The sequence below is a fragment of the Amblyomma mixtum genome, chromosome 5 (assembly GCF_055824585.1).
Source record: "Amblyomma mixtum isolate Tamu chromosome 5, ASM5582458v1, whole genome shotgun sequence".
NCBI lineage: Eukaryota > Metazoa > Arthropoda > Arachnida > Ixodida > Ixodidae > Amblyomma > Amblyomma mixtum.
The window spans coordinates 117,837,769-117,949,452 of record NC_143016.1 but is presented as its reverse complement, the minus strand read 5'-3'; the positions used below and the strand labels follow the sequence as shown (position 1 = coordinate 117,949,452).

At 45.6% G+C, this 111,684-nt stretch overlaps 2 protein-coding genes across 2 annotated transcripts in view; one reads left to right on the top strand and one right to left on the bottom strand.

Annotated features, from left to right (window-relative positions):
- Window positions 1-18,184: 18,184 nt before the first annotated feature.
- On the bottom strand, window positions 18,185-76,562 carry LOC149343450 (hemicentin-2-like). Its single transcript, XM_089542392.1, has 23 exons — window positions 76,508-76,562; window positions 75,266-75,414; window positions 74,457-74,661; window positions 71,911-72,066; window positions 70,118-70,249; window positions 56,816-56,964; window positions 54,370-54,565; window positions 52,825-52,983; window positions 48,360-48,491; window positions 46,360-46,553; window positions 44,593-44,803; window positions 42,070-42,266; window positions 40,631-40,838; window positions 37,427-37,623; window positions 36,837-37,041; window positions 35,409-35,564; window positions 33,887-34,018; window positions 31,106-31,423; window positions 29,184-29,332; window positions 24,167-24,374; window positions 20,942-21,100; window positions 19,678-19,809; window positions 18,185-18,526 (listed from the first exon to the last, which is right to left on the bottom strand). The coding sequence occupies exons 1-23, from the start codon at window positions 76,554-76,556 to the stop codon at window positions 18,213-18,215; spliced, it is 4,107 nt and encodes a 1,368-aa protein (XP_089398518.1). The 5' UTR covers window positions 76,557-76,562; the 3' UTR covers window positions 18,185-18,212.
- Window positions 76,563-109,950: 33,388 nt separating this feature from the next.
- Window positions 109,951-111,684, top strand: part of LOC149343449 (uncharacterized) — a 23,635-nt gene continuing 21,901 nt past the window's right edge. Inside the window, exon 1 of the mRNA XM_089546972.1 lies at window positions 109,951-110,055. Within this exon, the coding sequence (XP_089403098.1) occupies window positions 109,951-110,055 (105 nt within the window). The remainder of the gene's footprint in view (window positions 110,056-111,684) is intronic.

Sequence of the window (111,684 nt, the reverse complement as noted above, 5' to 3'; positions counted from 1 at the left end):
GGGAGCGGGGGTGGGAATAGGAGAGGTAAACGGGGAGATTGGAATGGGCGAGATACCCGCTTGAGTCAATAACCACTGACCCTGACGGGTAAGGGAAAGCCGGGCAAGCTGCGAGTCACGATGGAGGCTGAGAAGAGAACGAAGAGGATGGAAGAGGCCTGTGGCAAAGAGCTTAGTGGTAGAGGTAGTGATAGGGAGGTTGAGAGCTGCCTTGTAGAGGCCCACAAGGGCAGTCTCGAGAGCGTTAAGTTGAGTCTGAGTGAAGGAAGCGTAGGGTGCAAAGTACAAGACCTTGTTGAGGGCCAGCGCGTGGGCAACTCGGCACGCGTGAGCCTCGTGGAGACCTGAGCGTCGAGTGACCACGCACCGCAGGAGGTGAGTTACAGAGTGGCAGGTGGTGACAGCGCGGTGGAGGGCTTGCACATTCTTAGCCGCATGCAAAGGGAAGCCAAGAACTTTGCACTGTGTGACGACAGGAATAGGAGAGCCAGAAAGGTGGAGAGAGACGAAGTGGTTGTGTGAGCGCTGGCAGGAGGAATGGTTGAGAAGGAGAAGCTCGGATTTCTCAGGAGCAGGAGAGAGGCCAGCGGTGGTGAGAAAGGAGTCGATGAGATCTAGGCCACGTTGCAGGGTGTCCTGTACGTGATCGGGAGAGCCAGATGAACACCATAGTGTGATGTCATCGGCGTAAAATATATGATGCAGGTCGGGAATTTCAGCTAGCTGGGAGGCGAGAGGGGCCATAGCGAGATTGAAAAGGGTAGGAGAGAGAACAGCACCTTGAGGAGTGCCACGGGTGAGGTGGTGTGCGTTAGACAAGTGGGTATCTACTCGAAAGCGAGCCACACGTTTAGAGAGGAATGAGCGGATATAGGAGTACATGCGGGAGCCACAATCTAAAGAGGCGAGTTGAGAAAGGATGTGATCGTGGCAAACACCGTCAAAGGCCTTGCGAACATCGACGGTCACAAGTGCGTAAATTTGAGTGGGTGTAGGGGACAGAAACGTTTGCTGGAGAATCAGAAACATGTCCTGTGCACAGACGCGGCGTCGGAAGCCAATGAGAGAATGGGGGAAGAACTCCCGTGCCTCAAGAAAATTAGGGAGGCGAGTCAGAGCATTCGCTCAAGGGTCTTACCAACGCACGACGTCAGGGAGATTGGGCGGAGGTTAGAGAGAGAGGGAGGTTTGCCCGGCTTTGGAATCATAGAAATAAGGGAGGATGTCCAGGAGCTCGGCAAGCAGCCGCTCTGCCAGGCCTCATTGTAGGTTTGAAGGAGGAATTCTTTGGCGCAGTCAGGAAGGTTGCGAAGTGTGGTGTATGTAATGGCATCCTCACCGGGAGCCGAGCGTGTAGCATTAGCAGCCAGAGCAGATTCGAGCTCCCGGAGAGTGAAGCATTGGTCCAGATCGGGGTTAGGTCCACCCGAGTACACCGGGTAGGAGGGTGCCAGAGGGGGCGGGAGGTAGAGAGAGGCGAGTTGATCAAAAACTTCGGAGGGAGTCCCCTGAGTGAGGGCTTTAGCTAGAGTGGGAGCAAGGGCAGGCTTAGTGCCAAGGAGGGATTTAAAGAGAGACCATGCGGATCGCGAGTGCAAAGAAGAATCAAGGCCATCACAAAGAGCACTCCAACGAGAGTGCTCGAGGGAGGCGCAGTGGGCGACGATCTCGGCCCGCAGAGCAGTGATCCGGGAGGAAAGTTGGGCATTGTGTGGTTGGGAGCGAAAGGAGCGTTGAAGACGTTTACGGCGACGCCATAAACGGAGAAGGTGAGGATCTGGGTCTTGGATTGGGTAACGAGAGCGAACGCGACGGCTACTGGACGTGAGCGCTGCAGAGATGCGCGACGTCCAGTCGTCGTAGGATTGAAAGGAGTCGGAGGCGAGATTAGTGCGAAAAGCATGCCAGTCAGTGTGAATAACCGGATGACAGCGAGGGATGTGGGAAAGAGAGGCGGTGATGTGGATGAGAAAGTGGTCACTTAGAAGAGTTTCGGCTGTCACCTGCCAGTGAAAGGAAAGTGAAGCCCGAGAGAAAGTGAGGTCGGGTGTCGTGGGGCGTTGTGAGGCAGTGCCCGCTCGAGTAGGAGAGCCAGGAGTATTAAGAAGGGTGAGGTGGCGTTCCTGGGACAGACAATGGAGGAGGCGGCCGGGTTTGAGGGTTTGTGGGTAGCCCCAGAGTGTGTGAGGGGCATTAAAGTCACCACCAAAGAGGAGATGGGAGGTAAAAGGAAGAGAGTGAAGGAATTTGCCCAGAGCAGAGAATAAAGAGGAAGTGACAGGGGGGTTGTAAAAAGACAAAAGGACAAGTGAGATGCCGGAAGATGGGTGGTAATAAACCACACCAACTAAATATTTAAGGAGGGTGGAGGGGATGTCAATTTGCTTTACGAGCACGTCACTGCGTACATAAATAGACGCAAGTGGTGTGGCCGTAGTGGCATGGTAGGCGCGGTAGCCTGGGACATTGCGTGCCGTCCGGGTCTCCTGCATATAAAACCACTCTAGCCTTCGACATGTAGCGCTGCATTACCGCATCAGCACCTAATATTCTAACGTGCTGCCCTACCGGCACTGCAGCCTCAATGTTTATTTCATCAGAACAGTCTTATTATTCGATTTCATGGTTTGCTCGTTGCCGTTTTTTTCGCAAATACAATGGTCCCAAACCTTCTTGTCATTGCGGCATAACGTGACTTGCATTCAAAGGCAGAAGTGTCACGAATAATGCAATGCCGGCTGTGCTGGTGGTACCTGGAGTTTAAAATCCGGAAGCTACTCATGGGCTCTGAAGGACGCCCAGTGGTGGGCACCAGGTTATTGCATACCTTCTGGGCTGCCATGAACGTGCGCTGACATCTGAAAGCGCACAAAGCGTTTTTTTTTTGCATTTCACCTCCACTGCAATGCGCCCTCTGTGGCCCGGATAGGAGCCGTCACCTTGAGGTAAACAGCCAAACGCTAAAACACTGAGTCCTTGAACACTGAACCCCGCTACAGCGAGCTAGAGTATCTTACGTTGTACAAACCAAATTACATTTCGTCTCCCTCTGCGCGTGTAAGTTGCAGGGATGAGTATATCGTACCGCTCACTTTTACCTTGTCCCAGTAAAGCTTCGCTCTACGGCAAAAAACAGCCAGGCTGTGCTGAATGTCGTGACTGATGATTACCCATTCTAGTGTCCACCAGCTTCTAGGCGGCCAGATATATGAATCTGAATTGGTGAGCATGTGACTTTGCTTTCACGCCCTCAATAGATTTCTTATTTCTCCACTGTACCCTCAATAAATAGGCATTTGGAACGTATGAAGCTACATACAGGTAGCTATGGGTGTCTGAGGGGAAAAAAAAGGTTAGCTGATAACCGGATTTCTGCGTTGGTTTATCTAACGGTTAATACCTAATTATAGGCCTTCGTCAGAGCTTACGCCTAATCCCAATGACCTTTGTCGAGAATAGATTAGACAGAGATAATGGCAAGTTTTTAGACGTATGCAGCTGTGGGCTTTTTTTTCTTTTGGAGGTCAGTTTTTACTCTGCCACGAAGCGTACGCTATAGCGAAAGAGAAAGAATAAGAAAAAAAATTCGTGTTTGAAGGGATGGCCCATCTGGGGAGACTCGTTTAAATGGTGTGGAAAGTTTGCCGTCGAGTTGGGCTATTTGTAATTTCTGAGCATGACATTTTCAGAGCGTCAGAGCATAGCATTAATCCCATGCTGTGGTGTATTCAAGTGAAGTGGGCGAATACTACATCCCTATTTGTTGCAAAGCACAACTAACTGCGTTCTTGACACAAGGCACATGGCAGTAAATAAAAGAGAAATAAATTTCTGAAGTCTTAAAAGTTTCTAAAAACAGTTAAGTATTTATGTTCAAGAGTATGTGCTTCAAGGTTCCGCAGAATAAAAATAACAACAAAAGCATAATCAATGCTTGTGTGTCGCCGTACGTCCCCGTGCTCCGTCCTCGTTTGTTGTGTGTACTGAATAAAAGAAGGTGCCATAATTGTTTTTATTAAAAGTATTCCTTTTGCTCTTGAACAGGGCTTTTGGAACGAAATGTCCAGGAGAACGCTACTAGTTACGGCAGATAATGAGCTGGCAAAAGTTCTTGATGAAGTAGCGTAGGCTTATGTATTTCTTTCCATTTTTCGCAAAGCTTTTGACAGAGAGCTCCTAAGTATGCTCTATAAACTTTAATACACTGGTGTTCTTCCTTGTCCTGTTATATGCATTAAAGCCTATCTGAATCTCACGTGAAGGTGCGGTAGTGTAATGGCTGCAGGCTGTTTTCTAGGCGCTTCATTTTACGCCATGTTTACCTCAGGGGAGTGTGCTACGTACGCTGGGTTTGTCATTTACTTTAAGCATTTGCAGACTGCTGCCTCTGATTGTGTGTCGCACTCTTCTCAGACGATTGCTCTATTTTTAAGAGCACGAACGTTGAAATGATCACGATCACATCTTTCAATCTTTGCGTCTCTCTGCTCAACTGTAATGTTTTTAGCCAGATATATGAGGAGCCACCCTTTTACGAATATCCCAAAAAAACGCCGTTTCAGTAAATTTTCCTTAACCTTTAAGAATGGTAAAAACATGGTGGCAAGGAAAGCACAGGGCATTATTTGGTATCCTCTACAAATTAGTCTGTGATTTCGCACTGATTTCTCTCGTACAGAATTCATTTTGCAACAGACAGATTAGGCAGTCATTTCGAAAAATAAATACCTGAGCAAAACATTTTCCGGCTCGTTCTTCAGATGTCATAAGTAACAATGTAGAAAAGTGTCTGGATAAGCTCACTGAACGTGAATATAAGGCGCCTTTGAGCTCAAATTATTCTTGATTCCTTTCTACAATTCAGGCCTTTTTAATGGCTGCACTGAGAGCATTGACACATTCGAAAAGTTTATATTTTCCACAGTACATTCAGTGCTTTTGCAGCAGCAGCCAGCTCTTGCACGCGTTCAACTAGACTCGAACATCTCTCGAAGACTGGCATCATCATGAAGGTCAAATATGAGATTAAGCGACCTCCCAGGCATCCGCACCTTAAATTCAATTTCAGTGACTTGACGCGCATGACGTTCGCCCGCGGCCCAAAATAAGAAACGGCTATGAGTGGTTGAACAAGGAGTAAAATTAATCATATCCGCATTGCAAATGCAGCCGAAAACAAAGAAAAGTATGAGGCCGGAGCGATACCAATGCCTGGAAATAAATTTCGCATCTTCAGAAAGCCTTAAGGTTAAATACCTTTCAAACGTGCCCACAGACAGCCTGTTTGTTCAGACTTCAAAGAAAACTTCACTGCAACAAACGCTCCTCTTATATGGCAAAATGCAAACTGTAACCCCCAGTGGTCTTCACCAATCCACGTTAGATCTCTTATTATTCCTTTTATTTTAACCTTTACGCAACGCTCTCCTTCTGCGATTATTCCCGAAATCGCTGCCCTACGGAGAATAGCATGCAGCGATGTACAAACGCCGGCTTCTCTCTCTCTCTCTCCATAATTGAGCAACTCAACCTGCCGAGCAAAAAAAATATATATTACAGCTTGTCTTCGCTCGCGCAAACCTTCAGGTGTAGGTATTCAGGGGAGGCATGCTGCGGAAGATTGTACTAACACGGAAAAAGAAAAGTATTATTGAGTGTGATCTGGCTTTGAAGTATAAGTAGCAATACTCAGCAAAGCAATGTAAACCTTGCCTATTTATTTTGTCTCTGCCCATTCGTATTAGAGCACGCTTAAATTGTACCCGCATTAGAGCGGGCGTAAACAAAACAATGTGTGTTTTGCTGGAGGTTTTAGAATTTACCGATGCAGTAACAAGTGATGTGGTTTGTGGAGCGGGGTAGTAGTATTAGCGTTACACGAAGCAGGGGTGCGCAGTCATGCACAACGTCGATGAGGCCGTGATTACAACCAACGTGCTTGCGACAGATTTGCAGTGCGGCTATGCGTCATTTGCCTGGTTTACCCACTTCTTACTCCTTGTCTTGAAACAGCTGTGAAAGGACTCAATACCCTTGCAATGGTTAAGTACGTCACGTGGCGATAGTTCATCTCCTTTGTTCTGCCTACGAAAGGCCTTAATTATTGCTAAAGCTAGGTTTAAGATGATAACTGGTCAATAAGTATAAGGCATAGGTTGGTTTGCTGTGGTGTGTGTGGTGTAACGTCCTCTATCATGTTTATATTGTGAATTCTGAGGCGTCAAGTGTGCAGCGAGTGGTCAGAGGCTACTGAGATTTGATGGCAAGCTAATCATAATCAGGACATAAGCAGGCGACCTGGTGCAAAAAGAAGATGCAGCAGAGAGAGGAGGTGCACAGCTGTGTTATAGCAGGCAAGATTCTATATTGCCTCGCGGCGGGTGATTCTGCGCTCGATCGTTAAACCATGTTCATCACATCTTCAAAGAGCTCTCTGGTGAACGCTCTATCAGTGAGCCTTTGCGTATCGACCGGCTTCTCCAACGCTTGCGTCAAGCTGGGTTCAATGCACCCGTTCGGGCTTAATAACAGAGCACGCTAATTCCATCCAGTGATTACAGTCAAAGCAAGCGTGTACGCAACTGCACTTGCCTGTCTCTGACCTTTGCGTCGTTGTCGCAAGCTGGGAGAAGTGAGCTCAAATATCAGTGATGATGTTAAATTACAGGAAGAAGTTGCGAGGAACTGTATATGCTGTAGCGAAAAACACCACAAGAAGAAGCAATTACTATCGCTTTAACTTCGTTCGCACTGCCAATATTTTCTGAGGGAAACATCATACTGATATATTGAGGCTATTGAGGCTACAGACATAAATCGTGGAAATAAAATAGCGTAAATAAAATACACTGTTAAGTGCAACATCGCACGTGTGCTTATTTCATTGTGACAAGCTCTTCATTATGGATCCCTAGACGAATTCGTTTCTTGAACGCTGTATATGTGACCGTTTTTAACGAGGCGACGTCCTGAAGGCAAAAACGGCGGTTGATGACGGTCGAAAGAACCCTTAGTGGCCTTAAAACCTTATAGAAACGATCACCGCAACATTATGAATCGCCTTGCTCAACTGTCCGACGGCTGCTTCCAAGCCAACCTAGCCCCTCCGGCCAGTCCAAGGTTGCCAACGCCGGCGTTGGTGGCGCTGAATGATGCCCTCCAGTGGTGCCGCCTGGCCATTGCAGGTTGCGTACAGATTGGCCGCGTCGGCTACGCCCCGCACAGCGTTGTCTTCCTGGTATGAACAGTCTGTGAATATCCCGTTCCTCTCCCTCGTAACTATTCTCACTACTGTGACCACCTCGCAAAACACTTGTACAGACCTCTTCTTAGAGAACCGTGCATTTGTGTAGCAGGTTGAACATATCTCCATCCATTTCTCCGGCCAGAAAGCCACCTTCATGACACTGAAAGACTGAGAAAGGAATTACCTGAAGAAATAGTATATGTGGAAGCGAAGGAGTGCTTGATAACTGTACATGCATATACGTACCTCTGAAATTCTATCCTTCAATATATCGCAAAATCACAACACCTTCAGAGCTGCGCTGAAATTTTGCATCGTATCGCATCTTTGTATCGTAACCTTTCTTAGAATTTTTTAATGGCATCGGTGTACAAGACGCCTTAATCGCTGGTTGCAGTCGCGAAGAAGACATATGCGTAGAGCGCAAGGAAATAATGAGCGCTGCATGATCACACAAGCTCCGTCATTCGGCGTACACTGCTGCTTTAAAAGACAAAACTGCAAAACTGCATTATATTGTCGCCAGTCACTCTTAAGATAACGTGGAATTGTAGCCCCCTCGGTGCTTAAAAGAAGGACAAATAAGGTCCTAATTATGCACTATGTCAAAATTATGACCGCACGTCTGTCATCGTGTCGCATTTATCAAGAAAGGTCAACGGCATGCCTTTCTCGAATGCGACATGCACATGTTTTTGAGAGGACGTTATGTTCACTGTGTTAAGTAATGGCGGCATGCTTTAAAGGTTCCCTGCGACGTAGATAAAGCACGAGAACTTTCTTCTTTGTATGCAGAGTAAGGGACACTTCGCCGAAATCTTGATATTTGATATTTTAATCTTCGCCAGAAATGCTTGTTTCGAGCCGATGGTGTCGCAACGCGGCGGCCATTTGCGGCAGCGGAAATGGGGTGGCATCCAGATTGGGCGCTGCCTTTCTCATTGGTTGGGGGTCCAGCTTGCATATTGTTCCTTTATACTCGGGAAATGGATCCAAAATGTTATGTCTCTGAGTACTGAAAGCTTTTCGCATGCCACAAAAACTGGAAAGAAGCAGGGAAAGGGAGCGAAAACTTACAAGAATAAAGCTAGGGGCGACACTTCCCATTCCGCTTCAAACCTTCGTGGGGGACAGCGCTGTTCAAAAAACGTTGGTTCAAAGCACACGAAAAGGGCACCGAAAAAAAAGCTCAGTCGACACACCTTGTCCAAAATTGTGAAGAGGAAGGCCGGACAGGAGACGGGAGGCGAGTTTGAGGGCGGACGGGGATACTGCCGACAGCCATGCAGGCCGACTACAAAAGAAACATCGGGGTGCTTCTTTTGTTTTCAGTCACCCGTGCCCTGACTACGCGTACACGGTGGGAAGACGCCGTCAAAATGCGCGGCTGTCTGCACCCCCGACAAAGCAACAATTGCACGCACGCTTCCCCTGCGTGTGCGCTAGGCGCGGTTATGATTGGTACCGCCCAATCTCGGTACTGGGTGAGTGAAATGGGCTAGTGAAATGTGTTTTCATCTGAGCTTTTCATTGTGAATTTTCAAAGTGGAAATACTTTCGTATGCATGCTCCGATTTCAATAATTCTTTTTGCCCTGGTATGTGGAACGCATGATGAATCTATTTAATAATATTAACCGGCACTGAGGAAATCATCGCGGTGCCCCTTTAAGACAGGGCATTGCTTTCAGCCTGAAACTTGTATTAACTTGAGGTTTACCTTAAATTTCGGCGGCGATATCGAGCTGAGTAAAAAAATTAACAGAGCACTAGCAAGCAGTGCAAACAGCTTTTGTGAGAATCTCACTTTCCAAGAGATTTCTTGTTAGCAGTCGGTGGAAGTCCTAATCTCGCAAGGCTGAGGCCCCGAGCTCTAAATTTTGGAACGCTGTCATTCATAACGAGTTGGATATCGGGTCCGGGAAGCAAACCGCCTTGGCTTATTGGTTTTGACAAAGGCTGTGCATGTTTGTGCGCTGCGACTTGCATCATCACTGACGGCTCTTCCTTATTCCTTTGCTCAGCAGTTTGTCGGCTTTTCCTGAAGAGCGGAATATGAATCGGGCATTACGTTTCTACCGTAGATTCCATGGAATAAGTTACTCTTCATAACAGCACTTACATGGTATATTTTAGTATTTCTTCAGTTGAGAAGAAACGAGGCATGTTTTCAAATTCGTTTTTTTGTATTCAGAAACAAGAGGCGTGAAGGGGAGGTGGTGGGCAGCGAGATTCCTGCCAACAGAGTTGGGAGGGCGAATCAAATGCCTTCGGTAGGAGCGGTCATCAATGAACGCATATTCCCTGCAGGGTTCATGTTTTGTTTTTACAAAATACAGACGCTAATAACTATCGGCTGGGGTGTTCACGAACCAGGATCCCCAAACCTGTCGCACCCTTCAAGCGCCACTGCTGAAGTCAGCTTCTCAGTGCTGGACCTGCAGCGACAATTTGTTTGCAATGAGATAATTACTGCCGCGAAGAAGTGTCTTTTATTCTCGAACCCCGCGTTCGAAGAGAGGTGCATTCGTGCGCCGACTTTCGCAGTGTCATCAGAGAATGAAGACTATCTTTTGATAAAACATACAGTAGAAACTAAGCGCACAAGTAGCGACATTAGGTGCCTTAGGACCTAAGGCGTGGAAGTTTATTTCGCTGATTTTTACGTCGGTGAAGGGGCAAGTACCAAGCGAATTCTTCATATCGTCATGGCAGAGTGCGATTTAGGAGAAATCTAAGCTTTCAGTTTAAGCCACGACCAATCAGAGGCGAAACTGTGAACAACTGATGTAATATATGCTCTGTGCTTACGGGTCAGTGCACTGTTATCTGACCGTTCCCGCTCCTTCTTGCAACGCAACCATTATGCATTTTTCTGTGCGACACTGAAACACTTTTATGAGGTATATGCCTCATGTACTTCAATGAATACATTTTTGTAGATCAGAAACCCAAAGTAAAGTTCTCAGCGTACCGCAGCCGCGTACCGCTCTATGCTATCGCAAGGTGGCTATCCATACTACAACGGTTATATAGCCCCGTATAACGCGGCCTATATAAACAGGCGTCAGTTCTGGTTGCGCCAGGCGCATCTTAAAGGACGTTGCAGGCTTATGCCTCAGGGGGAAAGAAACGAGACAGCTGATTCGGATCCAAGCCAGAACAGAACTCTTAGCCATGGCTTCACGTGCCACAGCCAGGCAGCGTCTTTATTTTCTTCTTCCCTCCTCCGACTCCTTCGTACAGTAGCAAGGTATATTCATTGATTCATGCACTGCACGTGTTTTAAGTGACCTTTTTTACCCTGTATCGAAGAAGAACTTTTTTCGTTCACTGACAAGACTTCTGTTGCAAACATCTTTAGATATGTTGACGATTATCTTGTTCTGTTAAAAGCAGTGGCGCCTGTGGAAGAGATGGCGTTGTGGAAGTCGTTTTTGGCATTTTTAAAGAATGTGTGGTGAGACTGAAATTTACTCGTGAAGTCCCGGTTGAGGGTTGCCTGCAGGACGGTGGTCCCCTTGCAGATCTACGGTCCATAAACTTCTCTTTCATCTACACATCCTTTAATGATCGTTTCGTGTGTTGGACCTATTGACCTATTGTCCTCGGTCAAAAAAAGCCAATTCTAAGCTACAATTCTGCCCATTCAACAATTGTTAAGAGACGAATAGCTTTGAGCTGCTTAAGAGCCACCCTTCAGAAATCCAGCGAACACAAGGTAAACTTGAGTGTTGATGAACAGGCTTTCCGCCTGAGCAGCTCTGGCTTCCCAGACAGCGCTCTCACGTCCGTTACTGAGAGTCTTGTGAAAGCGCCAAGGCCTAAAAAGACCTAAGTCATCACGCATCAGCAGTGATGGTCCCCAGGAACGTCTTGTCTTGCGTCTGTGCCCTACATGCGCAACCTCTGCCATAGCCTGTGCCATAGCCGGAAAGTGTGGCGTACGCGTCGTTTTTTCGGTGCCGCTGAAAATGTCCAGGATGCGCCGCATATTTAAGAGCCCAAATACATAGCCTGCGGAACCAAACACACCACAATGTTCGTAAACCGCATAATTGAAGTGGCCTACCATATACCACTGTCTTGTGGCAAGTGCTACGAGGGTCGTCCTAAAATTAAAGTCTCCAGTTCTTTTATAAATCGAAAGAAATGTTTATTTTAAGCAATTTAAACCTCACTTAAAAGGCAGAACATTATTGTACTTTTCCACATAATCGCAGTTGCGGTCTATGCATTTTTGCACACGCTGGGGCAGTTTTTGTATGTTCTTGTCATACCAGCTCACCGCCATGCCGTTGAGGAAGCGTTTGACCGCATCTTCCACTTCGTCATCATCGGTGAAGCGCCTTCCAGCGAGATGTTTATTTAGCTTTAGAAACAAGTGGTAGTCACCTGATACGAAGTCCGGACTGTAGGGTGGGTCGCTGATGACGTCCCATCCAAACTGCTGCAAGAGAGCGACGGTTTGGCAGGCAACGTGGGGGCGAGCGTTATCGTGAAGAAGACTCACGCCCTTGCTCAGCATTTCTCTTCTGCGATTTTGAATCGCCCGTCTTAGTTTCTTAAGGTTCTCACAATATGTGTCCGCGTTTACTGTCGTGCCAGGAGCCATGAAGTCTAACAACAATACCCCTTTCTGATCCCAAAACACAGTTGCAATGGCTTTGCCGGCACACTGTGTTCGCTTGAATTTTCGCGGCTAGGTTGAAGAGGAGCGCAGCCACTCACATGAGTCTTGTTTAATCTCAGGTGTGACGTGGAATACCCAGGTTTCGTCACCCGTAAGAATAGAATCCGAAAAGGTCTCCTTTTCATCTTCATAACGCCGAAGAAATTCGCGGGGGGAGTCAACGCGTTGCCTCTGATGGTCGTCTGTGAGCATTCGCGGAACCCATCTTGCGCATACCTTCCAATATTTCAACTATGCTGTCAAAAGCCTATGAATAGTGCTTCAAGAAACGCCAGGAACCAAAATGCAGAGTTCGTCAAGTGTGATCCTCTGATCTTGCCGCCTCATTTCTTCGACCTTCGCGACTGTCTTATCAGAAATTGACGGTCTTCCACTTCTTTCTTCATCGTGAATTTCAGTGCGACCAGCTGCGAACTCCCTACACCACTTGCGGACCTTTTTAACATGCATGCACAACTCTATGTACACTTCCGTCAAGTGGCGATGAATTTCGAACGGTTGAATGCCTTTTTCGTTCAAAAATTGAATAACTGCGCAAACTTCGCACCTGGCGGTAGCGACAAACGAGAGCTCCATTTCAACAGGCTGCCATGCCAGGACTGACATCCTCTTTTCAAGCTGAGTCATGGTTTGTTTGGAAGACGGGAAACAATGAACACAGCAGCATGACGAGCAGCTACGCAGTCTCCCTGCGACTGCAGCTCTTTGGAGACCTTACTTTTGCGATTACCCTCATATACAGGGCAGACGGGGCAGCGCCTGAACGAGACATAGAGCAAGCCCCGAACAACAGTCGCAGCTCTGATGGGAGGTGGCCACTTGGCAGCCCATGGCCGCAAGTGCAACACAAAAAAAGGTGTGCAAAATAGAGGAGGAAAAGTGCACCCCTCTTTTGCGCAGAACTTGCGTGCTGAAGCGATTCGCTAAGCAGGTCGTTAGGGAAATATTTGAGGCTCTTTGTTGGTTGGTTGGTTGGTTGGTTTATGGGGTTTAACGTCCCAAAGCGACTAAGGCTATGAGAGACGCCGTAGTGGAGGGCTCCGGAAATTTCGACCACCTGGGGTTCTTTCACGTGCACTGACATCGCACAGTACACGGGCCTCGAATTTCTCCTCCAAAGAAATTCAGCCGCCGCGGCCGGAATCGAACCCGCGTCTTTCGGGCCAGCAGCCGAGCACCATAGCCACTGAGCCACCGCGGCGGCTTTGTACTCATAAAGCAGGAGAGAAGTGCGTGACCACCCCTTCAGTAGTACTCATGAGTGAAGAAATTTTTGGTTTTGGTTTGGTTTTTATGGGGTTTAACGTCCCAAAGCGTCTCAGGCTATGAGGGACGCCGTAGTGAAGGGCTCCGGAAATTTCGACCACCTGGGGTTCTTTAACGTGCACTGACATCGCACAGTACACGGGCCTCTAGAATTTCTCCTGCAAAGAAATTCTAGCCGCCGCGGCCGGGATCGAACCCGCGTCTTTTGGGTCAGCAGCCGAGCACCATAAGCGCTGAGCCACCGCGGCGGCTGAGTGAAGAAATTGCATACCTGGTAAAAAGCGCGCGCTTCAACCTACTGTTAATTAACGTTTCTTATTTGTATTCTGCGTGGTACGGCGATAACCTGCGATCGTGTTAATCAAAGAAAAGTCATGTCTCGAGCATGCGCAGATGCGTATAGCTAGTTCTTTACGTAACTATAGTTTTTTGCTCGCATAGTTTTTCTGCTCGCTGTCCTTTGTGTGTATTTTAGCGCTAGTAATATGTCGCTGTGAATTTTAAAACCTTTGCTGCGAATTTTAAAACCTTTGCTGGATTAACATTTATTTCGCGATGCTCGAAATTAGAGTCGTGTCAATGGCATTTAAGTGCGCCCCATGATACTTACGGCACATTTCAGTTTTTTTTGTTCATTTTCCAGTAAGTGTCAGCCTATGCCACAAGTTTCTGCAGCCGTTGCTACATGGCCGGTGCAACAAAGGTTAGTGCGTGTATTTTTTTAGATATAGTTGGCAATGCTAATTTTACAGGCAACGCTTGCTAACCTTTCTGTCATCAGCATACCGATTGCTAGATTCGCCCTTGTCTAAATTTTGCCCCGGTTTCATGACCGATCTCGAGAATTTTATACGTCAGTGGCCTGACTGGGCATGTGTTGAGCGGATCTTTGGCAAATTGCACAAAAACTGAAGATCGAAATGCTAGCAGAAACGATGTCATTTATTACATGTCCTGTTATGAACATTGAAACAAAAAGTTAAAAAACTATGAACCGTTAACATTGTGTTTCTTTAAGCAAATAATCTACTGAGTACGTACAGCTTACATAAGCGAAAACCCAAAAGTATGCGCGGTTAAACGGATATGTTGAACAATCACCCGCCACATTTTAGTCGTTTAAAATGGTCGCGATATATTAAGCTCCTTTCCTGAGGGAAATTATATATTTGTGCCTGAGGGGACAATGTGCCGATCTAAATATTCCAGCGTATAACTAATATTTAAAAGCTGACAGCAGCATCAATTTAAAGATGCAATTGCAGGGTATTGGGATGGAAAGAAATTTTTTTCTACAATGTTGCCTTTACCAGTCAAAAAGCATGTGTACCAAGAGTTAACCGAAAGATTTCCGATCATAAACAATAAAGAAAAGAACATCATGTGGCAACTACTGGCTACAAATATGAATGGGCTACAACAGTGAAATATGAAAGGGGCTACCTCACTAAAGGAATGCAACGTCTCGAACCCACCATTTACTTTTAGCGCGTTTGCTGTCACCTACCGAAAGCCAAGTGAAGGCACAAGACAATATTATTACAGGCACAAAAGCTTTGCTCAAGGTCGGTTCACGCCAGGCGTAGCAAGCGTACCAAGTCGGTTCCTGATGGCGTCCAGCCGACCCCTCATCCACCACGTGGATGTGGGTGGATTCTAAGACCTACCGCGCGTCGGCCGCTCGCCATTCTAAAGCAGAATACGAATTCTGAGGTTGCATTTTTCTCCGCCACTGCTGCACAGAGGGCTGCGAGTGGTGAAAGCGGAAATAAGGTTGCTAAGGCCAGCTCTAAGCCACATTTAAATGCATCGGACATCCATTCTAGAAGGGTAAAGTGAATGCCCAAGGCGACGCCACTGCCAGATACTCGGCGGCGGCCCCATGTCCGTTCACAGCGCTTGTGGTCACGTGATCACCCTGTGCACATTTCCCGCAGCCCGTGTCTTGCGGTTTGTCTTCATCAAGCGGAGCGCAGGGTCGAAAAAGATGCCCCAGACGCCTTGAGAGGCTTCAAACGAAAACAACCTGCAATAACTGGGTAGCGCCGAACCACGCGCGCCTGCGCAGTAACAGCCACCGCATTTATCATTAGCTTTACAAAAGAGCTATGCATGAAGCCGAGGCGATGTGCCGTGTTCTGAACACCACTTGCATTCGGGAGGATACAGCCACAAACATGCGGAGGGTGATGGGAGGACGTACGCTCTCCGTACACTGCCTAGAGACGTGCATTACGACACGATGTATAAATCCGTGCCGAAATGTATCTCATGCATCAATCAGCGATTACAACCTTCCCAAAACTGAAACACAATTGGCATGCACTGATGCGTGGTAGCAGCATTCAAAACAAGTGCCACGGTTGCAAAAACACAATGCGGACTAGATAGTTCTGATCATTAAGGGTGTAATTTTCCTTTTTTCTCTCGCACTTTCTCTTGCTTCATTTCTTCTTCGTCTCAGGAGAAATGTGTGCTCTAGCGTGTGCGGACCAGACAATAAATTTTTTTTATGGATTCTCGGCATCCAGCAGAGCCTGGACAGAGATGTTCATGCTAGAAAGGAGACACACCAGTGCTTTTTCTGGATGAACTTTGGTTTCAGAATCCAGTTCTTCTTTAAACACCGAAGGATCGATCCGCTATGTCGTTGACGAACATAACGAGCAAATGTTGCCAATCACGCAGGTCGTTTATTCACAGTGTTCAGCTAAAAGTGGTAGCTATGTATAAGACACGCACTACACTGTGGTTGTTGTTCATCCTCTCCGTCTTCCGCGTGAATAATGCACGAAGATTCGGAGCTGTACATATCTGCACAACAGGCCAGTATTTTATCTGTTAATGTAGTAGAGGCGACTCTCACTTTTATTTAAACGCTAGTTTGTGCTGTACCCACTAATGGCCAAGGGCCGCTACATGGCTCCAAAGCCCCCATCCTAAAACTTACACATTAATTCATTTTTTTCTCCTTCGCTCCACCTATTTTTGCTCGACTGCCCAGTGTCAGTAAAAAAGCCGATTTATCTGCTGTGGACAGCGAGTTTCAGTAACTACGCTGTGATCCTCGAGATATGTGTTCCACTCACTCATTACTCATGCAGAAGCCGGCGCTACCACCATCTGTCAATGAGAAGTACCTCTTCCGGATTAGCGCAGTCCTGCTCACTACTTTTGTTACTGGTGCTCAGCTTTTTACTCGTGTTCACTAGTAAAAGCTCGTTCTCTAACTGCGATACTATATTGTCCTCCGGAAATTGAGTTCGGCTAGCTAAAAATAAAAACACGGTCTGAACTGCACGATAGATACCTGATAACGTGTGCTCCCTACGCTCGGGGATCTCTTTCGTAGCGATGAAAACAAAGCCGAGAGACACTCGCCTACCGGTCAGCGAGAACACGCCAATAGCGAACCTGTGGGTCCTCTTGGAGGCGAGAAAGAGCATTACAATCGCATTGCACTTTTTTCTTGTCATTTCACTCCGTATTTTTTGGGCAACAGCATCTACTCATTAACGCCTACATATTTTTCGGCACGCGTCCCTCGTAGCCTGAGTCGCTTTGGGACATTAAACAAAACAAACACTGTTATCCCCACTTTGACGCGCTGTACCACTTGGCGCGTCTTTAAATAGAAGACTTCTGATTTCAAACCATGTTCGTATATTTCGCAACAAAGTAGTTCGGACAAAAATTCTGTTTGACGCAAAATGTGAAGTTTTCAAACGCCTCTGCTAGGATTCACAGTCTTCTACAATAGTGCCACAGGCCAACGCATAGCTGGCGTGTTTATTCCTATCTTTCACCGCAACTTTTTCGAAGATTAAACAATCGCTGCAGCCTATTTTTTGCCGTTTTCATGCGCTGCGAAAATGATCCCATAAGATTTGCCGGTGCCTGCACTGGTTTAAAACCCGAGGCGTTATTTTGGAACTACTTCTTTCCTGCTTCGTAGTATTATACTTTTTTGAGAATTGATGACTAACGACTTTGCACCTAACATCTGGCCAACTTTGAGCCCCTTCGGCTTTACCATTTTGAAGCGCTGACCGGTATCAATATAGTAAAAGAATAAACTTTAAAAATCAGTGCTGGCAAGCGTTATCACGGTTCCGCTGCCTTCTTCCCGGGGATGGCTCTTTTTCATTGTTGACCGTAGCAAACGGCAGCAAAACGACAGCAGTAGTTTCGCATATTCTAAACGACCAGGAGGTACGATGGTCAGTTCTTTTGACGACTTGAAAATTGACAGTAACGTTATGGGGTTGAATGTCCCAAAGCGACTCAGGCTATGAGGGTCGGAGTAACGTTATCGTCAATTTTTCGCAAAGGGTACGGAAAGTGCGGCAAAATAATAGAAGTAGAATTCCGTAGAGTTAAAAGAAATGGCTCCTCTTAGACGTAAATTAAAGGATGTTTGTAAATAAAAGTGCTTGACCTTGCCGACTTTCAAGTTCGCAGGAGCACCTGGTGATGTTGAGGCGCTTTGTAGACGGCGATACGTTTGTGACTATTGCTAGCCAAGGAAAAAGAATCGAAGCTAAATCTATAAAGAATGCTTTACGATCGCTGCCCTCATTGAATTCAAAATATTTCTGTTTTGCTTGCTAAGCCAAAAATTCTAATACATTTTACCCTTTTTGCGGATAAAAACACGGGGTTGCTGCAACAGATTTTCTGTTTTGTTCGTCTACGCAGTTTTTAGTGCACTTTGCTTACGAATTCCTTCTAAAAGTGCAGAGAAACGTTCAGACGCGGCGTGATATCATTATTCTGGTATTCTCGAGCAAAATTCTGTGGATCGACCGCCCGGGAGACGACTTTTTTTTGGCAATAACGCCGAAAAACATCGCAGTTATTGTTGCCATTTAAAATCTACGAGTTAGTCAAGAAAGTACAATTCTGGCTTTAATTCACCACAAAAGCTACATTATTTGAATATAACGCTAGGAACGAAAGTGTAGCTGCATATTTTTTCCTTCGTACTGCGTAACTAGCGGCGTTCTCGTCATGCCTTTCCAGCGCCGTTGTTGGCATTCATGAGCCTCAGCTCTGCACTCGTGTCGCCGAGGGCATTCTTTGCGACGCAGCTGTAAAGGTCGATATCCTTCTGCTGCACTCGGCGCAAGTAGGCGGTGCGCCGAGCTTCGTCGTTTTCATGCATTTCCACTTCGGCGTTTTCTCTCAATGAACCAGCGTGCCCGCGTTTAGTCCAGTAAACAACGGGCGCAGGATGGCCTCGAGCACCGCAGGAGAGCGTTGCAGTGTCCGAACCTCCTGATTCTGTCCCTTCAAAGTTGATTGCCACAATCTCTGGTGGGTCTAGATGGGGGAAAAGTAAATAAAGCTAAGTGAGCACATATTGCCTTTGCTACGTAATAGTATAACTCTAGAGATATAATCAAAGTCAGTGGTTATTTTAACATTTATTTTCTACTTAAAAGAAAGGTCCTTTATTTAAGAAAACACAGATGTTATCTTCTTTACTGACAGTATTCTTACTGCCTTCATTCTACCTCAGGTCCCTTTTGGATTAGTGCTGTCAAATTTATGCGAGCATTTTTACCTACAGACGCTGCAGTTTGAGGCCGATGAGGCTAGAACTGGTTTTTTAATCAGACATATATCGAATTTTGCTGCTTATATGCGGTAAAAACTACTAAGCCCAGGTCTTGAAGAAAAAAAAAACATTTCCGCATCAGTCGGATATAAAAATTTCCTATAAGCTGCAAGAACTATTATTCATATCATGCTGCTGAGTACACATTTTTGAACTAATAGGATATAAATAGAAGTTTGCTGCTTATAATCGGTAGCAACTACTGCATTCATATTGTGCAGCCAACCAATATTTTGGCATTAATCGGTCATAAATAGTCGTTCGCTGCATATAAGCCGTATATACAATTCCATTCGTATCGTGCAGCAACGTATATATTTACTCATTTGTTCCTAACAGTTTATTCCTCAACGCTTTGTAATATTCGTTTTATTGCAGTTTAAATATATCAGCTGGTGGTGCAGAAAATAACCATGCATATTACCATATCTCATCGCAACTGCTTGTATTGCCAGTGATACCTCTGAACATTTAGTGTTCGCGATATACTATACCCCTACTACGCCAGCGCATGTAGTCAGCGCAGTTGTCGCAATCAAACTTCTGGGGGCATTTAGCTTCGAATAAGTTCCCCATTTAGCAGCCGGAATTATTATTTTGCCTAGAGGATTGGGTCCACAGGGCATTAGAGGTAATCACTCGAAAGTGCTTTTTTTTCAAGATATCAGAAGAGTAAGATTATCTGCGGAAATACGTTCTCCATTCTAGGCAAGTAATTCTTTTGTTTGAGCTTTGCTACGAATTTAAATTTTCTTGTGTTTTATTGTTGTCAAGCGAAAGTCAGAGTTACTATTATTTCCTCTGTAACTTCTCTCCCTTTCTGCCCACTGATTTCTCTTGTGTAGGTACTTACAGAATATTTCCAGAGAAATTCGTCGATATGCGGTTGCAGAGGCGCTGTTCCCCACAGTACATACGTATAAGCCAGCATCTCCTCTGCTTAGGGTGGTTATATTCAGCCATTCGCCTTTGGCAAGGTCAGCAGCTGAAATTAAGAAATTACAAATCATTAAGAGAAAGCAGAACTTGTGCACCGAAGGAGAAGGTCCACGGGTCGTAGCTACTGCAAATTTTCTACAAGATCCACTTGCCAACTATCTAGCAATACACTCCCAATCAGGCTGAAGAAAAGCTTAAAAGGAAACTGCAAAGCAATGCAGGGTTTCGAAAAAAAAAGGAAACAGGAACAGGATCCGAACAAAGCGAGCCCAGCATGTACAAACAGCTGGGAAGTGGTATTCATTTTTATTTTACGACGCAGCCAGTTGATTAAGCTGTAGGGATGTGCGCGTCCCCAAGATTTTCTAATAGCAAATTGAATATTTTAGCACTCGATTAACTCAAAGAATCAAATTGTACATGTTGAAAACAATTTCAAATGAACTGAGTTCCTTCTCAAATTTTTGTATAGTTCTCAAATAATTGGTCAGAAGTTTCAGTACGGCACGCCATACTTTGCTCCGAAGGCTCTTTATACACGCGGACTCACTTCAATGCAACAAAAAATGCCGCCGCGATCAGTCTGCGCGGAAAAACGATTCACCGCTCTGTGCGCGGTCTATTTGGCTGGCGTTAATAATGATGATACACGGGACTTTAAAAATTTCAACTCGACAGTATTCATCCAGGCCTAACAAACTCTGTCCTGGTGCCCAGTACCGGAGGGCAAAGCTCATTCTCGCCTCTCTCATCTACTGAGATTCAGCGCCATGTTCATTCATTCTCTAACAACATTACTAGAAATAGGTAATTTTCCCATGCGAATGACATCGCGGTCTAGGTTCACCTACTGACTTCGTTTAGAGTGTCCCCTAGTGAAGATAAATGTTGAGTCCTACGCGATGGCTGCAGCTTTAATTCCATCAATAACGCTTCGCTGTTCCAGGTGCATATTCCCAAAGGTAGAGAATGATTACAAAAATATTCTATTCGTAGTCGTTTCGCCTCACTCACTTTTCCAGTCGCATTCGGTTCGGTACAAAATCTGGTCTATTCGTGTTCGTTTTAGTTTCGAAGAGCCCTTTTCGTACACCTATGTTAAAATATTTTGATTCATAAAGAAATAAAGGTAAATAAAGGCTCCGAGGTAAATAAAGAACTTCGGAAAATTTTCTCACGAGATTTGGTGTCCTGTGCATCTTCCTTGAGGACCTCGCGGCGCCAAGTGATGGGTTGCCTTGAAGAGCGCCTAGCAACGCACCTCAAAGAAATGCTTTCTCCAAGGTAGGCAACCACAGTTGAAGGACTCGAGAGGAACTCGTCAAATAACGAAGGCCCTGTTGTGTAAGAAAGGAAATAAAGGTATGCGTGCAATCTTAAGCTAGTGGAAACCCATTTCTTTCAAAACAATATATGAGTAGTGCTGTGTCATTCGGCGAAATCTACGCGGGCTCTATTGAATGTGTACAAATTTCCGTCCTTGGGAGCACGAGCACTCTTTTGTTATCGGTATGGATTCCCATTTCTTGATTCATCGCAGAAAGTGCGGTTTATATCTCACCTCTTGTGGCACTTTCCTTTTGATGTGCCATTTTTACCGACCTAATCGAAAAAAAATGCAAGCTTTATTTACAAGGTATACAATGCGCCAGAAAGCAATAAGTTCCTTCATCATACTAGAAGGTCGGTTAACTGACGAGGAGCTTTGGTCTACAGATTTTACAAGTGCTGCTTCGCGGTGCGTTGAATTTTGTGCGTGTATTTCAGTTGATGTTGCTTGCCAAAACTATATATGTGGTGTTCATTTCAATAAAAATCCTCTGCGAGCTTAGCTCGTCTTCCTTTTATTGTTGCAATGTTACTATATGTTAAAATAAAATATGTCACATACCGGGTTTATCAGGGAAGACTTTCAAAAATTCTTTTAAATAGGGCTTTTGGGGTAAAAATATGGCTTTTATGGCATAGTATTCCAGTGCTGGCGGACACCGGGAAGCCGATGAATTGTGTTAAGTAGTAAGGAGGTTAGCTAATTTATGATAACTATCTAACTATCACGGTTAGGCAACGGGTTACAATTAAGAGGTTTGTAGCCGGTCATGATTAATAGCCGTAAAAGATTTATGCGAAGCATATTACAATAGGTAACCCAAGCCCTTCGTGACGGTTACACGCCGTGCACACCACGTGACACAATGACGTCACGACAGATGAGAGACGGGGCTCCAACTCGTGCCGTCGCTGCGGTTGCACGCCGTGCAGACCACGTGGTATGGTGACGTCACACCACGTGACACAATGAAGTCACGACAGATGAAAGACGGGGCTCCAACTTGTGCCGTCGCTGCGGTTGCACGCCGTGCAGACCACGTGGTATGGTGACGTCACACCACGTGACACAGTGACGTCACGACAGATGAGAGACGGGGCTCCAACTTGTGCCGTCGCTGCGGTTGCACGCCGTGCAGACCACGTCGTATGGTGACGTCACACCACGTGACACAATGACGTCACGACAGATGAGAGACGGGGCTCCAACTTGTGCCGTCGCTGTGGTTGCACGCCGTGTGCATCACGTGGTATGGTGACGTCACACTCCCGCGCATTTCGAACGCGCGTTCACACTCGGTGTAGCTGAAACGCTCGCTCCACCGGGCAGGCGGACGCGGCTTCCGTGGCAATCCAGGCGCTCACCCAACGCGCGTCTCGGGGTTAGTCGGCGTTCCGCTGTAGCCATGCCGTTGTCTTCCCCCACGACGAAGGCTTCTAGTGGTTGTATTAAAATGACCAATTATTCAACTAAGGAAAGCCATGTATTACCAAGCCTAGCCATCAATATGCTTCGCATCTGACTAGGCTTAACCTTGGCTAAGCCTCAGCCATTTTTAGAATTGCAAAAGCGCGATTACTCTCGCCGCTTTGGCTCGACAAAATTTGCCTGCATTATGTGAAAACACTGCGCTTTCGAAAGCATGCAGGCAGAGCAACCTCTCCAGTACACGAAACTAGTCGAAAGAGCCAAATTTTGTCGAGCCACAACTCCAAGGATGATCGCGTTTTCTAAATTCTGAAAACTGATATGACTATTTCTAAAGACCGGCTGAAAGTTTTTAATTGCAACTAGACCCCTAACTCCGTTAGTTCAACAATCATAAATAAAAATTAGTTGACCAGCTTACCACTTGAGACGATTCACCGGTTTTTCTGGTGTCCGCCAACACTTGTAATACTATGCCGCAAAAGCCATACTTTTACTTCAAAAAGCCTATTTTTGAAATTTTTTTTAATGCGTTCGCTGAAACACCCGGTATATACACCCGCCAGTTCATGGGTGGGACGGCAACAGAGCAGACTGAGGAGTTGCTTTTGTTGTGAAAAAGATTTTGCTAGCTATTATAGCAACTACCGTTATAGATTTTAGACGATACCCATTTGTACTTAGAAATTTCTCTTTTCAGTTCCTTATAACGTTGCTCTGAAAGAGCATATACCGTGCGCGATTAATATTTTCATATAACACGTGCGCTGCTAGAGGGGCAGTATTCACGCTTCTTCCTGGATGAGAGTGGTAATAAATACACAGTATTTATTATCAGCGCTCTGTCCTGTCCCCCTTTCTGCCTGTTTTTTCCTAACTGTGTTCGCGCTGCTGAAATCGTATAGATTCCCACCAACTAGCCCGCCAGATTGTGTTATACAGTATAATAGAGTCTAGGTCACATTTGTCTCGCGTAGTGAACTTAACATTTGTAAATCTAGCCGAGCTGTGTCGCAGGAGTTAAGATCCCTAGCGTGAACTCCGGAGTGTAAAGTTAAGAAACCGTCTGTTGCTCCTCGCTCCATCCACATAGTCAGTTCCTAAAACATGTGTTATGGTAACGATGATGAAATTTCCTGGCGCAACGGCATCTGGGGCCAGCAGCCCCTTGGCACAAGGTCATTTTCTTCTACTCAAGGTGGGATCAAAGACCCATTTCCGAATCATTGCACTCTAAAGAAACCGAGCACTACGCAGGGGAAAGCTTGTACCCATTGTATCACTGGTGGGTACCCGGCGGCACTGGGGGTCGAACCCCGCACCTCCCTAAAACATGAAATTGTCGGGACTGCAACTGGTAAGAGCACCTCCTGGCCAATGCCTCCGTGCCACCACTCAAATCTGGCAGTCTAGCTGACATTTTACAGATCCACCCTTTTTTTAATAACATTTTCATCATGCTTATGGTAAAAGGTATGTTATCAGCCTTACTGCACAAAATTCTTTTTACTCACAATGCGTCAGAGCATTGTGAGTAAAAATGACTGTCCTCATAAACGACTTATTGTCAAAACTTTAGTTGACGATAAAAAGGCGTAAACGCAGAGCAACAAGTGCGCTCTTAGCGTCAGCACACCATACATACCAGTCACTTCAAGGGACATGTATTCTGTTTTCACTGGGTTTGTGTTGATTTGGCACGCGTAAAGGCCGCTGTCTTCGTAGCCAGTTTTCTCAATATGGAGTGCGTAATAGCCTCGCCCATCAATTTTCACAGAGAAGCGGCTGTCGTTTAAGATCACAGACGACCCAATTGAAAGCACCGTTGAGTCGTCGATGCGAATCCAAGCAACCTAGAAATAAACGGTGAAAATAAAAAAGAAAATCACGTTCCCGAACAACACAACGCCTAAGGAAGTTTATTACATGATATTCCCCAAGTTGATTATTGTTCAAACTGAAAACGATAGGTTGGATTAAGAGAAGCTTCTTGTAGAACGGTTTCAAAAGGCATGCAACAAGAAGTGAACAAGTCAGGGGCGAGCCTTAAGGTGCTCGCCAACGTTTCGACACGCGGACTTTTCTTCGTCTGGGGAAGCGCTCATCATTGTCCAGGTAGAATGCCCACTATAGGAGATTAAACGGTTCACCTACAAAACAGAGGTAGAGAATGAAGCCAGCTCAGAAGATAGGAATCCCAGGGGTAAGGAGGGTGGAGAGACTGCGAACGTTGGCTGAGTGTCAACACATTGGTGGCTGCGACAGAAGACAACGTATGACCGGTTGGGTTGACCTGGAAAAGCTGGGATACTCTCGCGGCGGAAAGGACTACCGAGAAGCGAATAAAGAGAAAGAAAAAGTAAAAATAGCTCAGTGGGGAGAAATAGTGAGGGAAGGGGGAAAGGAGTGAGAACGCCAAGAGAGAGACCACCCTGGTTATTAAACTGGCCACAGAGGAAGCCACGTTCTCATGGCGAATATTGGCATGCACCTTCATAAAAATCTACTTGCAGAGCCTCGATCATCCCTTTCTGATACCTCTCCACCTGTTCTGGGGGCGGCGGTAAGTGTACGCTGTTTCACACTTCATGGAGTTGTGTGAGAAAACTTAGATCCACGCTGCGGAGGAAGCCTACAGATCGACAGCAATACTTCGATTTCACTCCCCATCATCCAAGACACTGTAGGAGAGACATCTTTGGTGGACACGCAACGCGCCTCAGAAGTATATGTAACGACACCGACGACTGTGTGGAATATATGCACTAATTAAACAGAAAACATCCTCACTTACAGGAACCACCGTCAGAACTCCTTATATCAATATTCCCAATGAGCAACCAGCCTAAAGCGAGGTGATCGACTTAAAAGAGTGCCAAAAGTTAATAGTGAGCAGCCACCTGCACTTATAATGAAATACTCGAACACCCATCTAACATAAGGGATATTGTGCAGAAATGCCACCATATTTTCACTACCAGCGACCGCCTCAAGAAAGCATTTCTCAACGCACGTAGAGTGACATACAGACGCAAAACCAATGCGAGAGATATCCTAGCAGACGCTAGGCTAAATACGAAACTCCCACCGACAATAAGCCCATGCTCTCGACCTTGACGCAAGGCGTACAAGCATTTACAAAGCGACAGTTCTGTTACAAAGCGACAGTTCCAATTCGTTTATTGTTTTTCCTTCTTTATCGTTCTACTTTAATCATATGCTATGCAACTCCAGCTATTGTCTCACAGAAAACCTTGGCTTTCCTTCCTTTTCCTTTTCATTTTCACTTTCACTTTCTCTCCGAACCCGCCACCTTTCTTTATTATTACGATAGTATTTAGGTTGTCCTCCCGCAAAAAACTTCCGGCTTCTCTTTCATGAAACCCCGGATTGGTCGAGATAAGTAACGTGGCCTTGTGACATCATCAAAACCTGCCCACCGGATTGTGAGTCAGCTGCCTGCCATGGCAAGTGGGTGTTAATTTAATGATTTGCCGAAATAGGTCACGTGATTTTACAACACCTTCACAACCTAGCCATCATGGCACGTGGCAACCTGCCCACCGAGTTGTAAGCTACTTGCACCCACGGCAATGTAATAATTCAAATAAATTTTATGCAAATGCCGCCGGACCGTAGCGCGGCCCAGGAGCCTTATGGGCGCTCGGGAAGCGCAACCTTGTTCTCTCAAACTCCGCCAGTAGCCTAGCTTGAAACAGTCAACAGCCGGTGCAGTGGCGCATCGCACAACCTTACACCACTTCGCCGGTAATGGTATGATGACTCCCCGAGACATTTGAATGCGATTGAGATGTGACGTCTTTGACATCATGTGACCACCAGGGAATAAACCATAGTGCATCGGCAACTGTGAAAATCTTTGGACCCAAAAAGCTTGAATGTGACCCGGCAGCAGCAATCCCAAAAAACTCCACAAAACTGTTGCAGTAGGCCCACACCAGGGTATCTATTAAGGTCAATTAATGGAAAAGGCGACCGAGTGCTGTGTGATATAAGTGCACGTTAAAGATACCCAGGTGGTCGAAAATATTCCGGAGGACTAAACTACGGCGCCTCTTTTTCTCTTCCTTCTTTCACTCCCACCTTCCTCCCTTCTCTTACGGCGCTGTTCGGGTACCCACCGAGATGAGACATATCCTGTCCCACTTCCGTTCCTCAAAAACCAGTTTTTCAAGTGGTGGAGATTAGCCAGTGGAATAAAGTGGATTAGTTGGATGGATTCGTATGATTCCACATGATATTGCAATGGAAGGTGCTGGAACATTATAGAAGTTGCTGACTCATGCATACTATCTAATGGCAGTGGAACCGATTCCAACCGATGTTCTTGGCGCAGATCGCAAGGAGAACATTAGACACGCATTGTAGGCAATATGTCAGGCAATCTAAATGCTATAGTATTTTCTTCGTTAATAACGTGGTTAAGAAGGCATCCAAAATTTTTTCTCGTTTTTAGCTTCCCGGTATTTCGTTTTGCTGCGCTTCTCAATTCTTGTATCCCATTTTTTTTTTAGGTTAACCCAACCAGTCATACCATGGCACTTGTAGCAGCGCCCCATATGCGGACACACAGCCGTTCAAGCCCGAGTTCACTATCTCTCCCCCCTACCCCCCGCTTCCGCTTCCTTTCACCTCAGCTGGAGTATTTCTTTATCAGAGCGTTGCAGGTCGACTGGTTAATTCTATTGAGCAGCCATGCTGCCTATGCAAGACTTTCAACTTCAAGACGGCCAACGTAACGCTCTTCTCACATCACACCCTCCTCTTCCGAACCAGGGTTCCTCCTTAGACTGAAGGACATTTTTGAACCCCGCCAATGGGAAGGATCGACCCTATCGATTAGAAGGAGAGAGAAGTAGGTGGTTAGGGGAGGGGGGAAGGGGGGCGCCGGACCCGAGGACGTTATTGTTCTGCATATGCGCACTGGCGCTATGCTATTCCCCCAATCGATAGGTACCCCTATTCTAGAATTCCCTTATGCTGAAAGCATTGTCCAGATGAAGGTAAGTATTTGTCTAAACGGTGGCGAGCACCCTGGGACTGCCCCTCTCTCGTCCATTTTGTGTTGTCAGGAAACCCAGCCGCCTTCCTTCTCTTCACAATGAACATTGAAAGGCAAAGTTAGTCACACGAAAAGCATCCACTGCAAGCATGGCAGCTGTTAGGACTCCAGTGTAATTTTCGTCTGGTACCACGGTTAACCTTCAAGTGCGCCTGCTGCATTCAATTACAAATGTCGAAATGTCGTAGGACTCACACTACCTCCACGACTTCCGATGCGGTATGTTTACGATAGCGCCCAATTCATCAATTCACGTCGCTTTCATCACTCAAGCCAACGTATCCAGCAACCCTATGCCGAGGTAGTAAGTAAACGGAAAAGCTTTCAATTACGATGAAGAACACCACGCTTATGACGAAGAAGAGACAGCTCTCTTTCATGTACATGTTGATATTACAAACGGCGGCACTGAACGATCAAGAGCGTTCAATGGGTGTGTCAGTGATTTACTTGTCCGTAACAGACTTACTGTACATTACTTATTTTCTTTAATCTCCTAATAACCTAGTCAATTGAATTCTTATGCAGTGAAAAGGCATTATAACCAGATGCAGAAATGCATTCGAAAAGGCACTTTTAGAAATCGTGATTAACAAATTGTTAAGGTTTTGTGGGGGAAGCTATTTAGACTTCTCACGATGAGGTTACTCGTTGAAAACTATACAATCTCTTGAGACTTGAACGTGCAAACAAATACAGCTTAAACTTTAGAATACAGAAAAGTCAATGTTACAAAAGGCTCTTAGCACTTGTAGTGTTTCTTGCGTGAAACAACGTGCCAACACGGAGAACTGAAAATAGCGCGAAGCGTCCCAGTAGTAGTATCCCGGTCATTTTATGAAGTCATTTACAACACGAAGGTGGGGCCGCGCTTACTTCTCCTTAAAGAAACCAATCGAATCCTTAGAAAGGGTGCCTTTAAAAGAAACGCATCTTGTTAAGCAAGGCACGCTTCTACAATTCTGTTTTAACACCGATGTGCACAGTGGCATTTCATAGAAAACACCATGTTTTAACACGGATGCCCAGCTACCGTATTGCTTGATCGATAGCTCAACTTATTCACTATCGCATTAGCCTCGCCTTCAGCTTCAGGCGCATGTATCGAAAGAAATGCAACAAGAAGCAAGTTTAAAAGCAGCAGCAAACATTGTGTGTAATGGAATAGTGCGAAGTGTTTGCTGCCCAGCGATAATTATAACCAAGAACAGTTACGGCCACAAAAGCATTACCGTAGTCACGCAGTTTACGATGCTGACAAAGGGCATACAAAAGTGCCGCACAAAATTTTTTCTCTTCGTAAATACTCCCAAGTACAGACTACACGTGTGGGTTTTAACCAGTTCCAAAGAAATGCTCTTCGGAGCAACAAGAGTGCTTGAAATTTATTATGATGCTCGAAATTGAGTGCTAACGAGCTTATTTCAATTGAGCAAACTTTAACTTTAAGGAGCGTTTACTTAAGCACTCCTGAGGTTTGCTCAGTATTCCACCTCTTCTAAGCCTTACCGGAGAGCTTATAACGCGGAGCGACTTCTCAGATCGAAAGTGTTAAGTAATGCAAGAAACATCGACTCACCTTGTATCGACCCAAGTCGTTCAGCTGACATTTTAAATGAACTTTACCCCCTACTGTCGCTGTGACATTTTGCGCAACTCCATTGGGGTGGAAATCGTTTGCGGGAACAATATCGTCGACATTAGGTGAAACCGTTGGGGTTGCTGTGCCTGCAAACAATAGAGAAGGTAGGCTCTCCAACTCAGTGTCTTCCGTTTTCCGCTTTGATGTATTAACCCCCTTCTGTGCGTTTTGCCGTGTACTGAAAACCTCACGCGAGTAGCTAAAGGAAGAGTCTGCTCTATAAAAATAAGAACCTGAGTATTTGAGAATTAATTGCATGCTTAATGGAATGGCTTCGTTTGAGCATGCCGAACAATATGGACAAAACCATTTTTGAATAAAGAGTTTATGAGCACAATTTTTTCAAGAATTGAAAGAATGCAGTATAAGAAACAATATATACACAGATCTCTCGTCGGTAGGCTTGAATGTTTTTGCTATTAAATTTTTGCTCTCCTCAAAAGCGTCCTCCATTGGTTTTCAATAGCAGCCTTAAATGTTTGTTGAGAGCGATGGAAACGCTACAAAAGAAATATTTTGCTACACGTTACAAGAATGGACCATTGCATTTAATATTTTTGTACTAGTGCCTTAGAGCTTTCCAGATTTCACAATTTTTTTGCAAGAATATTCCACATGTTTCGGTCGCTCAAAAGATCCCAGCCCCGTTTGACAGGGTCTTAAGAGGATACGCTGTGCTACGTTCTGCTACTCTAGCGCTAGCTTTGTCGACATCCGCCCGTACATAACGGTGCCAACAGTAGAGAAACGAAGGGGAAGCTAACTATTGCTCTCGTGCTATTCGTGGTAACAGTTTGGGGTGAATCCACAAAGTTCTAATTGCTGAAACTGTATTCATTACTGGATGTGCATTTCCAACGTTACAGCCGGCGAAATAGTTTCCAACTATCGGCCATATGGTTTTGATGAATACCCAGAGTTCTATACCCAACACTATTCTGCTGCGTAGTATTCTTAAAGCGTCGATGTAGTCCCCCTCTGCGTTAAATGTGTGCAGGCGCAGTGCAAATAAGTCAGCAGGCCTGAGGAAACCATCACACCATCCATTAGTAGCGGGCCTAAGGAGTCACACTAAAGGAGGGCATTCATCTCACCACTTATGATTTTACTGCACTGTATCAAGGGTAGAAATGTCATAGCATTGCGCTGTCATTTAGCTGTCGTTGCCGTGGCCTAGGAGCCTTTCTTATAGGCCGAGCAAGAAGCATTACCGGGGTGCAGACCGACATTGTTCCTCGTGTGCAACACATCCCAAACTTCGTTCTTATGCGACATAGTACATCGAAACAGTTAACTGGCTTCGTTCATTCAAGAAAAGTGTCAAATGCAAAGTTTAATGTAGATGAATCTTCCCCGCAATCTCTCTCTCAGACGCGAAAGACAATATAAACACCTGCAGACTCTGTAGACGAGGAAAGAGTTAGGCTCATTTGGTGTCGCAAAGCATATTATCCTTTCCTTTCAGTTTTTTATACAGGTGAATACGCTACGTAATTCATGACTTCCGTTTCATGCTTCATAAAGGCATGTGTAATAAACTTCCTTTGGTAAAGCCAATAAATATTACTAATCCAGGAGAGAAACTTTATAACTGATCTTTTATCTGCGTCTGTAATTTACAAATGAGAATGAAAGCACACCTTTCTCTAATTTTTTCTTCTCATATTTTAGGTACTTCTCTCAAATACTGAGCATACTGCACAACCCATAAAAACTCTATAAAACTCCTGAGAAATACATGAGGAACTATATCAGTAAGAGCTAAAATGTACAAAAAAATGAAGCTACTGAAAACGAAAAGAATACAGATTACCGTGTTTCACACATAGTGCCAAAAATATTGTCCTTTAGGTTCTTACCGGTCTTATTCGGGATTTCTTCGATTCTGAAGACATAGACGGCTGCACCGCGGGAGTTTTTAGCAACGCACCGATAATCCCCGAAATGTTCTCTCCTGATAACAGGAAACGTCAAGATCGTTCGCACTTCATCTCCTTTTTTGTATTCTTCGCTGACACTTCGGTGATCGCTGCTCGTTGTAATCAAGTCGCCGTCATCTTCGACCCAGTAAACCAGAGGTGCTGGGTGACCACGCGCGACACAGACTAGCTTGACGCCTCTTGAGCGCTCCGTTACCTCTTGCACTTGCTTCACAGGCGAAGAAATTTCTGGCACATCTGCGAGAAGAGGGTGACAATTAGCGAGAACATGGAGAATTGCCCGCACTAATTTTATGGTAGCTGCTGTTTAAAAAATTAAGTGGTCTGCTGTTCCTGACCTAGTATTGACAGAGCAAAGAAAAATTGCGAGGACACTTTGACGACTAAAGTGCCCAGAAGCGAAAGCCGAGAACACTATGCCGTGACGACTTCCGGTGGATGTGACGTCACACTGTTCCCGTGGCTATATCGACGTCCGCGATATTTCGACGTAATTTCGACATTTTTGTCTATATAAATAACTAATTATATTCAGTCATCAAACTTGGCTTCCGGGTTTATTTTTCCCTGCTCTATCTGAAACAACCGTTCGTTTTCATCTATCTTTTTCAGTTCTCGAGTTAACACGAGTTAAATTGTTAAATGCTGCCAAAGGTGTGGCACCCTCTGGTAACGGACGACAGTATTAGCCATTAAAGGCGTTCGCCTTAAAAAAGATGTAAAGTGGTAAATCTCTGTTGCGTTACGCGCTAAGCAATGTGCCTCGACCTGCAAAAACTTGGTGCTCCTGCCAGGGGCGGGGGCTGTGGACAGGTATCACGACCGTGAGTGGACCGGGAACCGCCAATGCCTTTTTAAAAGGACCCCTGCTGCCACTGGCGACGTTCACACGTAGCGTAGTTCTGTTGCCTGCAACCAGCTGCGGTTGCGCTCGAGTCTCGTCCATTGTGCGGTACGCACGGTGGGATTTTGCCTGTGCCGACGCTGGTTCTTCTTTCCGTGCGCATACCCGAATTATTCTGCACAAAAACATTTTTGAGCGGGAAACTATTGATGAAAAATTTTTTTTCATTTAATTTAAGATTCCGCTACACCAGTCAATATAACCGCAGATCGCCCGATGGCAGTCTTGTATGTTTTTTTTTTCAATTAACGTTTTTGTTATCGTCAAAGACGTACCCGCTTGGATTTCTGTGGCAGTTGTAACTGCTAGATGCGATAGATGGATATACATTAAAAGAAATATTTTGATACATAACAGAAGAATAGGTCATTACCTTCAATATTTCCATAGCACTGTCTTACACTCTTCCAATTTTCAAAACTTTTGTGCGAGAATGTTGGACATGTGAACAATACGGCGGCTGCTTTCAGCTCATCCTCTCCGCTAGCCTTAATATTCTTCCTCTATCAAAGTGGCGCCATCCCTTATGTAGCACGCCAACTAAGCGCTAAACAGCTCTAGTTCAGCCAGTGGCAAGCACTGAGTAGTCACGCGCTGAGCGCGCGCTCCTGCTCGAGTTGCTCACCTACGAAGCTCTGCGAGTTTGGGCTCCTTATAGCGGGTTTCACTGTAAATACTTCAGAGCACTAGTATGGTACTTGGTAAAACATTATTTAATTGCGTCTTTCATGGGTAATTGCTGTATTTTAACGAAAATAGTTACCCTCTTTGTTGTTTTCTGAAAATTGAAGTACTGAAGCGGCTATCACAGCTACTCATTGTCGAAATCGGCGTTGAGCTTCTGGTTCAGTAGCTTATGCAGGTAAATCTTCCCGACGCGTTTAATAATACAATACGCAAGTATCGCAATCAGTCTGTGAGTTTACAGCAGCTGCGCTGTAAATGTACATTACTGAGTATCATACTACTGCCCCTTCAAATCTGCCGTTAATAAATTCGTTCTCCGTAGTGTCGAGGTGTGCGCTCACTCCATGGTGGCTAGGGAGCCGTCCCTTAGAATTTATTATAACTGCAGCAGAAACGCGCACATCACGTCCGAGAGGCATTCGGAATTCCTTGAATAATTAATGTAAAATACATCTAAAACGTGCTCTGATAATGTATTCTTTTAATCACCTGGCCTTCATGCGAGCGCAGAAGCTGACTACCGACAAATAGGCTGTCGCTGAGCTCGAACTGTTTATTATGAAAGTTTGTGTCTAGAAACAGAAACAAGTTGACGATGACAAACGCAGTCATAGTTTTTCACTCTGCTGCATTGAAAATGACAAGATACACACCAAATAAGGCGCATACACTCTGATAATTGCTCTGCATATCGCAGAAGCTGCCCACAGAAGTGTGAACATTCCAGAGCAATGAAGTAGCGCCTCACGTAACAAAAAAAGTGATGAGGCGACCTGTCGGCGAAAACACAAAACAAAATGCGTAAAAAAATCACAACAAAGCTTCGCGGAAATACTTACAGCAGCGTGATGCTTACATTGCGCACATATTTCGGATAGTACATTTGGTTCACATTCGATTATATCAAGTAAAACTTGCGTTACTGGGCACACACGCCACTTGCTTTGAACATGCTTGATTTAGCTACCAATAAGGGCTCTGCGCTTCTCTTCTGGGCACCATTAATAGACTTTCATAGACGCTAATAGACGTACATTCATCTCGCGTTTGTTATTTTAGCATGTTTCGTGTCATAAAATCTCATACAGAAGTAAAAGAAATGTGCTTACAATTGACCTCCAAAACGATCCACTTTGTTGCAGCAGGTGACACCGTATTGCTGGCGCTGCACACATAGGTCCCGGAATCATTGCGATTTACTCTTGTTAAATTCAGCCATTCGCCCTCTACCTGCTTTTGTGCTGCAGAAAAAAATGACAAAGTTAGGTAGCACGAAGTGAGCTGGGAAGAATTTTGTTGTGTGCGAAGGAAAATGCTGAACGTATCATTTTAGTTCATAAATAAAAGGATGGCATGCAACGTCCGCTAAATATTGTCGGCATAGAAATGCCAGAGACCGTGGATTTAAAAATATATATAGATATATCAGCGTTGTAACATACCGGAGCCGGTAACGCTGGTGTAGCCTTTTACGGCGAAGTTGAAAATAAGCTGTCTGATCTGAATAATAGATGCATGGCATCTTCTTGAACGAATACTGTTGCATAAAGGCTTTAAGCGCAAGCTCTTTTCCGCTGTGTACTTCCAGAATAATATACTTCGCAGTACTACTACGCACGTACAGCCTTTGTCAAAAGTTTGGAGCCCAGGGGGTTTTCTTTTGAGCCACACTGTGTCGTTCTTAATAGATCTCTAGCGCTCCAAATTTCCTGGACATGAGAATAGTTCTGGTACTGCCTCCTGCAATAGGTAGGACTTCCATGAATGCTCCTGGAGTCCAAATAAAAAGCTTGGAAGTGAACCCCCTGGGCTCTATACTTTTGACAAAGACTGTACGTACAATCGGCCAATTGTTAGACAGCAGAACACGAGCGCAAGGGAAGCAGCGCAATTGGCTTGACAACACGAGAGTCGAAAAAGTGCACATTTGTTTGCAACCGGCTTCGCTTTACCACACGATTCTGTATGTATATTTTTCATGCTGGTGAATGCTGTAAAACAAATCACAGGACGATCATGAAGTTGCCTTTGGCATGTATCACAGACGCTATAATACCCAGGTGGCAGTTCGACACCATGGGAATAGAAACCTCCCCGCCAAACATTAAATATTTATTTTTGATTGTATATGTTTCTGGTGTTTTGTGGCTTTATTTCGAGAACAAAGCAGCATTGCACATTCAGTTTTGTGAGTCTCTTGATCAGGAAAAATTCGGCCATGGAATAGTGGAACGCAAAAATAATGCAACCCTTAATTTTTCTAGACTGCACACTACGCTTTGCTAATGGGTGGTTTTTTTAAGGGGAATTGATTAATTCGAAGTGAAGGCAGGTGCAGTAGGCAACGGGGAAAGTCGTTTAGCGGCTGCAATTAGGAACTTTTTCGGGATAAGTTGGCCGCAGCTGGCGCTGGTTAAAGTTAACTCAATTCGAGAGCTTTGGACCAGCAGTGAATGTAGTTGTGATGATTATGCGTATTAGCATTCTCGAGTTTAGCTGTTCTACTTATCCGAGAATATTGAGTATATCTCAGAGTTAATCGGTGCCAAAAAAAAAGAAACGCTCGAGCTCTGAAAATTCTCAGATTCAGCCACGTAGACAGGAACAGTAACAAACACTGAGAAAACTTACGGACACCATTCAGTAGCACGATTTCTTTGCTGTCTTCCCTGTGCCATTTAATATTTGGCTGAGGTGTGCCTCTTGCAACGCACCTCAAGGAAACATCTTCTCCGGCATCAACTGTTGTGTTTCTTGAACTTAGCGAATCCAGAAGAACGGGAGGGCCTGTGCAACCAAGGGAACATCAAATTTATGGAATAAACATTTCTCCGATAAAGCTGTGCATTCCATTTCTAGTAAAGCGTCTCTCCTCTAAAGGAATCTTCTCAAAATATTTAGCTATAGCTCCCGAAAGCTTTGGACGTCGCCCCTGCGATCTCAGTATAGGAGTGTGTCTACGGTTGTAATAGATAATAAGGGAGTAATTACTCATTGGCATCCACCCAAGCGCAGCCATACGGCTACAAAGGAAAGCTATACAGCTTTCTCAGAAGTGTATAGCTTCTGACCAACACTCTTCCCACTTCGAGTTACTGATCAATTCGCTCTCGCCCTACCATAAGCTTGCCGTCCCGGTTAGCTCAATTGGTAGAGCGACTGCTCCGGTGTGGCGGTGGTTCCGGGTTCGAACCCCGGACCAGGACGAATTTTTCTTTAACTACGAAGTTTCTGAGAAAGCTGTATAGCTTTCCTTTGTAGCCGTATGGCTGCGCTTGGGTGGATGCCAATGAGTAATTACTCCCTTATTACAAATCTACTCCACCTTGGGGGATTCCCCTAAACATTTGACCAACACTCGTCCCACTTCGAGTTACTGATCAATTCGCTCTCGCCCTACCATAAGCTTGCCGTCCCGGTTAGCTCAATTGGTAGAGCGACTGCTCCGGTGTGGCGGTGGTTCCGGGTTCGAACCCCGGACCAGGACGAATTTTTCTTTAACTACGAAGTTTCTGAGAAAGCTGTATAGCTTTCCTTTGTAGCCGTATGGCTGCGCTTGGGTGGATGCCAATGAGTAATTACTCCCTTATTACAAATCTACTCCACCTTGGGGGATTCCCCTAAACATTTGTAATAGATAATACGTATTTAACGGAGTAGCAATAAATCTTTGACGAATGCTTTTAAAATCTGTACGCTCGTTACTTTGGAAATCAGTGCGATCAAACATTTCTTGTGTAAAAAATTTTTGCAAGTGCATACCTGTAAAAAGTTTAACTTTAAAGTTCTAAACCTCATAGATATATTAGTTAAAATCAAATTATAGTTTTCCCTGAAATAAAACATTTGAGGTTTTTCAGTTGTTCCTGTCTTTAGGAGTACTTCGATCAATTTTGCTGACCGAACGGCACTGCGTATAAGGCAAACCGAGGCTTTGTACTTTTTGCGCCGTCAAACTGCCCTTCTTACCCCGAGATTGCGACCACCATTTTTATGGTCAGTCTAGTTTTATTATCGACTGCCACTAAGCCTTCAAAAAAGCATAGATGACTTACGCACCGACCACTTTCAAGAAGAATTCCTGGCTTCTACGGGGAACCGTATTTATTTGACACTTGTAGTGGCCGGCATCCTCGTATTGGACGTCGTCAATATTAAGGGTGTAAGAGTCGTCGACCTTCGTCACAGAGATCCTGCCGTTCAACGTGATCACAGTTGAATGAATAGAAAGCACAGCACCTCGATCAGCATGAATCCAAGCCACCTGCAAAGGGGTAATCGTAAAAGTTTTAGGGCCCAGCGATACTGAATTAAAATGTTGTTAGTGCTCAAGGCCTAATAACTGTTTATGAGGCATGGTAAAATAGAAATTCTTATTCATTCGTCCTGCGCATACCGCACAGTGACCACCTGTCAGTCTTAAATTCCTGCTTTTCGCATACAGCGAAGCGCTCTTGTCAGAAGGAGAACTAGCCGTGCACACTACTAAGGTGTCCATGTAATTCCTTCGATTCACTTGAGAACAAAGCAATACGACACATTCATGCTACACAATTCTCGCATAAGGATGGGAACGTTCCAAAACACCGCTCGTGGGTAACAGCGTACAATTAGTGCAAATATGCAGTGAAACTTGAAATAATACCTACTCCTCGCGCACCCAAGTTTCGAATGGTGCAGGTCAGTGACGCTTTCCGCCCGGCCGAAACTGTTATATCAGTCGTGGTGTCCACAAATTCGGGTTCCTGGGACTTCACTGCAGCGCTGTTTTCCAGGGGATGAGGGGTATAGTTTTGAGACGCTTCTGCGGCGGCGTTGTTCTGTGCAGTGAAAGTGGAGCTGGGCGCTGCATTGGAACATATAGATATCGATGTTTAAAATTATTCACATGAAAGCCGATTTTAGGTCTTCAGTACAGCCTGGATTGGCTTTTGTATCATGGTATCCAGAAACACGAGGTGTAGAACCTAAGGATTGAACTCGAATATATAAAAGAGTGAACACGAATATATGACAGCCGCCGCGGTGGCTCAGTGGTTAAGGTGCTCGGCTGCTGACCCGAAAGACGCGGGCTTTGTCCCGGCTGCGGCTGTCGAATTTCAATGGAGGCGAAATTCTAGAGGCCCATTTCAAGAGAATTTATTGTTTGCCAAAAAATCTACAATTCAACAGACATGTTCAACAAGTTCACAACATGTGTACTGTGCGATGTCAGTGCACGTTACAGAACTCCAAGTAATCAAAATTTCCGGAGCCCTGCACTACGGCGTCTCTCATAGCCTGAGTCGCTTTGGGACGTTAAACCCCATAAGCCAGAAGAATATTTGAAAGGAAGGAGCAAACAACAGCCACACGCTCTGATAACCGCAACATATTATTATAAAGCCAAACTTCTCAAGAAATTAATTCTTTATCGACAACGCGACCGACAGTGTCATGCAATAAGGGCCAGTGAGAAGAATCTGTGCGTCTCGGGAATGTGGCGTAAGCTTGTTCTCGTAAAAATACTAGATTCCACTATGGTTAAATTTGGCAGTTACTGCCTTTAATGGCGATATATTTCCATACCACGCCATCAGTAAGTTTTTATTTATCGCTGCTAGTGCACCCTGCATTTGGCTGTTTTGTGATACTCAAGCAATGACTCTCTAATTCACTTCATCCAAAGGTATCCCCTCACCCCTAAATCAGATGCCGTCAGCTGCCTACATATTGATAATCTGTGCTGATAATCGCCCTCGTACATCCACACCTTAATCCCTTCAAATATTGCTTCAGCTTCAGACAGCAATCTGGCTAGACTCAGTGGATTTGCGTAGTAGAAATCTTCCGGTTAATGGGCGCCTATAATGGAAGCAACGCTTCTGCAGCTTAATATGCTCGTGTAGTCTGAAAACACGAGGTCTGAAAGTGACTTTTCTATTTGCTGCCTTATTCTGGCTTTTCAGGGCCATATACTTGGAATGTTATGAATTCAGGACCCTTATTAAAATGATAGTTGTTTTCATTATCTACAGTGTCTATTGTCCACTGCCAGGTTATAATAACTCTGTCAAAACAAGGTCTGCGCGAGCGTGCAGTGCGTTACTTTTCCACGTGTCATGCATTTTTCTGCAAATGTAAGGGCTTAACAAACTGCTCATGCTGTCATCTCATCTGTTTGGCTTCTGGAATCCGACATGAGTTCAAGTCTCTCTTTTGCCTCCTTACATTTTTCGCGTTTGAAAGGTGAGCCTAATTCAGACTTGCCGAATAATTTCTGTTCGTGAAAGAAAGGCTGTTAATGCACTAAATCCCAAATGAAACTTCCAGGAGCTTGGAAATGATTTTGCAGAATCGGAGAGTTCTTAACAGTAGCCCTCGAAAAGCTGGGCACCTAGTGGACTTAAATCTTACATCCAAGCCAGCAGCAAAACTTCTCTGAGTACCCGGAGATTATTTGCTTCTTAGAAACTTCAAAGCATTTCCTTTATACTAAGCAAATGGACCTCAGCAGGGTGCGGGCTCTTTCAAATCGTTCGTATTCAGTTAAACAACCAAGAAAAATTTTCCACTGTGCACATCATTAATTAATTCTAATTACAGAGCAAGGGTCCGAAGTCGCAATGCTTTCTCATACAAAAGAAGCAGACGCTTTGTTCTCACCAGGGGAGCTCACTGCGTGAAGCATCACGCTCATGATTCGTTGAAAAAAGCGCGGACCCTTAACATTCATGTGGAAGACCATTTTCACAGCACCAAAAAATCCTTTCCAGCTGAAAGACGCAACCTTTCCGCTCATAGAGTGACATGCACGCCGAACATACAACGCACACAGAGCAAAGGCGCAGAAAAAAGCGCACACTGTTTTATGAAACAAGTGCGAAGCATGTCTGTTCTCAAATTTTGTAGACACTGATCTGCAAGCCATGCTATTGGAATACATTTTCATCGAAGCTGTCCTCAGTGCTTCAGGGTTACTGCTATGACAGCTGCATGCCTGTAAAATATCTACCTCGAAAATATAAAATCTGAGAGATATTATAGATGAAATAAAATGCAGTTTTCTTACAATTTTAAAAGCTTTTCTTTTCTTGTTTATCTGTTTATGAGGGTTTAATCGGTTTTGTTGCCCGAACGACACGGGATATCAAGCAAGTCTTTAGGATTTTTGCGTCGTCGGACTGCTGTTCAAGGTGGAGAGAAGAGCAATCTGAACTCGTATTTTTACCGCTGGAGCTCGATCTAAACTTTCCGAGTGTTCTTAGAAACTGCGAATTATTGCCCTGCGCTGCCGATTTTCGTAATTTAAAAACGATTAAACGTCCCGGCTACCGCCTTTCTTTTTAATTCCCCGCAGATGGTCGCATGAGTAAATCAACTTTTCAACCGGTCCCGTGGCTGCTTGCCGCTCTGCCATCAGCGGAATGATGCGTAGTGATCGGCGAAAGCAAAGAGTCCACGCGTATTATTGTTTCCGTGGGCCTAATTTGCAGCTGTGTAGCCTCTCCACGCTAACTTAAAAAGTAAAATAAAAGCGAAAGTGAAGCCACCATGCGCATGCTTGAAACGCCCTCCATGTCTTGGTTCACTCCTCCCACCGTCTGCGGGGAATTAAACAAAAAGGTGGGAGACGGTTGTTAATCCAAATTAAGTTAGGGAAATCGGCGGCACAGGGCAATGATTCGATATTTGTAAGAATGCTCGGAACGTGTAGATCGAGTTCCCGCAGCAAAAAGACGTGTTCAAATTCCCCTTCAGTGCACTTTAAAGGGCCGAGATAAAAGTATTGAGAATGACATCTTTGCCATCGGTTTAATTAAAGTACTATCGACTGCCACTTTGACTTCAAGTAGTATAGCGGACTCACGCACCGACCACTTGCAAGAAGAATTCCTGGCTTTTAGCGGGAACCGTGTTTATATGACACAGGTATTTGCCGGCATCCTCGTTTTGGACGTCTTCAATGATGAGGGTGTAAGAGTCGTTGACCTTTGTCACAGAGATCCTCCTGCCGCTCCTCGGGGAAACATATGAATCAATAGAAAGCACAGCATTGCGATCGGCATGGAACCAAGCCACCTGCAACGTGAAAATTGTAAAAAGTTTTAGGGCCCAGCGATACTGAAATTAAAAACCGTTAGCGCTCAAGGTGTAACCACTATTTATGAGGCCTTCATAAAATACAACTGAAAAAGAATAAAGACGCAAAAAAGCACCCACAAATTTATACCTATTCCTCCAAACTCGTCCGCTACAACCGTCCGCTCTAATTCGCGTATTCCATGACACACACGGGACTGGCCCACCAGCATAACATCGTCATGGGCAGGTTTATACCCCGATGTAGTCAAAAGTGCAAGTACATTGCGATCTATGAAATGCTGATTCCACAGCCTCGGAGTGAAATGTATCGTGTTTAGTTAGTCTATACTTGAGAACAACAGTTTTTGCTCGTAAATTTTTTTGAGCAAAAAGCTAATTTCATGTAGAAACCATTTGCTCCCCGTACGGTTGAGGGGGAACATAGACAATATGCACTGATTAAACAGATGACTTGTGCGGCAAGGCGCATATGCAAACACGCTCATTATAACGTCCTAAGCTTTAAACGGTAATCACGCCTAAATCATACTGTAAGTGTCTGGAAACTTTTATCATATAAGCTTTAATTGTAATTTCCGCTGTGAATACTCACGTCACCCGTATCCTACGGCTTTCGTGTTCCTACACCACCCTTGTATATAAACCAGAATGTTTCAGAAGGACTGAGGAGGTAATACTGCCATTTCGCGTCAGGTCAGGAAACAAGTTTTCACTTGTTACGCAATGTAGCCGCGGCGTCGTATAAAACGCCAAAAGCCCTCCACAACTGCTTTTACTAACAAAGAAGCAAATCGCAATAAAGTACGCTACGGTTCATTATCACTATGGCTTGGAACCGCTGTGAACCCGCAGACTGCAGTTCTTACGCACCCGGCTAATGACAATGCCGTATGGTAACTAACTTCAATTAATGCACTGTCACTTAACACGAAATACAACGTGAACAAGTAAAAACATGGTATCACAAAGAAAACCTGAAGGCCTTTATTTTTTTTTTCGTTCGGGCTAAGCGCTCTTGTCAGAAAGAGAACCAGCCGCGCACACTACTAAGGTGTCCATGCAATTTCCTCGATTCACTTGAAAACCAAGTAATGCGGCACATTCATGATACATAATTCCCGCATAAAGATGCCAAGGTTCTAAAACACCGGTCGCGGGTGACAGCGAACTGGTGCAGAGATGCAGGGACACTTGAAATAATACGTACTTTTTGCGCACCCAAGTTTCGAACGGTGCAGGTAAATGAGGCTTTCCGCCCCGCCGAAACGGTTATATTAGTCGTGGCGTTCACAAATTCCGGTTCCTGGGACTTCACTACAGCGCTGTTTTCCGGTGGTTGAGGGGTATAGTTTTGAGACGCTTCCGTGGCGGCGTTGTTTGGTGCATTCAAAGATGAGCTGGGCGCTGCAATGGAAGATATAGATATGGAAATTTAAAACTATTCACATGAAAACCGATTTTAGGTCGTTAGTAAAGCCTCAATTGCCTTTTGTACCTTGGTATCCAGAAACACCAGGTGTCGAAACTAAAGAGTCACACGAATATATGACAAGAAGGAACACACAACACCGACACGCCCCGATAACAGCAATATTATTACAGAGTGAGACCTCTCAAGAAATTAATTTTTTATCGACAACGCGACTGACAGTGTCATGCAATAAGGGCCAGTGCGAAGAATGTCTGCGTCTCGGGAATATGGCATAAGTTTGTTCCCGTAAAAATACTAGATGCCACTATGGTCAAACTTGGCAGTTACCGCCTTTGACAGCGATATATTTTTTGATATCTCGCGATCAATAAATTTTTTCTTATCTTTACTAGGGCGCCCTAGATTCTGCTGTTTTGTGATACTCTATCAATGAACCTCTAATTCATTCCATCTGGAGGTATCCCCACACCCCTTGCTCAGATGTCGTCAGCTGCCTACCTATTGACAGGTCTGTGCTCGCAATCGGTCACGTACATACATCCAGACCTTAATCTCTTCACATATTGCTTAAGCTTCAGACAGCAATCTGGCTAAACTTAGTGGGTTTGTGTAGCGAAAATCTTCCGGTTTATCCGCCTCTACAATGGAACCAGCGCTCCTGCAGTTTAATATGCTCGTGTAATCCGAAAAAAAAAATATCAAGCGAATGATTTTGTTGCCGAGGTCTGAAAGTGACTTTTTTATTTGCTGTCTTATTTTGGCTTATAAAGGTCATATTACTGAAATGTTCTGAAACCAAGACCCTTACTTTAACGATAGTTGTTTTCATTATTTTCAGCGTCAATTGTCCGTTTCCAGGCTATAATAACCCCGTCAAAGCAAGGTCTACCCATGTGCGCAGTCGGTTACTTTTCCATGTGTCTTCATTTTTCTGCATATGTAAGGGCTTAAAAAACTGCTCATGCTGTCATCTCATCTGTATGGCTTCTGCAATCCGACATGAGCGCTTGTCTATCTTTCACCTGCTTCCCTTTTTTGGCGGTTGAAAGGCGAGGCGAATGCTCACTTGAACAATAATTTTTGTTCGTGAAAGACACACTATTAGTGCACTAAATCACAAATGGAACTTCTAGAAGCTTGAGAATGTGTTTGCAGAATCTTAATATTCTTAACAGTACCCTTTGTAACGCTCAGCACGTAGTGAACTCAAATCTCGTATCCAAGCCCGCAGCAAAACTTCTCTGAGAACCACTAAACTATTTGCCTATTACAAACTCGAAAGCAATTCCTCCATACTATGGGGATGAACCTAAGCACGGAGCCGGCTCTTTCAAATAGTTAGCATTCAGCTAAACAACGTAGAAAATCCTTCCACGGAATATATTACTTTTTATTCCAATAACAGAGCAATGCTTTAAATCTGCTATATTTTATCATACAAAAGTAGCGGAGGCTTCACATTCCACAGCGGATCTCACTGCCTCATGCATTACGCTGATTATATCATTGAGAAAAACATGAAACCTTCACATTCATGTGGAAAAACCATTGCCACAGCATTGTCACAGCCTGTCACTCTGTGAGCGTTTCCGCTCACAGAGTGACATGCAGCCCGAACTTGCAGCGCACCTTAAGTAAAAGGTGCAGAAAAAAGCCCCCACCCTTTTATGAAACAAGTGCGAAGCATGTCTAGACACTGATCTGCAAGCCAGACTATTGGAATACATTTTCATCGCAGCTGTCCTCGGCGCTTCAAGGTTATTCCTACGACAGGTGCATACCTGTAAGAAGTTTACCTCTAAAACATAAAACCACAAAGATGTTAGAGATGAAATAATATCTAGTTTTCTTCAAATTTAAAAGTTTTTTTTTTAATTATTCATGTGTTTAGGACTGTTTATTCGATTTTGTTGTCCGAACGGCTCTGCATATGAGGCAAATCGAAACTGTCAAAAAGGCGTCTTCGGACCGCTCCCAATGCGCGAGATAAATGTATGACGGACGCCATTTTGGTCATCTGTTTAAAGTTTCAACTGTCGACTGCCACGTTTTCCTTGAAAAAGTGGCCCGTCGCGATCGCTCAGTGGTTACGTCGCTCGGCTGCTGACCCGATAGAATTCCGATGGAGGCGAAATTCTGGAGTCCCGATTACTGCGCGATATGAGTGCACGTTAAAGAACTCCAGGAGTTCGAAATTCCCGGAGTCCTTCACTACGGCGTCCTTCATAACCTGAATAGCTTTTGGACGTTAAACCTTAATAAACCTGAACGTTGAAAAAGTATAGAGGATGTACGTACCGACCACTTGCAACAAAAAATTCTTGCTTTTAATGGGGACGGTGTTTATTTGGCACTGGTACTGTCCAGCGTCCTCGTATCGTACGTCGTCAATTTTGAGAGTATAAGAGTCGTTGACCTTCGTCACAGAGATCCTGTCGTTCCACGAGATCAGGTGTGCATTAATAGAAAGCAGAGTTTTCTGGTCAGCGTTTAGCCAAGCTACCTGCACCTGGGAAACGTAAATGTATTAGATCCGCTGCTGCGACTGCAATAAAAAAAGTACGTCTGGGCACTGTTTTAAAAGCAACCTGGACAAAAAAGATTAGAGGTTTTTAGTTGACACTCATAGCACAGCTCAAGACCTATAAAGTGGTTATGCAGGCTTCGTCAAGCAGAACCACAAATTACGAAGGGCCCAGAAAAGTAATCGCTGCGAATTTTAGCCCATGAATGGGACAGACAACGGAAAACGATATCTTTAAAGCGCTCTTCTCCACCAAACTCGTCCGCTCCAAATGTCCGCTCCGCCCCGCGCATTGAGCACCCACTCGAGCTAGCCCCACCTGTATAACTTCATCATGCGCAACTTTCTCTCAGAAATCCCCTGAAAGACGCATTAGATTGCATTCTATTGAATACCGATTCTTCAGCCTCGCAGTGAAGTTACCGTACATCATTACTCATCATTTTTGAGGCAAGACTTTTTTTCGTTTCGTATCTCTGTGTTCAGTAAGAAAAAATTTTAAATGGAAACAATGTTCCTCGCACAATTACACAGATTATGAGGTCAAGATGCGCGGCAAAACAGAAATACGAACGTGCTCTCTATAACGTGATGAGCTATAAATGTAATTCACGCTTTAAACAAGCAGACAGTTTGTGGAAACATATATAAGATAACCTATATTTCTCATTTCTGATGTAAATTCTTAGGTTACCCATATCACAGAGATTGTACAATAATACACTTTTACAATAACAGATTAGAATCAGCTAGTTGAACCATTGTCCCATGAGTTCTAACCAATTTTTACTATATTGTGTTCTTTTTTGAAGTGTTGCGTTTTTTGTGTCTTGATTGACTTGTTCGCCCACCCTGTTTGGACTCAGTGTCCGCAGTATTTTGTAAATAAATAAAATAAATAAATAAATTTTTGAGTTCTTACAACTCCGCATGCAGCTAAACAGTAACGTCTGAGTAGGACTGAGAGGGTAACACATCGATTGTCCCTCAAGTTAGCACGACGTTTTCAGCTGATACACAATAAGGACACGAGGCACTATAAACAGGACAGGTTTCCCTCTCAACTGCTTGTACATAACAGGTGCCAGAATGCAATGCAATCCAATAAGAATTAATATCGCTATTACATGGTGCCCGTTGTGATCCTAGAGACGGACGGTTCTCACATACCAAGCGCAAAGCAACGCCATCTTGCTGCCTAATCTCTGCCAGTATCACCGTCCATAAACATGGAACACAGCGTGAGCTAGAAATATGTGTTCTGTCCATTCATTTGTCGTTCATAAGCAGCAGAGTAGCCACCTGCCTGTCTTCAATTCCTGTGGTTCGTATAGAGCTTAGTGCTCTTGTCAGTACGAGAATTAATCGCGCACACTATCTAGGTGTCCACGCACATTCCCTGAATTACCTGAGAGCAAGATGAAACCGCACATTCGTGATATGTAATTGATTCATAAAGTTCACATGGTTAAAAAACATTACCCGTGAGTAACTGAGAACAACGAGTACAGAAATCTAGAGAAAAATGAAATAATACGAACTCTTCGTGCACCCAAGTTTTGTATAGTGCATGTCAGTGAGGCTTTTTGCCCCACCGAAACTTTGATATTGGTCTTGACATCCAGAAACTCTGGTTCTACAGACAATACAGCGCCACTGTCCTGTGGCACAAAGGTATGGCTTTCGGATGTTCCTACAGGGCCGTTGTTCGGTGTAATGAAAGTGGAGCTGGGTTCTGCAACGGAAGCAATAGGAAGTGTTAAGGGGAGTCATTTTCGCCCAAATTGAGCATTGCTCTCCTAAAACTCGAGTACCTAGATAAATAAAGCCTGCGAAAGCTTTTGCAGTGAGGCAAGGTTTATAAAATTGAGAAACATGATGCCAAAAAGAGGAATCGATTGAACAAATTAAGTCACACGTACCGGTAACCATATGCATGCTATATACCATCTGCATCTCTGGAGTCTGGCGTAAGCATCTGGCACAAAAAACACTAGATGCCAATGTTGTCCAATATGGCCGCGACCCCCCTGGATCCATCTAGTTTCATAATATATTCCCACATTGTGCTGGCAATCAAATTTCTGTCTGTGGCTAGTAGTGTATCCTTGATTCCCTTGATATGTGGTACTCGTGCAATGAATTTATGTCCAACTGGCTCGACTGGCTTGGCGCTGAAGGGGAGGAAGAACAGCGACTTCTGGTCGCCCAGGCGGTCGACATGCTCGGCCTGTAAATCATGGCCGAGTAAAGGTCTTCTACTACTACTACTTATTTCCTTCCATTCTGAGGCATCTTCACACCGCTTGGAGAAAAGGCCAACAGAAACCGACTTCATTTTAGTTGCGGGCTCGATATTAATCCCGACCATTCACTCCTTCGGCTCTTCGCACATGTCAGCAAGCTTCACCCAACCGACGGCACCAACGCTTCTGCAGTCGCAGGTACTGAGACGCGTCAAGTAAATTATGACCTAACAGGTGCCTAAAAGAGGATTCATTTAGCCACTGCCCCAATCTCGCTTATCAAGATGTCAGTCTTGGAAGGCTCAGAATCCAGGCCTCCTAATTAGTAACGATCGTTTTCTTACCATTTTTCATCTATTTCCGAAGCGGTAATGGCACAGTGTAAACGAGGAGTGCGCCCCTGCACGCTGCGTCAGATTCCCTGCGTGGCAGGCACTTCTATGCCGAGTATTAATGCTTAATGAGGTGCCGTGCACTCCTTCGTTTTCTGTCCTCGTAGCCCTGAGTACAAACCTCTTTGTGTCCAGCTCGCCTACTCAGTGGGGAAAGGTAAGGGAAATTTGTATTGCGATGACCTTAATTCTTGAAATGCCAACCCGAAGTCTTACGCTCAGGAGCATGAAAATCTCTTTCCACCAATGGAATATTTTGGAGATTCCTCTTCGTAAAGCTCGCCGTCAACTGAAATCAAACCTGATATGCAATCCAACGTGGCACTTCACCGAAAGCCAGCAAAGAATTGGCTTATTGCGAACTTCCAAGCGATTTTGTCATACTGAAAATCCAGGCTTGAGCAGGAAACTTTGAACTGCAAATATTCAACTAAATAGAATAGAAAAATTTCCCGCAGTGCATATCCTTCTTTTATACTAATTATGGGAGCAACGATTAGAAACTGCGATGATTTTACGGGTAAAAGAAGCGGGTGCTTCGTTGGGTAGCCCGCTCCCTCAGCGACCATAAACATTATATCATAGAAAAAAAGGCAGGCCCTCGACGTGCATGTGGAGGAGCATTGCCTCAATGCCAAACATTTGTCTGACGGTGATTCAATCAACTGGTCTCCTCGGAGCATGACATGCTGCCTGAGGGTCGAAAGCAGGTTAAGACAACAAATAGCAGAAATGCCAAGCCACTTATGATAGAAGCCAGTAGCATGCCTGCATCCAAATCAAGCCCACTCTTTTGGGCAAACAGGAGATTTAAACACATCTTCACCCTTGCTGTTTTTTTTTCAAGGTTAGTGATATTATGTTCGTCGTGGAACATTTATGTCCTAAAAAAATATAACGTACCATTCACCCGTAGAAAGATCCGTTTAACTGGTGCAGGTAGCGCTCCATTGCTGGCGGTGCACACGTACGTTCCGGCATCGCCGGGATGCAGCGCTGTTAGGTTGAGCCATTCTCCTTCAACCCATTTTTGTCCTGTAAAAAATATGAGTGGTACTGAAAATTAAAAAAAAACGCTACTTTTCAGCAAACTCATTGCGCTGAGAGCAATCTGGACGGCTGCCTGCCTTGAGTGGAGGGAAAATAATTGGCAGTGGTTTAGCTCTGTTTAAACCTGGAGGATTTCGAAAGCAGGGAGGAGAGAGAGAGAGAAGCGATGGAAAACGCGTGGCGGTGGCGGCACGGGCACGGTAGCTATGAGCCGCTACTGCGCATGCGCAAGTGGCGAGCGCGGCGGCGGCACCTCTGAGTCACCCGCGCAAAGACGGCGGTGGCACGCCAGCTGTGCGCCGTGTGACGTCACTGCTCGCGCATGCGCAGTATGGCATTTTGTCAGCTCCTCGAAATAGCTGGCGACTGCCGTAGTGTTGCTTTCGCAACGAAAGGCAGATTGCTAGTAACACTTTTCGACGTATGTATAGTGACAATATTCATATGCATACACATAAATAAGATTTTAGTAAATATGCCCCATTCCGCCGGCTTATTGTGAGACGTTGGAAGGAAAGGCTCAAGATACGCTTTTTCACTAAGCAGCAGGAAAGCAGTACACATCAAAAGGATTTCGTTATTTGGTAAGTGAGAAAACTATTGTCGGAAAAAAGGGTTGCTGGGTTTTTCTTAGCAGAAGAGCCAAGTGGCCGTTGGCTGATAGCCGGTGGGGACCTGCTAACGATAGCTCCCGTCTGGACGGCGGGTACGAGCTGCACAGCACTTCATCCAAGACTTCTTGTGACGGACTTTTTACAAGACCTGCCGTAGGAGGATGCTCCGGACACCCCCATAGCATATGATCGAGAGTGGAAGTTCCACTGCAGTGTATTCAGATGGTGTCTATGATATTGGAGTGGATGTGAGCCTAAGTGTACGGTTACGGGTAGGAATGGGTTTGGAGTCATCTCGAAGCCACCTCTTGCTGTTTGGATAGATTCCTCGAGAGTCTGTGGTCGAATCTTTGGCTTCATCGGAGCACTTAACCCCGACCGAGGCCACAGAGATGCACTTGCTACGTCGTTTTATGAGCTTGTATAAGCAGATACCGAAGGCTCCTGGGTTTAAATAACAATTAGCTGCCTCCGTGTAGGCTACGCCAGGATGATTGAGGTACGCTATATGCAGGGTGCGTGCTCTGGCTTGTCTTCTGCAATCGTGTAAGCCGGGTTCCCTATTTCTGGGTAGTGCTTTGATGACTAGTTCATCGCGCACTCCTCGTGGTTGGGGGTCTGATCGGTTAGATATGATTTTTGCGTTTACACTTATGCCGTCTAGAATCTCTGTAACATTTGCTAACCTTTGGATTTGCATTGCCTTGTGCACAGTGATTAGTTAGTCTTTAGTGTTGTGTACACCCAATGATAAGAATTTGTCCATGTGTTTGTTGCTGGCAACCCCTAGACCCGGTTTATAAGGTTGTCTGATGAGCCAGTGTAATCGGTCGATATGCTCCTTAATTATAGTTTGAAGTATGGAAGAGTGTGGTTGAATCTGATAAGAACGACTTTATGCTTAAGTGGCTGATGTCTGCCGCTTTCATGCCTCTCCTTTTAGCAGTGATTCTTCATATGAGCAGGACTACCTAATGGACCGTTGCTTCCAGATGACTCATAGTAACTTTGCTGTTACGATCATTTTGAATGAAGAGGAGGTCTAGTCCCCTAATGTTGCGACCTCCATTAACGGGAGACCTTGGAGTTTCCCATCTTCGGTGTTTTGTTTCTGTTTCTTCAGACTTGGTCTAAGAACATTTGAGTCCTACACTGCTCGCATGCTTCTTGACTACTTCTGCTACTTTCTGGACCATTTCTTCTATGTGAGCGTAGGAACCTTTAGTCACCCGTAGGGTAACGTAGTGCGCGTAGAGTGTATGATGTAAGTCATCTATATCTATTTATTTATTTATTTTATTTATTTATTTACAATACTGCTGGTCTTATTGCAAGACCATAGCAGGGGCAATTAGTACAGTGCAAAAAACAAATATAAACATATTATTCAAAGGCAGCAAACATGGCATAAAAGCAAAGGTAGGGAAAAGTGAATTGGCCATAGCAAAAGGATATACAGAACAGATCTTCGACAATGGTAGGCACAATTTCAAAATGCACTCAAAATCGCATACATGACAAGTTAGAAGGGGTTGTCTTCTTGCCTAGATTTGCAGTCACGGTTGCTGCATCGCCACTATGCATTACGACAAATGCTCTATCTGCGACACGAATGATGATAAGGATTGAGTGCAGGTGATGTTACGATCCAAGCGATTCCATTCACTAATGGAGAGAGGGAAAAAGGAATGCTTAAACGTGTCATTATGGCACACATACTCGGTTAGTGTGTTCGTATGTTTGTGCCGTGAAGGTGGCGATTGTGAGTACGTCACGTATTTTTTCACATCTATCCTGTACTGCTCGTGTAATAATTGAAACAAAAATTTTAAGCGCGCTTGTTTTGCTCTTGCGGATAATGTTTGGAGACCGGATGAAGCTGCAAGCAATGTTGGGGAATCTGTGCGCTTGTATTTATTGTGAATTATTCGTAGGGCTTTGCGTTGTATAGCCTCAAGTTTAGCATGCAAGGCAGCGCTATGGGTGATAGATCAAGAGAAAGGGTGACAGCACGGAGCCTAGCGGCAAGTCTCTATTTTGCGGTTCCATCCTATCTGGCTTGATTCCTCCGATCGAGAGTTTCGCCGTTGTCCTTGGGACGGATTTCCGAAGTGAGATCGTGTAGACAATCCACCCTCAAGATATCCGGCCCCAGGCGTGAACTGCGCGATACAGTGTTTCCAGTGCCCCTATGACGCGCACGCAACCGCAGGTGTGTTTGCAAACGGCAGTGCCCCGTCGATAGGTGATAGAGTCCGGATGCGCAGTTTCGTTTTCCTATAGTTCCGCCGCCTTCCCGTAGCGACGATGGTTATAGGCTGCACATATCAGCCAGCAAGCTAAGGCGCAATCGGTTTAGAACGAGGATAGCCTTGTTGGTGTTATGTTTGTCTGTTAGTTTGTTCACGGCGTTTCATCGCTCGAGCTCCAACGGGCGCTTCCACCGATTCCTTCCGCGTGGTATTTCCGTTCTTCCATCGCGCCCAGGCTCCGCGCTCTGAACCTACTGTTCTGCGTTCGTGCTGCGAAGCGTCCTCCCTTGTGGCGCCACATGTAAAAAAGCTTCATCGTTACCACGTCCCACACTGAAAGAAGCTGCGGAGAGGGTCTCCGCAGCTTCTAATGAGAGGGTCAGATTCTAATGAGAGTGTCAGATGCATAATTTCACCCGAATGGTGAGGGTCACCATTCGGGTGAAATTATGCATCTGACACTCTCATTAGCGTGCGCGAATTGGAGCATTTGACGGAACAACTAAAAATCGCCGTTGTCGCGCACGTTTCGCCTTAAAAGAGGATGATTGAATGCCCAGGTTTTTCACCAAATAATTTCAAACTTGCATGCGAAAATTTATGGCAGTTGATGAGGGCTATTCAATAATTCTAGTTTTCGCATTGCTCTCACTTTTTTTGAAGTTTGGATGGAGCATGTTTTACAGTAGTGACTTCTATTCCTATTCCGAGGAGCCAAGAATCGATATCTAAAACTGAGTTACCGCTTCGGCAACACTGCCACAGTTGTGGTATTACTCTATGCTTGTTTCTTTGCTTAGCTCGTTTGGTACGCCTTTTATATTGGCTTAATCCTATTGTTTTTGCTTCGCTTATTTGTGCGATTAGCTCGCGCGTCCAGGGCAGGGCGACTCCCGTGTTTCATAGCTGTAGCATCTTCGCAGGCAGTGCGATCGCATGCTCAAGGCTCCAACAGTATTTTCAAATGTCTTTACAACCATGCATGTCAGAATATCTGTGCTTCATGCCGTCAGAGGGAATACAGAAGTTTGCCTTTTGCACAATGTGCGCGTGTAGTTTCAACATTTATCACGGTCCCAAAGTTGACATGTAGGTCCACATCGCTTCTCAGACCATCAGGGATATTTGAAAGCCACAGAGAACGAGCGAAGCCTGCAACCTATGCTTATGAAAGCATGATAACGCTTGTCGAAATATTGACTTAAAATTACTCCTTTTGTAGTTACGTATCGGTTTGCGTTGGTTCTGAAAAAAAAAAATAGGCCGGATAAAACACCGTACTGTGCCTACACGCCAACAGATCCGTTCAAGCTGAATACAGAGGCTCTCTAACAAAGAATGCTGTCACCAGTTGGCACTCCAGACACTGCCTTTCCAATTCTGTTCGTCTTCATCTAAACGGAGAGTCAAGTTCTGATGAATCAAAGTGCAGCAAGATATTTCCAAACTTACCGACTTCTTTAAAGGTAGCGGTTTCTTGGCTGTCTTCCTTATGCCACGTAATCTTTGGCTCGGGTGTCCCGCTTGCCACACACCTCAGAGAGACATTTTTGCCTGCATCGGCATGTATGACATTCGGGCTCGAGAGCGTTTCATCAATAATGGGAGGGCCTGTATATGGGAGGAGAACAAAAATTTCACGACAGAATATGAGACAAAAGTACAAAAATTTTCGTTCTGTGAACAGTCTGTTTCTTTACCCAATACATTTGCTTGAATTAGATATTGGTGCCCGGATAGCGATTACCGTCATCCTTGCTATCACGAATTACAATGACGACTATAAATTAAACGCAGAGAAAGCACTAAATAAATCACGAAATTATGGTTTTTGATGTCACGGGTTCAGTTCATGGCTATGGGCATCAGCGACACAAAAATAGGTCATTGTGGCATGCATTCAAAAAACAAACTATTTTACCTTTGCGAAATCGCAGCTGATGAGTCGAGAACGCAATATAAGTTATAGATTTATGTAAAACTGATACGGGCGCAGTATTTCCGTCTACCTGAGCTCTTTAATTTCATATTAACACACGCCCTGACATTTATTGGGGCGGTATCACGTATTAACTGCATGCCAGTTTTTCTAATGCATATCATACCTTGAGCTAGCGTATAAATTTTACTGGCATCGTCTAAGCGGACGGCACAAATGAATACGCTGACAAAGCAAGAATTTTTCTAACCCCTCACAACCCCGTTCAATCCCGCTTCTCTCAGGTTATGTCGCTAAGGAAAAGAAGAGGGAGTCCTGTAAGTGTGAACTGATCCTTCTTCGATAGGTCTGAATGTTTCCTTCACAATCCCTTGACACAGTGGCGAGCTTAGCACGAGCCCGGAACGTGGACCATTTTGGAAAGTGACAGTGTTGTTTCCTTAATGGAATTGCGGTGCGCGAACTACTGTACTGCTGTATTGCTGTCGCAACAAAACAAGCGAAAACGACTGGCGAAAGCCAGTACTGTGCAAGCAACATTTCTGCTTCTGCCTGCAAATTAGCAGAACGCACTGTTAGTTGCAAAACTGCAACACCTCACCGTGCCGCTCGAATGAACGGCACGGTAGGCTGTAAAATTTGCCATCGACGGAACATACAGTTGACATGGAAATTGATATATACACGGTTGATATGGACATTGTGGTATTGATCGTGGTCAAAACATTTATTGGGAAGAAACAGGAGGTATGTTTGGATCAGCCCTTAAGGGACGGATCCTAACAAGCACTGACTCACTACCTTCGTCCTTCCCTTAAACAATAATAAGTAAGCAGATAGCACTGTCCTTTCGTTTCTACAAGTTAACATGCGATTTCATAAGTTGTGTCCGCTAACGACACCCTAATACCTTCCCTATGGCTTTCCAGATCGTGAACTCTGACTCGCGCCTATTATACCACAGACAAACCTTTGCTATTTACGTTATTGTTACCAGTATTTAACCATCACCAGCAGATAGCCGTCTAATCCTGAACCGGTATAGAAGATGTACGTACCGACCACGTCTAAGTAGACGTCTTGACTTTTCATGTTTATTTTGCACCTGTACAGACCAGCGTCCTCGTATCTGGCGTACATAATTTCAAGAATGTAAGAGTCGTTGATGTTCATCACAAGCACCCTGGGATCTCTCGTTATCACATATGAATCAACAGTGAGAATGACCGGTGGGTCACTCTTGAGCCAGGCGACCTGCAAGATGGACGTCATGAATATATTGATAACCACTCAACGTGACTGCAACGACACTTAAAGAAAGAAATATGGCAGTTTTGAGTCAAACATTGCAGGAGAGCGGAATTGTGTAGAGGTGTGCTTGTAACGTAGAGGGGGGAAGCAGTGCTCAACGGCGAGCTAACAAAAGCGAACAAAGCACCCAAGCGTTCAACATTTCACCACGATGAAGGAGTGAATGTGACCGTCATAAAAAACTACACACCACCAAACTGCCGTGAACGCCCATCCCAAAGGTTTGTTGTGCCCTGGCAGCGATTTGAACATGACGCGTGGCCCAAAGTGTTACAGATGCAGCAAACGGAGTTGCAGTAAACAACCTCTTGCACAGCCGATTCACCCCAGCCTATATTTCCTGGGTTTATGTCTTCCTACGCAATCTACACAAGAAAAAGAAAACTAAGCAGTGAGTGACGAACGTATAAGCAGTTTATTTAAGCCGTGAATTCGGGCTGCTCTGTTGTTTATTGTAAACGTCGCGGCCAATGCGTGACTCCGGGCCCTCCTTCCCAGAGCGGAAAGAAAGGGCTTCACTCCGTAGTACTTCTCCAACGGCTTAATCGTTCTGCGCCCAAATGGCTAAAACACTGACAAAGTGAAAATTACTCAAGGCGCCACATTTTATTATTCTATTGCCTGTGTGATGTATTGCAACCGACTCTCTTTGAGTGGAACAAAGCAATGGCCATTTTGCAGTGTCATGAACTAATTTTTATTACTCGATCCACACTTGAGCGCACCCATAGTCTAGGTGTCAATAAGATACCCATTAGTCGCAAAGTTAGATTATGGGGTTTAAAACACCAAATTTGCTCAAGTTATGAGGGACGCAACAGTGGAGGTCTACAGATAACTTCGATCACCTGGGGTTCTTTAAACTGCACTGATATCGCAAAAAACACGGGCCTCTAGCATTTCGCCTCCATCTCAATGCGACCGTCGCGGCTGCAACCGAACCAGCGTCATCCAAGTCAGCAGCAGCGTCATTCGAACACCGAAAATTATGGAACAGTAAAAGACTGTCGCGACGCCCCTTCACGATTCACGTAACTGCACCTGGTGAGGTGCAGTCATTTCAGGCCGCGATTAGCTGAACGCATTCACGTACGGCCCTGGTTAAACGGGAAGTATTCCCAAAATGACGTCTACTTTCTATCATCATAATAGGAAAGCAGCGTCGTCATTTTATTTATTTGTTCATTCTGTTAACCCTCATTTGAGGGTCGTTTGGGTTATAAGTATATATGGAGTTTGGGTTATACGTTGCTGCCGTAGAAAGACGCTCCTTTCTGAATAAAAAAAAAGTGAAAAAAAATATTCATAATTTATATCCAAGACATTAACGAAGCAAAGCTGAATAGCAGCCACTCGTCACGATAAGCGGAATTATTCAGTTGCGAATACGGTAATAACCGCTTTTATTCTGCTTTTCTAAATCACCGTTAAGACATTGCTCCTTCAGTGTATCAGAAAGATCTTAAGGGAAGAAAAATTACATTCTTTAAACCCAGTTTCCAAGCTCACCACAAAACGCTAGAGTACACTTCACACCGCGAGGCTTGACAAAGCGAAAAACGCGTTCTCTCACTCGAAAACAAACTTTCAACCGCCACACAGAGGGAAAAACACATCCTCACTAACTGTTATCTCTTACGCTTAAAAATGGCGCGACGATGCTACTACGACTCTTGTTTACTTAAGATGTTAGCTTCTAAGGCGGCTATATTAAGCAAGATGGTAAATCTACCACCCACGCGTAGAATAACTATATCAATGCAGCTTCGAATTCATTCTGTAATCCAGCCAGATTGATAGCTCTATTAGTACGCAGCATCAGTAACAGCTGCCTTCATTTCTGAAAAAAAACTAAATTACCAGAGTTCATGGAAGTCATGCGCAAACAATGCAATATTGAGAAACACTTTCTAAAATGAGCGCTCACTGATTTTAATTGTCTCGTCAAACTGAAACACCAGATTGATAAATTGCCTGCCGTAATATCTAAATTTCATGCAAAATCATGCTTAATGGTCATGCCCAACGTTTAGAAACCTATATAGGGCTTTGAAATTTATCCAGTGGTCAGAAAGAAGTGCCATTCCTGCTGTACACAATCTTAACGAAAATAGAAAATACGGAATTGCAGATTGTTCGTAGATAGCAACAAAGAAGAAAAAGAAGAAAGGTAAGGCTGAAAATATCACAAACCCTGTGTACGCCCAAGTTTCGAACGGTGCATTTGATCGAGGCTGTCTGTCCAAGTAGCACCGTTACATTTCCAGGTGGATCAACAAATGATGGTTCCGGATACTCCAGCTCTCTGCTAGTGGTAGGTGCAAGAGTGGTCGGGCTAGGCGCTGCAAACGAAATGAAAGCCAAGGTTTGGCACTGACCGTTTACTTACCAAGTTAAGAATTTATAAAGCTGCAATACAATTTTAATGTAGTTGAGGTGAGCGCCAATGCTCGTTAATCGTCAATATTCCATAAAATACGGAAACCCAATACCCTCTTCAACAAGCTACTAATTTCTGGGTCAACTGATGCTTTATTTCGTCATGTGGAGGTTTGCAAGCAATAGCCTGGCTCCCAACTCGTAGGTTATAAAGCGATGTGGCAATCTTTTAGTCTATGCTGAAATCCCACATATATCCCAGAGGCCCACAGCCACGATCTCCGTGTTAGGATACGGCACAAAATCTTTCGGCAATGTGATCTTCTTACTCATGCGCTTGAGGAAGCCGGATAGCTCCTTGCAAAGAGCTTCGAATGTTTGAATCGTCGAAATCCTGCCCGTGCCCTACGTCTGCAACGCCGCCAACTTTTAAGTATTCTCCGAAGTTGATGCTATGCCGGACTACAAAAACGTTAGGAGGCTCTTCGCGATGCTTGAAGGCAGTGGATTTGACCTCATGCGCAGAGATTGCGATTCCATACATTGGAAACAAAACTTGTTGAACCGTACATGATTAAACGAAATGATAGTTGCATTGTTTCTTTGCAAGCTCCAGACTCGTTTACTCCGCAGTAAAGGTGAAACCGAGGTCCTCGCGTGTGAGCGCTGCGTGAATGACCCGGCATGGAGCGCATTTGTGAAAACATTTTAGGTCAGCTAACTGCGTAGTTGACAGAAATCTTACATATTTATTTCTGTCGTCAGTGCATGAGTGCAAGCCTACCTGTGATATATCACTTTTCTTTCCCGCAAAGAGCTAAAAACAAGCGGACGTGGTGGTAAATCTCAGTTACTAGAGTCGAAATTTTAAATACACCAAGCGTTCCTGCTTTATTTCCCCAGATATAAAATTGTTCTGAAAATCGCTAATTTGCTAGCCAAAATCTTTTTTGAGACCTTCCGCTTCAATGGCATTCAAGCCCGAAGTACAAACTTAAAGCAATGATTTCGAAGCTGGCAGCAATGCCCTCTGATCGCCGCCTTTAGAGAAAGTATGAACTGCACTTGGTTTTAAGTTTCGTGTAATTTATGGAGGTTTAACGCCCCAAAGCGACTCAGGCTATGAGGTACGCCGCAGTGAAGGCCTCTGAAAACTTCGATCGCCTGGGTTTATTTAACCTGCGCTGGCGTCACACAGTACACGGCCTCTAGAATTTCCCATTCATCTAAATTCTACAGCCGCTGCCGGGATCGGACCCGCGTCTTTCGGGTCAGCAGGGAAGCGCCATAACTAGTGAGCCACCACGGCGGCGCAGATTTTAAGTCGTGCGCATTTCTACACCAATGGCCATTCAGTATTCTGGTTTCTCAGAATCACCCATTGTTGCCTGTTTTATCCTACACGATTGTAACCATCGCGAAGTTTTTTACGGCGAAACTTACGCTGTGATTCCGATGCCATCGCTTTTTATTACCTCGGCTGACTGGCTTGTAGTCGTGCTTACTGGCAGTAGCTGCTATCTGGAATTCCAGGACATTAGAGTGGCAGCCAGTGCTACAACAATTTTTTTTTGCTCCGACAGACCACATGATGTTTATGAGGACGGACTGAGAGATTCAAGCCCGAGATTGACCACAATAAATACGGGAAATTATATTAAATTGCAATACTGCTTTGATTTCGTGTGTGTATTGTGCAGATCAAGGAACAGTGTTTATACTTGAAGGAATTGGTGAGCGCTATAAAACAGGGAAAAGGGACGAACACACAGGACGAAGCACTTACCTTGCCCATACATACCTTGCCTAGGTGTATCCGATGCACGTAATCTAGGGAAAGAAATTTTTTCTACCGAAATTTATCTCTCTGCAGTGTTCATATTATCCGAAGATTACGTTCATTGCCTCATACTAGTACAGCTTGCTGCAACTTCCACTATAACTTTGAATATTGATCAGAATAAAACGGAAACGTTTTCCACGGAGCGCAAGCACAATGCTTGCTTGATAGGTAACACTTTTGAAGTAGTGACAGTTGTTAACTATAATGAACGCAGATGCTTTAGACCGCTTTTATTATAAGATACGAAAGGAACCCAGCTCAATATTCATCTGCGGGATGTAAATCCAGCGCTTCAGACGTCTAAGTCACCGATCGTAGTCACAACGGTGGAATTTTATTTTGCCCTGGACACAAAAGGTATTCCGCTTGCAGCATGGGATACCGGACAAACTTAGAACAAAGTGCCAGTACAGATCGAGAAGCAGCGAACACCGCGTGAAACAAGCGCATCCCATGCTTGCTTCAATGGCATACGCCCGTCGTCTGCATGTCACCGATGTATAGCGACTGCTTATGAACACCACAACAGCCCTCCCCCCTCCCCCCGAAGACATAAAAAAAGAAATTTAGCCTATAAGCCGACATCTGAAGTTAATCCAAGGGACATCAGGCTGGTCACGATCTTCAAGTGTTTCGGAAAGGCCTTTAATTCGTCCTAAGACTGCATATGAACACCACAACCCGCTGCGCTTTATTGGCGTATAAATTTGGTTGAGAAAAAAGAGTATTGCTACACGTAGTTAACCGGCGAAATTCTTGCGCACCTTTGCACTGCACTAAAATCCATAAAACTCGGTGGCGTAATATTTCTTGTGTCCTGCCATGTAGACCGCTCGATGTTTTTGTCTCTATCAGGGCGAAATTTTAAAATGTGGGGTTTAACGTTCTGAGGGGACACGTGTGGGTTGCGAGGACGGTCGAAGTGGAGGCCTCCAGGTTATTAAGGCGGAAGCCTTTAATGTCTCATCGTTGTAAGCAGCAGTTGTCGACAGAAAATGTCACGCTTTTCAATTGGTGGAAACGGTCGTGACGTCACAGTGCGCGAATTTCAAACGGGGCCAATTGCACTTTGGCTAGTAACCATACAACCAATTGAAGGGATCGTATAGTGATGCTCCTAGTAAGTGGAACTGAGCTTAGTTAATTGCTTAATTACCAAATTAGCCTAATTAGCTTTACTAGTCAGGCCATATAAATAAATAAAAGCGATTAAGAAATTGGTCGAGCTCAGGAATCGAACCCCGGTATTCGGCGTGAGAGACGAGCACGCTATCCACTCCGCCATGCCAGCTCGATGGTTTGGAATGAACAAAGGCGCGTCTAGTGAATACGGTGTCTTCACTCACTCTCATCCTCCTCCCTCCCCTTCCGGCGAGGTTTAGGTGCCCACCGACAAATGAGAGACAGATACATTTCCTTTCCTCAAAAACCAATTTACCGACGAGCGAGGCGTAGAACCGAATGGGCGATGGCGTTCTATGGACTCCTTGGCAGCGTTGCAAGACGCTGTCGCGTTCCACACTCAGGGGCGAAGCTTAACATCTTAACCACACATCAGTGACCACCCTTTAGGTCAAAAAAGTGCCCCCCTGAATTTTGACGGGTGTCCACCGAGATATGTGAGACAGTTACTGCGTAATTTCCTTTCCACAAATACAATTTTCATTTTCTTCATTACGGCTCCTCTTTATCTACTTTCACTCCCACCTCCCTTCCTCTGCGGTGCGGTTCAGGTGTCCGCCGAGATGACAGAATTACTGCCCCATTTCCTTTCCTCAAAAAGCGTTGAGTTCAAAGGGCAAGGCATCGCGCCGAACGGGTGGTGGCATTCCGTGGACTCCCTGGCAGCGCTACAACGCGCTGTCGCGTACCACTCCTAAAGGCGAAGCTTAAGCGTCATTAATTAGCAGTTAATAGCATTCAGGCATTAATCAGTAATTAACAATTAATTAGTAATTTGCCATCACTTAGTAATTAGTACTCAAATATATGTGACACCACCAGTGCCACAGAAACAGCGAAGGTGGTGCGGAAAACGCTTCCGCCTCTACCCACTTTAGACAGTCAAAGTGCCCCCTGAATTTTTTTAGACTATTGGGCTTCTTTCACGTGTGCTTATATTGCACTGTACACTAGGGATAATAGGTACTGTTAATGGAGCGCGTACCACTACCACTTACTCAAGGCTTAGCCTGTACCACGAGCCACCACTGGGCATGCGTAGATAGCCTCGAGGGCGCCAGCTGGCGCCCCGTTCCCGTCCACACCACGCTCGCATGGAGCATGGGGATGAATCAGCGCGTGCGCAGCAGCTGGGTGCAGTACGCGGTAAGCGATAGCGGTACATGCTATGCTATAATTATCTACTGCATTTCATTAAGGGTAGAAAGCTGGGCTGGTTGGTTGCTAGTACTACTGTGAGACATTCCAGCGCCTAAAAAAGACACGGGCGAAGGTAGACAAGAGAGGACGAACGTCGGACTTCAACTGAGGTTTATTTCACAAACAGGTATTATATACGAAGGGGGCGCAAAGAGAAGTAATCCATGACAACATAAAAAAACCATTATCGAACAAATGCAGAAGACACCAGTGCCATGCCACTCAAGTTTGCCACATCAGCGCACCTTCTATTTAGTCAGGTAGCCAGGAACCAGTAGCCTATTAGCCAGTACTGCCAGTAGCGTATTAGCCAGGTAGTCGATAAATAGAAGGTGCGCCGATGTGGCAAACATGAGTGGCATGGCACTGGTGTCTTCTGCATTTGTTCGATAATAGGTTTTTTATCATGTCACGAATTACTTCTCTTTGCGCCCCCCTTTGTATATAACACCTGTTTGTGAACTAAACCTCAGTTGAAGTCCGGCGTTTGTCCTCCCTCGTCTACCTTCGTCCGTGTCTTTTTAGCCGCTGGAATGTCTCACAATAGTAATGTATTTCGCTGTCATCAAAATACTGCTGCGGTGACCGGGATCTAAACCGCGACCTTATGATCCGCAGTCGAACGCCAGTGACATCAAGCCAGTGCAGTGAGTTGCACTGAGAACAGGTCTTGCATTCTTGTACGGGTTTTCTTTTGTATGGGAATCTTTAAGGTGTGGCAAGCAATTTTTTGCCTCCCTTAACCATGTGCACAAGAAACAAGCGCACTTTTATGGTTATTGAGTAAAAAAACGTACAGGCAAAATAATGACAGTCAGAACATCATCCAGTATCCTACAATTGTTCTGAGTGACCAAGCATAGCAGTAGTACTTTGTGGACACCGAAAATTACTATAGACAATGAAAACGCTCTTTCGCCTCGTAAGTGGTTGACATTGCACCGTGATATTCTCCGCAAGCCCTGCGAATCTGGACAAACGCTTTTAGTTTCAACAGCTGCCACCAGGTTCCGCGTGGTGGTGAAAGCTGCCTGGTTCATCAATAAGGAACTAAGACCACAAAGCTAGAGGCTATAGAGCGCAAAGCGTCACGAATGATTCATAGAAAATATAAGCGCAGCGTTTCCACGGCATTGCTCGAAGCTTAATCTGGCCTTGCCACATTACAATAAAAAGCAAAACAAGCACCCCGAAAGTCATTAATACGGTCATTACACAACCACTAAATTACATTTGCCAGAAAACGTAACCTAGTCGCGGCACAAACACCGTGAACTCGAACCCAGCATATGTGTCACAATGACGCTTCAAGCATTCTTCCTTTCCTCTCTAAATTAGCGAATGTAATATTTTGAATGATGACACTCCTACCACTCAGTCCATGTATTTTTTTTTTGCGTCACAGATGGAGCGTTTGCTAGATGCACAGTCTGTTGGATGCACTGCAAATTTGTGATGAGAAAACTGCCATTTTTCACAACTTTTTGACCTCTTCGATGTTGACTCCATTGTGAAGCTGGGCCTGGCTTATTGATGACGTGTTTCGTTATGCATTTTGCCAAGGCCAATCGTCTCGTTTTTCCTACCTGTACTCTTAGATCATGTTGGCTGCCCATGAAGAATATATGTGCAATTGTTTTCTGCTTGCAGTGCAATAATTGTCTCTCTTATGGTGTTGCAATACCACTGGAAGTACTGTAAACAATAATAGTTGGTGTCAGCGCACGAACCACTTTGTAGGTCAAATTTCAGAGCGAGTAGGAAAATTAAGCCATGAAAATCACCACGTTTAAGCAAAATCCCGTGAAACACCACTAGTTTATTCAAGATTATTAGTTTGAAATATCCCCATTGGGTTACGGAGCGTTCACTGTTGTCAGCTAACACATTACTCTAGCTGCTGACGCCCAGAAAAGCTGGGTATTGGTCGGTGCCTTTAAAACCATGCCGCTTTCACAGCGACATGTTCACAGATTCTCATGTTAGCTGAATGCTCACTGTTTGTGTGGTCTTATCCCTAGCGATAATATTCCCACTACCTTTCTTAAAATTTACGCTGAAATACTAGCCAAGTTTTTGATAATAATATTTAATAAGTCTCATGAGTCGGATACAGTACCAGATGAATGGAAAATTTCTCGCGTGGTTCCGGTTTTTAAAAGCGGCAGTCGACTACAAGTTGGTAATTACCGCCCTATTTCATTGATTTCCACCTCCTGCAAAGTGCTAGAACACGTACTCACCAAATACCTCAACAATTATTTAGACCACACGGGAATAATGACCAAAGCGCAACATGGCTTCCGTCGAGGATTCTCAACTACAACACAGCTAGTGGTCACTGTAGATGAACTTGCTAAAGTGCTTGATTGCGGTGGCCAGGTCGACATGATTTTTTTAGATTGTTCTAAAGCTTTCGATAGAGTACCTCATCATAAACTAGTAATAAAAATGAAATTATTAGGCATTCCGGATCAAATAATAAATTGGGTCACATCATACTTATCAAAGCGAAAGCAGGTTGTCGACATCGATGGAGCCACCTCTTGATTCTTAGAGGTTTACTCAGGTGTGCCTCAGGGATCGGTTCTGGGTCCAGTACTATTCAATATCTATATAAACGATCTCCCAGATGCTCTCGATCCCTCTGTGTCCGTAAAGCTGTTTGCGGACGATTGTATTATATTTAAGTCTATCAAATCTGTGTCTGACCAGCTTACTTCGAATGCAAATCTACAATATTTAGCTAAATGGTGTAATGAATGGGAAATGGTTATTAACTTTGAGAAAACAGTTTCTCTCTCCATCTGTAAAGAGACCACGCAACATAATTTTTTATACAACATTAATAACATTGCAATCAAAGCTGTAAAAGAATATAAGTATCTAGGTGTCACAATAACGTCACGGCTCAAATGGACGAAACACATCGAAAATATATGCTCCTCCACCCGCAAAAAGCTAGGATTTCTGAAGCTTCGGATGAGCGGTTGCCCTAGTGCCCTAAGACTGAAAGCATATAAATCTATTGTAAGGCCCAGTCTCGAATATGCCTGCATTGTATGGGACCCCTATACGGTAGATGACATCCAAAAACTAGAAAGAATGCAATGTCTTGCGGCACGATTCATTTAAAACCGTTACAGGCGCCTAGACTCTCCTTCCGCCATGTTGAAACTCGCAGACTTAGAACCACTGGCATATAGAAGGAAGAAAGCCCGTCTCAACTTCCTTCATTCATTATACTTTTCTCGACTTGGTATCCGACCTGAAAATTACATCGTTAATGATTCCACACGAGCCTCGCGCCATAAGCATGCCCTTAGCCTGAAACCTATTTTTGCACGCACAGATGCCTACAAGTTTTCTTTTTTTCCGAGAACAGTTTCTCAATGGAATGCTCTACCGGAGAACTCTCCGTTGTTTTGTAATCATTCTTGATTTTCACTGCTGGTTTAGTAGCTGTGCTGTAACCGCGTTCTCAATTGTACTTTTGCGTTGCTTGTTTTGTTGTATTTATATCGTTCGTTACTATCGCACCTGTTTTGCTTTTCCCTCCTGTATGTATTTCCCTCTCCTGCTTGGACATACAGCATGTCCGCAGTATTCAATAAATAAATAATCAATAAATAAACATTGCATGTTTTGGCAAGCGTAATACCATTATTGAGAACCAATGGCCGAAAGTCATGTCAATAGAGTGCACGGAGCTCCTTTATCACAGAAGCTCCGAAGCTCCACTTCAAGACCTCGCAACTGCTTGTAACCCGCTCAGTGCGGTTAGCAGATCAAAGCACCGTCTAGGATTGGCAGATAAGAATTGTTGGCGTAAGTAATCAATAATTTCCGAAACGCTTGAACATATTACTTGGTTTAGCCCTTAATTTACCTCTCGTAGTGTTGTAGCTATGTACTTTTGTTGCTGCACCTTCGCTATTTTTTTTCCCAGGAGCTAGGGTATTTATCAGTTGTGTCGTAAATTGTAACTTGAATGAAATTACGGCACTGCTTGCGGCCTTTGCGGCAGTGTGTTAACCTGCGAGTTTTGGTCTAATGAGACCGTATCTGGTATGATTAAACAGGTCCTGAGACTTCAATGTGAACGGAATTCTGTCTGTGCAGTGAGAAGACGGGAACTGAAGTTCGTTTAACATTTGCTCGCGTGCGTTGTCTGTGTGTTCCTAGTAAAGGAAACAGCGTGGATTCCACATTAAGGAGATTTGTATATAGCCGTTTTTGTGTGTGCTATTGCCAGATTTCCATGGCAGATTCAGACGTGCGAATGCAGAGGTTAACGGCATGTGTTGGCGAAAACGTCTGCCATGGGTTGAGTAAAACTATGGTTCCGGCAAAACAGCAAGGCTGCAGAAATAGTGTGCACTTAGCAGCCATTCTGTTACATAGCTCTCGCATTCAGATTATTAACGACATTCAGAAGAAGCAGTACACATTACTTTATACAGTAATGGATCCGATACACTACGCTATCGAATCCAGCTTCCAAGGGAAACTATTTCGAAGTGTTGCAGTCTTTTCTTCAGCCCCGTCACTTTTACCAGCGCCAAGAGGGCTCATCACAACTTTCTCTGTCCTTATGACACGTTGGCCATACTGTCACACACAAAACCGAATTCCTATTCCGCCGACAGTTCGCGAGAAAATGTACGTTACTAAGTGCTACCGCACAGCTCACGCGGCTCTTCATCGTGCCGTTATGTTGCGTAGTGCAGAAAAAGCGCAGAAAGACCGCACACATTGACGCCCATGTTAAAAAAAATTATTTTCTGCTCCCATTGCGCGTGCCTGGCTTGAAATTGTTGTGCGTAACTTACCAGAAAAAGTTGAAAATATAAGCTCCTTGCATTCATGGCACATTACATCCCAGAGGCAGCCTAAGCTGGCTCAAAACAAGTTGAGTAAACATGCTGCTGCGTTGCTGTCGCGGAACTCCTCCAAGCCTTGGCAACTAACAAGAAAACCAGATTATGTGCGTAAGAATTTCTACTCTATTCCATGTCTGCAATGCCCGTGTAATTTCGAATAAGCGCTATAAATAAGAGTGCGCTTTGGAAAGTAACACTGATAAGAAAATATAAGTTTCGGTATTGGTAACGAAAATTTGTAATATTTTCATGTTCTACAATATTGTTTAAAAGATTTCTCATGTTACACGGGTGTTTTCACCGGCACATCTGTTGACTGTCACTTGAATTGAACGGTTAGCGTGTCGCAAGGATGCGCTAACTGCTGTTGGGACCTCAAGGACAGTTTAATTTGGCTGACGACGGGGCCTAGGTTGAACGGGGCAACTGACAAGCTGATGGTCCACGGACCCCAGGTCGTGTCTTTTCCAACTGCCATATGTTCCCAAATCATCCGAAAGGCTGCTCTAGTGGATAGTAAAGCCGCATTGTGCCATTATCACTAATCGAATTAGTGTAAACAAGCATACCCGCAAAGTGGCTTCAGGAAAACAATGGCTACGTGGCGAAGTCAGACCTGCCACTTCTGGATTGTTTTCGTCAGTATTGTGTTTAACGCGGGTGCGCTCAGAGCACAAATCTTGGGCGGAATTCATTGTTTAATGGAATAAGTATGAAATGAATATTTAAACTTAGATATTTCGAGAAAAAAAACAGTTCTTAATTCATGAACCTCCAGCACTTGGCGGGACCACGTAATCCAGATGGTGTCCGAAATTTCTCGTGCCTTGTAACTGCACCCGGCTGTCATTCAGTTTAACGTCATTTAGAAAGCTACCTTTCAAATGAACGGTAGCTGAAGGGTTGAACCTGCCTGTGTAACTAAGACATTAATCTCCATCTTCTGAAAAGACCAAAAAAAAAGTAAAAGAATTAAGAAATAACTTGAGCAGCATTCAAAGAAACAAGCTTCGGAACGGTAGTTTAATTCTTGAAGTATACGCCGCTCACGTAAAATAGTATGTAATCCTCCATGCCGGCGGCACGAGTGCCCGTTTTAAATAGGTCGCTTTTGGCAGCCCTTCCCGAGAGGGCGTTGACATGGCGGACCCAAGCTGTCATAACCGCAGTCGCTATCAGCAGCGGGGTCGCTATCGTATCCATATGCGGGGCTTCGCAACGTTCTCTGACTGCTTCGCAGATAACGCCTCAAGTCTCTCGTGACAGGAAGTGAGCCATGCGTGGAGCCTTCTCACATTCCGCAGTAAGTTAACTTGAAAACAGTGCACAATTAGCGAAGATTCAAAGTTAATTCACTAGAACAAAGTAACGAAATAAACACACCATCATGCATTCGCGATTGTCCGTAATTGTAATGCGGTTCTGTCTTCACTAAAAACTAAACTTATGTTTAAACCACTAGAGGTTATCAAAGCTTAATACACAAAACGCCAATCACGTACTGTAGGCCTGCATACACGTACACATGCATGCTGACAGCAGCTCGGGAAATGCGCTAGTAGTTAGAGTATATAAAGCTAAGAAAAAAGTCAATTTCTCAAACCAAGGGCAGCATGCAGCCTGGGAAGAAAGAAAAAGTGGTTACGGAGACTGCTGCCTACGAATGTCGTGTGTAGTACTTTATTATGAGTTCAGCAATGTCTTTACTGAGTTTTTCTTTCTCAGGCATCAATTTATACTCAACGTTTCAAGCATAAACCAGCGCCAAATCCATGCACTGTGCCTAGCCTGATATGTCATATCAAGCTGAAAACATACAAGCACGCTCACACAAATTGGTGCTTACCGTGCCATAATTTCGAACACTGGGCATTTTGTTGCACCATTAACATTTTCTGTGTGATCCTTCTCAACTTAATTTCTTTTTTGCATTCAGCCAAAACAATACTGAATGATACAGTTGCGTAAACTAAGTAATCATATAAACCGGGCTCTCGCTGATTTCACCAAACGGCTAAATGTTCTCGATTTCCTTCAGATGACGCTGTTTCAAAGTATATCTTTTTTCTTCTGTAGCCTTCACAAACAGCGCTGCGTGACCTCGGGGAGAACGACCTCGAGCTTTGAGCGTGTCTGCAGCTCTGCAATCTGAGCCCCGACGAGTACTAGGAATGGAGATAGCCTTCGCAGACGCGGCGTGGTCAGATGGCACATGGCCTAGAAAATACCTTCAGTATCGCGGTTTCCTCTGCACGCCGGAAAAAACACTGATCATGAAGCTCGTCCCTCAGTACCACTTTTAGCCTGGGGAAATCCCTCCAAGATGTTCCCTTCGTTCTCTTTCTACAAGAAAACAATTTTTTAGCCCGTATTCGTCCCCGGCTTGGTGCACTAAAGGGTACACACTTATTAGCATAGCCTCATTCTAACTCCCCGCACAAGGAAAGAGAAAAGAAGGCTAAGAAAACGAAAAGTGACGAAAATATAATTCGTAATAGCATGATCGCTATGAATGGGAAAATGAAAAGCACACGAAGGAGTAAAAAAAAAAGCAAGAAGTTTTCTTTTTATTAGAGCTAAACAAAAAGCGGATAGTAAATCTAACGTAACTGCGCGTTGTTTGCGTTAACTGCATGTTCGATTGAAGTGCGACATGATTACAGTAACGCAATTACAGCAACGCCTGCACAGTCCCGGTGTAACGAGCACCAACCCTAATGCATTGTTACTGTGGATACTGTGGGTGACTGGGCAGCAAGAATATAGAACATTAAGCTAGAAAACAAAAAGCGAACAAGTGTGTCAATTTTATCTTCTTAATACCTGGTTTCAAGCGCAAGAAGTACCGGCAAAAAAAAAAAACACGACGCTAAAAGGGAGGCAAAACAAACGCATGCACTGACAACCGAACGAACTGCTGCGCTGACAACGCGAGAATTTTATACAGAATGTGGCTAGACTTCGGGAAACTATATACAGATTAGTGAAAAGAAATTAAGAAATAACCAGCAGGAAAATCGGTTGGAACATGCAAAAAACCTGCCTACGGCATGTAAGCGACCTTGGCTGGTGCCGAGACACCTAAAGGAAGTCGGTTCCTTTTTAGACCTACACAAACCTTTTCCTGCACCATAGTTTAGGAAAATTAATAACCGGTCAGACTGACGTCCACCGACGTAATTCACCTCAAGCAAGTACTGAATAGCCCTCACTAGGGCTAGTTGGTACAAATTGGAAGGGAAAGTGCAAATGGAAATGAACACGGTAACAACACTGAGAAACGGCGCTCTTTTCTTTCTTTCTCAAGCACTTACATATCGGTTGTTCGTCACATCATTTTGCGCGCTGCGCAACGTCACTGTTTTTATTTTTGATTAAAGGTCGTGCAAATAATACGCCTTTCGCGCTGCTTCCTGCTGTATCCCCGAGCGATAAAACAAACCCTCAATCATTCGCTATTCATCATCGTGTGTCATCATCGTTAACCATAACGAGAGGTTTATTGATAAAGCAAACTTTTTTCGCTTCTAGGCGGTAACGTCTTCGTCCGCGCTAACGTGGGTGGCAGTGCTCTGGCCGTCATGCCGGCGAACAAGGAAGAGACAGAAAAATATTTAATTTTGCTGATGAGAAGTGCAATGACGTTACAGTAAACAATCTTCTTTCAAACATAGACGCTCATTTCCTGGAAATCCCGGCTCTCCATTCGTGGATCGCTTGCGCTTGCCCAGCTTGATAAAGGACAAGTGCAGATCTATGTCATACAGCGCTAGTTCATTGCATCGCGGTAAGATAAGGGGTTCGTACGTCGTGTTCTACAACTATGATAGCAGTGCCAATAGTGCCTTTCCAGCGAACGTCAAGAATGCTATTCAGCGCCCGAGTTCTATGTAACTAGGAAAGTAGATAACATGCTCATGTAGCCCGCTATATAACGCCGGAGCACGCAAACTTCTGCATAGGCGCCGATAAGAAAAATAGTTGCCGTCTCGAAATTTCAGTACTTACAATTCACGCGCAGTATTATTCGCTTGGACACAGAAGGAGGCACTCCGTTGCGGGCAATGCAAAAATAAGCACCAGCATGGTCTCGGTCAACATTTGTGATGTTGAGCCACTCTCCTTGGACTTGCTTGGAACCTTGACAGAGGTTAGAAAGAAGACAGTCATATCTTATTACAACCTCACTGCGACTCCCCACCAATGAAAAAATGATAAAAAAAACTTCCCACTATAGCGCATGCGGCGTACTAGATAGTGTTTGCGTTGTGTCCATGAAGCTACTAAACCTGATTGGAAATTGAGGGCTTCTTTAGAAGCTGGACCTTCTTTCTTCGCCAACAATTTGTCGTTGTCGCTGCGCAGTGCCCTGTGCATAACCTTCCTAATGAATGAATGGTGAAGGCATCTGTAGCTTTGTCTGAACATGGCCTTGCTGGCAAATTCAGCCCATGAAGTGTCGCAGGCGTAGCTTCTATTACGATAGCTGGTAAACCAATCTGGGAGGCGTATTTGTGCGCCATGTAGACAACGCGTCATAAAGAGAAGAAAGTCGAAAGAGGCTGATACCTCGCAGTCGAAAGTGTCACGCGCGAACAGCCGTCAAGTAAGTTCAAAGTTAAGATATTAAATTATTCTTTGTTGTTTATCAAATTTCACGGACGTTCAATATCATCAACATGTTTTACTAATTGGTGCGACACTGCGAGTGGCTAAAACAGTTAAGGTGCTGTGCACCGCTATCGGAGCACTTTGTTTTTACCACCAAGCACAAGATCCGAGCCCCCGAAGCACCGTAACGTAGAACCTTGGGCAAGTTGGTAATACAATGTGAAACTCAGCGCACAAAAAGATGTAACATTAATAAAAAAAGACCTCACTAAGAGTGCGGTTCGTCCGCCCTTTTAGTACTCTTCAGTCTTTTTGAGCGATGACACGCAAAGCTCGTAACTAATTGAAAAGAAATATTTAGGGCGCAAAAAGAAGGGCTTTTGTTCACTTTATAAGTGCACGAATGAAACCCACGGAGCAAACTTTACCTACCTTTTGCGGCATGAAAATGGACAATAAGCAATTTTAACGCCTAGTTGCCACTCCTATTCAGAAATTCCCCCTGCGAAAATCTGACGTATATTTATGACTGCGGAACCAGCTTCGCAGTAGGTATATTATGCTGGTTATGCTTTAGTGAAAAGTGAGCTTCAATCACTCCTACTGCCTATCAGGCGTTTTTGCCTTTCACTTCATTTGAAATGCGGCCGCGGCTGCCAGAATTTTCAAGCCTCTTTCGGCTGAGTAGTCCAGCGCCGTAAAAACTATACCGGCGCGAAGGGTGTGAGGGAATGAGGGTGCCGTTTATAACAAATTTTAAAACTACCCGTCATAAAAGCTATGAACACGGTTGCGACACCGTTTCCTCAAGCAGGGAAAAATACTGGAGACGAAACGGATCAGAAGGATGCATACGAAAGAAGATAAATTGAACTTTAAGCCACGGTTTCAGATAGCTGTATCGTCGTCTGTTTTCCAGATAGCTTTCAGCACATGTAATGCCAAAGTCAGGCGAGAAACTCCACTTCTAAAACTATATTGGATGCGCGATCATCCTTTTGCTTTAAAACAAATATTTGCGTCTACTTAAAGATAACTAAATGCCACTTAATGAGTTCCAGACTAATAACATAACTATGAGAGCAACACTTGAACGTTAGAGCAGTAAACTAGTCATCTCACGTATCTACATTCTGCAATAACAGCCAAAAAGAATGCGTGAAACAGAGGAAAATGCCACACAAACTTACGAACGTTGTTCTTAATCATGATGTATTCGCCGTCCTCTCGACGCCAAGTAATTGTCGGCTCTGGAATTGCCCGTGCTACGCATCTCAAGGCGACACTTTCCCCAGAATCAGTTCTGGTGTCAGAACTAGTGAGCGTTTCGTCGATTTCTGGAGGACCTGCAAGAGGCAAGGTAAATATATGCGGAGTAAAGAAGAGTGCAAACTGATTTATATATCCTATTCACGACAACAACTTTATGCCCTTCTGGAGACTGGGATGCAAGGTAATCAATGTTATAATGTTCACTTAGATTGTAGCGGAGATAATTAATAGCAAGCTACGTTACATTCAGTGAGGGACCGCACAATCGATGCCAACAATTATAGAAAGAATATGAACATTTAAATCCCTTGCATGTACCAACACGTTTCTGCCGCATTCTGTGTTCTTGCTTCTTTTATCGCTCGCCTGTGATTTGTCACAAGAAAGTAAAAGAGGTAAGGAGTCCCGATTTACGGTACCTTATCAGTGATGTCCTACCACTAAAGAAAGTATGAGGTGCTTCTGAGATTTTACAATACTCAAAAATTATATAAAAGTAACAAAAGCAGCATATATGCAACCGTAGACTAAAAAAAAATCAGAATAAAAATACCATAATCCTATTATGAACTGAAAATGTGCGTAACCGAGCACCAATTCCAAAATTGTGTAGCTATTAAGCAGAGATGTTATATTTTAGTGTCCACTGAGATATTTTCAAGAAATGCTTGAAGCTATGCATGTATCATGAGCTATGCATGTTTTGTACTAGCCGTGAATTGCGGCCGATTAGCGCAAGGACACATTTCTTGAACGTCTGCACGCGCTGTACGCATGCTTCCGCGGCTTCCTTCCCCTGATTTGTTTTTTTGCAACAACATTTTGCAGCAACTACTGATGAGGAGCACATCTTAAATTTAGGTACTTTGCCACTCTTGTCATCGCAAATCAAGCAACGAATCATAAGCATCCTGTTTGCCGCAACAAAACAGAAATTAAGGAAAACAGACAGTTCTAAGCGAATCATCTCAGAAAAAAACGCTTGCCTTGTAGCACAGTTCGAAGCCGGCATCGGCGCCTGTGCGGGACAGTCCCCCTACAAGCTAAGCTATATAGCATGGGTCACTAGTGTCAACGCGATGTTCAGATGATTTTATTGATCAGGGTGTACTGTGTACTGTATTGTATTGTATTTTTTTAAATAAGCAACGGCACTGTACAGCTGTCTATTGCTTGCGGGCCTGCGCCTCTGTCAAGCTATTTATGACAACTTTTGCTGCCAGCCTCCATTGTCATATCTCGTATATTACAGGAATGAAGGCACTATTAATATTATTATCAATAACCCCAAGTGGTGATGATGTTATTCTGTATGCTAATGGTTGCAATAAGTTGGAAAAGAATAAAATCAAAGTAGTAATTAACCATTAGCCTCTATCTTATCCTACTAATACTGCGTCACCTCTTAAAGCTACACAGCTTTGTCAGGAATGTGTGTCTGTTTCCTGCAAAAGCAGTGGGCTTGAGTCAGCCCCCCCCCCCCCCCCCAACTCACCACCAATCCGATGTCTGTTGAATTGAAGCCTACAGCCTAAGTGAGAGCCTCCACCCTTTAGAAGCAACACCAACTATAGACATCTCCCCCCGCCCTCTAGCTAGAGCTTCTTGTCCACCCGCAGCCGCCCTCGACCCACGTACGTCCGTATCACCCTTCACAAAATTTTTTTGGGGTAAATCTCATGCTTCAAATAAGTGTTCGTTAGAGTAAGAGCATTAAGTAATCATCGAGGGTAAACCGAACTGCTTTCGCAGTCTTGTCGCCTCAGAACTCTGATCATTCCGTAATTTTTTTCTCAGAGGTTACGGTAAGGAGGACGCGAATTACTAATTGGACCCTCCATTTAAGTCTGCTCATGCTCCTGGATTCAGCTGGACATTTGATTGGACAGCCGGTGTAGTCTGGGCATCTTGTATTCTATGAAGACGCACGATAATTTATGAAAACGTCCCCGAAATCTTTGAGTTACGACATGTCTACCATTAACTATATTCGAGGACAGGCTCGTAAGCCTGCACTCGAGGTGTAAGGTAAACTTGTAAGGTAAACTTTACAAGTTACCGCGGCGAAGCATTTCACTTTTCAACAAACTTTGAAAAGGACAACCTGCACTTCTTACTCTAGGCTCCGCATCACGGCGCAAGATATACGTCAAAAGCAAAACCACGCAATTAGATTGCCGCCGTGGCACTGGTAGTTACGCTTTCCGTGAATGTGCAGTCGGCAGCAAACATTTGCGTTATGCTGATGCAGGAAAAGCACTTTTTTTGCAGCCTTCCCAAGGCCAATCACCTAAGGTCAGCGCAAGTATGATGGCACTCGCATTTTTCAAGCCAGTGCCAAGTGATTCGGTAGTCTTCACTGCAACAATTAGGTTCCCGAGCAGGTGCGCACCGTAAACGTTCCCTGCCGACAATACGCCTCTTTGGACGTGCATCTTGGAAGCAGGATCCAGAAGTTACGTACCGACCACGTGCAAGAATATGTGTTGGGTTTTCATGGGGCTGGTATTTATCTGACAGGCGTAGCGCCCAGCGTCGCTGTACTTGACATCGTGGATGAGAAGACTGGAAGAGTCGTTCTTTCTCATTAAAAACACTCGCCGGTTCCTTGTGATGAGGGTTGAATCTATGGCAAGAATAGCTGATTTGTCAGCATCAAGCCATCCTATCTGCACAGAAAAAAAAAAAAAACTATTAAATTGGCCACATTTATAATATCAACACTTGCGAAACACATTTTAGAAATTTTTAAAGAATGGTTCATTGCTGACTAAAAACTATGGAACGAATACCGTTACAAAAACGCATAAAAGAGTGCAACAAATAAAAAGATAGTACGCCAAAAGTCTCCAGAATGCAACTATGATTGCAAACGAGCCTTGCACCTCTTTCTTCGTCCGATACCAACTAGGCTCAATGTAAAGGTTCCTTAGTTGCCGTTTTATATTTGGCACTAGGGGTTTCAGAACTTTTATTCCCTACGGATACCATTACGTGAGTGTGAGTGTCTTCATGCGTTAAGAGGATGCCGTTGTTCTTTTTTGGATAATCCTCCTGTGAACGCTCCGCCGCACTGATCACTTCAAAGAGGGCGCAGAACACGTTGGTTTATGTGTTTTGTATAGAAACAGTGCACTTCATTGTTATTCTCTTAGGAAATCTTTAAACGAATAAATTCCTTCCTGCGCGAATAAAACAACAGAAGCGATACGCAGTACCTAGGCATATCACGGCACATACAAGGAACAAGTGAAAGGACAAGACAGAACTAACCCAATGTGAACCCAAGTTCCGGACGGTGCATTTCAGGGTAGCGCTCCGTCCGACAGGAACAGTGACATTTTGTCCGTCCACAAACTCTGGTGCTTCTGAGTTTCCTACGGTGTCCGCGTCATGAGGCGAAAACTGCGCGACGCTGGTAACTGCACGAAATGAAATGCAAAATGAAAATCTGTTCTATTAACAGATTCGAAATATAGGCTGACAGGACGCGTCGCAACGGCGCAACTACCGGCGCACAATATTCTGGGGTCCATTTTAAACAACAAGTATGGTGTTCCAGCATGTCAGAGTTAGGCTTAAGAATTCTATCATCCCATACTGTGATCGAAATTCGATGCCAAGAAATGTCAAATGTCATTGGAGGGTATTTCTTCGATGCAGCCTGATGAAGAGGTGGTGACCGAAGTTTACTTCATTAACCTACGCGTCCTGAGAAAGAGTGTTGTCATGAGCTGCGATCTACAGACCTCTCGATATATGATGCAGCAAGTACGAAGTTAAGTTTTTCTACCGTTTACTTTCTATATTTGCCTGTATTGTTCTATAATTCCTAGCTACTTCCGTCGCCCCACCGCTTGCATCTGGAGAGAGGTGCCACTCGTATACTTTTTTACTAGATCGGCTGCTGCTGTCGCAAATAATCGAAATGATCAATTAGCAAAGGAACCTATACGAAGGTTCTTCTAGTGTTGCTTTATTGATATTCAATTTTTACTGACATAAAAATATATGCTTTGATCTCAGCATCGAAAACTTTGTTTTAAGATGAAACAAGATAGAAACTTGTTTCTTGTATGAGCAGTCGCATTTCTCGATCCACAGATTCAGTTTGGGCTGCGGCAATCACTACATCTGGATTGGCGTTAGACCACGTATGGATAATACAAGCATGCAAAGAAACTCGCAACGAAGACAGCCGCTCGAGCAAGGCCCACGCAGTGAGGATAAAAGTGATCCTACAAAGCTCCATACATTGAAACAATAGGAAGTTGTCTAATATATAATATAATCAATCTACTTATTGCATTAATGTATGTTTTGCCTTTTGATGTGATGACAATGTTCTAAACAGTTCCCCCATCAAAGTCGCAATTATTGTGATCTTTCTTGTCTGCATAGGTGGCACTAAATGCATACCAGTTTTTTTCTCTCTCAGAGAAATTGAGGCGCAAGCACACAATTAATCATGTCAAAACCATAGAATCTAGTAAATAAAAACAAAAATTCTCTTACCGGCTGCACTCGCCAAGAGAAATGTAAACGACAGGCACGTCCGGCGCATTATTTTCGTCACGTCTCCCTGCCTATCCTAAATTTGCCTAAGTCAGGCCACTTATGTGAGCTCGGCTCTTTCTGCTCGAACAACTGCGGCCTCAGGCACACTCCATCTGGCTTCTGCCGCGTCCTTCCGCCTGAGCCTGCTTCTGGCAATAGGCGTGTCTAGAGGGTCGCGTGTATAGGGTGTCCCTGCTGCTTTATCAGGGATGAACCTGACACCTGTAACTCGCTGCTTTGAGATAGAAGCGAGTGCGATGCTTGTTGTGATGGTATAACTGTGTGGCCTGGATCAGCATATCGCACGGAAAGACAGCCGACGTCTCCGAGGTCAAGCACCCGAGGCTTCAGAAAGGGCTTTTTTCGAGAACATACCAACGCCCGTCCAGTAATCTCTCTTGTGCCCAAGCAAGTTTTTTGCACATGTTTATCAACAACACAAACTAAGACGGTGTTTGTTTGTACATGTCTGTTTTTATCTGCGTCCTATTTTTATTTTCGTTGTTGACGCATAATAAATGCTTACCACCTTGTCCGAATTTCAACTTTATCAACACTCATCTCTTCAACGCCTCCACCGCTCTACCGTCTTTCCTTCAATATAAAAAAAATGTTCGGGAAGGGCAAGTAGCAGCAGACATTTTTTAAAACTAACTTAAGAAGCGAAAGATTCTGCCTAGCTTTTAAGAATAAGAGCTACTGACGACAGACAGAGTAGATTGAGACCTAGATTGGGTCTCTCCCGCACCACTGATGTATCGCGGGTAGCTACTGACGACAGTCCCTTGTGAAGTCATCTCCTACATTTTGCTGCAGTCATATCCTTCTCGTACTTCACGAGCAGATATGCTGCTGTCATATCGCCGCCGTTTTGTTGTTGTACTTGTGTGCTTCTGATATATAGCCACTACCTACCAGCAAAGTTTTTATGAAGTTATAAAGCGTGAACCAGACAGCTGTTAACAAGTGAAGATAGATCGATGATTTCTTATTATTCGACATAGCACACTTATCCCAGAGAACGCCGGAAGTATTACAACATGCTCTGTTATATTACGTGCTGTTAGCACATGACATGCAGCGTTAGCCAATGCAGCGACTAATTATCAGGCATTTTCCCGTAGTAAGCCCGTTTTAGTTAAGTGGCACGGGGCGGGGTGCTTTGCTTTTGATTCTTTCTAGTAGGTCCCACCATACTAAAACTAGCAAAACCTGTTCTGTACTTCTGGGGAAAAAATATTCTGTACTTCTGTGCCACCCACGCAACCCATTTTAAATTAGAGCACTTGCCATAGGCGGAACATATTTTTGGAGTGCAACTTGCGCCAGTAATATAATCTGCAAATAAAAAATTTGCACTTAGGTGATTGAAAAACGAAGTTACGCCTACTGTGCAACACAGTGCTGTCCAAGTTATGTTTATGATATTATTATTTGTAGATCATTGATCTGCCAAAAACTGTGAGCCCGGAGTACAGCCTTTTAACCTCCACCATCAACTGTTTCCGTCTTCGCCCCCATCGTCTGCACTCATTGATCATCCTATAGCGTCAAATAGATAACAGTGGTCGCCTCTGGGCAGTTTATTGCTGACACGTCATTCACTCAGACGATATCGTTTACACGGAAGCCAAGTTAACGATGAACAGCATATGGCGAGCGCTGTCTTTTTTCTTTTATATAGTTCACCTCAATCTCATTTTTCAAGGAATGAAAGTATTGTTTCTGTGATTTTCAAGTGAGATGTTTGGCAGTGATGCGCATGTCCTCAATATGTCTTCACCATGAAGACAGGTACAGAACATTCTTCCAGCCACTGTGGTAACAGCGAGTGGAGGCTGTTATGCTAATTCGCCGGTACAACAGGATGGAGTCTTGAAAAAGCAAAAGAAAAACACACACTTATCTGCCGGCGTAGTTTGCGCTTCAACGCCCTTTTCTTGCTCTTGAGGCGCCAGATGGTGCGCGTGCTTTTTACGCTTCTATGTAATAACGTATTACAAAAATCAACAGCAGCATTTATCGAGATAATGTTGCCAGTTCTCTACAAGAATGCAGCCTGGATTCTGCAAGTTGAGGGCAATGACGCCGTGTTTTTAAAGCACGTTTGTGAGGTGGCGACTTTCTGCTAGACGTCGAGATTTGCGTACCAGTTACACACTTACCATCTGAGCACCTAAAGACCACACAGCTCTTCACTCATACGCTATAGACTTCACTAAACAACATTTAGCGTAAATAAGAGTAAAACATTTGAGTTTGAATATGAATCAACATGTAGAATGCATTCTGATATATCACGCGCATCTAGTGCGTACTGGTCTAAGAGTCAGCGACTATGGTCCTAGCTACTTCCGCTACAAGCTATCAGTAAGCGCATATACTGCGTCAGAAACGAGGATTTACCTTTGCATAAGCATGTGATGCTGGCTTCCTCAGATGTGTTTTTAAACGCTTTTGGCAATATGGTATGCAAGGTTGGTTCATGTAAGTTTTTGCGGCGGCCTTTGTCTGAGGGTCGTCAAGCGGCTTTCGCGCAGTCGTCCATATCAGTGTTCAAAAATCCACTTTGTCGACCCCAAATGCTGTATCTCCGTCATGCGCAGCGCGTTTGTTTACGGACATGTGATTACATTTTGTGCAGAGCCGCGTATGAATATCGTCGTCACGAGCAGTGAAGCTCGATCTTAAAATGGCGCAGCCAAACACCTTGAAACCCCTCTCGAAAAGAAAAACACAACTTCCGGAAATGACTGCATGGCGCGGCATGGTGCAGATGTGTGCAGTAGCGGCCATCGTAGTAATAAAAAAATCAGGCGAACACTTCAGCTCCTTCTTAAGATTACGACGTGACAGCATTAATAGCTATTTGCTACACTTTCTTTTAATTTGTGACCCTCTGTAATTACTCGCGATCATTAGCATACATCAACAGGCATATCTACACGCCGTAATACACCACTAGCAACGCAAGGTCTCCCTTTAGCCAAGTCGAACGAACGTGCCTGAATGGCTACCCAGGTGTTATAGACTCGATTCTGACCTGACTACTCCAGTTTTCTTCTCAGTATTTAATCTACCTTACATCCATATACGACTCGACTTATCGGTCATAATACCATATATATAGTCAAAATTTAAATTGAGTTTTACTCGTTTTCATTCCGCAAGTCATCGCGTCACGTGACTACCCTCTCTACCAATCCTGAGTTAGCACGATAACATCCATGGCGTTTTTTCAGAACGCCCGCTTTAACACTGTCGCGTTAAACAGCCGCCAGTAGCGGCGCGGCACATCCACCTCATTGCGGGAGCGCCATGGATAGATCGCAGGCGAGAGCGCTCTGCTCGGTGAACAACAAGTATGCGTGAGGCCACAGCCACAAACGTGCCGAAAGTCGAATACAGAACGAACATTGTCGGGACGGTGATATGGCAAACTTACTGCTCGACAAGATGCACAGTACCGCGGCCACATTTTTATACCTTGTAAAACAATCACTCTAAGCGGCTAGAAATCACAAGCAGTCATCGCACACGCATGCATTGAGGCATCATTTCGTTGATCATTGCATCCACCACAAAGCGTTCACCACTCGCCGAACCTTTCTTCTATGCGGCTACATATTTCCATGCGTGAAGGACCGATTTCAGTTTCTCACTGGTCCATTTGTAAAAGAAAATAAGTACCCACCTCATTGGATTCGAAATGGGCTTTTCGAGTACTTGAAGCACGCCGCAGTAGTGCTCGCTTGACACCAGTTTCCAAAGAGAGACGCTGATAATCTCTTCATCCGTGCAAGATGGGAAAGCAATATTCGTCTTCTCACCGGCTTTTCTGTAGCACACGAACATATCACTGTGTTCGCCAAGATTATGAGAGCAATGATCCATGGCCTTTCCGATAACAAGGAGCGCACGTGGCATGGGTTCGACAGAGCACGAGGTCCTCACATATTGCGTCCACTCCGTGCTGAAGCGCGACACAGTTGACATCTCTCGAAATGCACTTGGAGTTCGCTGAATGCTTTTATGCCTATGCTTGTCGCAGATTCTGGATGCTGCGAATGGCTGTGTTGCTGCTCTTGATGAAATTTCTGAGAATAATCGTGCCTAAAGCGCACAAGGCTGTTGCAAGACTGCGGTAAGCGAGGCACTTTGCAGCAGAGTTCGGAGGGGGGGGGGGCTTTTCCACAGGAGTGCGCGCGCGAGCGGCAGCAGAAGATCTGACACAGAAACAGACTCCCGCGTACCAAAGAACAGACGACACCTAATTAGTGAGAATCCAGGTGCGTAGCTGACAGTAGCACTGATTGTTAGCACTAGACAAAAGAAGGAGAACGAGGAATCGATTTAGTAAAATTCGGTGGATACCCTTCGATAGATGCATGAACAAAGAGGTACGGGAGAGTGAATAGCCGCACACAAACATATGTTGCACTGTCAGCAGACTTCCTCCAAAAGGTGATAAGGTCATGTCTGCTCATCTCCTCAACAGACTCACTGCCTTAAATTCTAAGCTGTTGTTCAGGCTCTTGTACGCATCAACCAGTGTCATTACTTCAGGACCGCTCTCACGCCTGTATCGAAACAGCCGTGAAAGGCCCAAGCGACAGACAAGCTATTTCCTGTACGAAGCTGAACAGACGAATTTGGCTCCCGAAGGAGCCCTTCATAACAATCTTGCGAGTCTGACATCGATGAAAGCGGTCTGCCGGCACATTAATGCTTCATACTGAAAACTGCGCGAAAAACGAAGACACAGAACGAGAAGGCATGACACGGGCGCCCAGTTTACCGTTCTTATTAACTACATTAATGCTCATCGCAATAACGCTGATCAGCTTACAGAGCCCGCCGTGAAATTCTTGTAAAAGTTCTTCATACTGTTCGCTCAAAATTATCTAGCGGATGTGCGCCTCCATGTACATGAGAAGAAAAGAACCACATCTAACTTTATCGTGTATATTTGATAAAATTGGTACCAAGACTGTTTTAAGCATGAAATGCTTTTAGCTCCCGTTGCCGGCAGTGTGGTGACGTCACGCCGAGACCGAGAGCCGTCATCCGGGCTCTGAATAAAAGGGAAGTTTATTCAACAGTGCAAACAAACAAAACATTGGAAACACACTCATGACTGACGGCAAAACAAATGTATACAAAGTGGGTGCCCACCCAGAAACACCATGACCTTATTTTAACAAAACGAGAACATCCGGGCACCGTACGAGACTTAACGAGATTTAACGAGACTGTCTAAGCCCTCCTACGCAACCGGCGCGCAAGCGCCGGTTGGTCTCCAAACGAGTCACAAAAAATAACTGCTGCCAGTGCCTTCTCAATGTTTATCAACATATCAGTCGAGCTGTGCGTTTGATAATGCACGGAATTATAATTTCCGATTTCTAATAACGCGTGCAAAAAGCACATACATGCCACAATATTTAAGCATGAAATGCTTTTAGCTCCCGTTGTCGGCCCTGTGGTGCGGTTCGGGTGTCCACCGAGATGACGGAATTACTGCGCCATTTCCTTTCCTCATAAAGCCTTGCGTTCAAATGGCAAGGCATCGCGCCGAACGGGTGGTGGCGTTCCTCCCTTCCTGTACGTGCGGTTCGGGTGTCCACCGAGATGACAGAGAATTACTGCGTAATTCCCTTTCCTCAAAAAGCGTCGCGTTCAAAGGGCAAGGCATCGCGCCGAACGAGTGGTGGCGTTCCTCCCTTCCTTTACGGTGCGGTACGGGTGTCCACCGAGATGGCAGAGAATTACTGCGCCATTTCCTTTTCTCATAAAGCCTTGCGTTCAAATGGCAAGGCATCGCGCCGAACGGGTGGTGGCGTTCCTCCCTTCCTGTACGGTGTGGTTCGGGTGTCCACCGAGATGACAGAAAATTACTGCTCCATTTCTTTTCCTTAAAAAGCGCTGCGTTCAAAGGGCGAGGCATCGCGCCGAACGGGTGGTCGCGTTCCTCCCTTCCTTTACGGTGCGGTTCGGGTGTCCACCGAGATGGCAGAGAATTACTGCGTTATTTCCTTTCCTCATAAAGCCTTGCGTTCAAATGGCAAGGCATCGCGCCGAACGGGTGGTGGCGTTCCTCCCTTCCTGTACGGTGCGGTTCGGGTGTCCACCGAGATGATAGAGAATTACTGCGTAATTTCCTTTCCTCAAAAAGCGTCGCGTTCAAAGGGCAAGGCATCGCGCCGAACGGGTGGTGGCGTTCCTCCCTTCCTTTACGGTGCGGTTCGGGTGTCCACCGAGATGGCAGAGAATTACTGCGCCTTTCCTTTCCTCATAAAGCCTTGCGTTCAAATGGCAAGGCATCGCGCCGAACGGGTGGTGGCGTTCCTCCCTTCTTTTACGGTGCAGTTCGGGTGTCCACCGAGATGGCAGAGAATTACTGCGCCATTTCCTTTCCTCATAAAGCCTTGCGTTCAAATGGCAAGGCATCGCGCCGAACGGGTGGTGGCGTTCCTCCCTTCCTTTACGGTGCGGTTCGGGTGTCCACCGAGATGACGGAGAATTACTGCGCCATTACCTTTCCTCATAAAGCCTTGCGTTCAAATGGCAAGGCAACGCGCCGAACGGGTGGTGGCGTTCCTCCCTTCCTGTACGGTGCGGTTCGGGTGTCCACCGAGATGGCAGAGAATTACTGCCCCATTTCCTTTCCTCATAAAGCCTTGCGTTCAAATGGCAAGGCATCACGCCGAACGGGTGGTGGCGTTCCTCCCTTCCTTTACGGTGCTGTTCGGGTGTCCACCGAGATGACAGAGAATTACTGCGTAATTTCCTTTCCTCAAAAAGCGCCGCGTTCAAAGGGCAAGGCATCGCGCCGAACGGGTGGTGGCGTTCCTCCCTTCCTTTACGGTGCGGTTCGGGTGTCCACCGAGATGGCAGAGAATTACTGCGCCATTTCCTTTCCTCATAAAGCCTTCGTTCAAATGGCAAGGCATCGCGCCGAACGGGTGGTGGCGTTCCTCCCTTCCTGTACGGTGCGGTTCGGGTTTCCACCGAGATGACAGAGAATTACTGCGTAATTTCCTTTCCTCAAAAAGCGTCGCGTTCAAAGGGCGAGGCATCGCGCCGAACGGGTGGTGGCGTTCCGTGGACTGCCTGGTAGCGCTACAACACACAGTCGCGTTCCTCTCCTAAAAGCGAAGCTTAAGCGTCATTAATTAGCAGGTAATTAGTGTTTACTCATTAATCAATAATTAGTCACTAATTACTAATTTTCCCTTACTTCGTCATCAATTATGTGTGACGTAACCGAGTGGTGACGTCACCAGTGTCACATAGGCAAAGTGGTACAAATAACCGAGGAATGAAAACAACGATTACAAAGATGAAAGGCAAACAGAAACCGGATACAGCTGACGAGGCAGAGCGGAAGAGATTCCCCAGACACACACAGGAAACGATTGCGTCCACATGGACCAGTGCACAGTATGTGTGGTGTGGTGTGTTGAACACTAGACCCATTTCAAGATTTTCATTAGTACCATCTACAACCAATGTGTTATGCCCGTAAACATTTCATGCTTACTCTACTCTCGGTTACGGGAGAGGCAGAGATTTTTTTTGAAAGCGCTTAAACACGACGTCATCGTCCCGGTGGAATTCATAGGATAACTGATGTGCCACAGCGCTCACAAACTTGACTTCAAAAAGCATTTCCCTGGGTAATGTCCTCACGCGCTATATGTCGTAAGAGGAATAAACGAGCATAGGCTTCGTGGGAGATGACTTCGATGCGGACATAATGCCCACAAAGGATGAGTTCGCTTGACCGGACGTTGGTAAATGCAGTAAAATATGCACACCAGCCAAACTAGAATTTGAACTACACTTGCTCTTCGACGTACTAACATCACTGTGCTCTGAAACGGAACTCTAAACTGTTCGCATACGAAGCCACAAATATCCCCGATGTGGAGTCATCTATAGGCCTTGAGTAAACTCTTCTCCTCGATGTGCGATCTTCATCTCGATGTGCGAAGGAGCCTAGTGAGAGAAAACTTCCACCATGAAAAAAAAAATTTATTTTCTCTTAGTGGTTGCAGCAGTTTACATTAATTTTGGCTGCCATGTGTGGAAATTCAGTTTTGCTTGGCAGCCAGTGCCGTACCGATAGCGCCGTTTCGTGGTGACCTTTGACGGAGAAGAAAATCTCAAAATTTCCATTTAGAAAGTGACACATTCAATCAATGTGCACCTTGTGTCTTGGAACCAAAACATCTCCATATTTTATTTCATCCTAATTAAGCCCTTTCTCTCTCTATTTGTCTCCGAAACGGAATTCGAGGCGGGAAAATGCAAGCAATACGCCTAAGCCAAAACTACGAGAGCGTCAGAAATATAGCAGTGGTTGCCATCCAGCATTTTCTCATAATTCACAACACACAATTAACATTTTACGAAGGCGGTGTTTTTTGTTTGAAGGACCCAAGACCAGAAACATCATTTTAGAATAGGTGTTTTGCTATACACATGCAACCAGAAGGTAGAACAGTCTGACTAGTTTAACATAAAAAGTAAGTCGGGAAAAATCACTTTTTGCAGACCAATGATTTTTAAAATAAAATCAACAGGCCGTGGCAAGAAACGCCTGGTGGCTGTCAAATGATTGAGCTGCATAGACCGCCTCCAGCATTATAGGTACAGAACACATGGACGCTTAGAAGAGTAATGCAGTATGTACAGTACGGGAAAAGGTTAATGGGACGACCATAATGACTTATCCACTCCCGCTTGTGTCAGTGCGGTAGGGGCCGCTATTTGTTCTTTTACGCAGTCACGCCATCGGCGAGGTTAAAGGAACATTGAGGAAAAGTTTGAATTCCACAGTACCGAAGGATAACATTAGCACGAAGAAGCCAAATTCACTGAAACCGTCTATTTTCTGAGCTATGAAAGGGAAAGCAATGAAATACAGGAGCCATTCCCACCCGCTGTATTCACAAGGTAACTACGGTGGCGTTAAGATCTTTTTGCGCACAGATCGCACAGCCTATGTTACAGTGACTTCAAAAAATGTCACTGAGTCCTCTCGTTGCTCACATGAAAAATTTTATTCCTGTGGCGGGCGAATTTCCAAATTCCAATTACTCATAAATCAATGAGTCTCGCTGCCGTGTGAAGCAATAACATAGCCAGAAAGACTCACATAATCAATTTTCGCTCAGAACTAGCATTTAATTAATGGAGTAGTCCTCAGTGTCCGTTTAAGGCATAGTCGGCTGCCATTTCTGGGGCCTTCCATTCCGTGACTGGTACGGCTATATGTGCACGTTTAAATCTGGCTCCACTTCCGCTCCACATGAACTGGGACACAATATTTTTGCTGTAAGGGATGTTTAAGGCGAATAACTTGAATGGTACGAGGAATATCTTTCGTTTGTGTTTGGTGTTTTGAGGCAGAACGAGGGCAATAATGCTGTCGACAAAGGCTTTTATGAAACATGCATTGCTGAATTTGTTTCCGTCCTGATGCTACTGGTTCACTCCAGTTAAAATCCTCACGAAGCATGTCTGCTTATTTTATTGGTAGTCAGTTGCCCCTGCAGGTCTAAGGATTGCGAATTTCTACGGCGCAAGGTCATCTGGGCCGAAAGAGTGCCATGGCACGAGGTGTTTTTGTCTTCTCAAGGTGAGTTCAAAGACCCCTTTCCCAAACATTTCAGCCAAAAGAAGCCGAGCACCGTGTAGGGAAAAGTGTGCACCCACTGTATCAGCGATGAATCCCCAGGCGGCACTGGGGATCGAACCCAGCACCTCCCGTGTGCGAGGCGGAATGTCGCTTGCCGTACTTTAAAGCATCACAAGGATAAAATAACACCCTATAAAGCCAGCAACAACAAGCGGCAAACATGTTTGTTAATCTTGCAAGCAGCGGGAAATATCTGCGCACAAATATACGGGGTTTCGAATTTTCATCTCACTGACTCACGGCTTGAAATGATGCACTTCTGGTAAAACAAAGCCATTATTTTGTGTTGAGTGTGCATCCTCGGTTATTGCGGCACTCGCAAGGAAACCTCAAAATGAATAGTCCTATCGAATATGAGTCATTTTAAATGCAGGAAGATAGCATCAATAACACAAGAATAGCACCTCCGGCATTTTACCATAGCGAAGAAATATGCAAAGGTTGGTTCTCAACCTGTTCTCAAAGGGTTGGTTCTCAAACTGTGCTGATACGAATAGGCTGTATTTTTGAGCATTCATTATACAAGACCGAATCTTTTGCGCAGGTGGTCTGAAATACCGTACCGTTCCAGCTGTAATAAAATAATAAGAAATTTTAACTATGACACTATTATACCTCGAATGGAGTAGGGATGTAAACCTGCGAAGTTTATATTGCGCCTGAACTGCATAAACTGCCTATGTACAAGTGTATGACCGAGGGTGCGCAAAGTAAACCATTCAACAATGGCTTTCCCTCGTTTCTTTTTACGCAGTCTGCATTAGAATGACAGCTGTCTGAAATCTTGCAAAGATGGATCTTCCCCGCTATGCGAGCGTTAATTCAAAAGGGTCAATATAGTTTACCGCACTAGGGGCTGTAAATACAGAGTAACACAGCAGGGTCCTTGTTTGCTAACTTTTGTTCTACGCTAATACAGGTCGGCAAACTCTGTCCCCTTCGGTTTCCTCCTGCTGCAAATCAGGACAAACGTTGCACCGTTGAATCTTGCCTGCAGCACTGCGAATGCAATGCACTGGACCTGTGGAGCATTTAGCCGAGCTGCATTCTCTTCAACAGGTAACTGGCCTCTACGACGTTGCTGCCGCCGTTCTCTATTACGTCATCTGTACGGTTCAGCTAAGTAAATGTTCATTGTGGTTCGTGCCTTACATAGCTTCAGCGCGATAATCTGGCTAATAACTGCGCAGTTTTGCTTTCCAGTTGGCTACGTCGCACTCGAGAACATAATAGTGTCGCTGTAATATTTTAGAGCGTAGCTGTTATGCACCAGTTCTTGAGTTGTGCGGCGTGCCTTGACGTTGCCCTGGGGGTATAATAATGAACGAGCTCATCGGAGGATAAAAGAGCGAACGCAGAGCGTAGCAGAGAAAGAAAGAGAGCGATAGCGAAGATAGCGCGAGGACGAAAGCGGAGCAGGAGGAACGGCGGCTGCAAGAAGAGTGGAGAACAGCAGTGCGCCTGCCATCTGCTTGACGATGACCTCAGGGATAAAGTATGAATCACTCTCCAGAGATGGCGCCACTGTCAGTGCCGCCGGCTGTTTCCTGCTATGGCGATAGCGAAGAGAGCGCGAGGAAGAAAACGGCGAAAGAGCGAACGACGGCAGCGCCACAGGTAGGAAACTTTGTGCAGTTTCGGTTTCAACTACTTCAGCCCGCCTGGTGACTGGAGACGTGATGTTTAGAAAATTATAAATCGTACACATTCACGCAGCCCGACCGGCTAGGGCGATTGTCGAATTGCCCGTGGCACCGGAAGACGACGCAGCTTTGTTATCGCCGGCGGTGGTTCGAATACTGCTCAGGGATGGGGTGTCAAGGGTACCAAGGCAACGACAGACGCTCCAGTTGGCCTTCGTCCGGCTGCTACGGGAAGAGTTGGAGCCTAAGGCTGGACTGATTTTATTGGCTGGACGACAGTTTATATCTAAGTTTCCTACCCCTGGCAGCGTGAAGGGGAATGAAGAGCGCGCTGGTCATTCGCCCGCGATATTCGCTTTCCAAAATGCCTCAAATTTGTTTATGACCTGTTTGGAATGTCTGACTAAATTTTTCTTCAGTTTGCATCTGCACCAAACTCTGGCCAGTCCCTCAACATGGGTATCTGGAATTGCTTCACAGGCAACAACAACGGTATTCTCAACGTCGGCGGAACGCTATGCGCGATTCCCACGTCTGAAGTCAGAGTCGCCTCCGTTCGGCACTGCATGTTGTGTACGCGGACGCATGCGGTTCCACTACTCAAGCCGCTGAGGTGAACATTTGCGTTGTTGAGTAGCGTGAACACCGGCTAATTCTTCGTGGTATTCTTCGCTGCTTTGTGGTGCGATCCCGATGACGCTCTTCTCTTTGCACTCATGCAACCAACGGGCATAGGAAAGTTTTTCGGGCAGTAGAGTTGCGGGAAAAAACTTATTTCTATGCGTGTAAGCAAAGCAGCTCAATAAAAGCCTAGAAGGATGAGGGAGATGCATGCTCCAGCAGCTGGAATATATACCAGCCTACAGTCTATCGAGTCGATGCAGAATTTGTTTTCCTTCCACCAATCAGTGTACGTCACGTTTTTCGTCGATACTGCACGTCGGGATCTTTTTGTCGCCGCCGGGAGCACTCTCTCTCTCCGGCGCGCAGCTATGGATCAGTGTAAGTGATTCTCATAGCCTCCCGTATTCGAGCGCGCTGGGCCACCGAGCAGTGAGACCCTCCTTCGGTCATGCCGCGAAGTATAGGACTGGCGCTGTAGACTACCCTCTTGCAGTATCGCTAACAAAGTCGTACCCTTTATTGCGCAGAAGCTTCCACCGACACCTCCTCACCTGCGCGAGGCTGTGTATAGAGCACGGTGTAAGCTATGTCTTCCCACCCTGGTGTAGAGTAGAGCAGGTGCGCCGACTCCACCACTGATTTCGCAGCGAAGGCAGCAAGCGCCACCAACGCCATCCATCGGGTGCGCCTCGCACCCCTGTTATGCGCAGCAGAACAGAGTAGTAGGAGTCACGAGTCCATCGCTTGCAGAAGCCGTCACCGAAAAGCAACCGCTGTAAAACAATTTGCCGGTGGTTTAGCATTGCTAATCCCGAAATATAGTCCGAAAGCACTTTTTTTGCAGATTTATAACACCGCCACGTGCCCTCTTTGCGAAATGTAACCGAGCAACAGGTTTTTCCTTCTCAACCGCATAACGGAGCCTTTACAGCACCCCTCAAGAAGAAAAGATGTCATAACATGACGAGGATGGCTCAGCTTACTTTACTCAGAATCTGAGCTTAAGGGCTGCCATAAGTGTTTCGCTACGCAGCTAAGAAACAAACCCCCTGTGCCCGGTTACTTTTGGCAAAGACTGTATCTGATAAAGCGACACAGGCGTCCGCTGACCAAAGGACCCAGTTATGCGCCTTTTATGTCTCAAAATCTACGGCCTGCAACGCTGAACGATTTAAACGGCGAATGAACCATTTTACCCTTTTATTCTTACCCTCAGGAAAGGTAAAAATATGTGAAAGAATGAGAGAGGTTACCCGCACCAACAACGCTTTGGCAGGCTTAACTCCAGTTCAAGATATATAAACAAGAGGTAAATGCTCCAACGAAAAAAAAAACAATTTAAAGGGAAAATCAGAGCAGTAAAAAAAGAAACTCACAGGAGGAAACTAAAGGCACATCACAGTCAAAGTCACAGTCACAGGCAGACAGGCAAAGCACACCGTGCAGTCCGTGAAATAAAAAATTAATAAAAATTAGAAACCAAAGTCACAGTATAGCCATGGTCTCAGTAACAATCAAGACAAAGCACAGAGTGGCGGGCGCAACGAAAATAAGGGAAGAAAACACATAATCAAAAGAAAACAATACCAAACCAAAGTCACAACACAGTCAAGGTCACAGTCACAGTCGTACAGTCAAAGCACATTATACAAGCCACGACTTAACCGCCTATGCTCAACAAAGGAGCACGGAGCCCCCCTCGCCGGCGGCCTGCGCCGCGTTTCTGCTAAGACGTTGTCAATGCCAACGCCACGTACCTCAAAGCTCGATTGAGGTGTCGCAGTGACCCAGGGAACCAGTTATGCGCCTTTCCTTTCGTGACTTTTTCCCTCAGGTGAAGGTAGGTGAAGACGGTGATCTGCAATGCACAACGCTAGACTGGGACAGTTTGACACGGGTCGTGACCGGCTGCCGTGACTGTATAGTGCTCTCGTGCAGTGGCCAGCGAAGCTAATCTGTTCACCCCGCCGAGGATTCCAAACTCAGTCGCTGCAATATTTATTTGCGCAGGTATCTGAGGGGCTTGAGACAGACAACTTTTTCTGGATTGCTCGTGAAACTGGAAAAGGCAAGAAACCTCCTTACGCTTAAGCCGCAATAACATATGGACACCCACCCTAAGTACTGAACAGACCGAAGCACGCATGGGTACGTGTGTGTGTGCGTGCATGCGGATATGTTGATCCCCGCCCAAAGGAGCTATGGCATTAGGCTCTAGAACATCGTACTTATGGGGTGTGACATGGAACCAGAGTCTGCAAGGCAGCAGCGCTTGGTAATGAAACCTTCCCCTAATCAAGGCTTGACCCTCTACTGGGCTTCTCGAATAGACTGAGTGCTTTTGGACCCGACAAATATCGCTGATCACGGTAACCCCGGCACCTGGTAAGTATTGCCGAGGATTTAGCCGCAAACGAGCTGTACTCCAAGAATTCCTCCACAATAGGGACGGACCGGACTTAATCGCACTACAAGAGACACAAACCAATAGCAAGCTAGCTGGATATCAATCTTTTTCATCGGGGGGTGAAACGCTTGGAGTCACGACTCTCGTCAAACGAAATATTACGGTTGTCCAGCACGATACCCCAGTCACAAATGTCACACACGTGCTAGTCGAATTAATTCCGCCTAGGAAACCTGACCACAGTCTGTTTGTGCTGAATGTCTATAGCAGCCCAAAGTTACGGAAAGCAAGCTTTGGCCCGCTCTTTCAGGCGACCCTGAAACTTGCAGGCAATCACCCCGTCATTTTCACGGGAGACTTTAATGCCCAACACCCGGCTTGGGGGTACCCACAGGAGGACATTAAAGGTCGAAAATTGTGGCTCACCGCACAACAGTGTGGGTTGACTCTTCTTACAGACCCAGTAGTCCCCACCCGCTGCGGCAACAGTGTTTCCAGGGATACGACTCCCGATCTGACTTTTGCTAAAAATTCGGGCACTCCGACATGGATAAACACTCAACAAAATTTCGGCAGCGATCTCTACATATTGGAAATAGTGGCTTCAACTGGCCCCAAGCGTCTTAGCGCTCGAGCTCCCGCCCTTGCCGATTGGGACATGTTCCGCGCTAAAAGGGCCGCCCGAGAAGCTGATACCCCCGATATACTAGACATAGATGTCTGGGCACAGGATATTTGTCAAGATACCAAGGCAGCCACCCGTACGTTAGAGCAGGCTGACCACCTGGAGATTGCGGACAGCCGGCTTCTTCACCTATGGGAGGCAAAGAGAGGACTCGAGAACCGACTCAAACGACAGCGGTGGAACCGCAATCTGCGCAGAAGAATAGCTAGGCTAAACAAGGAGATCGAGGATCATGCGGTCAAACTTACTCAGCAAACCTGGGAGGACATATGCAACCGCATGGATCACAATATGGGAGTCTCGAAGACTTGGACCTTGCTCCGTCATCTACTTGACCCTGCAGGTAGCAAAACCACCCAGAGGCAGAACCTGCAAAAGCTTGTGCATGCATACGCAGGCACACAAGAGGACCTTTTCCTTGAACTTAAAGACAGATATATTGGGAATGCTCCTATCCAAGCTTTCCCAGATTATGTTGGTCCGGAAAACACGCAGCCCGACTCCCCGATTACTGTGGATGAGGTTAGGGCAGAGATTGCCAGGCTAAACTGTAAATCCGCCTCTGGCCCAGATGCAGTATCCAACAAGATCCTCCGCAACCTAGATGAACAGTCGCTACAATCACTAACTGAGTATATGCAGAAATGCTGGTCGGAGGGCTCAATCCCACAAATATGGAAAACGGCAGAGATCATTCTCATTCCAAAACCCGGGAAGGCACTCAGCCTTGAGAACCTCAGGCCAATTTCGCTCACGTCTTGTGTGGGTAAGCTCATGGAGCTCATACCCGCCTCAACCGGTTTATGGAGGAGAACGAGTTTTAGCCCCCAACCATGATTGGCTTTCGACCAAAACTTTCTACGCAGGATGTAATGCTTCAGCTCAAACATCAGATTATTGAGGCAAAAACGCGGGACACCAGAATAATTCTTGGACTCGACCTGGAAAAGGCCTTTGACAATGTCAGACATGATGCGATCTTGGAGAACCTTCATGAACTCGGGGTGGGAGCCCGCACCTTCAACTATATCCGCGACTTTCTCTCAGGTAGAAAGGCGCATTTTCAAGTAGGAGGTCTCCACTCGCGTGACTTCCCCCCCGGCAACAAGGGCACCCCGCAGGGATCGGTCCTGTCACCCTTTTTCTTCAACGTTGCAATGTTGAAAATTCCACACCAATTAGCGCAGATCCCGCAACTCCACCACAGCCTCTATGCTGACGATATCACCTTGTGGACCTCCGAGGGCAGTGATGCCGAAACCGAAGAGAGATTCCAGCGTGCCATCGATATCGTGGGGAGCTATGTAGACCCCAGGGGGCTGCGGTTCTCTCCAGCCAAATCTGTATTTCTCATATTCCGCAAAATCAGATCCCTTGCGCAACCCCCACCGGCCATCGAACTCAGTATTTGCGGAGTCCCCATTCCTCGAGTACCCAAAATTAAAATCTTGGGCCTAATTCTACAACAACACGACTTCAATGGTGACGTAATTCAGAAGCTTCAGGGAACCTCGCAGCAAATTATGCGACTCATTCGCCGCATTAGTAACCGCCACTCGGGCTTGAGGAAAAGCAATACTCTCCGTTTAGTACAAGCCTTTGTGATCAGCCGCATCGCTTACGTATGCCCTTACCTACATGGTGGAAAAAACAGCGCAAACTTAGACAGAAAACACAGAAAAGAGGGGAGACACTACAAGCGCTGACTCGCAACTAAGGTTTATTAGAAAGAACAGAACACAATATATACAAAAAACCACCCACGACTGCGTACGTCATAACAGATTACGTGCAAGCGTGCAAGATAATCTAAACAGAAGCATCGCGTTTTCTGTCTAAGTTTGCGCTGTTTTTTCCACCATGAATTCACACCAACTAGCCCAAATGTCTGCCTTACCTACATCTCAAGTCAGCTGAAAAAGAGAAAGTGGAAGCCATAATCAGAAAATGCGTCAAACAGGCAGTTGGGCTACCCATGCACACAGCGACTAAGAAAGTCTTAGGTATCGGTCTTCATAACACCCTAAATGAGATTATTGAAGCGGTAACCGTCTCGCAGTACGAACGACTAACGGCCACACCAACTGGCAGACACACTCTGTCCACACTCGGCATAACATACGAACGACAAGGCGGACCAACAACTGACCTTCCCAAACATATACGCCAGCTTCTGGTCATTCCTCCACTACCTCGGAACATGCACCCCGATGTCCACGCTGAACGTCGTGCAGAGAGAGCCAAATCATTAGGCAAACGCTTCCTTAATGATACCTCTGTGGCATATGTTGATGCAGCAGATTTTTCGGCTGAAAAGATGGTAGCTGTGGTCACCACGGAATGTGGTACACTCATAACGGGGGGCACTATACGCACTCAGCACACACATGTTGGAGAAGAAACAGCCATTGCTCTAGCCATTGCGGGATCCTCGGCAGAAACCATTGTCAGCGACTCAAAATTGGCAATACGTAACTACACGTTTGGAAGAATCTCTCCACAGACAGCACGGATTCTGCTAAATTATCAGCCCACGCGGCGCATTCGCCTAATGTGGACGCCTGCTCATGCCTCCCTTGCTGGTAATGCGCCGGCTCATAACCTAGCTGGAGAACTGTCCCGCCGAGCTGGGTCGTGCAGTCCACCCGCCCTATACTCCGGCAAGGACAGGTTGTTTTCTTACAGAGAAATCCTGCAGCACTACAGGCTTGCAAGACTCAGATTTCCCCCAGCAGATAAAACGCTTTCCAAGCAACAGGCGAAAGCCTGGCGTAAGCTTCAAACTAAAACCTATCCAAATCCCCAATTGTGTAGCTTCTATTCGGATGGACTGTACTCAGAAAAATGCAAAAATTGTGATGCGAAAGCCGATCTAAATCATATGATCTGGAACTGCCCGCAGTCCCTACCCGCGAGTTGCTTCATTACCGACTCTGATCATTGGGAGGCTCTATTGCTCAGCCCCGACCCGGGGACACAGATCAAGCTCCTCCAGCTGGCTGAAGACGCCGCCGCTGCCCAAGGGATAGCGGCCGCCGTTTAAGCGGGGGGCGACTTCGGGTCGCTCCTCTATATCCGCTGGAAATAAAGTTCCACCACCACCACCAACCAATATCGCATTAAGCACGACATTTTCATGAGCACTGTTAACTAAACAGGCGGTCATACTAATTAATTATAAATATTCCTTAAAATTACATGCGTCGCACCACAAGAGTGCGTTAAGTCTCAAATAAAAATAAAAGTATTATCAGTGGCGAAATTACTTCAGACTTTTGAGAATATTATGTAAAGAATTTGTTTTACAGCTTAAGCAAACAGCCTGTTGTTGACAACAGAATGGCGAGGCAATGAAAATGTTTTTATGACGAAGGAAACTTCAGCTGCACCTAAAGCTGACGCTCTCTCGCAGCGCTCGAGACTATAGCAGCCTCGTTGATTTTGTTGACGTTATCAGCAGCCTTGCGCAGAAAAAAAAAGAGAAAATATCGTCGCATTTCGAAGTGCTACACACAAGGCGTATTTAGTTGCGCCGTGCATTCGTTGTAGAAATGTGAAGGTTCAGTGGAAGCTTTATTTAAGAGTCATGAACAATGTACACAATCAATAACCGCCACGCAGCGACACAGCATATGCTCCTTTAATTCACCGAATACTCAAAACCGCAACCGCTGTTCTCCAATCGGATAAGCAAGACCGTACGAAAACTAAATAGTCGTACTGTAAAGTTACGCCCATCTTCTTTTCGGAGTCGTCCATGGACTCATTTCTACTTGGTCCGCCCTTCTTTCTTTTTGACTCGGCATAGATTTAGGTGTAAATTCGCCATCGTGCTATGTGAGAAATAAGCCTCCAAAAACAAGTACCACGCCATTTCTAAATACTCATTGGGCACACTTTCATCGATAACAGCCATCGCTTCCCTGTTACACCACTCTCTAAAGCCACACACACACAAAAAAAATCGCTATTTACACTGAGCGGACGTGTGAAAGCACCGGGTGGAATTGCGTCTTATAGTACAGCTCCCGCTGAGGAGATGATTTATATTTGCTAGAACTTAGATGTATTGGCTCCAGGGTGTCCTATGCCAACGAGCCAAAAAAGAAAATGCCGCCTTGCTACCTCTCGCCTCTGGTATACCTGTCGGCAACAGCGAACCATATCGGTCTTAAATGTCAGTACGCTAAGTGGAACCTGGTTCTAAAAGAAAACAACCTGAAAAAAAAAGACGGAATGACCATGGTTCCACACAGCTTTCATCGTATAAGTTTAAGCTCCATTGAAATAGAAAAGCACCCTTCACTCCCCTCAGCATGCGAGAGAACCGTTCGAGGGAGACTTTTGAGCTGGAACTTATGAGGAACCAAGCCAGTTTTTCAGAACCCAAGACTGGCATAGCTCGAAAGAATGGTTAAATTTCACCGTTCATAGATTGAAATAACAAGTGGTGACTTAGCAATATAAGGCACCAGCCTTGCACGTTACTAGATACATAGTGGCGGGGTTTCGAATCCAGTTCCGAAGAACTTTTCTCGCATATGAAAGCTTGAAAGAGAAAAATTTATGTTTGATTTGCTTCATTTTCGGCGTTGATTTCGCCTTAATTTCAAAAACGATATTCGTATGAGATGCGAGGATGGGAGCTAAAATGATGTAATGCCTAACTGCTTCGTTACGGTATTCGGGCAGCAAATTCATGGTTAACATTGTAATTCCTAAGCGACACATTTTGTGCGGCGTGCAGTTCGGTGACCGTTTGTTGTTCGAGTCGAACGTCAATGCTGTGAACTTTACCGAACCTCGTGTTCACAGAACAGCCGGCAAGACAAACCCGAGAAACAAAGAAATCACTGCACTATTCGACACATTCTTTGGATTACAGCGCTTTCTGCCCTACCCAAAGGTTCTCGCTCCTAAAACCTATATTTGCAATTCTCTTTGAATTATGAACATGGTGTCTTGCACGGACCCCATTTTTTTTTAAAGAACAGTTGTAATTGAACGGAAGTGAAGACTAAACTCTAACTGCGTTTTATTCTGATTTTTCTTTCTTCTATGCCCATCGCGTCAGTGGTAGTACACACTATGTCTGACAATATATAAGCCGCGGACAATGAAGCCTTTTTCCGGCCGTTTTGCGTGCGCAACGTGTTTTTGTAATTATTGTTCTTTCGACGTCTGTAATTTCACTTCCTGCTCTCCCTGCGAGGTGTGCTCCCGATTCAGGGTAGTAAGTAAACAAATAAACACGCGAAACCTCTGGACCTGGGTTTCTCTCCATCTTCTTGAAAAGTCGAAGCTCCGCAAGCGAAGTCCTGCTGCTCGGTATTTCATTTCTTTGCACTTTTATGCCCGCATACCTTGTGAGCACTATGCAGAGTGGAGGATTAAAAATTCTACTACGTAAGCAACGATGAGAACTAACGAGCAACAGTAGGCTGACTAGGGCGATGTATTCATACAACTAGAATGCTGAATCACCAAATAGAGCGCGAAAACGACATCCGTCATAAGCAGCTTCTCTTAACCTGATCTGAAAACCTGAAGCAGCTAGCTTCGATGATGTTTGCTTTCATCTCCTGCCGAAAGCGCACGTGTCATGAGCATGACTACACGATCTTCACGTCGTGACCCCGCTGATACTTTTACGCGTTCCCTTTTAGCTTTTCCTCCTGCTTCCAAACCTCGCAGCGACGATGTTGTACGCTTCACAATTGAATTTCGAGGAATCCAAGCAATCCATTATAGTGCGATTGCATTTCGAAGAAGCTGTGCTATGTCAGCAACACGGTCTCTTGTGTTGTTTTTTACGCAGTGGATAATGTAGAAAGCATGTAGGACTCTTCATAGCTTCGCGGTAAGCAACGCTCTGTAAATTAACACTTCAAATGCGCTGTGTCTAAAACAACGCTATGTGCCGAACACAACGCGCTATGTGTCTAACACAACGCTTTGTGTCTAAAAGTGTTTTTCGTGCGTAGGGTACGTACCATGACACAAGTACCATAATGGATGCGGGAAGGACATGGTGATGCAATGCTATCCCGCGCAAAACCAGATGAAGTGCCACATCATCATTCTTTGTGCCCCGTCGACGGCCGCCGCATTTCGCTGAAGGCGAAGCTCAAAACGTCCGCAGGCGTGAAAAAAACCCAGGTTTTGTAAATTAATCCGAGGCCCTCCACTACCACGTTGCTCATATCCCACGTGCCGCATCGGGGCGTTAAACTACCCGTAGTAAAGTACCTGTAACCTTCGACGCTATCTCTTGCTGTATACCTTGGTGTTCGTTTTTGATTCCCGCCCTCTCACTACTCAATCAATGCATAAATGAGAACTGGGCTCTGTTTTAGATGACTTGGTGATTTTCACGCTTTTATTCCAACTATGTTACCTCAACGCTTAGTAATGTTTCTTTGTTCATGCTGAAAGCCGATGGCACACGGCTTCATCGCTTTGTGACGTGAGATGTGAGATGTAGATGTAGTTAGGTTTATCTCGAATTATGTAAGCAACGCGCAGGTGCTTATACATTACTCTAGATTGTAGCAATTGTCTGTGGTGATTTGTATCGGTGGTCATTTTTTATGTTTTAAATGGGCGTGTCTGCCAGCAGTGGCGATTTCGCTTCTCGACGACCGCTGAACACAACTTCTGCTATCGCCGACGCTGAGTTGTTCAGTTCTTTGTGGGCGCAACTAACAAAATGAAAGTTTTCCTTTCGGAAACCTTCTCCTGTCTTCCCACCTAGCGAACTGCATCATCACCACATGACATCTGATGTGACACGCGGACGTGGTGGTGATATGTTTCGGCGTGCTAGTAGCGTATTCCACCAGGCATCGTGTCCAGAAGCACCACCGCTGTGCGGACGGAGGAAGGAATGTGGGCCTGAGGCAGGGAGTAGGGGAAGTGAAAGAACAACTGTATTCACATATTTGCATGATTATTTACAAGCAATGACAAACAAGGTAAAAGCTGAGAAGTCTCATGGAAACGTTGAAGGAATCGCTCTCGGAAAATGGCTCCGGGAATGGCTCTTCGATGAACGTGTCGAGCGCTTTTAAATAGACCCTCCCGAGATCTTCCCGCCTTTTTCCACCAATCGTAGGGACTTCGTCCGGGTGCTCCAAGGTCGTTCACCGCTTCGTCGTCTTCCTCGGCTGAGGCCCCTGGATACTCGGAAGTGGCCCGTCAGGCCAGGTGGATTCCATATCTTGTTTCGAGGAAACGCCAAAGGCGAACACCTGCAGCGTCGTCACCTCGCTTCATCCGCTGGGGCACTTGGATACTCGGAAGTGTCCAGAAGAGCGTGTTGTCGGGCTAGTCGTTTCTGGCCAGGTGGATTCCATATCCTTTTCCAAGGAAATGCCCCAAAGGCGAACACCTGCTGCGGCATCACCCCGCTGTTGACAAAAGAGCGAGGTGCGGTTGAATGGCAGACGGTCGTCTCCGCAGGTGGCCGCAGGCGCTGAGTCATGTCAGCCTGGCAGACGCACACACAAAGTCGCAGCGTCAATACTGCTGCGTTGGGTGCCGTTTAAGGGGAGCTCCGGAAAACACGTCGTGGCAGTTAGGCAGAAGTGGTGGTACGAGGAATCCAGGAGTCGAATGCGTCCCTCGTGCTCGGTTCCACCTGTCAGGAGGCTGCATGGGAGCGCGTGCGTGAAGAAAGACCACCTTCGCAGAACCACACACTGCCTCTGGGAATGGCCTATGTGGATACAGGTGTGACGGGAGCACACAAAGAGAGTTAGGGCGGGGGGGGGGGGGGGGGGGGGTAGAAACACAACAGCATATCCGCTGCCCGAAGAGGTCTCGCAGTGGTAGCAGCCAACGCTGGTGCGCGCAGAGACCTGGAGTTGTGGGAGTTGTGTCCGTTCGGCTTTTGGTCACAGCTGGGCCCAAAGGTTCTTCTTGCTTCGTTGACAACCGTAACGGTCTCAACCAGCAAGGTACAAAGCCCAACAAGCAGAAAGCGCCAAACCGACCTTAAGAACTGCCAAGCTGTTTTCGGTCAACAAAGACTCTTTCGAGTAAATGAGCTGTCGCGTGAAATTGACGTCCTCCTCCGAAAGCTTTGAAGTTTCACCAAACCAGAATACACAGAGCCTGTTTAGCCAAAGGGGAGGAAAAATTTTCTAAAATTTTGGGGGGGTGCCGTAGCACGGTTGATGTCACAGAAAGCCACCTCCCGTGAGAGCATAAAGGGAAGGTGGAGCTGCTTAACACACATACAAACAGACAAAAAATGATTCCCGTTAAAGCAAAAAAAATACAAATTTTCCTAGCGAATTAACGTCCGGGGAGTAAGGAAAGGGCATTACACGGGAAAGCTTCGGCTGAGGCCATCAGCGTTGCCCTTTTCTCGCCCTGTTCAGAAACGCATGTGAGCTGAGTGCCGCAATGCCAAGCTCCAAAATTAGCTCGCTGAGTTAAATGAACAAAAGAAAAAAAAAGCATTAAACTCAATATGAGATTATGCCTCGTATCCGCCCCTTGCGCGGCCGCGGTCCGACAGCTGCTTTAGCAGATGAGACATTACATAATGCTAGGAATTTCAGCTTGCATTTCTGTACAGGAGAGTTAAATGAACAAAAGAAACAAGCATTAAACTCAAGACGGGATTATTTCTCGAATCCGCCTACAAACAGCGTTGCGACTCAAGGAATTTACTGGTTCCTATTCTTCAGCCGCCCCCTGCGCGGCCGCGGTCCGATAGCTGCTCTAGCAGGTGCAACAGGACACAAGGCTAGGAATTTCAGCTTGGGACCCTTAACTGTTCCTCGTCCAAGTCTCGCGGTTCCGAAGTTTGGCCGACGCTCAGAAATCAGAACGCGAGAAGGGAACGAACGAGGGCGAATGCCGTGCCAGCGTATCCGTCTATCTCGGATTGGGTTCGCGCGTTGCGTTCTCTTAGCCTGTGTTCCCTTCATGCGGCGCGTGCGAACTCTTGAGCGCTGAGGTGCCACGTTGGGGTGGTTACATGGCTGTTCGCTTTTCGTGCAGTAGTCAACATGAGCCGCACTTCCCCTTCATTAACATTCCCCGTTTGGCCACCTCTATACGCTGCCGCTCTGTGGAAACCCTGGCTGTTGGTTTGCGTGGCGCGTCACTAGGAATCGCGGAACCGTCATGGGTTAAGTCGCCGGCGTCCGCCTCATCGTCAGTTTGTGATACAGCCTGCTCTGGCTCACCGCCGTGAGAGTTTATCAGGCTTACAGGGCCATGTTTGCCCTCTTCACCAGCGTGCTCTGCTGGCGCTGCGAATTCTCGAGCCTTCGAAATGGTGAGGACCTGCGCAGCGTTATCTCCAGAACTAAGGCCCTTTTCTTTGGGCAGCATATCCGAGCGATTTGAGAAAATCGAGGGATGCTGCTTTGGCAGGTTTTGGGAGACAGCTGCCTCGGTCAGACGCACACCGAGCGGGCTCTCGATCGCGACGCGGGCAATGGGCAAAGACACATTGGTTTCATTGGAGCATAACTCATTTTCGGGTGTTTGGTCGCGAGCGGCTGTCGTTCCCTCATCGTTGAACTGATCATTGTTTCGAGGCAGCGCTGAGGCGCATTCCTCGCTTAGAATAGAACTTGCTGTTGTCACTTTCAGCGCGCGACTGCTTTCTGGAGGACTACATTTTTGCGCTGCGCCTACGCCTTTCTGGGTTGCAAGGGCAATCTGCGCGGCATCGCGCTTTTCAGCTAACGCCGCGCTCTGGCTTGGAGCTCCACAGTCGCTGTCAGGTTTGCCCTCTTCAACTACATGCTCTGCTGGCGCTGCGAATTCACGAGCCTTCGAAATGGTAAGGACCTGTGCAACGTTATCTCCAAAACTAAGGCCCTTTTCTTTGGGCAGCATATCCGAGCGATTAGAGAAAATCGAGGGATGCTGCTTAGGCAGGTTTTGGCAGACGGCTGCCTCGGTCAGACGCACCCCGAGCGGGCTCTCGATCGCGACGCGGGCAATGGGCAAAGACACGCAGTTTTCATTCCCGATTTTAATTTCTTTTCGCGCCGAAACCTCCTGATTTAGTGTCGAATTTCTCTCGGCGCGCTTCGCTTCTAAAATTTGTTGCAACTCCAAACGCTTTAGAGCAATTTCTTTTTCTATCCTGTCAGCCTCCTCTTTGCGCTCTTTTTCATCCCTCACGGCCTCCTCCTTGCGCTCTTTTTCAACCCTGACGGCCTCCTCCTTACGTTATTTTTCAACCCTATCGGCCTTCTCCTTAGCCTTCCTGATTCCCTCCTGAATGACCTCCCAGGTCTCCAAAATTCCGTCACCCTCAGCACCACATTCCTTAATGGCCTCAATCAGCTGCGGCTTTCTGTGACTTTTCCTGGCGTCAATACCCAGCTTTTCACACAGCAACATCAACTCTGGCTTCTTTAGTTTGCTGAAATCCATGGCAACTTCCGAACGAGGACTTTCAAAACAAGCTGCTACGTGAAATGCTTAAGCGAGCACGTGCAGAAAAAAATTTCTGAGGCTTAACTTGGTTAAGCCTGGAGAATGCGAAGCATCATCGTGTCGCGTAATTTGGAGGCGCACAACCACAGCGACGGCCCGAGGTGGGCCCCCGTTTCTCCACTGCCGTGACGTCAACAAGTCACGTGGTGTGGCATCATCGTGTCACGTGATTTGGAGGCGCACAACCACAGCGACGGCGCGAGGTGGGCCCCCGTTTCTCCACTGTCGTGACGTCATCGTGTCACGTGGTGTGACGTCATGTATCACGTGATTTGGAGGCGCACAACCACAGCGACGCACAACCAAAAGGAGGCGCACAAACACAGCGCACAACCGTGCAGCCACTTTCATCAAACAGAAGGACACTGTGCAGCTTCGATGCATCTCTTTTGCTCTGGACTGACCTGAATGAATCTGGCATGCAAACAACGAGCTCTGCCGAAACCGATAAAAGTGGGAGCTACTGAAATCCCACGAGTGCCGTAAGCAAGGAGCAAGTCGAGCTAGTCATGTTTTCACCAATTCACCAATTAGACAGACACAATCAGGCAGTCGAACCGAAGAAATGAAATTCTTATCTCGGAGCGCCGACCCTGAGATGACGGAGGAAAAAGTTACCAAGTTTATTGAAGAGGCGTCTACCATAGAAGGCTGAACGCTCTAACCCGCCAATACAACCGCCCCGCCTAAATCTGCAAGGCCCGTTCGGGCAGAGACGTCTGCTGAGAGCGGCAGCTAGCGAGAGATTATGTATGAAGTTGGCCGCAAAAAACAAGGCTGACTGATGCCATCACCGCCGCAACCTCAGGCAGCGGCGTCTGTGACATCATCCCCGACGAAGCTCAACAGGCACTGGCCGTTCCTATGGGTACGACTCCGAACCACGATCCTCAAGTCATGACATACGTCGCCGCGATCCGTAGCTCCAGACGCCCCGTAAGCTCTCGTCGGTACACTTATGTGCCGCCAGTACAGCACCAGACTTCAACCCACGCATCCTACAAATGACGATCAAGCCCCACGAAATTCGATGGTTTGAGGACCTCCGACAACGGTCCTCTCTGCTTTCAGAGCGGTAAGGCTGGCTATATCCTTCGTCACTGCTCATACAGGCGGATGGGACTACGTGGCTTCTCTTCAAAGGCACCACGACCACATTCAAGACAGCGACCGTTGGAGTTAAACAAATATTTGCGCAGAGAGGACTACACACAGCCTATCTATCTCTTCCGCTCCCCACCGCCGTTCACAACATGATTTTCGTCGCACGAATAAAGCTATCAACAAGCTGCGCGAGGAAGGTACCCCAGCCACCGTAGGGAAACTAAAGACAGCAACCTTTCTAGGTGAGGTTGCTCACCAGAGAAACGACGAAGATCAACCACCGGCCATGTCGCACGAAAATGCTGCACACACTACGCCGACGCTGCGCACAAAAATCAAAGTCGACGACGACGCGACCCGAGCTTAAAATTGCACCGCCGCCGAGCGAAATGACAACGGCGAACCCTAGCCGCCATCACAATAAACGGTGAAGCAGAGACCGGCCACCGAAGTCAGCGTGTAATCCGAAGACTCGAACAACCGACCTTGAAGTGGCTATCGACTGTCGCTCGGCTACTGCCATGGAGGAGGTAGGCGCCGACTATACGGTCATCAAACCAGCATTCGCCACACAGCTCAATAAGGTAACGACCACTTCGGTTGCACATCCGCACCGTGGACTGCCACCTTATTACGCGGGGGGGGGGGGGTCGATGGTTCGCCGCGAAAATAACAGTAAATGAACATTCACATCCTGTCAGCTTCGTGATCCGGCAGAAGTGCTTCCACGACGTCATGTTGAGCATGAACGGCTGAGTGAACATCAACCAGTCATCTACCTTCGATCCAAGACCATCATGCGTTTGACGGTCGAAGCCAAAGAGAACCCTTAAGCATCACGCTGGTCCGAGAATCCTCGATGAAAAATCGAGCGTTGCACCCCGATTTAGCGACATCGTCCCTGTGGCGCCGCGGATAACTAGACCGGCGAGAGCATCATTGATGGAAACACGCAGCTTTGCTCTTAAACACTGCTTTATGCATCGCAAGGGGCATCGCCCGTTTCCGTAATGAAGAAAGGTGGTACCAAGACCTCAACCAAGAGACGACTGCTTTCCTGGACGGACAAGCAGACATTCGAGAGTTTTTCGCCCTATCTGGAACATTGCAAGATTACTGGCCTAACCAAGATGATAAGTCTACCTTCGTCATCAACTCAGTACTGCCCTCGAGCTGACAACGCTAGATCCTTTTCAAAGTTACAGCTGGTGACAGCGAGTCCTTGTAAGAGGTTCGATAAAAGCCGTTTGCCAAGCACCGCATTGTAATTGATGAACATGCACGACCTCTACGCCAAAGCTCCCCACCGCGTATCTCCGCAAGAGCCTCAAGAAATCTGTGATAAATGAAAGAAATGATTCGCGAACACGTTATGTCGCCTCCGAAGAGTCGCTCGGCAGCACCAAACGCTCCGGTAAGAAAGAAAGATAGCACATGTCGGTTCTACTTCGATTACTGCTGCCTGAACAACGTGGCGAAGAAGGATGTCTACCTACTCCGACGCATCGACGGCACACTGGACCGCCTCTGTTATGCCAAGTATTTCTCTTCGATGAACCCCGAAGGCGGCTACTGGAAATATAAATTGATGAACGTCTCTGTCGCGCCCCCGAAAGGTGTGAGCATACGATTTTAGCGATCCAGTGATTTTAAATTTCCAGTGATGTGTTTGTTCTTACTCATGTATTTACCCACTCCCGCTATGTCTCTCCTCAAATACAGCAGTATTTATAAATAAATAAAATAAAATAAATGACGATGATGGCGAACTATCCCTGTATATTTTACCACGGAGCCGCAGCACGCCTGTGCTCTAGACTCAATAAGTGAAAAGGAAAAAGATAAAATTGGACCGGAAAAAACTTCCTTGAAACTAAATGTTATGTAATCAAAAATATTATATTATGCAAATATTATTTTATATTTATAAATATAACATTTCTAAATTGTACAGATGTTATGTACTGTAACTGTTTTTGCTCAAATACCCACTCCCCGCCAACAGGTTCACACCTTAGGTGCTGGCACCGCATATTCGCTCAGTTTACCTCCTGCGTTTCAAACTCGCGTACTTATCTACTTCTTCAACCCGAGTGAATGTGGAAGATGTAGCGGTAGCGCGTGCATTCGGCGAGCGGAGAAAAGTGTCCTCGGTGCAAGTGACAGAGAGGAATTTCGTCAGCAGTTACTAAAACACACGACGTGTCACTCTGTCACGCTCTATAATCGCTTTAGCCAAACATTTGGAGCTATCTCGGCACCGCTTCTTCGTACACAGTGAAATTCCTAGAGAGGCTAACGTCTGCAGGAGCGATTCCGTGCCGCCCTCCCCCTTCGCCGCCCCGCTCTTCAGCTAGTCATTAAATTCCACTGTGCGAGAGAATTCGATGATCAGGTAGCGGTACAATCAGAAACGGAGAACGGTTCCCCACCTCAAGGCGCGCCTATAATCAGGCGGATAAATAGGAGAATGCTACTTCGCTCTAACCTCTCAGTGGCGCCAAGGACGCTGTCTGGTCTCAACTCTTCCAGGCGCGCTGATCGCACAGGCCCACAGCTCTGCGAACGTAAACGTCCTATGACATTGACAACGAATTACAGTATTGCTAACGCAGTAAACATTCATTAATGTTTGAGATTGGGAGGGGTCAGTGTAAGTGGATGTGATGACTGCTTTCCGCCAGTAGCCAGCGACAGGCGAAAACCTGCGCACCGGGCTGCGAACGAACTTCTGTACAACCTATACGAACTTAGTATACTACCTCGGATATAACGAAGCTTAGTTTGCCACCTTACATAGCCTCTGTGTGTTAAACTCAGATATAAAGAAAATTAAAACACCACCACGGTTATAACGAACTTTTGTGTGATCGCCTCGCATGTACTGAACGTAAGTATGCCACACGAATATAGCCAACTGTTGTGTGGTAACCTCTGATATGACGAACTTTCGTATGTTACCTCCGATAGAACAAACCTTCGTATGCCACCGCCGGTATGATGAACTTCTGGGTCCGTGCCTCGGATGTAACGAGCTTTCTGCGGTGAATTAAACACTTAGTGGGGCAAGTTGGTGCATAGCTTCCAGACTTCAAGTGCAACAAAGACAGCACACTGAAAGGAGAACGACGGACATAGAGCATGTCCCGTCGTTCTCCTTTCTGTGTGCTGTCTTTTTTGCTCTTGAAGTCCGGAAAATTTGTGCGTTGACCTCAGATATAACGAACTTTAATGTGTCAGCCTCGGATATAACAAACATTTCGCTAGGGACGCATTAGAACGACCCACCGAGGGTCACCTAAGTATTGTTGTATTGTTTCTGTGTCGTCAGGCGGAGGAGGTAAATGGAAAAAAGGAAGAACAAGGGAACATTTGTGCACCACTCTCTGCAAGAGTACCAGTTGACAGGGCAGCGAGACAACATAGATATAAATTTTTCCTGCTAATCCAGACCCACAATCTTTTTTTTGCGCAGCTGTACTTTCTTCAGTGCAGCTTTTCTATATTTGCAACACTACCATAACACACAACTACGAGAATGCAGAACGCAACAGCACAAGGAATGGCTTAGGAGAGTGTGGCTTTCCATGGAATGAACACGCAGAAAGTCTATTGAATTCCAGAATTTGTTTTGCAAGTTCTTCATATATCTAACACGGTTATCGCCCCGTGTAAGTACGTCAGCATGTAAGTACGTCAGCAGACAGTTCGTTCACAGGCACTCATGCCTACTCAACACACGAGATGATGCATGGCCTGCATGTTACAATAGGAGAATAATTCAATAATGTTACCGACAGTTTTTTTTGTAGATGTAATCTGGAGTTTGTTACTCCTAGCATTTTTTTTTTCAGGAGGACGATCGTCTCACAGCGCATATGGCATGCCGTTTGCCCTGAAGGTTATGTTTCCTTTGTTTTCCTTTTTTTCAAGCCGCTTGTTGTGTTCCCTCTACTTTTGTCATTATCCTCGGCTGACGCCACCGCTGCCACCCGGACGCTTTGGGTAGCGTGTCATGCTCTGGCATAGAGTTACGGAAAAGTTTCTTGACCATAGCGCTATCGAAGGACTTTAATAAGGCTCACTAAGGTTACAGAGTAACCCTGAAGCTGGGACTAGTGCCGACTCAAACCCCCGAAAGCTCATTTCGACAATGCCTAATACCTGTGTTTTAGCTCAGCTGAGCCCAAACGAGCGAACTCTGGTTATTTATACCGAGTCCCTTTTATGTTTCGATACCACCCGATGGTTCCATGCACTTAGTGATTATCAGGAAGCTCTACTAGTTTCCAGAATCTTTATGTTCGACATAGGAACCAGGCTGGAGGTTACAGGAGATCAATGTCTGCTGCTAATCCAGAAAGAGAAATGCGGTCCCATTTGGCCTGTCATGCCTTACTATATTAAATGGATCTGGAGTTTCACCGGGAACACGGCACCGAATTATAACGCAACTCAAACGATTTGAAGCAATAGATTCACTACGCCAGCTACTTGCCTCGTCGAGCGTGGTGGTGGTAGTGAAAACTTTTAATAGATGAAATAGAGTTTGGGAGCCACAGAGTGGCCCCGCTACATGGTCGGCGTCCCTAGTCCGGGACACCGCATGACGAGGCCCCGTCTCTCGCCCGTTCGCACCTCGGCCGTATGCCCGTGGCCGCAGTGGACACCCGCCATCTGTTTGTAGAGGAAGCGAGGAAGTGGGAGTGAAAGAAGCAATGGAAAGAGGAACTGTAATGAAGAAAATGAATTTGAGGACAAGAATTTACGCAGTAACTGTCTCGCATATCTCGGTGGACACCCGTCCTCCGTCTAATGACGTCAGAGATTACACAAGTAAATCACCAATAGCATTACATCGCTTAACCACAGCGAAACCTAAGCATAGTCATAGCCTGTAGCTCGCTAATTAATTACGCAATAATTCTCTATCTCGGTGCACACACGAACCGCAGCGTACAGGAAGGGAGGAAGTGGGAGTGAAAGAATAAAGAAAAAGAGGAGCCGTAATCAAGAAAATGAAAATTGGTTGGTTGGTTTATGGGGTTTAACGTCTTAAAGCGACTAGGGCTATCAGAGACGCCGTAGTGGAGGGCTCCGGAAATTTCGACCCCCTGGGGTTCTTTTACGTCCACTGACACCGCACAGTACACAGGCCTCTAGAATTTCTCCTCCAAAGGAATTCAACCGCCGCGGCCGGGATCGAACCCGCGTCTTTCGCGTCAGGCGGTGGTGGTGAAAACATTTATTCAGAACGGACAGGAGGTGTTTGGATCAGCCCGTAAGGGACCGATCCTTACAAACACTAGGTGGAGGTCCCTAGTTTGGGACCCCAGTGGCGGTAGCCGCCGCCCGGGCGCGCCCGACTAAGGCTTGTTGGGCCTGTAAGTCGTGGCAGCCGAGCAGGGTCGCCTCCCAATCCTCCCGGGCTGGGTTGGGGATGGGGGGAATGGCCGGGTTGGAGGGGCAGGACCACACCATGTGATAGGTGTCCGAAAACACCGGATTACAGTGCGGGCAGTTGCCGCTAAAGGAGAGGTCAAAATGTTTTAGGGCTGCCGGGCACACCAACGTATTGGTGAAAAGGCGGAGATGGAGCCGCTCATCCGCCTTCTTGAGGCCTTTACATGGGCTAGGGTAAACACGAGCACCATAATCACTGAGCCACCGCGGGTACTTGAGAAAAGAAAATTAAGCAGTAACTGTCTCGCATATCTCGGTCGACAACCGCCACCCGTTTGTAGAGGAAGGGAGGAAGTGGGAGTGAAAGAAGAAAGAGAAATAAGGGCAGTAATGAAGGAAATGAATTTGACGAAAGGAAATTACGCAGTAACTGTGAATCCAAGTCCAGGGTCGAAGAAGAAGTAGAAGAAGGAACGCCGAGCGAAACGCAGCGGCGAAAGACTGACTTTGCAATTCGAGTCAGCGAGTTCCACTCGGTCAGCTGTAGCTAACGCGTCACTCCATGGAGGTGAGGTTTAACAAGATCTAAACCACCCCCAATTTTTATTGCGAAAGCAATACTACTCCCGAGAACGGCTTTTCGCGTTGCGGCGGCAACTTGGCACGTTTGACCTTTAAAATGACCCCTGACGTCATACCGTGCCTAGTGACGTCAGAGCGTGACGTCATACCAGGAGCGAGAGACGGGCTACCAACTCGGCTCGTCGGGTAACGGTAGCCGCTTGGCACGGCGCGCCGCGCTCTTCCCACTAGAGGCGCTGCATATGCAGTATAAAACACCTGCTTTCGCAACCTACCAGGCTTAACCAAAGCTAAACCCCCGCTAATTTTTTTCTTCACGCCACTGTTAATGAGTATTCTGTGTGACGGACTCAGCCTCATTTTAGGATACCAATGTTTTGCGCACGAAGCCATTTGCCAATTTTTCTGTCAGTCTCCCCGAAAGTACGTGATGCCTATTGCCATCATAAACTGTTAAACCAACAGCCTATTGATCCCACGTGTGTGTTCCTATCGAAACCTACCTCTTCTACAGTCATGCTTCTATCTTCTGCTCGATTCTGATTAAAGTTTCTCAATAGACATCGTTTGAAGTAGGTGCAGTAGTATGAATGATCGAGTATATTTCTGAACCCTCATGAATCGTCGGCATATTTCAGCACTAGGCACGCGCAGAGCCAGCTCTGTGATGTCTAAATGCCACGACGCCTTTTTCTTATTTTTTTACGATGTGTATAAATTCCAGCATCCATTCTCTAGAGCGCTGCAGTGCCACTCTCACTCAAAGTAAGAATCACGATGGCTATATTTAAAACCACTTTTCGCTTCTTGTTTCTGAGCTTGGCGTTAAGCGAAGTTTCAGCACACTTGGCAGTAACTACACACAACGCCTCTGGATGGGACGTAAGCAGAATTTTCCTTGTGTCGTTCTATTTGCACCAGAATGTTTGATCCCGTCAGATTGAAAATATGGTTTACGGTGTTTCATATTTTTAAGCAAGGGTTGGGGGAAGGTCACATGCGTTTACCTCTGGCAAACTGAGCAAAGCATCTGAGTATTGTTTCTGTACATTTCATGAGCAGGTGCAGCTTCGAAGCTTACATATTCGAGTTTTAGAATATTGCTTCTTTACTGGAATCGGCATGGGACCATTTCTCTTTCTGTTTTGGAGCGGGCGGCCATATGTGAGTTTGGTGCCCCGAAGACGCCTTCAAGCTATTATGTAGTGTTGACGGCAATGTGTAAAATCACTGAAAGGCTTCCAAAAGACGCTATTTACGGGGTTGAATTGCACATACAAAGAGCTGAACAGCTCGGCGGAGGATATAGCAAGAAGTGTGTTTGGCGGTCGTTGAAGAACCGAATCATCGCTGCTGTCGGCCCCGCTCCATTTCAGGCTCATAAAGAAGCTTCGAGATAAGACTCCAAATATACGTACAACCATCTAGATAATGCGCAAGCACTTTCACGTGGCTCCCAACATTCAAGATAAACCTGGGTGTATCTCGCGTAACAAAGTTATAAAGCCAGGTGCTGACGACTTTGAGCATGCACACTTAAAAATTACAGTGATTCGCACCGTGAACCATTTCATAATTAAGCAAGGACCCTATAATTCAATAGAGTATTAAATATAGCCGAATTAAGCACTAAAATGCGAACACCGCCGTGCATCATGGAGCATAAAATAACATGAATAAAATGGCAAGCAGTCGCGAACATCCAAACGCGTAAAAGGGTTTCACGGACATGCCGTGTATGCTTCCTGGACGTTCATGGCGCTGCTGCGATTCTGTAGCTCCATCCGCGACCTAGTCAAGTTCTCGACTTTCACGAATGACCCAGTGCGGGCCAATGTAGCGGCGCAAATGTATTCAACTCAATTCACGTCGGCGAATGAGTGTCCAAACACACACTGTCACCTTTTCTGTGGTGGATATTTAGCTTTCTTTATTCGTTTCCAAAACCAGTACACAAACACTTGGCTGGGCCCATAGTCATGCTGATTATGACAAGTATGTTACATTTATTTAGAAGGTTCAGTATACGCTTGCAAAGCACTTTTTTTCAAAAACTGCATCAATTGCATTTTTAACACCGATATCGATCAATAGTTTCGTAGGTTGGATGGCTCACCGCCTTTTAAAAATCGATCTAACCTTTCATTCCTACATTTCCATTGAAAGTAGCAAAACATGTTTTAAGGTGCCGAAAAATGATTTTTTTCCTTTGCTTCATTTGGCACTTCATTCCGCACATGGGCTTCGTTATATTCAAAGTGTCTCCTAGTAATGGGTCCAAATGCTAAGCAAGCACAATAATATTGGCAGACCTTATCATGACAGGGCACAATCGCAGCACAGTTCAGTAATGCACAAAGAAAGGTGGAGAGCTGATGGTCGATAAAATCACAACAAAGTCAGCTGTAATCAAAATTTCTGAATCAAATCACACAGGCTTCTTCATTCCTACATTTCCATTAAAAGTAGCAAAACATGTTTCAAGATGCCAAAAAATGATTTTTTTTCCTC

Bases quoted from the DNA above. Each gene is read 5' to 3' on its own strand.
- LOC149343450 (XM_089542392.1), bottom strand. From the start codon at position 76,556: ATGCGCCGGACGTGCCTGTCGTTTACATTTCTCTTGGCGAGTGCAGCC. The intron at 56,965-70,117 runs GTAAGTACTGAA...TTTCGTTTGCAG, and splicing joins AATAATACTGCGCGTGAATT to CGCCTAGCCCGACCACTCTT. The intron at 52,984-54,369 runs GTACGTACATCT...TCCCATATACAG, and splicing joins CGTCTACTTAGACGTGGTCG to GCCCTCCCATTATTGATGAA.